Source organism: Callospermophilus lateralis, chromosome 4 (assembly GCF_048772815.1).
Source record: "Callospermophilus lateralis isolate mCalLat2 chromosome 4, mCalLat2.hap1, whole genome shotgun sequence".
Taxonomy (NCBI): domain Eukaryota; kingdom Metazoa; phylum Chordata; class Mammalia; order Rodentia; family Sciuridae; genus Callospermophilus; species Callospermophilus lateralis.
Genome location: NC_135308.1, coordinates 106792049 through 106936227, shown reverse-complemented (window position 1 = coordinate 106936227; position 144179 = coordinate 106792049). Strand labels below are relative to the sequence as shown.

General features: G+C 37.7%; 2 protein-coding genes and 1 pseudogene across 4 annotated transcripts; all 3 read left to right on the top strand.

The window, feature by feature from the left end:
- The first annotated feature begins 27543 nt into the window (after positions 1-27543).
- Positions 27544-90719, top strand: Slc38a4 (solute carrier family 38 member 4). Of its 3 annotated transcripts, none has more exons than XM_076852787.1 (16): positions 27544-27646; positions 61346-61575; positions 65698-65788; positions 66287-66402; positions 68886-68959; positions 69410-69502; positions 74790-74871; positions 74962-75044; positions 75154-75212; positions 76049-76324; positions 76456-76535; positions 77756-77856; positions 79877-80001; positions 85418-85562; positions 86405-86502; positions 88478-90719. In XM_076852787.1, exons 2-16 carry the CDS (start codon positions 61457-61459, stop codon positions 88577-88579), a joined length of 1644 nt encoding a protein of 547 aa, XP_076708902.1. In that variant the 5' UTR covers positions 27544-27646; positions 61346-61456; the 3' UTR covers positions 88580-90719. The 3 variants fall into 3 exon arrangements, with proteins under 3 accessions (XP_076708902.1, XP_076708903.1, XP_076708904.1); XM_076852788.1 differs by lacking the exon at positions 27544-27646 and adding an exon at positions 27865-27993; XM_076852789.1 differs by lacking the exon at positions 27544-27646 and adding an exon at positions 34002-34029.
- A 15547-nt stretch (positions 90720-106266) lies between these two features.
- LOC143398421 (uncharacterized protein C12orf71 homolog) lies at positions 106267-107607 on the top strand. Its single transcript, XM_076855354.1, has 2 exons — positions 106267-106923; positions 107347-107607. Exons 1-2 carry the CDS (start codon positions 106267-106269, stop codon positions 107605-107607), a joined length of 918 nt encoding a protein of 305 aa, XP_076711469.1.
- A 9483-nt stretch (positions 107608-117090) lies between these two features.
- Positions 117091-117755, top strand: LOC143396815 (coiled-coil domain-containing protein 43 pseudogene; annotated as a pseudogene).
- The last annotated feature ends 26424 nt before the right edge of the window (positions 117756-144179 follow it).

Here is a 144179-nt window from a genome sequence, read left to right as displayed (position 1 = left end):
AATTTAGAAGTCAGTATTTTGTTATTTTACAGGGGATGGGAGTTGTATTGACCTCACCTCTTAAGATTACATAACAGGTAAACCAAAGATTTGAATTCATAGCACTTTCCATTTCATTAAGATACCTTAAGAAAAGTATTTTATCTTTCATCAAGCTTTCTATGCCAGCACCTCTCCCAACCTTTATCTCATTATACCAGTCAGATCATTAGCCTATAATCTGATGTTAGTCTTAAAACATTGAAGAGAGAGATTCACAGCACTAAAACCCCAGAATTCCTTAACTTTGTCATCAGCACCATCAAACGTGTTTCCACAGATCCCTGACAGGGCTACCCATAAATCAGGTAGCTTGAGATTCACTAATTTATTCATGTTTTCCTGGAACTTACAATACAGTGGTAGGGGTAGGATGTATTTTTTTTACATGTAGGAAAAGTACCAGGGAAGAAAACAGTACAATTAAATAAGAATGAATAACAGAAAAATCTGATCCCGATTGAGGGCTCAGAGAAGCTTTCTTCACTAGGAGATATGTGAGTCAAGTACTGAGTGTGTACTACCCTGTGAACAGAGAAAGGAACAATTCAAGATAAAGAAACAGGATTATAAAGTGGGGAGGAGGAATCATAATATTTTTCAAACCCCAAAAGGCTACACCAGAGAATGACAAAAGAGGCCAAGAGAGGCAGGCTGGGCCAGGCCATTCAGACCCGACACCATTCTTTATATCTCAAGAATCATGGTCCAGCAGAATGGGGGTCACATCAGCAAATCAGTTTTGAAGACTGGCTATGATGTAGAGAACCTGTTGAAGGGGCCCAGGAAAGATGCATGCAGAATGATCAGAAAGCTATGACCAAAGGCTGAACAGGAGATGGTGGTGGCTGGGACCTGTAGGGTAGTCAGAGGATGAGAGAAGTACATTAATTTGATACTTATCAAGAATGTGGAATCAGTAGGACTTGCTGACAATTAAATAAGAAGTGATGGAGAATGAGGTATGAAGGCTACATCCTAGGAGTCTGAGATGCCTAAGGGTGAGCCATGGTGTCATGGCTAAGAGAGGGATAAAGGGAAGTCAGGGAATATCATGGACTGTCTGCTGTGTGGGTTAAATTGAGGAGTTTGCGGCACCACAAGACAATCTCTGTATGTACTAATCTGAAACTATAAGGAAGGTTGAGGGCATGGACTTAGGTGAAAGCAATAATGCTGTAATAATTGAGTCACGAACATGGATGAGATCAAGTAGGGAAGAAATACAGAGAGAGAAGAAGAGGGCCCACGGGGAGTCATCCAGAACACCTTCCTCTACAGGACCACTCTTACGCATGGAAAACATGTTCTGAAAAGATGCATGTATTTATAAAATTTCTCTTAACTGCTTTAAAATCTTAACCTCAACAAGAAATTTTAAAAAATATCTGCACCTACCTGACCTCAAATGACTCTGTATTGCTTTTTTTATTAAAAAATAAAACTTGCAAAATATTGGTATTTTTTAAGTCTAGGGTGAACACATGGGTATTTGTTATAGGTCTCTGTATTTTTTATATGAGTAAAATATTTCATAAATAACAAGATCAACCACAAAATATCCTAGGAAATAAAACCTAAATTAATAAAAACTCAGGATAAAAATAAATGCCAGAAGCCAGTTAAGTGAAGAATAAAGGACTAGGGACATTGCCAAGGAGCCTCCAGGCCCCAACAGGAAAGGCTTTAGGCTCAATATAAGAAGATGTACCCTGAAAGATTCTGCTGGTAACTTCATAGGACAGGAATTTCTATTGCTATAGAAACCATAATAAATAAAACCTTGGCTTTATTTATATTTCAGGGTAATTAGGACCAAGAAGTTGGCCAATATTATTTGCTTTGGCTGTGAAGGAAGGCAGTTAGCCAGTCTGCCTGAATGGATGCTACTTTTGTGAGCCATACCATGGGGATATTAGTTAAAATGTGGGGCTTGAAATGTAGCTTAGTGGTAGAGCACTTGCCTAGCAGGCACAAAGCCCTGAGTTCCATCCTAGTACCATAAACACAAATAATAATAATAAAATGTGAAGCAAACTTGGTCTAAAAGAAGAGCAGTGATCTCCAAGTAATCTCTAGTTGGAAATGGCTTGGTAATATAACCAAAAACAAAACTACTCTCTCCCTTATCATCTACTGCTACCACCACCACCATCCCTTCCTCACCACTACCCCCAAGAGATAATTTTAAAGGAGTGCTTTCTGGAAGGCCTTACTCGGGCCCATAGAGTAAAGGGCATATGACTCAGTATGGCACATTTTCTCATACTACCTAAAAGAACATAAACTCCACTGCTTTGATAAACTCTCCTTAAGAGAATGACAGACAATTAGTGGGGCCCGGGGGGGTCGGGGGGGAGCACAGCTATAACTTGCAGTGGTGTGATTATTTAAAAGGAACCAAGCATAGAGAGCTACACCTTGCCCAGATTATTCTATAGGGGTATAGGGGTAGGGATTCCCAAGCCCACCTTGAACACCCCGTTCCAGGCATCCTTGAGATATACTCTAGTAGTAATCAACTCAGACGTTAAAAAATAGCCCATGATGATGATCATTCCACAAACAATCCAGTGGGGAAAGGGAAAGATTCCCAGGGCAGAGCCAGGGCCTGGAGTCCTGAACTGTGAAGGCCGAAGAAGGGAGCCATCCACAGGGCTCCCAGACTCAAGGGAATGGGCCTGTATTAATCCATGGGGTGATGGCTGTGAAGGTTTAATTTTTTGAAGACTCTTACTAGGTACAGGAAAATTAGGTGTAACCTAATTATTTTTCCCTCATGTGTTTTAGCTCCTTTTGATTTTTACCAAACTTTCTCAAAACCTGATTTATCATGTAATAAGGGTAGGCCAAAAATGGAAGAATTTGTTCACCCCGTCTTGTTGGGGATGCAAATCAAGTCAAGATGGCGCCTGGCAGTTTGCCAGGAGGAGTGGTTTATGAAGCAACTCCAGCGAGGCATTAAGATGATGAGGATTCCTTATTGGCTGACTGCTGTATCCAGATGATATTAATTGAGTCAAGCTGTGTGTAATTAATTAGGTATATATACCTCTACTGTCCCACAGAGAGGCGGTTCCTCTACCTTAGGAGCCTGCTACTTTGAGTTCTCGCTCAGTTCCCGCTGAGTTCACTTGTAAAAAAGTAGTTCCCGGTTCAACCTTCAAGTTGCTTGTCACCTCCCAGTTACTTTGCCCAGCCAGACTGCAGCACCCTCTGATATAATCATATATACATAATGAAAGGATCTTTAGGTGAGATCATTCTGGACTGGGTGGGCCCTAAGTTCAAAGACTACTGTCAATATACACAATAGAAAATGGGAAGACACAGAGACAAAAAAAGACAAGACTATGTGAAGATGGAAGTAGGGATTGGAGAGATCCACACACCACAAGCCAAGGAATGTCAAGGATGGTCAGCAGCCTCCAGAAGCTGGGAGAGAGGCGTAGACTTTTTGGAGGATTCTGTGCCTCCAAAAAGAACCAACCGTCAGGCACCTTGATTTCAGGCTTTTGGCTTTCAACTATGAAAGAAAATGTGTCATGTTTTAGTAAATCATACAGTTTTTAGTACCTTGTTATAGCAGATTTGGAAAACCAATCCACAGAGACTCTTGAGGAGTGACTGAAATCATTGAGTTTGGGGCTGTAAAGAGCAGGAGACTAGGCAGTGGCCCAGACCAGTGTCCAGTAGCCAGTGGCCTAGAGGAACATGCAACTTGAAGGCTCAGTTATCCAGTAGACCACTGCTATAGTTTGGATCTCAAATGTCTACCAAGTCCTACATGTTAAGGCTTGGTGCCCAGCGTGGTGCTCTTAGAAGATAGTGTAGCCGCAAAGAGTTGGGTCTTAATGGGAGGTTCTTAGGTCACTAGGGATATGCTCTTGAAAGGAACTGTGGGACCACATGAGCTAAAATAAACTCTTTCTCTTTGTGAGTTAATTATCTAGGGTTATTTTATTTATTTACTTTTTACAATAACAGAAAGCTGACTACCACTTAAGCAGCCACAGGTCAAAGAGGAAAACATTCCCCTTTCCCCAAAACGCTAGAAAGAGGGGACTCAAAGAAAGAGGAAAAAGCCAGTGCCTGTGTTCTATCAGACTCGCCCTTCAGATTGCTGCGTGATGCTCCTCATATTCTCCTCCCTTCCTCTTTTCTTCTAAAGACCTTCAGTCCTCTATGCATGGTGGATGCATATGTCTCACACCTACATTCATCTTGCTCTGAAGATTATAAATAATTTGGGGGTAAACAAGCTTAAATTTCTAATAAAGTCACACAGAATTTCTTGGGCATTGTCAGAGACCACAGTATCCAGAAAAGTACTTTTTTTTTTTTTTTTACTTAAAAAGAAAAATACAACTTTATTGAGATCAAATCATATTCCATATAATTCACAATGTATACAATTTAAAGTATACAATTCTATGGTTTTTAACATGTTCACAGAGATGTGCAATGATTACCACACCAATTTAAGGACGTTTTCCTCACTCCATAAAGAACTGTTGTATTCATTAGCAATCATTCACTATTCCCCCAACCCCCATCAACAGCTTAAGGCAACCACCCATTTATTTTATGTCTATGTAGTTATTTATTTTATGTCTATGTAGTTACCTCTTGTGAACATTTCTAGTAAATGGAATCATACAGTGTGTGTGTGGGGGGGTATAACTTATTTTACTAAGCATAATGTTTTCAGTGTATATCCATGTCATAGCTCACATCAATATTTCATGCCTTTTATTGACAAATATATTCCATTATAAGGACATATCAATTTATCCATTCATAAGATGATGAACACTTGTGTCTACTTAATAGTTATTATGAATAATGCTGCTATGAACATATCGTGGACATATATTTTCATAGGAATGGAATTTCTAGGTCATGTAGTAATTCTGCTTAACTTTTTGAAGAATTTTCAGGCTGTTTTCCAAAGGAGCTGCCCCAATTTTATGTCCCCTCCAAGAACCTACAAGGATTCCAATTTCTCCATGTCCTTTCCAACACTTGTTGATTAAACTTACTCTGTGTGGGAAGTTATACCTTATTCTGGTTTTTGTTTTAATTTCTCTAATGACCAATACTATTGAATATCCATTTATGTACTTATTGGACATTTGTATATCTTATTTTTGGAGAAATGTCTGATCAGATCATTTGCAAAATTTTAAGTTGGGTTATTTATCTTTTTATTATTGAATTGGAAGAGTTCTTTCTGTATTGTAATGCCTAATAAGATAAGTGATTTACCAGAATTTTCTCCCATTTTATATGCTATCTTTTCACTTTCTTAGCTGTATCATTTAAAACACAAAAGTTTTCATTTTTCATGAAATTCAATTTATTAGTATTTTTCATTTGTTGGTTGTACTTTTGGTATCATATATAAGAAAACAGTATCTAATCTAAAGTCATGAAGATTTCCTTCTCTGTTTTTGTCTTAAGGGTTTTATAATTTTAGATCTAACATTTAAGTATTTGATTCATTTTGAATTAGCTTTTGTACATGGTATGTTGTAGGGATCCAGCCTCATCTTTTAACAAGTGAATATTCATTGCACCAGTATCACTTGTTGAGAAGGCTCTTCCAACTTAATTGTCTGGTCACTATTATTATTATTAGCATTACATTGTATTATATTTGGGGGGAACAGCTTCTAAAGAATTCATTGGCACGGATTCCTCTGTAAATGTTTGGTCTGGAGCTGGGCTGTCTAGACTTGGGCTTTTCTTTGTGGATGGTTTTATGATTGCTAATGAAATATATCACTTGTTATAAGTCTTATAAGATTTTCTATTTCTTCTTGAATCAATGTGTCATTCTAGGAACATATTCTTTTCATCTGGTTTAGCCAGCTTTTTTGCTGCTGCAACCAAGAGACTTGACAAGAACAATTTTAAAAAAGAAAAAGTTTATTTGGGGGCTCACAGTTTCAGAGGTCTTAGTCCATAGACAGCTGGCTCCATAGCTGTGCCTAAGGTGAGACAAAAAACATCATGGCAAAAGAGCATGGTGGAGAAAAACATCTCAGGTCATTGCACCCAGAGAGAGAAAGAGAGGGGGGAAGGAGAGAGAGAGAAAGAGAGAGAGAGAGAGAGAGAGAGAGAGAGCGAGCCCTCACCATGGACAAAATATAAACCCAAAGGCACACCTCCAAGGACCCATTTCTTCCAGCCACACCCTACCTGCCTATAGTTACCACCTAGTTAATCCCTATTTAGGGTTTAATGCACTGATTGGGTTAAGGCTTTCTTAACCCAGTCATTTTAGTTCTAAACTTTCTTGCATTGTCTCACACATGAGGTTTTGAGGAACACCTCATATCTAAACTATAACATCATCTAAATTATCTAATCCATTGGCATTCCGTTTCTTTGTTGTATTTACTTATTTTAATAGTTTGTGTCATTCTTTGTGTTTTTCATTTCTTTAAGGCCTGTGGTAATATCCCCTTTTTTTGTTCTTAATTTTAGTGTTATGAAATTTATGAATCAAAAAAGATTTGGATCTTCCTTTCTCTGCTCCTTCCTTTGGTCAGACTAGATAAAACCCTGACAATTTAGTTGTCTTTTTTTTCCCAAAGAACCAACTTTTATTCTTCATTTTATTACTTTCTACACTAATCTTTAGTATTTTCTTTCTTGTCTTTTTTTGTCCTTCATTTTCAGTGTCTTAAGCAAAAAATAGATTGAATTGAGATATTCCTTTTTCTTTTATTATAAGCATTTACAGTCATAAATTTCTCCTTAACAACTAGCTTACAGACATCTCATAAGTTTTAGTATGTTGTACCTTCACTTTCACTCATTTAAAAATATCTTCCAAATACCCTTATATTTTTAAAAGTGTGTTATTTAATTTTTATATATTTGTGAATTTCTTAAATTTTTTTCATAAATGAAACTGAAAAACATATTTTATATGATTACAATTCCTTTAAATTTATTGAGATGCTTTTTATGGCCTAACATATATTCTATTTGGAGATTTTTCCACGTGTACTTACAAGAATATGCTTTTGGCTCTTGCTGGGCACAGATAATAGTAGCACTGAAGTCTTCAACTATTATTGTTGCATCATCAATTTCTCCCTTTATTCAGCCCGTTAGTTTCCTGTATTTGGGGGCCCTATTGCCAGGTGCATACATATTAATGATTGGTATGTATTCCTGATGGATTGATCCTTTTACCATTGTAAAATGCCCCTCAAGCTCCAGAAACATTTCAAGCATTTCTGATATTAGTATAGCCACTCCAGGTTTGATTTACTTACAGCTTATATAATAGAACTATTTCCCCATTTGTATCTTTGAATCTAAAGTGTTTCTTCTATAGACTACATACAATTTAATCTGTATTTTAAATCCAATATGATAATCTTTGCCATTTTATTGGCTTGCTTAATCCATGCACACTTTGCAATTTTTTAGATTATATATATAATTTTTTAAAACTTAAATTTTATATATATATATATATATATATATATATATATATATATATAAAATTTTAGTTGTTGATGGACATTTTATTTATTTATTTATTTATATGTGGTGCTAGAAATTGAACCCAGCACCTCACACATGCCTGGCAAGAGCTCTACCACTGAACCACAACTCCAGCCCCACCCTTTGCAATTTTGATAATAGTTGGAGATACGTCTTCCCTTTCACTTTTTTTCTATATTTCTCATGTCTTCTGCTCTTCTTTTTCTCCTTTTCTGCTTTCTTTTGCATTGAGTGAATATTTTCTCACGTAAGATTTTAATTCCTTAAGAATGCTGCTCCCGACCTGTGCGGGCAGCTGAACGTAAGGTCCCTCGTGTGAATTTCTAGGTACACCAAATAAAACACAGATACACGCTTTACCTTTACACAAGCTTCAGTAGGGCTTCTCTGCTCTTGGCCTCAGGCTCCCCAAATGGGAGAGCAAGAGAACGTCACGAGAGGCTGGCAAGAGAGAGGGAGCACGTTTGGAAGTGGGCTTTTATTGGGGGGACGCTTGTTCTTAGAAAATTCCATCCAAAAAAGGCCAGAAGGGTCAGGGTTACAAGGGACAGGTGAGTGTAATTCAACCCAAGGGGTTTCACCTACATCTGAAGACACACCTCAACTTTCTGAACCAGGACAATGCCTAAGTCACTACAAAATGTAATTATTGGTCAAAGCCTTTTGCTTCAGGATAGAAGGAGGGAGTCATTCAGAGTGGCACCCCACAAAGGAGTTGTAGAACTCTAGGACTCACCATACACATCCTAATTTATGAGACTTCAATTCGGTTTTATACTAACTTAAGTAAGATACAGAAATAATCCTCCAAAGCTCTGTTCTTTCTTCTGAGCTTATTGTTATGTATATTGCATTCATATATTTGAAAGATCCCAAAATATATTGTTATAATTGTTACTTATATTAATTTGTCCTTTTTAGAGAAAAAAGTGAAATCAAGAATATATTTATAGAGTATGTTCTACTAACCTTCTTATTTTCCATTTGTGGTTCTCTTCCTTCCTTTCTGTGAATTTGAGTCACCATGTGAAGTAATTTCCTTAGCTCCCTACAGCTGTGCTCCTAACCACCACTTTTCAGCTGATTTTGTTAAATATATTACATTTCTGTATGAGTTAAGAATATAATAAATATTGTTTTATGCAGTTACTTCTAAATTCAGTCAGGATAAGAAAAAAGACTGAATATGTATTTATTTTGTCTTTCATAATTACATAATTACCCACAGTACTCTTTGATTTTCAATTATTCTTTTGAACCCAAAGAACTTAACGTATTATTTATTGTAAATTGAGTTCTCCAGCAATAATCATTCAGTTTTTAATTTCCTGGGACTTTCTTTATTTCACCCTTCATTTTTAAAAGATAGTTTTGCTGAATGTAACATCCCTGGTTGACATTTTTTTATCCTTTGAGAACTCTGAATATGTCATCCCACTGTCTTCAGATCATCCATTGTTTCAGGTAGGAAATAGGCTGTTTATCTTATTATTCCTCTCCTATCTATAAATCAGTTTTCTCTAGTGGCTTTCAAAAGTTTGTCTGTGTTTTTAGAATTTTCACTATGATGTGTCTTGGCATGTCTCTCTTTGCATTTATTCTACTTAGAGTTTTTTTGAGCTTGTTGGATATATAATTTAATATCTTTCTCTTAAATTTTTGAAGTTTTCAGCCATGATTCCATCAAGTATTTTTATGGGCTCCTCTTCTCCCTGTCTACCACTCCCAATACTTACATGTCATATGTTTAGTAGTATTTCACCTTTCTCTAAGACTCTGTGCATTTTCTTTAATATTTTCCTCTCTTCTTCAAATTGCATAATTTTGATTAAATCATTTTTAACTTTGCTAGTTTCTTATTTTACCAATTTAGAATCAACTGTTGGGTCCCTCCATTCAATTTTTCATTTCAATTCTCTTACCTTTTGTTTTGAGAATTTCCATGTGATTCTTGTGAATAATTTATGTTTCTCTATGGACAATCTCAATTTCGTGCGGCATTGCTATCACACCTTTATTTCTTTAAACATAGCCTCCTTTTGTCCTTTGAATGTGTCTATAACAGTTGTTTTGAGGTCTTTGTAGAATTCAATATCTGGGCTCGTCAGAGGCAGTTTCTATTATCTGCTTATTTCTACTGGATATGGCTCATGGTTTCCTTTATCTTTGCATATTTCATAACTATTTTTATTAAGAACTGCATATTTTAAGTAGTAATTTTGGGTACTGTTCTCTCCTTTCCCTAGATTTTGTTTCTCTTGTATTCACTTGTTCGCTTGTTGGGTGACTTTGGTGGGATGTTTGTAATGGAGTCTTCTTCCCCTGCAATGTAAAAGCTCTGATGTTGTTCCTAAGAGCACAGTCTTGGGAATGAATACATTCACCCTGGGATCACAGTGATTTGGGCAGAGCTCTCTTTGTCTCTTTTCCTGATCTCTCTATTAAGTTGTCTGCCTCTTCTGGTATCACACCCAGATGGTAGACTTCACTCATGTCTAGATGTCTGCTCTATTGTTTTGATAATGTCCTAGAGCATACACTACTCCACATATTATCCAATTAAATTGAAGCTCCTTTGCAAGGGCAATCTTTGAAGCCAAACTTTAAGGCTTGTTCTAATCCCTGGAAGCCTCTTTTCAATTGTCTTTTTCCTCTGGTTTTCTTGGCAAACTTTCTGGCCCACAGTTTAACTTCATGCTTTTATGAAACTATCAACCTCCTCTTAATTGCTTCAACCTAAACTATTATTTTTCAGAATGTTTGCACTTAAATTTCCCCACTGCCTGTTTTAAATAAAATAAATTTCTCTTGGGAGAGCTTTGGAGCTGTTCTTGTGGACTCTCTCCCTAGGCAAAATCTCTTGCGTCTGCCCTAGAGCTGGATACGGAGATAGTTGTCCACTTCTCTGTGACACTTCTCTCTTTTATAATCAGAGGGCTAAGTGAGGGTGGCCCTGGTCTTCTCTGCTGGTGAACTTCTTCTCCAGAATGAACTATTATGAAGGTATTCAGACCCTGGTATTCTTCGCTGTGGCACCTTCTGTATGCATCTGTCTTCCGTATAGAGGCTGGATGAAGGAAGGGTCTCCAGACATCCTTATTGCACCAGAAGTTTAGTCTTTGAAATCTGGTGCTTGAGGTCATAAGAAATGCTGGCTGTTCACCCTTCTTGTGAGAAATCATATCCCTTGACTGGGATCCAATGGAGGAGAAAGCCCCAGATTCTTAGTCTCATCCCCAGCAGGCAGCTCTCATCACAGTGAGCTTAGAGCTGGGGAGCAGGTCAAGCATGGCCCAAGCATCGCAGACTCTTTATTATGGTTTGCATATGAGGTGTCCCCCAAAAGTTCCTGTTAATGAATGAATATTCAGAGGTAAAATGATTGGATTATGAGAGCTATAACCTGATTCATTCAAACTAGTGCATTCAAACTAGGATGAGGCAGGTGAAGCATGGCTGAAGGAGGTGGGTCACTGGGAGCTGCCCCGGAGGGGTTGTTCTTCCCTGTGGCCTCTTCCCCTTCCCTCTCTGCTTCTTGACCCCACCATGAGCTGAGTGGCTTTCTTCCACTGGTCTTTTCCCCCATGATGTTCTCCTTCAACTTGGGCCCAGAGCCATGGACTCAGCTGTCTATGGATTGAGATCTCTGAAACCATAGGCCCCAAATAGCTTCTCCTCATCTAAATTACTCTTGTTGGATATATTGGTTATTGAAACAAACAAACAAAAAAAGCTGACTAAAACATTCTTACTACTCTTAATGAGATTTAGTAGATTTTCCTGAGTAAATGTTTCTTTATTCGTTGTATATGCTTTAAAGACGATTTTCAGAGTCTTAAAATTATCATTTTTTATTTTTAATACCTTTAATAGGTACTGTTACTTCTCTGAAGAATAGATCTGCAGAGTTCCTCAAGCTGCCATTTCTAAAAATAAGTCCTTTTACTTAGTTTTTAAAACTTTTGTTGGGAAGGAATCTTCCATGTCATAAATTTATCCATATTAAGGATTTTTTTTTTATTATTGTTAAATCATTCTCATTGTGATAGATTCAATTTGTTTTCAAAGTTTTGACACTTTTATCATTAAGAGGTAGGGGCAAAGGTCATGCTCTGTGACTTCATGACCAGTAGAGTACAATGGAGGTGACCCAGTGTTTTATTTCATGTCCTGATATGAGAGATCAGCGATTTCTAATTCCTGCCTCTTGCAAACAAGTTACCCTGTTGTGAGAAAGCTCAAGTGGTTCCCTGGAGAAGCCCATGAGGAGGAAAATTGAAGACCTCAGACAATCACTCTGATAGTCAGCATTTTGTGAACTGTTAAAACCTTTTTTTTTTTTAATGAGACAATCAATTTAAAAAGAGGAAAGATTTATTTTGGCTCAAAGTTCTGGAAGTTTCAGTCCATGACTAGTTGTCTCATTGCTTTTGGGCTTGTGGCAAGGTAATATATCTTGGTAGGACATCTGGTGGAGGAAGCTGCTAACATGGTGGCTGGAAAGCAAAGAGAAAGTGTGTGAACACACAGGGAAGAGACAGAGCCCACAATCCCCTCCAAGGGCACAGCCCCAATGACCTTCAGGGGCACACCCCCAATGACCTAAGACCTCCCTTGGAGGCCCCACCTCTTAAAGCTCCCACTGTCTCCAGGAGTGCCGTGCTGGTAACCAAGCTTTTAACACTTCGGCCTTTGGGGGACATTCTAGACCCAGACTCTAGAGATGGCCATAAACCGTCAACACCAATCTACCACCATGTGGGTGACCTCTTTCAGAAGGGAATTCTTACTATTAACACCAGGTAGAGCAGAGGCAAGTTGTTCTCAATAATCAAATTTATATGTAAAACAAGTGACCGTTTTTATTTTGAACCATGCTATGCAGCAATAGATAACTAGAGCATTCAAGAAAATCATTAAATATTATGACATAGTTTTCCATCACGCACACTTCCTTAACTCTTGTCCTCTGACTCTCCTTGGTACATCTGAATCGCAGTTGCAAAACAGAGGCTCAAAAGAGGTTAGTAAATAAAGATAATTATTGGCACTGTAATCGTTTCCAAAATACCCGTTCCGTCACTTTATCATTGATAGCAGCAAAGTGGTTTGGTTGTGATTGACTTTACTCCAATATGCAGAGGGGAGGTGCTGACTGGCAATCAATAGGATATTCTGAATTCCTTTGGCTATATTGATTAAGTAGTAGCAAAAAAAAAAAAAAAAAAAAAAGAAGAAGAAGAAGAAGAAGAAGAAGAAGAAGAAGAAGAAGAAGAAGAAAGGATTTGAAGTTTGATTTCTTGTTTGGCAACTATTTTCAGTTGCCTGACTAAGGGCTAAGTACTTTTATTCATATATTCTGGCCTCCCCCTAGCAGTATCCCCTTAGGTTAGACTTAGCATTTTGTTTATTATTTTTGTTGTTGTTGTTAGCTGTGCTGTGGATTGAATTCAGGACCTAGCACATAGTAGGTAAGTGCTCTATGACGGAGTTATACCCCCAGCCCCAGTCTTAACCTTTATAGGCTTCAATTTATTCATCTGTAAAGGATAGGATAATGAGATTCAACTAAATTATTTCTGAGATCTCTTCCTGCTCCGATGTTTAGACTTTATTTTTAATATAAATACTGTCATCCCTCCAGCATTGTTAATTCAATTACCCACTCATTAACTGAAATCAATTGGGTATTTACTAGTTATGTGCCGAAATTAAAAGGATAAATAGGACATGATCCCTTAACTTAATGAGTTCATAGTCATTAGTAAAATAGATATGTAATATCACTTATTGCACCATATTAACTAACTGTAATATAGTGCAATAAATGATATTAAATATGTGCATAACAAATTTAATAATTATGGAGTATGGACCAGGAAAACCTTCCAAGAGGAAACATAAAGAAATATACTTGCTCTGGGCCATGCAGAGGAATATAAAGTTTAGAGAATAAATACATAGAAAGTTTAGAAGAAAGAGAACCTATTTTGGATATAGATAACATTAATTGTAAATGGGAGAAAGCAATCATAATTAGTGATAACAATAAGATAACATCAAAAACTAATGTTTTCTGAATATTATGGTCTGAATGTGTACTCAGATTTCACATGTTGGAAGCTTGGTCCCTAATGCAGCTCCATCAAGAGGCAGGATCTTGCTGGATGCAGTGGTGTATAACTGTAATGCCAGTGGTTCTGGAGGCTGAGAGAGGAGGATCTTGAGTTCAAAGCCAGTCTCAGCAACGTCAAGGCACTAGGCAACTCAATGAGATCCTGTCTCTAAATAAAACACAAAATAGGGCTGGGGATGTGGCTCAGTGGCAGAGTACTCATGAGTTCAAGCCCTGGTACTTCCCCTTCCCCAAAAAAGAGGCAGGATCTTTGGAAAAGATTGGCAGAGCCCTCATGAATGGACTAATTCATTTATGGATAAATGAGTCATTGCAGGAGTGACCCTGTCAAGTGTACCTGCTCTAGCTTGCCATGTGATACCATTTGCTGTCATGACTCACATGGGAAGCCTTCACTGGAAACTGAACAGACATTCTTGGCTTGGAGGCAACACTGTGGTTTTAGATTTTCCAGCCTCCAGAACTAAATAAATCTTTTTTTCTTTGTAAAGTACTCAGTTTGTGGTATTCAGTTATAGCAACAGAAAATGAATTAAGACACTATTTACCACATGCAAGTTACCATTTTATTCTAGTTTAGATGTTTCCTTATTTTGTACTTGACAACCTTATGAGGGATACCATCATTATCCCAAGTTTACTAATGGAAGCCCAGAGACAGCTTGGTTATATAGCAAGCCATCAGTTTAGGCTACAGCTTAGGCAGATTGCTCCTGAGCCATTGCACTACACAGCTTGTATAAGGAAACTCCAGCAAGATACTATATTGGAGGACTCTTTTAAACTAGAAAGTAGGGTATATTTGATCTAATAGTCAACAAAGGGAGCATGGATGTTTGAAATATTAAAAATAATTAGGATGTGATAAATAAAATTAAAGAAATAATATCAAAGGCATTGCCTTTGGCAGAAAGATGAAGAGGTGAGTGCTCCCAGTGCAGCCTTCACTCTTTGTAAGACAGCCCACATTTCGTGTGCTACGTTTGCAAATGTGAACAGCACAGGCAGCGCCAGTCACAGTGCCCAGCACGTAACAGCTAGCTCGTAAGTTCTTGTTTCCAAAGGCTAGACAGTTATAAAGAGAGAATGTACACAGAGATAAAACCACAGACATAAAGAGAAAATGTACACACGAGAGTAGTTGGGGAAGGACAAAATATTCTTCCTACGAGATACCATTACTTTCATTTGTCAAGTGGCACTTATAAACTAGAGAAAAGTTGTTTTCCACAAAAGCATGATTTCAACTTTTCATCATTATAAACAAGCCTCTTTATTTTTGCCGGGATATTTGTTTTCTCACTTTAACAATCAATAATTGTAGTTACAAGGCTTGAGTATAGTTTTGAACTAAGAAACAAAAACTAGAAATATTTTTTTTAAATCTTACTAAGTATGTCCCCTGGAAATACATTCTGCTTGGTGTTCTCTCGAAGAAGTAAGAAAAGAAGTATTACTTTCAATCTCACTCTTTAGAACTCTGGTCTAAAGAAGCACATGTTCTGGATTCTTTTTTCTTTTTGGCACCAGGGGCATTTATCCACTGAGCTATATCCCCACTACTTTTTTTTTTTTTCTTTTTGAGACAGGGTCTCACTAAGTTGCTTTGGGCTTGCTAAATTGCTGAAGCTGGCTTTGAACTTGTGATCCTCCTCACTGGGCTACCAGAGCCACTGGGATTACAGGCATGTGCCACCGTGCCCAGCTGGATTCTTAAGCAAACTTGATCTCTTAGCAGGATTTTCGGGATGATGTGCCTGGCAGCCCTACTGTCATTGAGTCCTTGAGACTCAGATTGATGTTAGCTCTGCAGAAGTTCCTCTTCCCTTCCCACAGGAAGGGAAGTGTCCGTCATGCCTTTGGGTGCACACTTTACTCTTAGATGGCCTGTCTGCCAGCTGCACAGGTGATGAGCTCCTTCCTCATGCTTGTGCGGTGTCACCCAGCAGGAAGAAGTCAGATATCCCAGACATGTTCATTGAATGAATGGGAAATATCAAATTTAAACTTTGCAAAAAGAGATATAGTAAAAGGAGACTACCTGTAGCATTCTTCAGACTGTTGCTGTTCCTCCTGTTTATATTAATGCCATCAATAGTATCTCCATGGAAGGAGTTATGTGGGAAGTTTAAACAGCAACTGGAAATTCCATCTCTACAACGTGGAAGCATCTTTCAGCAGGAGGACCAGGTACACCATCTATCCTTGCTGGTGACCTAATGCTGGGTTCACAAAATCTGACTATTCCAATTACTCAAGAAAACAACAAAGAAAGCACACAACCACACAGAATTACCTTTTTAACAATCCAGAGACGTCTCTTCGACCTTAAGGGTCTTTGGAAAGAGAGAGAGGCACCGGAATTCTTTCTTCTTATATAGGGAACACACAAGAGGAGGTTCCATGGAACATTATATCCCCAAAAGGGCAAAGGGGGAGGGTTACAAAGAAATAGGTAAGTAGCTCAACCCCCATGGGTGATACTTACACCTGGAGCCACACCTTGCTATCTGAGCTGGGACAATGCCCAAGTCACCACGAAATGTAGTGATTGGTCAGAGGCTTGTGTTTCAGGACTGGAAGGCATGGTCATTCAGAGCAGTTCCCCACAGCCAGGCACTTAGGCAAATATGTTGTTGATGGATCAGTTCTCCAAAAGAGATGGGTAGAGAGGTAGGAGAAAATACTACAAATCAGGAAATTATTGTACATTTTCTTTGCCAGGAGACTCTAAGTAGCTCCCTTTTAAAAAACTTATCGGGGCTGTGTGTGTGTGTGTGTGTGTGTCTTTGCCAGTGGCCCTGCATCATGTCTTTTTTGTTAACTTTAGAACACAAATGAGCCTATTATTTAGGGCAGAAGGATGGGCACCCAGGGGAACAGCAAAGTTTCCTGGAGATAACCCCCTGAAGATCTGTCAGTGATCATCACAGAGAACTGAGAACTAGGGTCTCAGGAGTTCCAAGGCCAATGGAACCCCGAAACTAAACAGTGTGAGATCAGGGAAACAAAGCAAGCTCCTCCAACCTCTCTCCTCTGTGCTACCCTCTGAGCACTGACAGGACTCCTAAATCTGGTGCCTTTGATGTTTTGGCCCAGAGAGAGGAAGGGGAGGGTGGCTTTGTATCCAAGAGTGGCTGGGCCTAGGCCCTTTACTTCCTGAAGTGAAGTGCTTTGCCCTCCAGATTCTCCCAACACTCAGCAGACCCCAGACCCCACAGTGTTCTAATTATATTGTAAGAGTTAAATCACTAGCTACTGTACTTATTTGTGAGCTGATAATGTGCAATGGTGGGAAGTCACATTCTTTGGAGGAGGAGGAGGAGAGGAAGAGGAGAAGGATAGAGAGGAGGGGGAGAGGGAGAGGAAGGAGGAGGAGGAGGAGAAAGAAAAGATTGTTCTTCGCAGTGCTAAATCCTAGCCCAGGCATGGCTTCAACCATTGAGAACTTACACTGGAGGCTTGAGCTTCGATCCTGCCCATGTAGAAACCACCAGGCTCCAGTCCCTTTCTCTTCCCTGCCCCAGCTGATTTCCTGCCATTACCTTGCAGGAAGGCTTTTATGGCAAGAGGGAATGGGGCAGAGCAACAAGGATGGGTAGAGGAGGATGCAGCTGCCCAAGGAACTAAAGAGCCCTTTCTCCCTTCCACTGGGTCAGCACATCCAGGGTGTGGCCTCGTTGGCTGGAAGCTTGGGAGTCTCCTGACTACAAGGCCTGGGTGTTCTGAATTTTTCCAAGTAGCTCCATAGAAGCTATGGTAAAGTAGGTTCCAGAGCATAGGGGGAGAATCAAGTTGGTAACTGCTTGATGGGCTGGTCCATGGGCATGTGTGACATATTCCCTTTAGACATGCTCAGAAATAACCAGGGGAACTTTGAAAGAGGGGAAACAGACCTTAGTTACTGTGATGGAAAAATTTTTACATATGTATCTGTACATACGTGTGTATGTATGTGTGTGTGTATATATATATACACACATATATATGTATATGTATATATATATATATATATATATATATAAAATAAAAGCATGCTACATTTTACTGTATCAATATGACATCTTATTATCCCTTATTTAAGCTTACATATAGATAAGACTTTATACAGAACAGATAGGAAAAATATTTTTTTTGACATTGATATCTTTTTTATTTTTAGGAAAAATATTTATTAATAAAAGGATAGAGTAAAATTATACCTTTTTAGGACACTGAAGTCTCGTGTACCTTGCATATCAAAAGAGACAATAGATGAGTTGATCCTGTTGCCTCATTTTGCATTTAAAATTGTTATTGATTCCAATTTACATAACAAGTTACTGATAAAATATCAATTTTTATAAAGTATGTCCAACATGAGATTGTTTTCACTAAAGTTCCTGTATTTCTCATGGTGTTATTTTATAGTCATTTCCTTTAGGACTGAGGTTCTATGAGAAAATCTTACCATGAATGATTGCACCAGAGTTCAAGTACATGACTTTCTTCTCCCAGCTGCTGAGATGCTGGCAGTTCCTCTCTCTACAGGGACCCTCCCTCCAGACAATGCAGAACTGCTTTCCTAGGCTTCAACCTCCTTTACTCAGAGCTTCCATGTTATTTTCCACCTGCAGAATCAGTTTTAACTCAGTCCAGAGGAACCTTACACTTGGGAAATCTACATTGAGTCACTTGAATACCCAGAGTTCACAGCAGATTTCTACATAGTTTCATCTGTAACAGGGGCTCCTTTAAAATCAGAAAATTTAAAAGACCCAGCCATTGCCCTGAAAAACTGTTAAGGTCTGTAAACAAGTCAGATTGGCACCTGTTATTTTGCCAGAGAAATGTTAGAGTCTGTAAACAAGTCTGCATGGTGCCTGGCAAAATGCCAGAGGGAGTGGTTTGTAAAGTAACAAAAGCGAGCCATTAAGTGTGGAGATTCCTTATTGGTTGACTGCTGTATCTATTTTATGCTAATTAGATAGGCTGGGTAAAATGTATAAATACCGAGCCTGTCCTACAATAAACAGCTCTCATTCCTGCTGCATCAATCTACACAAGTAGTTCGTCACCCCCAGCTTATTTTGCTGCAGCCAGACTGCGGCAACAAACTCCATTTCATTCCTATGATCTTTTCTTAAGTTATTTCTCTGACCAAGTTTCCTATAGGCAGACATCTCGTGCTCAGAATGGAAGCTGAACAGAAACTGTTCCCCAAGCCCTGGTACAGGGAGTATGCCCATACAACCTGCTGAGCCAGGTGTGCCACAGCTGGACCAGACTGCAGGTACATATGCACATCTCTTGGCTCCCTGCTTTTGCTCTTCCCCTCTGTGATTCTGAAGCTGTCATCAATATGGAGAAGACAGATTTCTAGGCTAGCTCTCATCCCAGTTTTGGCCCAGCTGAGAATAAATTCATTTCCTGCTTCAACATTCGTTCATTCTTCGTTACTTAAACTCTTGATTTCCAAGTCAAGCCTCTGGTTGGGGTCCCCAGTAATACTTCTACCTAAATTTTCCAATGGACACCAGTGTCTTTGGGGATACTGTTATCCTGCCCCCAATTGCCAGTACCATGATCAGAGAATTCTCTGACTGAAGTGTCCCTTTAGTTTTCTGGCAGGGTCTCTTCTCTTTCTACTCTTCCCCTTAGAGTGTCCCAATGAGGTCAAGGTCTTTAGGCTGCCTCTCCTGCTTGGTCCTCCTACTCACCAGGTTTCTGTATTTGGCCTACTAGACCTGCCCCTCCCCTGCAACACACCCCTCAAATCCATCTCCTCAGTGGGTAAGTTGAGTCTAGATAGATTAACCTTAATGGGATCAAGAGCCATTTAGGAAACCTGTTAAAAATTGGATTCTTGGGGCTCATCCCAGGGATTCTGATTCAATAAGTCTGGGGTGAAACTAAGGAAATGTTTACATTCCCATTCAGGGTGTCTGTCACAAAACATTGATGTGGTCCCAGGTTTTATGCCATTTGGCCCCATCCTGCTGAAGTTCATGGGCCTGGTCTCAGGAGTAAGCAGCCTTCATATAGTAGGAATGGACCCTGAAACACAAAGAACCCAACACTGTTTGGGCCTGAGTTATTCCCTGAAATTGTTAGGGTCCTAGGAAAGGATGAGAGCTGACCTTACAAATAGACATCTCCCTCCATCCCCAGAGTAGTTTCAGGCATTTCAAGAGTTTGAAGTGTGGTTTCCAAACCTAGTCACACATTAGAATGACACAAGGTATGTGACTGAAATATAGATTAAAGGGCCACAGCCCAGATTATTAGTGAATTGACTTTTTCAGAATGGATTCTAGGACTTCCTGATTTACTCTATGCTCTTGACAAATCTGAGGCAATCCTGTGGTTGTTGGGTCTGCAATTAGGGACCATAGGGATATGCACATTTCCCTCTGCTACCTAAAATTCCACAGTTAGAGGGTCATTACTGTGTCTTAAAGGTTACTGTGTTAAACATACTAACATCCCTGGGAAAGAGGATCTCTTCAAATGTCAGAGAATAGAAATAATTAACATGAAATACAATCATGATGCTTTGGGGAAGATATTTGGGTATATTCCCCTTAGAACCATGAGGCTACCTCTGTAGCAAGTGCTTTCTTGTAGAATACTTCTTTTTACAATATTTTCACCCCTCCAATAGACTGAAAACTCTTCAAACAGGGAGCATCTAATTAGTCTCTGTATCTTAGACATTGTTCAACATGTGTGTTCAGTCCGTTGTTGCTTAATCAACAGAAGAGAGCACCTTAGTCCACACACCCCAATGCTAGTGGGTTTATCAGTCCTTTTCCTCAGAGTAGATTTTGATATGGAGAAGGACGTAAACCTGAGGACATCAGGATGCCACCTCCTTTGGGATGAGAGAAAGCTGAAGACACATTAGACAGATGCCAAGTGGTCATCTCTTTCATGGCAGGATAGTTTGTAGCTGCCATAACACAGCTCTGCAGGATTTGCTTTACAGACAAGCAGGAGGGGTGCCTAAGGCTTGCTTGCCCCCCCCCCAAACATTTAGTCTGTTGATATCTGAATAAAAAACATCTGATAAAACGAGAAAAATTTCATTAACGAGGTGGCCAGCCATTCCACATCTGGAAGCAAAGTGGGAAGTTGATTTTATATTTGCCCAGAATACTCTTTCTTGCCTGAAAGAAAGAGGAAATAGGACAATGGACAGCAATGCAGGGACCAGTTTAAATAGGAGGACAATTAAATGAGAAGGCAGGACGGGGTACCAACAGTGTATTCCTTCCCATGTACTCTTCTGTCTGATGCCAATCTAAGGAAGAGTGTGCTTTACACAGTAGGATGATTTTGAAGTGAAAGAAGTAGTCACAAAATATGGGTTTATGAACAAAAAAGCCAATTTGATGAGGATGTTTGGAATTTATATTCAGAGACCAAATGTCATGACCATCCTGACCTTACCTTTGAATAGGTAAGGTCCTTGCTTAGCATCTGGATGGCCATCTTAAGTGAAAATTGCCATTTTAAGAAAAAAAAAATTCTCTTTCTGGACCAAGGGCATTTCTGAGACAGGCTCACCACTTCCTCATATCAACCCAACCCCTAACCACCGGCATCAGGACCCACCTGGCTCTGATTCCTGAGCCCGCCCCATAAAAGTCCTGGAACCCAAGCTTGTTTTGCCTCTCTCCGCTATAGAGAGATGGCCTTTATTTGTCAACTCTGACAAATCAACTCTCTGCCTGGTCTCCATCTTTCATTTCTCGCTTACCCATCTCTTGTTCCTCGCTTTCCCTTCAATAGGGATGGTCAAGTTTATCTGGTAAGATTTTCCCTTCATGCTATGAATTCAACCAGTCACATGAAAATTGCTTGCATTAAAAAAACACAAGCAGAACCTAGGCTAGAGGTGTGACTTTGTCCTTTACACATTAAATATTGCAGAATCTTGCAACATGTCTTTCCTAACAAACTACCCACTGCAATATGTCAACACAAGTTTAAGAACAAATGTGGGATTGACTGTAAATCTCAGTCAGGTTGCTTTTTTCTTGCTTGTTTGTTTAAGGCTTAAAGGAACCTGTCTACATTGTAAGTACCAACAAGCAAAACCTCACACTCACGCTCCAGTTGTTTCCTGAGTGAAGTCTTCCTCAGGCTCAATCTTTCCTTCACTGCCGTTTTGTCATTCTATATTGATTTGTGTCAGGACTTGATTAAAATATTTTCTCCTACCAAACTCTAAACTTCACAAGGACAAGGATTGTGTCTGTTCTTCTCTATTCTATCTCCAGCACCCAGCTATGAGGAGGTACCCGATAAATACCTGTGATATTGGAGGACGAGTCAATGGGATTTTTCGAGGGAGGAAATGGGGTCACCAGACCCAAATAATGGGAGTGCCTCTGGGCAAGCACAGTCCTGAAGGAGCCATGTCTCAAGGGAAGGCAGTGTCCGAGGGGCTCAGCCCCCTCCAAGAGGTCTTCATGCTCAAGCCTTCCTTTGCAGTCACATCAACCAGCCTTTTAACCTTTACTTTTCTGATTGGAATATCCTTCTGAGATGTGCCCCACTCTTCAAAACTTGGCACATGTACATAGTCCTGTGTTTATGGGCTGTTGAAGGCTAACCAGGCAGGATGGCTATTATGGTTCCATATATGTATGAGGCTTAGTCCCCCATGCAGCCATGTTCAGAGATGGGGCTATGGGATCAAGAGGACTCTGATTCATCTATTTATCAGTGGGTTAATCCATTGATGGATCCATAATTCAGTGAACCATTGGGAGGTATGGAAACTATAGGAGATGGGATCTACTTGGAAAAAGTAGGTCACTAGGGGAGGGGAGTATACCCATAAAGGGGATTTCTTGTCCGTGACTCCTTCTTCACTCTCTCCTCCATACCCTTCCTAGCCATTTTGAAATGAGCAAATTTGATTGGGCATGCCCTTCCACCATGATGCTCTGCTTCACCATAAGCCCAGAAACAATGGAGCCAGCTAATGATGAACTGAAACCATGAGCCAAAAGAAATCTTTCCTTCTTTAAGCTGCTTTTCTCAGGTATTTTGTCACAGTGAAGAAAAGCTAAATAATACAATGACTATGAAAGACAAGAGCCAGGCATGACCTCCCACTTTCCTGGCAACCTCATCAGAGAAGGGACTAAAAAGGGCATTGGTTTCCTGAGCGGAGTAGGAGACAGAATTTCCCTTGCTCAGTACAAGTTGCATAGAGGGGCACAGAAGGTGACTCTGTAAGACTTTACTTCTCCAATATCTCATACAGGTTAGAAAGATGCCCTCTTTCAGTCTGAAATAAGATAAGCACCCACCCCATATACAACATAAAACCACTTAAGCATTAACATGCTAACTAGGTCTTAAAAGATGAGAAAAAGTGAGGTAGAAGGCGGAGTCCCATAGCAAGGGCTTCCAGGAAGAAGGGACAATATGTTGAGAAGTGCTAAGGGACGGAAGACCATGGCATTGGGAAGCTAGAGGACAACGAGTGGTTTATAGTGCTGGCTATACGGAGGGGTAAAATTGGTGCCCTGAGTGTTAAGCTGGAAAAGGAAGTAGAGGCCTTGGAGGATTTGACTGGTCAGCTGCTTGTATATAGTATCACTTGCAGAGCAGTGAGATGAAAGCCAACCTCCTCGGTGCTGGATGTCGAATCCTGACCACATGGGCACAGATTCTGCTCTCTGAGATTTTTCCAGATGTTACATGGTCTCAGCTCTCCCTTGTCACCTCCTGGATGGGACCTCAAAATCTTCATCCTGAAATCCCAATCTTGGACACCCGAGTTGAACTTGTTAGAGTCCTGATCTAGTCTGGTATTTTTGTTTTTAGATCAGTATCTGTTTGTTTCATCATATGTGAAACTGAGACAGTGAGTGATCTAGTCAAGTATTCTCAGCAAGAACTAGTCAGTAGCATATTTAGAAAACATAACACTAAAGAAACTTGACACAAAGACAGTTCATGGATTTACTTCTTAGCAGAGAGATTAAATTCACATTTATATAAAAGAAAATCATTATATTGTCATTAGAAGATATATAAAGGTTCAGTAATTGTGATAAAATGAGATAATTACCTTTTAAGAGTTATATTTCAAATCATAATTTTATGGTTAAACATGCCATTTGGGATTGGCTTCATTGTAAACAGAAAAACAATAACGAGTCTTAATAAAGAAAAGGCTCAGAAGAAAGGAGGTGAGCTGTGGGAGGGAATACACTGAATTTAGAGTCAAAAACCTTGTTCGTGCTCCAGTTCTGTCATTCTTTGGTTCTAAGTCCTTGCATAAGTCACTTAACATCTCTGAACCTCACTTTCTTCTCCCTTTAAGGGGTGGGGACATAGCAATACCTACAGGACAGGTTTGTTTTAGGACAAAGAATCATAATACATATGAAGATGCTTTGTAACTTAGAAACATTTTACTAATTATGATAATTACTGATTGAAAAAATACTTTGTTAAAACTCTACTGCCAAGCAAAATATCATTATAGAAATGTCCAATAAATCAGGGCTATCAAACTTGACAACGATAATCCACAAACCAAGGAAATCTATAGCATTGTCATGGTATTTGAATTGTATTTGAATAATAATCATGTTCTATTTCTTTCCTAGGGTATTTTTTTTTGTACTACTCTCTATTAATGGCTTCTCTCTGTATTGTTGGACCTGAGAGATATTCCTCAAGAAGGGCCCATGATCACAGAGAAATACTGCAAGCTTCTTACCAATCCAGAAAGTCACAAAGATTTTCAGTGACTGAAACCTCTGGGGACTCACACAATAACTACAACATGGTATTTGCCAAATTTATGGGAGCATAGAACTCTATTTCCTAGTATTGACTTTAGTTCTAAAAAATATGTACTGTGAATTTTTTGTATAGGCTTTTCTTAAAACAAAAGTGGCCACAACAAAACCAATAGCCACTCCCAGGACCAGTGTGTTAATAAAACACATTCAACCACTTCAACCAATTCAGTTTTATCAAAATGATGAATAAATTCTAATCGCTATGTAAGCTCTTCTATCTGTTGCAAACATTTAATTTTCCTCTATCATTAGATGAATTTGCAGTACTATTTGAAAATAACTTTTGCCAGAAAATCAGTCTCCATTTTTTTCAGACAGAAAAACTGAGTCACTAAGAACATGGTCAACTTATTCCAGGTTAAACAGCTGGTAGCTGAAATTTGGAATCAAGCTGTCTCCTCCAGGGCCAACAAAAGATCTGATGTTAAATGAAAATGTGTTTCTCAATGTGGACCTGCAGGGATATTCATATCATTAGTTAGGGCTGCTTTCTGTCCTTTCAAATACTGGTTTAAAACAAACCCCTGAGGATTGCTGGGTAGGTGCAACGTGGCTATTTAGGGCTTTTTTTTTTTTTTTTTGGTAGCACAGAAGATAAAGAATTATTAGCTGTCTCCTACCGCTCAGACATTGCTCTGAGATGGTCTTCAACTCTACTGTTATGGAAAATAACCACAGAAGATGACAAACTTGATCATTGCTCAGTACTTCATTGTTTTATAGATGAACATAAGACTCTTTTTACCTCAACCCACAACTTGATTAATATTACTAGCATATAAAGATGAATAACCCATCATTCTTCTTTAAACTAGGCAATGAACCACAGCTTTTGATCTCTTTTGAACTAAAATATATATGCCAAGAACTGATTATATAGTTCATTAAAAAGTTGAGTAGCTGCACAGGAAACTTGTTTCTGTTAGAATTGCTTTTATCTGTTCTTCACTTGGTATTTTCTCTGGAATAGCCTTTTGTTTTCTAAACCTGACTTTTGCTTTTACAATATATCAAGTTAGTCAGGGAAGAATACATATCTACTTTCACTTCTTGCTACTCCTCTCCTAATCTTGCCAATTTTTTGACATTTTAGTGCCTTTATAAAATATGCTTATATTTTAAAAATAAGAATCAATAGAGCTGGCTGCAGTGGAGCACATCTGTAATCCCAGAGATTTCGGAGGCTGAGACAGGAGGATTGCAGGTTCAAGACCAGTCTCAGCATATTAATGAGGCCCTAAGCAATTTAGCAAGAACCTGTCTCAAAATTAAAAATACACACACAAAAAAGGACTAGGGATTAGTTCAATGGTAAAGTCTCCCTGGGTTCAATCCCCATTATCAAAAAAATTTAAAAGAATCCATGTAGAACCATGATACTTTAAAGACAGTTGCTTTTAGCAAGCTTAAAAGGACTTTAAAATTATTCTGATATATGTAAACTTCTTGTTATGATAAACTGAAAAGGCATATCATATATGGTCAGGGAAACTAATCAATTTATAAAACTAAGCATTTCTCCTATTTTTTTAAAGTTCCAAAATGGTACATGAAAGTATGTATTGCCTCATCCTGCTATTGAATTTACACTATTGGATGGTTTTAGTCTAATCTGCTGTGTGCATGTGGTGTATATATGTCTATGTGTGTGTGTGTGTGTGTGTGTGTGTGTGTGTGTTAAGGTAGTGTTTTTGTATTTTTTCTTTTCACATCTTTATTGGTGCATTATAGTTCTACATAACAGTGGGACTTATTGTGACATATTCATACATGCACACAATATAACAATATAATTTGACCAAAATCACTCCCCAGTACTTCACCCTTCCTCCCCTTTTCCCATCTCTTCCTCCCTAATCTTCCCACCTTTCCTCTTCTAATCCCCCTTTGGTTTTCATGAGATTCCCATCCCAACCCCACCTTTCTTTCCCTTTTTCTTTTTGAGTTTCCACATAGGAAAATACATGGTTCTTGACCTTCTGAGTTTGGCTTCTTTCCTTTAACATAAGGGTCTCAATGTTCCTGATTACTATCCATCACCCAGGTGTATTTCTGTTGTTACTGTGTTTTTTTAAGTGTTAAAGGGCAGCTGGTGTTACAGGTATTGGAAACTATGAAATGAATGAGAAGGTACTAGGTGTTCATGATATGGATAAACAGTGAGACTCACCATTCTGAATAAAGTTAAATTGGATGTGTGAGAATTCAGAAAGTAGTGTGTGTTTCCTGTTGATTTTTGCTCAACTGTGGGTCAGGTCTCCATTGGTAATTTTCTTCCCCCTAAAGAATGACAACTGACTACTAAATAAACAGGTTTCTGAGCATATTTGTTACATAGGCCTTTCTTTGAAACAAGAATTTTGCCAAACATCAGAATACGATTTTACTTAGTTTTCTTTAGGATGATAGGTAGAACCTTTAACAAGCAGAATTGAAGTGTTATTTATTATAGCCTAATTTCTTCTTCACTTATATTGAGGATTATGCTTGATCTAGAATTCCGGGGGTGTGGAGAAGTTCCCACAAAAGACCCATGGGTGAGTACTAGCCAGTTGTCCCATTTTGCTCATGAATAAAGTGACTTTTACAGTGAATAACAGGTTGTTGTTGTTGTTTTTTATTTTGTATTCCTTCTCCATTTTTTTTTCTTTAGGTAAAGTTCAAGTTTGCCCCCCCAAACTGTGAAACTTTACTGTTTCACCTACCCTGAACCCTCTGAAGATCAACATGTATTCCGGCACATAGGAACATGCAATAAACGCAGATTTAACCAGTGAAGAGAACTAACCGTTAAAAATAAACTCACACTAAGTTCTTCTCTGTTATTAGGGACCCAGGAAAGAGGTAGCAGGGACTGAGCTCCAGGGTTCTCTAGGGGGACAGCTGGACAACTCGGCCCCACCTGGGAGGATGCTTTTGTTTACATCTCAGGTTGCCGCCCGACGATTGGTGGCTGGTCTGGAAGGGAGGGTCCGCAGGAAACGCGACACTGGGGATGCTGCCCCCTATCACATGATGGAAATTTCCACTCTTTAGCAAGGCGAAAAGAAAAGAAGGAAGGGTCTTTCAATCCATCCTTTTCCGATACTTCCCCTGGATTCCAATCGGAAGAGGGTAGAAAAAGAGGCGGGTGAGTGAAATTTTGCACGTTTTCTGTTAAACTTGGAGCTTGTTGGTGTGTAAACTTGTGGTTGGGTACTAGCCTGGATGGGCTGGTGTGTTAGCACCGGGACACGCACACGTGTGCAGCCCTGTCTTTTAGCCGTCCGGGGCTTAAGTTAGGCGGTGTGGCTCTTCGCAAGTTGTCGACAGTTCCCAGTTCTTCTTACTTTCCAAACGACCGCACTCTGGGTGGGCTATTGCAGGCTAATGACTGGACTGACTTGAAATAAAGTCAACCCCGCACGCGGAAGGAAGGAGATTGCCTGGAAAGGCTCCTGCGGGACCCGCTTTCCAAAGGGAGGTGATTATGCCAAGGTAGCCTGTGGGGCGGGGGTGGGGGTGGGGATGGGGCATCCCGTGCCTGCCCGGGCCGGGGATTCCCTTGGCACTGGGGTTTAGAGTCGCCTGTATCGGGATCGCCTGCCTAGCTGAGGGGTCCCACCGCGCTAGGGGAGCGGTTTCGCGTCCCCTCAGGGTATTGCCGGCTAGGTGTTACCCGAGTCGTTGGACCCGTGCCCGTGTCCTCAGGATGGGGACACCGGGTGCACGGTTTAAAATAGACCCGGCGTCCCTAACAGCTGGGGCGCCCCGATGGCAGTGTGATTCCCCGGGTGTGGGGGGGGTCCTAGCCTGGGGAACTTCCCAGAGTCTCTCTTGCCGTAGAGGAAGGCTAAGCGGTCCTGGGTCCGGGGACTCATTTTGGGGTGGTAGGAGGGTTAGCCGCAGTGCAGCAACCCCGGATTTGGGAGCCTGTTGCGCGCTGGAGCCAAGGGGAGGGGCGATGCAGAAATGCCGAGTCCAAGGCTGCTGGGCTCGAGGGGGCGTCCGGGGGATGAAGAGAAGAGGCGAGAAGTCCAGGGAGGAGAGGGAGAAGGGGTAAGAGGCCAGATCGGCGGGAACAAGGGCAGAAAGGAAAGCAGAGCCAGGAGTAGCGAATGGAGGAAGGAGGGAAGGAATGGAATGAAGGAAGGGAGCTGGACTCAGGAAGCCCCAGGAAAGGTGAGCAGGGAGCACCTCCAGCTTGGGGAGAGGCGGGAGGTGAGCGCGGCAAACAGACAGCTGTGCTCTGAGGGCAGCGCACAAAAAGCGAGCCTTTGTCTACTGTTGGTACAGGTGGAGGCTGCACCCTGGCCCCCTGGCCCAGGCGCTGAGATGGGGGTTGAGGGAGGAGCGAATCTTCCTGCAACTCGTCGTCATCCATCTGGGAGAGGTGGGCAGAAAGCCCCTTCTATATACGCGCCGGGGCCAGCTCTGGAGATGCGCTCCGGGCTGCTGGGTTGAGTGGAGGAAGAGGGGTGAACTAAGTTGGGAAACTCAGGCGAGGGCAACCTGGTCATGGTTATGTCAGGGTGTCTGCAGGGACTTGAGAAACTAGACTGAGGCCTGGAGATCCCAAGCCCCAGACCATGATAGACCCTTTAAGGGAGGACCGTTGGAGCTTGAAATCTAATTCTCAGAGCAAAAGGTACATCACCCTACATGTCTGGAGGAGGTGGGGAGGGGAACTTAAATAGAAAATGAAGCATAGAAGCCGCCCTGGAGTAGCCAGGGCACTTCTCACAGCCAATCTCCTTCGCTGTGTCCCATCCCCCAAAGGGGCTGGATCAATTCCCCTGGTTATCCACGTGGAAGCTCAGCTTCTGGCCCTAAGGGGAAGTAGGATCCCACCAGGACTTAAATTTGGATCGCTTCCTTCCCCATTTGCCCATTTGCTGGTGTTTGTTTGTTTGTTGTATAGCCATCCTTATTTGCTTTGGAGGACTGAAACACAATCATTAGGAGTAGATTGCCATGTTGTTAGAAAAACATCTTACACCTGTGTCACAATTTCCAGGGCCCAGAAGCTATGTGGTTAGGGTTTGCTTCAATTGCCTTTTTGTGGACCTTCATTTTTGGGGGATTGTGGGGTGAGGAAATCAGCCTCTAATTGTTGTTCCCACTTTTAAAAAGTAGTAAAATTGTTAGACTTTCTCATGCAACACAAGAATTGTGGGGCTGGGGAGGGAGGAGAGAGAAGGGGAGAGAGACTCAAATCTTAACAAATGAATCTACAGAAAATTTATGTTTTTGATAAAAATCTGTAAGGATAGAGACACTGAAGAGAATATGTAATCTTCCCAAACTGAAAGTACCATATGTGTTCAGACACCGGAAACTTTTACTGGGATAATTTGTCACAAAACAATAAAAAGCTAGGAGACTTGTTTGAAGGGAAAAAGAATTTGTTTCTGAAGGCTGCTGCCATAGGAGAGCTGGAGGCCAGACTTTACTAGATTAATGATGGTAATGGCTCACACATACATGGTAATTAGGTTTCTTCTTGTTACCACTTCCTTTGTATTACTATTTGACCAGCTTATGAGAGAGGGTCTATGATTGTACTATTTTGCAGATAAGGAAATGGAGGTATAGAAATTCGAGAAACAATCGTTTCTGGAGATTTTATTTGGGTATTAATTGTTCTTAAATGTAAAGGAATAAATCTCTTTGACTTTATACTTTATCATGGGCACAATTGGACAAGTAACTTCTAGGGATCACCCTAGAAGCTGACTTCTTGGTATGTTACAGACTAATTCAATCCTAAGAGAGGCAAAGATGTGATCTTGGAGTTTAACAATAAATGACATTTGAGAAATGGATAGTATACCCATGTATCTAAACCTTTGTGGTTTTATGTGAGCTAGTGGAACACTAAGGACAAGCACAATAAGCAGCCACTTGTGAACTTGGGTGTTTTCTTTTTTTTATGGCATTGTCTTTGCTCATTTCAGTAGTGTTTTTCAGGCATTTGTGTATCATTTTTTTCCTCCTTATTCCATTTTTAAAAATGTAATCCCCCTTTATTTTTTGCTTTTTACATATCCAAAGTGATAATTTCTCTTTTAAAAAGCACAAAGGTTTGATGTCTAATTGCATATTCTTGATGTACATCAAAATATTAATATATTAAGACAATAATACAGCCTCTAAAAAGGTGCTTCCATCTACCCTATAGGAAGGACTGGGGTGGAAGAGGGGTGACACTCAAGAAAGGAGAGGAAGGTCTTTTAAGAGCCAGGCTTTGTGCCATTACACCCTTTGCACATGTGAATCTCATCTAATCTTCACACAGTACTTTCTGCTATAGGTATTTGTTATATCCCTGTTATGGAGCAGGTGATGGAAGCTCAGAGTAGTCAAGGAAGGGAGCCAAGAGTCAAACAACTAGGAAGTGACATTAGAACCAGTGTCATTAGAACCAAGTCTGCTCAAATCAAAGCTCCTGCTTATTACAGTAAAGGTGGCAGAAAAATACAGATAATTGGGAGGGAGAACAAAAACTTAAGAAAATAAGAAGGTTAGAAATGTTGTTACACAACACAGGATTTGAGCAAGGGGAGAAATGGAAAAAAATCCTTTTCATGTGACCTGCTAATCTTCTTCTGGTCTTCCTCCTGCTATTTATATAATGACCTAATTCCACTCATTCATTCTGAGAATAATCATTGAACATCATTATCTTCCAGGAAACATAGCCCTAACACCTAGCATGGTGCTGGGATAACACTAAGTGCTCAAAAAATATTTGTTGAACTATGAAGTAGTCTAGTAGAAGAAAGAATAAAAAAGTAAACAGTTGCTCTACGTAATGATAAAGACCAGGGAAAAATCAGATTTGAGCACTTTACCATAAAAATCTAGCTTTATAATTGGTCAGGGAATAATTCCAGAATTATTTGAATCATTGCCTCAGGCAGGTTTTGAGGCAGAAATAATAGACAAAGAATTGGAGAAAGTGGGAAGGGGACCCTCAATGAAGAGACCTCCCTGAACAAAGAAAGAATGTCAGAGACACTTTAGGGATTTAGGAGTTTAGTACTCAGGAGTAGAGAATGGGGTTGAGTATGGTCAGGGAGGACCTTGGGCATTGTCTCTGCAAATGTCCCTTTGATCTGCCCTTCCCTTGGATTTTGGAAGTGACCTGTGCTAACAAAACAGAATATTTAAATACAGGGATAGCAATACATTTTATCATTTCATCATTTTATTATGGCATCATAACAATGTGTAGATTTTTAGACTCCATATAATGTTAGAATTTTTAAACCTATGCTCAGATGGGAATATTAGGCTTTGTCATCTACTGTGTGGAAATGCCAAATTCTTATTATTGAGGGTATATTCTACTCTAGTGTGGATACAGTCTACACAACCACAGAAAAGATATCCCAAAAAAGTTATTTTGTTTTTCTGGGGGACTATTGGGGGTGTCTTCATTCCTGATTTTAGTTTTTTAGTGGCTTTATATTTAATTTTAGTGTGTTATAGAAAAGTCAGGAAGTAAGACTGTTACAGTGAAGAACATTACCCGACTATCTCCACAGTAGAGTGTTTATGCCAGATAAGATTTTTGCCTTTTCATAACTTACTTTGAAAATTTAACTCCCAGTGTCTCTTCTTTTTTATACGATATTTTATATACCATTTTGCATTGTAGGCCCAGGGGTCTGTGGGAGTCTTTATCACATCCGCACTTATAAAACACCCTTGATCAGAATGTTATTAGGAAGGAAATTCTGAGAATAAATGATATCTACAAATTACTCAAAACATAATTTCAGTTAATGATTAAATACTCCACATATTTTAGCATTAAATCCTTGGGCAGATATCTTTATATTTCTGAGCTTCAGTTAACTCATCTGTAAAATCAGAATCATAATGGCATCCACCTCATGGGATTTTGAGGATTAAATGCATTATCACATGTAAATGTTTAGATGAAGTCCAGTGCATAAGAGGCACTCACTACACACTTATTGCTGCCACCCAAAGCATTACTTGCAATGTTAACAACAGCTGTCTACATCAAATGTTTTTGATAACATGTTTTTCTCTGTCATAACTAAAATGAAGGAAATAAGAGAGGAAGTGAAAAAGGGACTAAATAATACTCATGCAGGACTGTCCAGCTCAGAGTATGATGGCATTCCCTGTATGACATAAGTGAAATGTTCCCTTAGTTCCTGTTGGTTATGTCATGCTGTGGCTCCTGACTAATCTAGGATGTATCTGTCATTAAAATGAACATCATCTTCAGTTCCCCTGTTTGTTTCATTTTTGTCTCTTTTGTTCACTGCTGTTACCCACTGTCTTCTCCAGTGTGTGGCACAGGCACACACACTTCCTTGTGGAAGGAAGGAAGGAAGGAAAGAAAGAAGGAGGAAAGGAAGGCAGGGAAGGAGGGAGGAAGGAAGGAACATCTGCCTCTTTCCCTTTTTAATGATAGTATCTTTCTTCCAATAAACACTTTTTTTTAATTTAACAATTAAATGCCTGTGCTCTGTTGACAGTGGAAATATTTTAAAATTAAATTATTTATTTAATGTGGATTATTGCTCATGATTAAGGATGCAGGCTTGGGAGTGACAGTGCCCCAGTGCCCCAGATAAGAGCCCCAGTGCCATCGGAGAGCTGTTTCTGAGTTCAGAAACCTGAGGTCAGGTTGTGAGTTTGGCTGTATCATTTGAAGTCTCTGGGTTCAAATTTTGGCTCTGCCACTTTTTACCTGAGTGACTCCTGAGCAAGTTAGTTAATCTCACTGCTTCACTCCTCATCTGTAAAGTGGGAGAAATAACAGTTCTTACCTCACAGGGATTTTACAAGATGTAAATGAGTTAATATTTGCAAAGTATTTGGAATTGTATGTGGCACTCTTATAAGTAACATTAGACTTGTTTGCTAAACAATTAACAGAAACCCTAGTTTCCCAATTAGACATAATGGTACCTACCTTATGAAATGATCACGACGACACGGCCTGGCATGTATAAAACAATCATATATTATTTCTACAGATCTATTGCAAATCTTTATTTCTATAATCTGCAGTAGTGATCTGGGGTCCTGATTTAGCCTTTCCATTTTTTGGTCCATGAAAGTCTGATTGATTCTACCTTACCTTTCGCGCCAACTCTTTTCACCCACCCAATGTTTATCATGTCATTTTGCCGTGCGTCATTCGCTCCTTTTAATCTGCATACTCCTCAGGACAGGGACTTTGCTCTTTGTTTTGTAATAATTTTTATAACGCTGGGTACACTCCGGGTACTATAAAAATATTGAAGAAGAAAAGAAAAAAAAAAGAGATAGTTCACCTAAAGGCAACTTCGACCCAGAGCTGGCCCGACGCACCAATGTGTGCAGGGTCGGTCGCTGGAGGCGCGCTGTGGCCTGTGGCTCGCTGGCTGCGTGGCAGTGCAGACTGTCGGGCATGCGCCGCGGGGGTGCGCGGGGAACTTGAGCTGGGAGGCGGCGCCCCGGGACACTGCGAGAGGGCCGCTGGCTGGGGACACTGCACTCACACAGGTCAGCTTGCTTCTTTTGCTAGGATCAGGCGATTTAGACAGGGACTAGGCGAGTGAGTGAATGAGTGAGGGAGGGAGGGAGGAAGGGAGATGAGAGTGGAAAGTGAATTGAAAAAGGAGGGGAGAGGAAAGGATTCATTAAGGACGGAGGCTGCGGAGGCTCGTGGTTTTAAGAAACAAGCTATATGGGGTCCACATACTGTGGTCTTGTTTGAAGTTTTTTGCATATAGGAGGGTTGTAATACATGGGTTGTATGACCAAACTGACCTTTCTTGTTAAAATGATTTAGTACTTAAAAGATTGATCTTTGCCACCTCGCTTTGTAAATGTGGGAAAGCGTTCAAATGGTTGAGAGGACTAGAAGGAAGAGCTGCTCTGTTATAGTCCCCAAAACATGTTTATTCCTCTTTTGAGGCAATTCTTTAGTACCAGCACACTTAAAAAAAAAAAAAAAAAAAAAAAAAAAAAAAAAAAAAAGGGAGGGAAAGTAAGTTTAACACCTCTTTAGGATATGTGGCTGTGCTATATTCTGCTGTATTTAATTATTCTTTCTGTATAGAGGAGTCTATGATGTTGGTTGACATATATATTTAAGATTTTATTTTGAAATCATTATAGATTCACAGGAAGTTGCAGAGCTAGCACAGAGAGGCCCCATATACTTTTTACCCAGTTTCCTCCAGTAGTTACATCTACATACTTTCAGTACAGTATCAAGATCAGGAAATTGATATTGGTACAATGTGTGTGTATAGCTTCTGTGTCATTTTATTGCATGTGTAGATTTGTGCAGCTATCTTCATTCAAGATTCAGGACTTCCATCTCCATGAAGAGCTCCCTTGTACCACCCTTTTATTGCCACATCCACCTTCTCCTCCTGACCCTTGGCAACCATATGTTTCCTGTCTCCGTATTTTTATCATTTTTGAAAATGTCATGTAAATGGAATCATGGAATACTACTGTTTTATCTTAAAATAAGATTGCATTTTTTTCTCTCTGTTTAATGCTCTTAAAGATCCATTCAAATTGTTACATAAACCAGTAGTTTTGTCTTTTTTCATTTTTGAGTAGTGTTCTAGGAGTATTCTTTGTTTTTTTAATCTATGGAGATACTTATTTGGCACTCAATGGGACTGAATTTCACCTAAGGAGGTAGAAAGTGGGAGGACAAAATTTGAACAAGTTTTTCTTTTCAAAATGGCATTTGTGTGTTATAGTGCGAAAGAATGTGTAATATACCTTAATTTAAAACAGATCCCTGGCTATGCCCAGTGGCGCACATCCATAATCTCAGTGATTGGGGAGGCTGAGGCAGGATGATTGCAAGTTTGAGTCCAGCCTTGGCAATTTAGCCAGACCCTCAGAAATTTAGTAAGACCCTGATTCAAAAGGAAAAAAAAAGGGGGGGGCGGGGGAAAGTGGGTTGAGGAGGTAGTTCAGTGGTAAAATATTCCCGGATTTGTATCCCAGGACCAAAAATTAAGAAATAAATAAAATTGATCACTGAAAGATTAAAAAGGAGAAAAGGAAAAGGACAGAGAAATTTATGTACTCAGACCATAAGGCATAACCCTGTACCTTGGAAGTTTTTCATATCCTTATGACAATCTGTTCTTTGATGGTTACCTTTAGTTAAACAACTCAGGTTTCCTGAAACTAACAAAAACAAAGCCTCTGCCTTAGGAAAATTCCTGTCAGCCTTTGCTCAGTCACATCACTTGACAACTGAGGGACAGGCATGACTGTAAATGACAAAGAGTAGCTCTTTGGGTTGACAGCATTCACCAAGAACACAAAACAGCATCTCTAGCTGAAGGGCATCTATCAAGATCAGGATGTTCTTGGAGAGTGTCAGATAACACTATTCTGGCCCTTTGCCCCACCCACCAGTGGGAGGGACATTTCTCAGTAGTCGATTTGTCTCATTTTAGTGGAAGCTGTTATCCTTCCCATGTGCTCTAAAGCTTGAGCAATCTGAAAACTGGAAGCTGCCACTAGCTAGGGAAAGTATGTCACTGTAGGATGGTGTGCAGACGCCTTAGGCTCCACCCCTCCCTTCAGCCAGTGCTCACTGGAAAGCTCCCTCACCACACCCACCCCACCAGCAGAGGGGAGAAGAAAATACCCACTATGATTCGAAGAGTTTCCAAATAACCCTTTCTTTGCATTTTTAGAATCTCACATTCTGGACTTTCAGAGTCATGTTGTTAAGTCACAGAATAAAAACCTATTATCAGTCTGGAACCCTGACTAGTCTTGCATCTAACTCAGTGCGCTGTCTTAATTCATTTTAATGATTTCTGTTACCAGAGGAATATTCCTTATCCTACACCCTGCCAGAGAACAAAGGATAGGTAGAGAATGGTTCTAAAATCTAAACATGAAGAATTGTCACAGCTAAAGTAATTTATAACTCCTTTACAGGCAGTCTGCTTTTCTGAATCTTGCAAGATGCAATTGAATTCTTAGTCTTGTCTTTCTTTATGATTTTATTTTGAGTAAACATTAGATACCTGTGTCACCTTGCAGTGACACTTCTGGGGCATAGCTGCTGAGCGTGTGTGTGGTCCAAAGGTCCCTCAGCATGGGCAGGGTAGTTAACTTAGTCCTGTAATCTTGAGGGAGAAACTACTTTGTTGCAAGTCAGGCGACTGAATAAAAGCCCACTGACTCTTGTTAACCTTTTTCATGTTTTGCTGTTTACTTATTTGACTAATGATTACAGCCATTAGGAAGGTGTGCTAGGAAATGTAAATATATTGATTATGTTTCCAACATTGTAGGCATTGATTTTTCTAAAGGATCATGGGAGGGTGGTTGTTTTCTTTTAAACCACTTCATTCAAAAAGGAGAAATAGAGTTTTCTGAAGTAAAATAGAAATGTCACATTTACTATATGGATGTAGACAAAGATCAAGTATTAGTTGTATAAATTACTTTCAAAACTAGTTTGTAACATTCTAGCAATATACACACTTTGAAGAATGAAATATTTAATGCTTTACGTTATTCTTTATTTCAAAATTTCTTAAAGTTTAAACTCCTCAACCTGGCAGTCAAGGTCAACCTCAGCCGAATTCTATGTAAACATTTCATTTTAGCTCAAGTAGAGGCCTTTTGTTTTTGGTGTTACTTGGGTCAAACTTCTGATCCCATTTCTCCTTCCTGGGATCCTTTCTCTTCTGTCAGAAGTCACACATTCTTCCTACATGAAATCTGCTCACCCTTTTCTGTCTGCCTCAGCTATCATGCTGAGCTCTCCGGTTCAAGTCACAAAGACCTGAAGACTGCTTTATAAATAGTATCTGCTATGGTTTGGATCTAAAGTGCCCCACAAAGACCCATATGCTAAAGGCTTGGTTACCCACCGGTGGCCCTTTGAGAGATGGTGGAACTTTTAGGAGGTGGAGCCTAGTGGTAGGAGTTGGGTAATTGGGGGCGTACCTTCAAAGGGGATATTGGAATCCTGGCTCCTTCCTATGTCTTTCTTTACTTTCTGGCTGCCATGAGATGAAAGGCTTTGCTGCACCACATGCTTCTCACCATGATGTTCTGCTTTGCCACAGGCCCAATGTGACAGACAAACAGAGATTGGCAATTCATGCCTTGTGATATAGTTTTTCATGTTTCAAATTAAAAAAAAAAAAAACTGCTTTGAGATACAAAGGATCAGGCTCAAGAAATATCTCACATCTAAGCCTAGTAAATAAATTAATGTTTCTAGAAGTGTCTTCATGTTGAGCATTCAAATTAGTCCTGTTCCTGGGTCCACACTGGGAGGTAGAAAGCAACCCCTCTATGCCATGAGTTCAGAAAGGCATTGGATATTTTGGTGGAACAAGACCACAGAATGTCCCCTGGTATCTGTTTGTTTATTCACAACAAAGGAGTGGTTTGCAATTATTGAAGCTGTCAGAGAGAAAGACCTTGGAAGTTTTTGTTGAAAAAAGATGGTAAATTTAAATATAATTGTATTTACTATTGCCATTTAAAAGTGTGTAAAAATATTATTTTAATTTTTATATATAGAAAAATATTTTAGTCTTGGTCTCAACCTTGTATACTCTATCTTCCTCATAAACTATTAAGTTATTCAACCTCAAATTCTCCTGTCACAGACTTTTCAGGAATTTTATTTCCTCAACTGATGAGAGGTATTCTATACCAAGATCTCCCAATTCTTCTCAACTGTTATTTTGTACATAGTCACTTTTTAAAACATTTGATCAGAATTAAAATAAAAAGTCTATTGATGCCCCTTTGTAAGTCTCTCAATAAGGCAAACACAAATAACACATACATACACACACAAGCATGTGCACACACACACAGAGGAATATGCATATCTGCACAGGTATATTTCAGAATTTCTAGCTTTGTGAATTCTTTTGATTTATAAAAGATTAGAAAACCGGTTCAATAACTAATGTGAATACTTTAAAAAAATTGTCCCTTTATTCTCCACCAAATTTAAACTGAGAAAAACAAATGTAGGAAGCACACTTTTTAAAAGAAATAGTCAAAAGGGAAAGTCAAGAAGTAGCTGAGTGTGGTGGGCCTCAGGTTGCCCAGGACTTGGTCCATTGAACATACCAGCTGGGATGAACAGAAAGCCCACCCGATTATAAAGCACAAACGCTTTTCCCACAATAAAATAGAATAAGGGTTTTGTACTTCAGAAACAAAGGATTTTGTTTATTTTTTTCTTAAAAGTTCTTCAAGATTTACTTTTGACAAATAAATCTCAAATATTCAGAAAATGTCAGGCAGAATAAAAATAAAATATTCTATTTACATATTATGCTCTTTTCTAAAGTGATAATCATTAACCTGAATCCTCATATTTTTCTGGTTATGTGCTCTTTGCTGCCATCCTAATATTTTTAAACTCTAATTTCTTTTTGTTAAAAACAATAACAATAGCAACTACCTAGAAATATTCTAAGTAAAGGATTTAAAATATTCTGTGGTCTCATATAAGATATTACTGTGCACATTTCCACTTTGTAGAATATCCAATCTGTACCTGTATAACTGAAACATATTTGTAATTTCTTTCTTCTTTTTCTTTTTTTAAAAATAGTCTCCTTATCTTGGAAACACATATGTATAAACTCTGTGCTGCACAGGTTGCTAGGGCAAGTTCATATAGTCTATTAAATATCAGACCAGAGTAAATAGACCTTGCAGCAGACCAGAGTCGCACTGGAAGCCTGTAGTCCATGTCTGCCTTTCTCTTATAAATATATAGATACATATTTTCAGAGCTTTCTAGACCTGGAATGTTAACTCCTTGACTGGTTAACAAGGCAACAAGTGCTAATGCTCAAGACGGTGACATTTTAAGGGGCCCACTAAATGGAGCCCGTTCTCTGTAGATCTGTCAATATTACAAATATCAAAAGTTTGGGAATCATTCTTTGCCAGAAGGCTTAGGAATTAAAGTTGCCATTTAGTTTTTGGCCAGGGAAATGGAATAAAATTTTTGAATTGGAATTTAGTAATTTCATATTTTATCACTATTCTGAATCAAAAATAATCTATTGCTAGTAAATGTCCATAAAAATATTAAGTACCTAGGTTCTTTTATGTGGTCTACTGATTTAAAAGTATGCAGCCAGAAATAACAAATACTTATTTATGTTTTATGTATATCCCAGGTGTGTAGCTTTTTACCTGCATTATCTCATGTACCAGCTACTGACCCTCTGGCCACTTAGAATCCTTGAAAAGTCATCTTGCCCCCAAATCTACTTAACTGAGGCATGTTATCTGGTGTGTATTTTGTAGTTAATTATTCTCAAATAATATTAGTGATCATAACATAGAATAAATAAATGTGATTATGTGAGGTAATGAAAAGCCTTGAAAGAAAATCATTTTTGAAACATGTTAGCTTTACTCTTGGTAAGCATTTTAGATTTAATTCATGTGGCACAAAGCCATAGTATCGCAGCTATTTCTGTACACTGAAATGATTGAAATCCTTCATTTCTGTATTTCAAAGGATGAGTCAAACTGGATCTAATAAAGGATGTGACACCATAATCTTTCAGACTTCAACTCAAATTCTAAGCAGTCTTATCCAGATTAACCTCATGTTAATGGAAAGTAGCATATATGTAAGACTTCCCTGTATTAAAGCTAAAAGATGCCCATCAATATGTGTTTGGTCAAGAAGCTGTCTTAGAGAGAACCATTATTGATTCATGTAAGCCAACTTATCCATGCACACATTCATATTGATTAAAAAGTTCTTACATTTGATTCAGCTGACTGTGAATGACACCAAACCAGTGTGGCCAGCCAATTTGGGAATGAGTACTGACATGTTCAGCAATTTCGAATCTTAGAGTATAAGCAAAATGTAGGTCACTTACTTTGGCATTTGGAAAATGTGCACTGGTACATCTTTGAGTCTTCTGATCTGTCAATCTCACCAAAAAGAACAATAACCCAAAGCAAGATCAAACCAACCCCCCTAAACTCTACCCACACATTAGAATGTTTAAACACTGACTAAAGGACGGATTTAGGGGTAAATGGTACCATGGTGCTGTTCAGCTTCACAGGTTGGTTAATATTAAGCAAACACATATTGCCAACTGTGTCTTATGACAAGGTTGTTTTCTGAGATTCCATGAGTCAGGGTCAAAAATCGGTCCTTTTCTAGCTGGCAGCAGTGCTAATCGATAAGTTTAACAAGAGAAATAATCTGGTCTAATAAACAGTAATAATACACTTCCAAGCAAAAAGTGTTGAAACTAATTTAATTATCTAATCAATTTTGTGAATATCACATCACTCTTATAAAAAATATCAATAAAAATTTATAATGCCTAATACCTAGTATCTCCTTTAATCCTCACAGTAACCTTGCATATGTTTTTTATTAGATCCAGTTTTAAAAGAGAAAACTAGGTTCCAGAATATTCCCATTCTGATTTAATCTCCTTCTTCAACAGAGGTTTATGAAGTAGGCACCACATGAGACATTGACATTAGAGGCAATTTTTTTTAGATACAATCTTCTCTATGTTCCAGACACTCTGCTGAATGCTGTATAAATATTAACTTAGTTAATCCTCATAAGAGCAGTGTGAGGTAAGCATTATTATTATTTCCTTTCTGTAGATATGGAAACTGAGGCAAACAGAAAAGTCAAACAAGAAAAGGCAAACAACCATCCCAAAGTCAGAAAGTTAATAAGTGACTGAAATCGGATTTAAGTCTAGGCAGACAAGCTCCTGAATCTATACTGTTTGACTCATGTGTGGTAAATAAGACACAGTGTCTGCTTTTGAAGACTTGAAAGTCTAGAAGGACAGACATAAATAGATACATTTCAGCCTGGTCTGTAGGAGGCAGAAACAGGAAAAAGGAACAAAGGATTAACTCGACCTTTTTAAACTCTCAGCAGATTGGCAGTAGAGTGGAGGTCAGATCTGAATCCTTGAATTTGGACTCCAGAGGCAATGCGCTCTGCATTTCACTGGGTAGCCCATATTTGATAATGAGTTTGAAATGACAGTGAGAAAACAATAATGCATTTACAGGACCATCACATGGGAGCCAGAGGATAAAAACTGAGCTTCTTTGAACAGGAGAAAAAAAAAAAAAAAAGTACTATACCTCCTAGTAGGTAAGATAAAAACATAGTTGTCTAGATCTCTCTTCATACATAGAACATAATTATATGTAAATATTGCCAGAATTCTTGTGTATGTCAGCTTGACTATAAAGCTCCCTAATTACTCTAAGGTTTATGGTCAGTTGGAATGAAATACAACCAGAAATCAGGAAGCAGAAAGCAAGCCTCAAGGCATGAAGACACTGATAAGTCCTGTTAGGGAGCATCATAGATATATGCTGATTGAATAATTGGTTGATTAATGGCTGAAGACAGGAAAGGAAAATAAAAAAGGGCTAAAGACTATTCATTCCACTCTTCATCTTTTAGTGAAAATTTTGATGAGGAGAATTAAAATTGGAATTTCCTGTGAACATAGAATTTTTATGTCCAACAACTATTTCCTAGTGGATAACCCACTTTAATATTTCTTTGGCCACTGTGTAAGTAGAGTTACCATTTATTTACATTGCTAAGTTTGTGTAGTCCAAACAGTGGAGAAGGAATTCCATGGGAAGAAAGAAATTTGATCCTTTGGAAGTGCTGTTTTATTTATAGTGTATTTTAGAGCTATAGATTTTTCTCCTTTTTTTTTCATTAATAAAATAGGGCTTGGCACAAAGAAGGTCTGCCAAAAAATAAGTGTGCGACTTTCATTTCTACTTGCAAGGGTCCTATTGTTGCCTTAGGAATAATCTACAATTTTTATATGAGGAAAATGGAGTTTACTGACTTCTTGATAGTACAGTTGGTAGTTGATGGAGTCAGAATTGACTCAGGTACCTTTTGAATTGAAGCCCCAATCCCATGCTGAGTACTGGCATTATAAAAAAACTTCTTCAGCCTTAGGGATCCTTACCATGTCCAAAGACTTCTCCTGTAGGTTGGGAGGGGTAGGTACAGTTTCAAGACAAAGGCAGGGCAACTTCTCTGTCTTCTTCAGGAAAAGCTAATACTAAAAGCCTTCAGCAAACTCCAAAGGAAATACCATCAACTTTTGAAAACACTTTTGAGAGAAAAAAAAAACAAAAACAAGTTAAATTGCTTGAGTCACTATGATTATTTTCTATGCATCTAAAAATCAGACCACTCATCCTAAAAAAAGCACAGATCCGTCTCCCACTTGTTACCCTGTCACACTAAGCTGCACCTTATAAAGAAGATTTAAAAAATATAGATGCTTGCAAAGAAGGACATGTGTGACACTGGAAAATGCTTCATATAATTTGTTTAAGCATCAACCTCAGGTGAATTTTAAAATTAGAAAAAATGTAAATATGTTAAAAAATTAAATATGTTCTTACTTGAAAAATAATTTCCAAATATCTTGGAAGGAGTAGATAGTCAAGATATCTATAGTTAAATATTTAATTGCTATAAGACCTGTGATTAGCTCCTTTTTAATATATAATATTTTGCTTTCTGATTACTTCACGATGGTGTGAAAGTGATATATATTCAGTAGAAACCATACCTGGATTTTTATCTTTTCCCAGGCTAGCAGTATGTGCTGTGATATTCTTAACAATGTCTAACTGTAGTATAAACTGAGTGAGCACATTCCAAATAGGCAAGGCTAGCTTATAATGTTTGGTAGGTTAAGCATATTAAATGTATTTTCAGTTTATGGTGGGTTTATCAGGACATGATTATACCATAAGTCAGGGAGCATCTACCTCATGAACCTGAATTTTTCTGTTCTTAGCTAATTTATAGTACAATAATTCTTGGGTCCAAGCACAGAGCAGGGGACCAAGTTCACATAAACCCTCTTTCCAAGGATGCACAGCAGGGAAAAACTGATGCATGCTACGTAGATGATGTTTACTGTTTACGATGACCTAGATTATCACAATTTCTCACAAAGAACGTGTTCTTGACGTGTCTGAAGTCTTGAGCTCCATGAGGCACTGGTGAGCTGGATTTGTTTGTTCTTATTATGAACTCATTTTAGTTGAACAACAACAAAAAAAGACATGGTACCCAAAGCTCCTGTGACTCTCTAGTGACTGCTCCATTTGAGTCTCCTCATCCCAGGAACACCTGGCAGCCAAGAGCCCCTCTCACCTCCTTACCTTGCTGGTGCTGTCCCCTCTGCTTGCAGTCTGCTCTCCATCCCATTCCTCCTGAGAATTCCTGTCTACTCTTTCAGCTTGAGCCTAGTGTCACCTCTTCAAACAAGTCTTCCTACCCCTTCAAACTGAGTTGGGAGCCATCCTTCTTCTACCCCTTAGATCCCAAGTGCATTTCATGCACCATCTTGTGTCATCATGGCCTAGTTAAGCAACAGATTCATTTGAGAGACAGCAGGAAATTGGTTTCCCCTCCCCACAGTGTCACTTGTGTTAGCTTCTAGCATAAAGTCAGGCATAGGTGTTCAATATTTTTTATTGAATGAATAAATGAAGTGTCTGCTTATAATACCATAATAGAAATTGATTATTTCCCATCATTATGAAAAAAAATTGATCTCCATTTTTCTCAACGGTATTTTGAGACCTCTTGTAGATTGGGAAGAAACAATCCATCTCTTTGGAACAAACTGGACACATATAATTTTTTTTTTTAATCTAGATGCTAAATAGCTCATAAGTGCCCATTCAGAATCAGAGAATTTTTAAGGGAGAGTTTGATTGTTTGCTTGTTAAGTACCCCAGATATTCTCACTAAAAATAGAGGTTTAGCTGATGGCTGGGATTGATTAACAATTGTTGAAAAAAATGAGAGAAGCTTTTTATTTTTGTAGGTTTTGTTCTAATTATCTTTGTTATTTTCTGAAAAACAAAAATATTCTGTATTTTTTTAAGATCAGTCAGCACATGTAGATGACAAAAAATAAATATTATCTACCTTTCCTCATTCTGGAAACAACCACTATTAATATTTTGATATATGTTATTTCAAGTATTTTTTCTTTGTATGTATTTTTATATATTGTATACATAGTTCTTAAAATAATTTAGGGATCATGTTATTATGAGATTTTGACTCTTACATTTTACAACTTATAATTTTCCTGTGTTCTTATTTTCCTGTGAACCCGTGATTTTCAGTGATTCCTTACTATTCCAAGAAGGCAGCTCTCTCCAAAGGAACTAAGGAATCCTTGCATATAAGCAGGAGCATTTGCTTTACCCTTTTACAATTGACCCTGAGCAGAAGGAGCTATTGCATTTAATATGACAGAACCCATCAATTAGAATAATTAGAATGTCTTAGAATGTCTCTTGTTGCAACCTTGTAAATAAGTTCTTTCTTTAGGAAAGTATTGGATGCACACACTTTGAATCAATGTCTTTAATAAAGACTTTCATTCATTCAATATTTATACAGTACCTAGTATGAACCAGACAGTCTATTATTAATCAAGGTAAACAAAATAGGTTGTTTAAAAACTAATATAAATTGGCTGTCTAGACAAAGTTTGAATCTATCCTCAAATCTAAATATACCATCTGCCTGAATGTCTCCCTTCTGCTGTTGTCCCACTGAATAAGGTCAAGATATTTATTTTTTCTGAGTCAGCTTTGCTATATTTAAAGAAAGACTGGTGCTACCATTTTTATACCCAGCCCTCCAGGAATTCTCTACTAAAGCAACTGAATTATAATTCTCTACTAAAGCAACCCATAAAGAATAAAAAACTGATTTAATGGTGCCAGAGCTGGCACTACCAATTCTTATAGCAAAGGACAATCCCATCGCTCAGTGAGTGTGCTGTGTATGGCTGGGTTGCACCATGACCCCCACCAGCAGTAGAAGTGAGCCCTGTACAGAAACCCATCTTCTCCTCTATTGGGGAGACATGCATGATTCAGGAAATCCCAAGTTCCCTGAAAAGTGAGTTGGGAAATTATTTTTTCTCTTTTCACTCAGATTCCTTTGAACAATACGTTTTGGTGAGTGTGCATTTCTTATTTCAGCATTCTGAATAGGGTACTAAAAAAAGCAAACTAGAGTATGTCTTTGGTCAGTAGGGATGCTGATTCTTTTACAGCATAGTTTGGTGTTACTATCATTTGGGATGGGACCTTCCTTTCAAAAGCCCTACTAAGTGCTCCCAGCCCAGCTCCTCCCTAACAGCCTATTGGGTTACAGCTTCAGGAACTGTTGAGAGTTCAAATTCAAGTCTGATGACATCAGGATTACAAAGTCCAAGCTCTAATGAAACTACAAAAATCAAAATTCTTTTGGTAGGAAATTTGGTTTTCAAAGGAATAGGATGGTGGGAATACAAAAGAGAGCATAGGAATTAATATATTGTGACCCAAGAAGAATGCAATTTTTAAAACCGCCAATTGTCCTTAATTAGAAAGGCAGTCAGTCAACTCAGCCCAGTATTGTATTAATATTGCAATCATTGTAAAGAATTGAAATTGACAAGGTGATTTAGCTGTTTAGGAAGTGTCACTGTAATAATCTGTGTGATTATACATCTCTTAGACATGCTGTTTTCTTTACTAGGCATTTTAAAGGCTGGGAATCATTATTTAAAGCAAGCTTTTAAGAACTCTTAATTTAACAGACTATCAATGTATTATTTAAATTGTAATTACCCATAAGTTTCACAGAGCTTGTAATCCTTCTTCACCATAATATATCTGTTTAAGCAGAAGTCTGGAATGAACTTGTAATACTTTTCTCTACATCATTTATATGTGGGATTAAGAACTGATGTGGACGAGGTGGATCTCTTTCAAAGAGGAAAGACAGAGACTGTCAATGTAATGGACTATCCCCTAACTTGCCTTTTTTTTTTTTTTTTTTGGTCAGCTGAAGTGAAGTGCATTTTTCTGTTTAGGTCTATGGCAAAGTCAGTACATTTGTCAACTTGCACCAAACTTGTTTGCTGATTTTGCAACACCATAGTTGACTATTCAAACATTTCCCAAATGCTGCATTGTATAACTGTAGAGGTAGTTCAGGTTAGATTGAACAGAGGGTGATGCCATAGACTGAGCAGTTCCTTAGAGTTCATGGGTCATTGCATTTCCTTTTGTTCAGGCTAAAGAAGCTCTTCGGGGCCTCATATTTGGAAGGGTCTCAAATTGTGACTTCTTGAAGGTGTCATCAAATGTGGCTATTTATATAGTCATTTCAAATATACATGTGTGAAGATCTTGATGCAGTGATGCAGACAAAAGCATCTCAAGCCCATTCCTGGCTTCTGCCTAAGCAGATATATTATGGTGAAGAAGGGTATTACCCTTCTTAAGCTTATTAAGCTTATTAAGCTTTATATGTGATTGAAACTTAAATAACGTACGGAAATTCTGAATGTTAAATAGAAACATTTAAAATGTGCTACATGAAATCCCAGCGGCTTAGGAGGCTGAGGCAGGAGGATCACAAGTTCAAAGCCAGACTCAGCAATAGAGAGGAACTAAGCAACTCATTGAGACTCTGTCTCTAAATAAAACACAAAATACAGCTGGGGATGTGGCTCAGTGGCTGAGTGCCCCTGAGTTCAATCCCTGGTACAAGCACTACAGTTTAGGAACCCTACTTTAGATTTTAGAAACATTTAAATATATTTGGTGCTCAAAGGCTCAAACTTCTATGGACATTCAGAATTCCAGCTGAAGGGAGATTAGAAAATTATTTAATTTCTGCTTGTAATTAATTGTATACGTGTATATTATCTTTGGGGATAATATTCAACTTTATCTTCTTTTACTTGTTTTTATTCTGTAGGTTGAGGTGAGTAGTTACGGAACCATGAAAAAGAAACTCATAATATAGTTCAGCTTTTACCACCTGCAAGTAGGTAGAGAGGATAATATACCAGTACAGAGTGCTTGACTCATCTTTGTGATAATATGGAACTCTGCTGTTTGAATAATTTAGAAAGATTTCTGTAACATTTCTCTATGGATTTTTACCTTTCTTTTTTTTTATGAGAACCAGCATTTAAAAAGAGATAAGGCAAAGAATTTGGAGTGCCAAAGCCCTGACATCAGAAAAGATCACAAATTCTCTTCATTTCTCTAAACCTGGAAATGAAAAGGCACAGGGTAAATTCTATGTTAAAGAGAAATCATAAAACTGTTTTTAACTGCAGTTCTGTTAGTCTTCCATTTTTTTTTTTTTTTTTTTTTTAGGAAAGACTTAGTCCATCCAATAAACATTTACCTACAACACTATAAAAACCAGTTGGATTCACATAAGTGTGGTCCGTATTTGAGAGCTGCAGGATGGGGAGAGAAGGGAGGTCTATGGACTTAATCTACTTTCTTAGGTTTTGAGTTCACATACCTACAGGCTGAAAATGATAAAAGACAATTCTTCTGGGGAGAACAAAGCATCATAAACACAGTATAATAAAGAGAAGATAAAAAGAAACAAGCAAGAAAAAGGTAGATAACTTAAAGAGCAGGTGAAGTGAGAGCAAAGAAAGCAGTGGATACAGTTCAAAATCACTCAAAGTTAGGTCATTTGGTTTCTTAATCATTACTGGTTCTATACTTCTTCTTCCAATTTGGCTATAACCAGAGTCTATTTCCAAGTATTATTTTGTCCCATGACTAAACTTAGCAATTTGGGTACAATTGAGATGAGAACAAGAGGTTATCTTTCCCTGTACCATTGCAAAATGCCAGGATGGTCTGACTGAGGTTTCTGTTTTGCTTTTAATTGTTGACTAATCTTGATCTAGCTGCAGGTCTCTCTCTGAGGACACTTTTGAAGGTAGAGATTTTAAACAGGATGACCAGAGATTTTAAATATGGGTGAGAAAAAAATATAATTGAATGCATAGGCATGAGCTAAATCAGCTTCTTCAGAGCCATCAGTTTTATACTCTCAATAGATAACATTATACTGGCATGTGCATTCTAGCACCTTCTCTGTACTATTTGAAGATGATTGGCAGAAATCCATGGAAGAGCTGCTAAAATGGTTGTATTATCACTACATATTCTCTTTCTCTGTGTGAAGAAAAATGAAGATTTTATTGCAAGTTTTTTGTTTCTTATAAAATGATCATATAAAACTCATAGTATGTATTGAGAACTAGTGAAAATGACCAAAAGAAATAGTAATACAAGAAAAAGAGCCAAATTCTGTTAACCCCAATTTAAACTCTATCCATCTGCCTTTCCTTCAGCCATCGTTCTCAGATAGGCGAATGCCACCAAACCCAAACTGTCAGTCAACCTCCAGGTGGTCCTCCTCTACCCATCTTCTCCCCTGCTTCTTTGCCCTGCTAGTTTCATTATTTTCTTCAGAAACTTTTCAAAAGATCTCCATCACTAAAAATCGGATTTGCTGACATAATGCTCGTTTTAGTCGGGATCATTCCATTCTATTCTTCCATTTTGCTTCAGAAAGTTCCCCTCTGTGGTCAGAATAACTTTCACTGTTGTCAGAATTTGCTTTTAGAATTTCTGCCTTTTTCATACACGAAGCTTTTCCTGTCTTCTCTGCTTACTGGAATCTCACATGAACTTTCAAGGCCCTGTTCAAGGCCCAGGAGCTCCCCGAAACCTTCTTGGCCGACCCCAAGAAGGGACTTTTCATCTGCTGGAGTCCGGGAGCACACTGTAGTCATCCTGGCATTAATTATGTCAGAGTCTGGGAAGCCAAGCATCTCTTCATGTGAACACATCTTATTCCTCAGCCCCAGCCCTGGAATGCAGACCAAGCCTTGCACACCTGTTCATGGTGGCACTTACTTGAATTTCATTTATGAACAAGTGGTGTCTGTCACCTTGTTACCCAGAATTGCTTCATTATGCCCTATCACCCTGCTTCTCATTTTGTTTATGTTTTTAAAAGGCTTTACATATTGTGATACTTGAACCAAATTGGAGCTTGGCTGAATATGTTGCCTTTGCCATGTTTTAAAAATTTTAAAAGAGCATAAATCTATTACCACATTATGTGCAATCATATTACAGTATGATTTTGAGAAATATTCAGGGCTTTGGGCTCAGTGAGAGAGTGTTTGCCTACCATGCATGAGGCTCTAGGTTACATCCTTAGCACCATAAAAAAAAAAAAGAAAGAAAGAAAGAAAGTACTATTTAGGACATTAAATTATGTTTAAGTTTGTACTTTTCTTACAAAAGAAAAATTATTATGAGTTTTGTCAAGGCCAGACTAGACCAAACATTTCTTCATTAATTTGGTCACATCTAACATGTCAAATGATCTAGGGTAAAACGACACACGAGGATCTTAGTTATTTAGTTCATTTAATTTCTGTGAAATTAGTTTTTCTGTACATAGATTTGATTTTTAAGATGTATTAGAAAAATTTTTTGTGATAAGAATTTTGCTATGTAGAGCCGGTTCAAAAGGAATATAAGATTGTTTGTAGAGATCTCTAAGTGTGCTTTTAATTTATAATCAAATATGCTATTTGCTACAATTATTTATTATATATAAAGGTCAGAATTACAAGCAAAATTTTAAGGGAGAAAAATCTTTGGAAGATTTATGCATTTATCACTTCTTTAATATGAAGATATAAAATAAAATTCACTTATTGGAGTACATCCACTCTTGTTTATTTGAACCACTATTAAATGGGATTTTACCAGAATAGAAGTCTTCAATTTTCTAAAAATTGTTGCTGTTTTTTACTCCATCTCACATTCATGAAGTAATTTTGCAAACAGAGTGAAAACTTAAGTTGGAAAGATCACAGTTGGATGATGGAAACAGTAATTTAAGATGGAATATTCTTTAGATTTTCCTGATATTAAAATTAGGACTTCTTTTACTATTGCTTTATTCCTGAAACCATGATAATTCTCATCTGAGTAAAGACAAAGCTACCAGATGATTCTAAAAAAGGAAAACATGCTAAGAGACAAGTAAAACCAAGTATAACATACTAAGTTAATAGATCCAATAGGCCACATTTGAAAGGAAAAAGAGAAATGGGTAACTAGGCATTTTGTTTAATGTTTAATGTATTGCATCAACTTAAGAATTTCTTAATCAGAGAACAATGTCTAGGTTTTTTTAAATAGAAATAGGAATTGACACAACTGATGTAACCTAGCATTGCTTCTGATTGGTTATCAGATTGTGCACTCACTTCCTAAATATTTAAAAGGCAACAAACCCTTAATTTTGGATTGATTTCTAATCTGTTTTTCTCGCCTTACTTTCAGAATAGTGTCTAGCTGACAAATTTTCATAACAGAATAAATTATTTGCTAACACATTTCAACCCTTCCTTATGTATATGGAGAGCTATGTGGGTTTTTTAAGCGGAGAAAAATGTCCATTTAGAACTCTTTCAAAACATCAAGTAGCCTTTGCTTATTTTGAGGTTGGTAGCAGTGGCTGATAATGGCATATGCTTTCTAATCTCCCACACCTTGGATAGATAACTTGACATCATTTGGAAGTGTATGTCATTCTGTAAAATTTCCTCCAAACAGGTCAACAATTCAAAAGAAAATAACTCCTCTACTAGGTAATGAATTTTTTTTTTGCTTTTGTGATTATGTTATTTCATTAAATAATCGGACCCCATTACTGTTGTTACTGGTTTGACTTGTATTCATACATCCCCCAAATCAGCATTTCTAGATTTATCAGCCAACCAATCTATAGCATTTTGTTGAAGAATGACACCCAAGTAAAAATTTCAGTATTTTGCTGTATAAAAGCCAGAATTCTAAAAGCAAACAGAAATTGGTGTAACTGATGTTTAATCCAGTTGTACAACAGTAAACTGAGTTTGCTTCTTCTTCTTCTTTTTTTTTTTTTTTTAAGCTGACGCAAGTTGGGCAAAGGGAGGTGTTGGAGAAAGGTGATGGTGTTGATTGGCTTGTCTCGTTCACTCCCACTGGTCTTTAAATCATTGTCTAGGTCTCCAAAGGTTCATCTCAAGTCAACTCTGTTTCAGGGGTCTGCCATTCCAAACAATTCAGGAAAGACTGCACAGGACTGGATAAATAATTAAGGTACAGCTATTTTTACATATAAATGTTTGCAGTGTTAAGTAGTGCTTTCTTATTATGTTGCTTTTTTATTCATTACAAATTAAAATGTTTGAAAATACTACTTGGGTAACTTTTTTTTTTTTTATTTAAAAAAGATCAATCAATGTCAAACATTGAAATTATTTGCCCAGATCCTGAATGCAGTTTTCTTTTGTAGATAATTTTAGATTTGAGCATAAAATTAGAAATGTGGATAAGAAGAAAATGAAACATTATAAAGACAATAGGTTTAGTTTTAGTTATTTATGTCTTCTGGTTGCTCACTGAATATAATAAAGAGTTGACATAATTTGTCTTAGGATCAAACACAAAGTTGTAGAAGTACAGTTTAATGTTACACCATTAAGGATTTTCCTGTATTTTGAAAACAAAATAAAACAAAAACAACCTAAAAACATTAAATCAAAAGAAGGAACACCACATGAGTACAGCAGATGTAAATGACTAAAGATTTGGGCTAAAACATAATCGAAGGAAAAAGAAAAAGAGTTATTCTTACCTTATCTTCTCAATTGGACCATTTTAAAAAGAATTTTTAGAACAAAGTTACTAGAAGAAACTGGGGAATTGTATAGAATATTAAACATGGCTTTAGTTTTTGAAGGCCTAGAATTGATCACCTAAAAATAGGGCTTGTTTGCTTCAAATTTATTAATCAGAAAGGGAAAATTCCCAGTGGATTTAAGTTTAGTTGTGTCTTAAGCATCTTAAAGAGTATATGATGATGATCTGTATTAAAAGCCCAGACAATAGCAAAATTGAAAAATATTTGAACTGAAGGAATATATCATACTCATGGACATTGATTGGGCTACACAGAGGTTGTAATGTTTGGACAAACTGAAGAAATTTAGGTGTGTTTTCTATAAAAGATTGCTGTTTATTTTACAGTTCCAGAACCTCCTGTTCATATTTATATTTACATCATGTTCTGGGATTTTCTTGATAGAATTTACACTTAGATTCCTAAGAAGTACATCAGCAATATTGGAAGTTCTGAAAAAAATGTACTTTTGATCACTCTCTGGAGTTTTCTTTAACCATGTTATACAATATGTTTTAAAGGTTATGAACCATAATGGCGTGGGGGAGCATGAGAGGAATGGAGGAACTTCAGATAGGGCAAAGGAGAGGGAGGGAAAGGGAGAGGGGATGGGGGTAGGAAATATGGCAGAATAAAATGGACGTCATTACCCTAGGTACATGTATGAAGACACGAATGGTGTGACTCTACTTTGTGTACAACCAGAGAAATGAAAAATTGTGTTCCATTTATGTCCTAAGAATCGAAATGCATTCTGCTGTCACGTATAACAAATTAGAATAAATAAATAAATAAAAGGTTATGGAAGCAATTATTTTTAATATGAGTTACTTTAAATAAAGTAACAACAATTTTTTTTCCAAAAGAAAAACAAGTACCTGTGGAGTGGCCTACTATCTATTATATAGAATATAAATATTTCAGAATTTACTGCATCCAGTTTATTAGCTGTTATGCATTTAAAATGTACAGCATGAAGAGTCACTGTAATAATAACATAGATGCTACATATCCTTGAATATTCTGCAAGCTAACTACTGTTTGGAAAAAAATATGATCTCAAATTTATTTCAGAATTAGATGATTAGAAAAATGTATGTCTTCTAAGAACAGATCTAGAAAGCCTGTCTGGGAAAAAAAAAAAAACAAACAGTCACATATAATGCTTTAATTCTTATATTAGCCAGAAGGTAGTGTTTTAGCTCAGGGAAGAGACCTCAGCATAGGGTTAGTTATTGTGCCTTTTCTAGATCTTCCCAGATGCTATTTCTAAGCTGCATCTCAGTAGGGGAAAGGAATGGAAATGCTAAGATATTAGCACCAGCAATAGGAAATAGTCAAGTAAAGAAGGCCCTATTGTTATTGGCAAGTTTCCTCTCTAAGACATTCCACCTCATACTGAATGTCTCGTGGAAGCTAATTTCTGTGAGAAACTGTGCCGCAGGCTAACAGGCTACCTTACTGTCGAAGTGTGACTAGAATGGAATTGCTGGGATATTAAAAGGAACTTAACATAATGGCAATATTAGATAGGCTTAAAAGTTAAAGCCATAGTCATCTATCTGAGGTATAAGTTACATGTCACTTTAAATCAGTCCCTTGGACGTAAGATACTTGACTTTCCGAAGTTGCATGACCAGCTAGCCTCACTTGCTCAATGGTAAATGCCATGTGAGACTGTCTGCTACCTAAACTAGATGTCAGAGTACACTTGTGAGTTCTGGGTTGGTGTGAGAGATCAGACCAATAGTGATGGTGGGAAGTCTATGCTGATGATGATAGCTCTCTGTCCACCTGGATTTACCAGGCAAAATAAATGTTTGCAATACCTACAAGAAGGTCATAACTTCTGCTTCTTGACTCAAGAGCAGTTTGCTTACCTGATTTGGTATCTTTCTTTCAAGTTGAGCCACACATGTAAAATTTGAGAAATTTACTGTTTTGAGAATCTTCTGTCCTCAGTGTGTTAGGTAACCACTCACACAACAGGACATTAAAATGTACTAGAATTTGGATGTAAGGAATTAGTTACTTAGGACATTTAGATATTTCCTTTTCTTTTGTTATTGTTGTTTTTTTTTGATTTTTTAGGTAGTTCTAGGGGTGGAACCCAGGGCTTCACACCTGCTCAGCAAGTGCTGTATCACTAAGTCACATCCCCAGCTCCTAGATTACTCTTAATAAATGTGATTAAAATGGAAGTCTTCTAACCTGATAGTATTTTAAGTACTTTTGCTTCAAGCTTTGATTTTCTAGCTCCACGAATGAGTCAATTGAATCGGCAGTCTGTTGACCTCTGTGTTGGAATAGCCAGTCGTTTTCTGTAAGACCTCTTTGTATCACAGGGAAACTTAATGGGCAGGAAGGCTGAACTACAAAAACTTCTGTCAAATCAAATTTGATCTTTCTTTTAGAAATGCTTTGACTATCTTTGAGCAAAAAGCTGTTCTTTTTCCTGGTAAGCAGGAAAACAGTTCCATTTTATCTTGAAATATCAATCCCTACAACTGCCACAGGAGTGCATACCTGTATCTATAATGGTGATCACTTCAAAGCATGTTGGTCTTAGTAGAATATGGCATCAGGCACCGTGCTAGACACTGGGGGCAGGTAGAGTCTACAGTCCCAGCACTGTTCCACCCTTGTGAAGCTTCCTGCCTAGAGGGAAAGACAATTCTTTGTCAAATAATTACACACGTAAAAATGTAGGTACAGAGAGTGCTGAGTACTCTGAGGGAAAGGAGAACAGGCTACAGGAGCATACAGTGAGGATCTAGCTTCGTTATGGGGGTCAAGGAAGGATTCTCTGACCACACGGCTTTTAAAGATGTTTAGGTTGTCTTGGTGAACGACAGGAGACACCCCCATTAAGAATGTGTAGAAGTTCATTCCATGCAGGGAGCCCCGTTGGGTTGAAAGGTCCTGAGGTCGTGATGGGGAAATGAAAGAAGCCCATTGGATTTAGAGAAGGAGAGAAGCTGTGATTCCACCTGGGGCTACATGGCTGTGCCTGAGTAAGAGGGTGTAGAGCCTTACAGGATATTAGGACATTTGACTCAAAAATCCAAGAGAAAATCACCATGGGACTGTTAGGAAGTTATCTGGAATAACGGCAGCCATGGAGGTAGAAGTGGTGGATTTTAAACATACGTTGAAAGAAGGACTGATAGGACTTGGTGATGGGTTGGAAATGAGTAGAGAGGTGACAGACAGCAGATGAGAGGTGTCAATGATGATGGCTAGATTTCTACAGTGGGTGAATGGGCGAATGGAGGCGCCATGTACTCAGACGGGGAGCAGTGGGAGAATTTAAGCCTGTGGAAATTGTATCTTTGAGTCAGTGGTGGCGTTTGTCAACATGATGCTTTTCTACTCTGCTCCTGCAGTGATTCACTGTGTAGTTCAATAAGAATTTATCCAGAGGAAAAATAGCAAAGATGTTACTTATGTATATTATATAGTTTATTCCAAACTCTGTTTGCGCTCACAGGCCGAGTTCCTCAGGTGCAGGAATTGTCTTATTCATTTTCTGTAACTTTCATAATTTCTGGCTCATGTTTCATTCTCAATATGTATTGAACAAATGAATAAATAAATACCATCTGTGAAATACTCCAAAATTGTAATATAGTAATGTGAGTAATCATGCAACTAAATTTTAGCATTCACAATGCAGGCTAAATACTTCAAGGTACACCCTTAGTGCTGTAGGCAAAGGATTCAGAATATTTCATTTCTCATAATGTTCTAATGACTTTTAAAAATGTGCTTTGGGCTGCTATTCCCTTAAAATAGGCTAGTAATTGAATGTTCAGAGGCAAAAATACGAGCTATGAAAATGTTTTCTAACTTTTGTGAGAGTTCCCATGACAAGGACCAAAATTAGGACTGTGGGCTGAGGTCTTAAGCTACTATTTCATGGAATGTATCACCTTCAACAGAGAACCAGATGAATGTTTCATGTATGGTAAAAATAGCATAAAATTGGTCTTAATTTTCTTATTTGTGAAGAAGAACCTATCTTGCTTGCTATGTTTATGAAAATTATGAGAACTATAAAGCCCTCTCTTAGAAGTGCCTGAGATAAATTAAACATATGAAATGCGTTGTCTGTTTGTGTGCAGATGCCATCATCGATAGGATTCTGAGGGGAAAAGAACATGAATGTACTGAGGGGCTAGTAGATGCCAAACTTTGACATACATTATCTCATTTAGATCCACACAGTGTTACTTTTGTGGGAAACAATAATACCCTCATTTTGCAGAAGATGAAAAGGTCAGAAGTTAAATAACATGGTCAGGATTTATACCCAGCTCTATGTGTCACTCTGGCCAGAATTCCTGTTCCCAGTACAAACTCTAATTCTCTTTAGGAGAGACAGCAATTCAGAGATGGCAGAGTCTGGGGTCCACTGAGCCTGTGTCTCCATGACTCATCTGGAATAAGAACAAAATTAGCCACTGTGAACAGCATGTGCAAATGGCCTGACATGTTAGAGAACACGGTCCAGTGCATTCCTGGAACTCAAAGAATGGTGTATCTAGAACACTGAGAAGGGAAGTGTATAGCTCAAGAGAGGTGGGTGGACTATGTGGAACCTTGCTGGATGTTGTTTGGATATGTGTCCCCCACAGACTCATATATTGAAGGCTTGGTCCCCAATGCAGCAATATTCAGAGGTGGGACTTTTGGGAAGTTATTGGATCATGAGTTCTCTGACCTCATTAGTGGATTAATCTGTTGATCACTGAATAGACTATTGGGAGGTAGCAGAGGCTGAGGGAAGTGGGACTTAATAGAAAGAATGGATCCTTAGGAGGGGTCATGCCCTTGGGAATATCATCTTGTCCTTGGTCCCTTCTCTGTTCCTCTATATCTCTTTCTCTGCATCTCTTCCTCCCTCCCCCCCACTTCCAAACATTCCTCCACCACACCCTTCCACCATGGTGTTCTCCCTGGCCTTAAGCCAAAGCAAGGAAGCCATCCAACCATGGACTGAGACCTCTGTGAGTTTGGGATCTTATTTAAAAATAAAGGGATGTGGACTGGGGATGTGGCTCAAGCAGTAGCGCGCTCTCCTGGCATGCGCGGGGCGCTAGGTTCGATCCTCAGCACCACATACAAATAAAATAAAGATGTTGTGTCCACCAAAAACTAAAAAATAAATATTAAAAAATTCTCTCTCTCTCATCTCTCTCTCTCTTTAAAAAAAAAATAAAGGGATGACATTAAAGGGTTTGAAGCAAAGAAATGTTATGATCTATGTTGTGCTGTTTGAAGATCACTTTGGCTTTTGTGTGGAGGATGAATAGGACAGTTAGAGAGGGATCCGCGAGCTCAGTTAGGAAGCTGTTAAAGTACACGCTAAGAAATGATGGTAGCTTAGCAAGAGTGATGGTGGAAGAAATGGAAAGGAGATGAACTCGAGAAATACTTCCATTAGCTGTAAAATCGATCAGGCTTTCTTAAGGACTGGATGTTGGGGATAAGGAAGAAAAATTTCTAACAGAAGACTCTTAAACTCTGGCTTAAATAATTGAATAAATAGTGCACCAGTTTTCGAATAGGAAACACTGGAAGAAGGGAACTATCACAAGGTAGATTTTAGGCACATTGAATTAAAACTGTCTTGAGATATACAGGTGTCAGCTACGCCACTGGACTCAGGGCAGGCGCCTACATCAATAACTCTGTGGTCCTCAAAGACTCCTCAAGTTCCGTCTTCAGCCCAGGCTTTTCTTAAGTCCCTGAATGTGAAGCTCTAAGAACAGGGACTCCAATGTCTAAGGGCAAAGGATGGATGTCCCAGGCCAAGGAGAGTCAATTTGTCCTTCTCCACCTTTTTATTCTGTTCAGGCCCTCAACCCCTTGGATGATGCCTGTCCACATTACTGCCGGCTGATATTCTTTACCAGGTCTACTGATTCAAAGGCCAATCTCTTCCATAAATACCCTCCCAGACACATTCAGAAATAATGTCTTACCAGCTTTCTGGCTGTCCTTTAGCTGAGCCAAGTTGACACATAAAATTAACCATCAGTGTGTGTTAAGTCTTAGAAGTCGATTGAAAGAAGAGGGCTTAGGATCTAGCCTTGAAGAAATCAATCAATGAAACCTCAACCAAAATTATACTTCTTAAAAAAACAAGCCCACAAAAACTGTGAAAAATAATAGCAGTGTCATCAATAAACAGATTTTTTTTTTAAAGAATTCCCAGAAGCTGGAAATGATTTAAGTTTGGATAGTTTGAGAAATAGGAAAGGAACCAGGATAAGTGTGGTTTTTTTCTGAAGGGAGCTCTGTAGCAGCTCCAAGTTAAATCAACAAATTCAAAGAGGCATAGATTAGAGGAAAACAGTGATAGGACTCAGCAAGGAACCTCACTTTGGATGTGATGGTCTGTTAGGGCTGCTGGTTTTGCCCATAAAATAAATCTCTGATTGTATTTATAAAGAAAAGCTGTAAAGAAAAGACTATAGAATTAGCATTAGGGTCTCCACAAAAGACAAAGAGGTCTAATAAGCAGAAATAGATGGTCCACTCCCTGGATAATATATTTCATTCCCAGAGTAATCTCTCCTAGAGTGTCAGCTGTGCCCGGGAGTGAAGTTCTCACACACACACAAGCCACAAAGGAGCCACTTACAGAGACCTGCAAGGAAGCAGTGAAATGAGCTGATAAAATGTCTGAGAAACCCCAAGCACTAGCTGTCTAAAGTAACTAGTCCACTCCTTCATTCATAACTATGAACAGACAACCAAGGATTATAAGAATTTTAGGTAAAACAGCAGCATGAAAGAGAAGAACAACAATGAGCAAACAGAGTAACTACCCCCCAGAAGAAACAAGGAACTTCTGAAAGCTTCCCATCAATATCCTTATAAAAGATTTGGGAAGGGGCCAGGGATGTGGCTCAGTAGTAAAGTGCTTGTCTCACATGCATGAAGCCCTGAGTTTGAACCCTAGTACACACACACACACACACACACACACACACACACACCAAAATAAATAAAGAAAGAAAGAAGAAAAGAAAAGAAAAAAAATATTTGAGGAGATGTTGCATTCATAAAACTAAACAAAAGAACAAATTATGAATAAAAATTAAAAACATGATTAAGAAAAATAGTTGCTTGAATAGTTAAGTTGAAAAGTCAAATGGATATGGTTGAAGATAAGTTTGTTATTTTGGATGAGACATGGAGGAATTATACTTGAATATAATCAAAACTCCTCTGACCCAGTTTATTAATCCCAAACTGGTAACTAAAAAAAGATAAGGACATTAGCATACTTCTTTCTACCCTCTTTCTACACTTCTAATTATTTTAGTTAATAAATATATTTACAATGATTCATTTATTAGGTAATCAAATACTCCACTTGGTTCTTTGGATGATTCTATTTATGCTATCATAATATAAATCTTGGTTATTGGTTTTCTGTGTTTAGAAGCAACCTACAGGCAAATTATAACAGATAAAATTGCTTTACAGCAATCGTGTGTTGTAATTCTCAACATTGTCCTATGGTGAGTAACAAAGTACCTGGGTCAGAGGGGTTTCAGTGAATTATTTAAATTTAGAACGGCTAACTTTAAATGAAGAAGTAAGAACAGAAACAGTTTGGGTGCTGTTGAGAAGTGAGGCTGGTAATGTGTGATAGGTGAGGGAAACCTTCATACTCATTTGATATGAGTTTCTATTTTTTTTCTTTTAACTATATGCAAGTCTTCATTCTCTCTGGTAGCTTTTAAGCATCTTCTTTTGACTTTTCATGTAATGAATTTAGACTGCCTGGTATTAGTGACAAATGATTCCTCCTCTTGAAATACCTGTGCTGTTTTAAATTCTGAGAGTTGCTTCCTCTGGATGATTCTTTACCATTTTATATTTGTTCCATCTCTTTTATTCTTTCCCCACAATATCTCTTAACATCTCCTTCAATATCTTTCTTTCTTTAGCTCCTGTGCTATAATTTGAGTAATTTCCAGGGGTCTATTACTATTGCTTTTTATTCCTAATAATTTAAAAGTCTTTTAAATCGCTTTGCTAATTGTAGAATATTACTGTTTCTTGTGCCTATTGACAATCATATGAGAGAATTTCCCCGTGTGGACTTTTTTGACTTGTAGTTTGGGGTTATGAACTCATCCCAAGTGTGAGTTGCCTTCCAGGTGCTCAGTCTGGCGCTGCATTAAGGAGGCATTGCTATATGGTTGTTAAATGTTGTGAAGGGATTTATGGATTTTTGTAAGTTCTAGAGCAACTTTTCTGTTAGTTTCTCTGCTTGGATTTCCTGATCAAAGTGAAATCACATTTCAGAACCACTCCTTTCAACAGTGATGATATTTCTCCCATATAATGGTTCAAGAATGATTGAGTGGATTAAATAGTAAACATTTCAGAAGACATTGTATCAACAACATAAAATGGATACATGGCATTTTTTTTTTAAACACAAAACCATTTTCACTTTGTGAAAATGAGGCCCAAAAAAGTTAAATGACTTGTACTGAGATCCAGGGAGCAGAACCTAAAAGCTGTCATTTTCTGGTTGTTAAAATGTATTTTAATTTGATATGGATGGTGACTGATGCTGATTCAAAGGGTAAACCTGTGCTTTCGTTTGTTACTATTCTTAATGTTGGCTTCAGGATACAGATGCCTAGAAAGTGGCTTCCGAACCTTGATCCTATCCTGGATTACATGTTAATCAATGTGTAGGTTGTTTTAATTCTTTCACACTCAGTTAAATTCAGGCAGTAATTTTCTTTCTAATTATTGCTAATTATTGTTAGATCTAATTATTGTTAGATCTTCCTTTGTCAACAGGAAATCATGCAGTCTGCTTACAAATACCTAAATTTTGTGATGACTGCTGCCACATCTTACAATTTCTCTTTCTTCCTATGGAGACTAGCAAAGCACTTGTCGTGTTAATTATGCATAGGCACTTGTTAAGTATCTACTGGCTTAGCAGCTTTTTGTAAGTTTTCTTCTTCTTCTTTTCTATATGAAGCCCAGGAAACTTTGGGAATATATTTATGTAAAGTTCTTAGGAGTTTACTTCTTTTCCATGTTTGACAGCAAGCACATTCAAAGTAAGAGATTCATATTTATTATTCTAATTTGAAGAAAATGATAATGATTTATTTTGTGTTCTATTTGCAGAACACAGCGTACTGAACATCAACACAAAGTAGAAGAGCCTTAAACTGAAGGGTCAGTATATTATTTACACTGAAGGAGGCGTGCGTGGACAGGAAAGCGCTGACAGGTCAAATGGATCCCATGGAGCTGAGCAATGTCAACATCGAGCCTGATGATGAGAGCAGCGGTGGAGAAAGTACCCAAGACAGCTACACAGGGATGGGCAGTTCAGAAAAGGCAGCAATAAGCAGGTATGGGGTTAAAAATCACCAGCTCCATGCAAAAGCAAGACTGACTTCTGGATGTGGAAAACAAGGGTCTCAATGGGAAGGATTGGATTTATTACAAATTGGAGATCACAATGGCCTTGATGTCAACATACCAATTCCCTGATATAGTAATAAAATGTCAACCCTTTGTATGACTTCATGTCCTTTTCTCCACTAATAATGTTGCCTATAGTTTGATTATATTAGCCGAGCACTGAACTTCATTTTAGAACTATTGTTTCTCAGAGTCTTCTTCCCTTGCCTGCCCTTGAGTGTTGCTTCATCCCCAGGGTTCGATAGCGATCCTTTTCTGTGTCCTCTGAGCAAGCTCATTGTAACCATCATGGGGTCACCCACTCAGATGCCACATTCCTAGCCTGTTATTTCACAACCAAGTTTCAGATCATTATATTTAATGGTCTACTGATACACATTTCTACTGGATGACTAATATGTCTGAAATACTTCATTTCTAAAGTCAGACTTGGTTAATATCAAATTCCTGTAATTCTCTTCAAAACCTGTTCCTCCTCTGGTTACCCAATCCTGCTGAAAATCACCATCAGTCTTGGAATCTATCAACTCAGGATCCATCGTAGACACATACCTTCTCCCAGACCACACAACCAATGGCCATCTGTATACAGTCATGTTTACCTAATTAATATTTCAAATCACCTTCTTCTGTCTATCCATTCCATTGTCATCTTTAGGCTCTCATCCTCTCTCACTTGTCTATCAGAGCAGCCCTGCTTTGTCTGTCCATTTAACATTCTGTTTTCTGCTGTCTAGCCCTTCTCACTTCCACAAGAGTAATCTTCTGTAATTGCATGTTGGGTTATGTTCCATCCTTGGATAAAGCTCTCCCATGAATCCACCTTAGCTATTAGATACAACTGTACACTGCTTGGCATGTGAGGCCCTTCATGATCTGCCCTGATCGACTTTACCTGTCCTGTTCTTGCCCTCCTCTTATATACCTGCTTGTCTTCACTCATTCTGTTCCATCTGCTAGAATCCACCCACTTCCCTTTTCTTTCTTGTGATACCTCTCATTCTTCAAGAATCAGCTCAGTGTCAGTTCTCCTGGGAAGCCTTCTCCAAATGCCTCTACTCCCCCAGTGACCATCCCTCCTTTGTGCAACCTCCCCTGCAATTAGATAACGATCACATCATTTTCACAGGTTAATGACCTCTGCCCTATGGTTATTCAATAAGTAAGTTAATTTCCCACAAAGGATTATGTAACACAAGTTGTACATGATTAAAGATGCTCAGAAGGGAATCTTTTGACTAAATCTAAGCCTGAAGTAAAAAATATTATCCTCAAGGTCTTCTTCATTCACATCATCCTAGAAGGGCTTCAGGAGGAGGCATGCCAAGTAGGTCAGTGCAAGGAATTTGAGGGTTGTTGAACTAGAGAGGCCATTGAGATATAAATCAGGGCAATTTGTAAATGGGGTGAGTCTTGTGGTAGATTCTGTGGGGGTAGGGGCTTGACTTTAGAAAAGATCTATCTTCTTTGAGCTTCATTTAAAAGTATACACCAGAAAACCAACATCTACTTATCTAAGGATTAAATGAGTTCCTGGAATACAAATGGTATTCAATAAATGCCTGTGCATTTTCTTTCATGTCATGTCCCTTAGTAAATTGTTCAAAATCTGCAGGCTTTTTTTATTCTGAAAGGAATACACACAAATATGAACTCTGCAGAGATTGCCTGAGCTGAAGGGGCTATTGGAGCAATTCCATTTGGCCCTCAAAGCCCTAATGAAAAGAACCACAATGTTTTTGTTGTTTTATACAAGGACCACACACAATGACTTACCTTTAACTCCTGGCTCAAACACAGGTCATCATTTTGCAATTTTATGATCACTTTTAAAAGATAGGTTTTGTTTATGATTGGTTTGGATTGAACCTTTAAATGTAAAGTTTTGAGAGATTCGACATATTGCATTTACTTGGGATCATTTTACTTATGTTTTCAATACATTCTGGGTTTGGTACCAAAAACATTTGACACACTGGGGACAATTCTCATGTATTTTATATAATCTTGGCATGTTCTATGGCTATAACTCATCTCATGCCAAAATAGGAATATGCAAAATGCCTTAAAAGCGATCTGTTTTTTTAAAATTTTAAATTTTAAAAATTACTCATGGACTAGAAATTCTAGTTTATTGAGTAAAGCGAAAAAATAGAACATTGAATATTCCTGAGTTTAAATTCCACTTTTAAGTGACACTTGTTTTTATAGTCCTTGGTCCCATTTTATCCTATTATCTCAGTTTCCGGCTAGGAGCCCCCTATAGCAGTTCCTCATAAAGCAAGTATATGAACTACAGACTATTAAAGTAAATCCCAAAAAGATGGTGGAGGGAGTGTGGAAATGGAAGGCGGCAACAGGTTTGAAGGCATTGTGTTTGCTGAGAGAAACGTGGGGAGGGAGAACAGCAGGAAATGTTCTCAGTCTGAACACTCAGAGCTCTCTACCCCTGGAGGCTCCAGGAATAGCACATAACGCTTGGTGGGTTTTGTGGACTGTTTCTCTCTGCACCTTGTCTTGCTCTGTATCCTCAGAGAATGACTCTGTCATTCTCATCCTCACCAGATGATTTTCAGGATTAACTCTTAATTATGAAAGATAATTTGTACTTCTCTCTAATAATAATTCTTTTCCACTTCATTTCTAAGGTTTATTTTAGTAAAGGGTGAAAGATTTATATATTCTGAAGAGAAAATAGAGCATTATAAGTGTTATTTTCATAAAATACACTCCAATTATTCTATCTCACTCTGTAATGCAAGAAATTCCCCTAAGAATTGCAATCTTATTCATAAAGCATCTTTTAAGATTTGTGCATAGTTGACATATTTTATGTAAAAACAAGAAAAAATCCTGTGGTATTTTGGTGGGTAAAAATGCAACACTGGCAGCTGTTTCATTAGCCAAGCCTTTGGAAATGTGGCTGGCCCCTTGTCTATAGCCTCTAAGCTTCTGGCATGTAACTCCAAAAGCTTACCAGTACAGTAAGGAGGTGGCATTAGGAACAAAGTGTGCAGCTCCAGGCTGTGCCCAAGTAGACTATAATTGCAATGTTCTGTGCCTAGCAACATTTTGGAGTCCCATTTCCCTCCCAACTCTTCTATCAAGTCATTGAACTTTTTTTTTTTATTAACAATTTTCTTAGTTTAATTCTTTATATAATAGTAACTCAGGTACATTTTCAGAGTAATCAGCACACACACACAAACAACCAAATTAATACAGAGCTACCATCTAACTACTCTACTACTCTCTAACAAGAAATGCATGTATACATACACACACACACACACACACACACAGAGATACACATACATATGTATCTATATCTATCTATATCTATCTATCTATCTATCTATCTATCTATCTATATATCCATATCTATCTATCTATCTATCTATATATAAACAGAGTCAGCAAAGGGGAAATGCCAGCTCTAGGGCTCTGTCCAGGCTGTATGATGTCATGGAAGGCTATGGACTTGAGTCTGGCAGTGGAGGCAGAGCTCCTACCCTTTTCTGAGCCACAGTTATCTCGTCTTTGGAGTAGGATCATGAAAGTTCCTCTCACAGGGATATTTTGGGCATCTAGGAGAAGAGGATCACAGTGCCTAGGCATTTAACGAATAGTTGTTAAAGTAATAAAATCATCTGATTATGGCATGGTGATAGTTTAGAAAACTCAAAATCATGATCCTGTACCCTTTCTTTGGAAGGGATATAAGTGGATACAAAATCAGTTCCAATTCCTTGTATAGTTAGTATGGGGAAGAAGAAATACTGCAGAAGCAATTTTTCAACTAAAAACAATATTTCTTTCCTTCATGACATCTTCTCTCCCTCCCCAAATCACTTCATAAATGGAGCTCAGTTGCTTGCCTGGAAGAAACACTGGTGTGAAGGAGAAGAAGATAGGCTCTAGGTGTTTTGTCTTCTACGTTGATTTTTGCTCTCCTATTTCAGTTACTTAGATCACCCAAAACGTAAATATTACTTAGAGTGAGCATTTACATAGATTTTGTTACTTTCTTATTCTCCCTTTGTGTTTAGTCAATTTGCTAATGAAGATGCTGAAAGCCAGAAGTTCCTGACAAATGGTTTTTTTGGGGAAAAGAAGCTGGCAGATTACGATGATGAACATGTAAGTTGAATCTATGCTTTCAGGAAATAAACAGGTCTGAGGGTGTCTGATGTACCTAGGTCTCTGTGGGAAAACAATGTGACTGAAATTTTCCGAGCCTTGGTCAGCACATTCTCTGTTTATTCAGGCCCTTACTGGAATAAGGACTTGTTTTTCCTGTTCGCCATATGGCTGCATAAATCATTTATGAAATTTATTTGTTTTTTGGAGAAATCATTCTAACCCAAATGTAATCTGCTGTCATACATGTTTTCTCTTTTATATTACACCACCTGTACTTTTTTTTCTTTTTTTTACTGAGTTCCATGTTGAAATCAAGCATCACATTCCATTTTAAAAGTGCATGCTTTTATTGAAGTTGAGTAATAAGATGATTTTACCTTAGTCTTTGATTTGGTACTGTAATCACCAGGAGAGGTAATGTGAAAATAAGAATGACCCAGGAAAAGATGGGTCCTTTGGCCAACGTTTGCTTATGGTACATTCCTTTCCTTCAAGCATCCTGGAACAACTTCCTTTGGAATGTCCTCATTCAACCTTAGCAATGCCATCATGGGCAGTGGAATCTTGGGCTTGTCCTATGCCATGGCCAACACAGGGATCATACTTTTCATGTAAGTATCTGGATTTGGTGATGAGGTCTGTCCACACCTGCTGCTCTTTCAGTTAACACTCTGAAATGTGATCTTGGTGAGCAGGAAGAATTTGAGAAAGTATTAGCCAATTTCTCTTGCTTTTAGATAAAACAGCCGCCTGTGAAGTAACTAGAGCCGTCTAATCATGGTACTTGCTCCCCCAACTATATGGTAGACACTGGCATTAGTGGAGACACCACTGGTGGAACAGCCCTACCAGTCCAGAGAAACCATTTTACAAGGATCTCAGTGCTTAATAGATGCCTAAAATAATTGTTTGGTAGTCAAAAAGATATTATCCAAAAGCAAACCTGATTTTTTTTCACATTTTTAGAGAAAGTAGCCCATTCAATCCAGGCTTAGGAGCCCTAAATGCCTTGGTGCTATCTCATGCCCTGTTCCCTGTGCCCTTGGGCACCAGATACATGGAGCACACTTGCCTTCTCTGTCCCATGAAAGTGCAATGTGCCTTCTCACCACTGGGCCTCTGCACATGCTTTGGAACACTCTTTCCTTTCTTCTTTATCAAGTTAACTTTTCATATGTCATCTCAATTTCATCTGAGTGCAGCCTTCCCTCACTTAACCTAATCCATTATATACGCACCACAGCTTTAGTATTTTAGTGTGTCTGATTCACTTGATTAATGTCCATTTCCCTTGCTAGACTATAAGTTCCAGAAAGTTGACACCTCCCCAAGACCTGGCTCAGTGCTTGGCTCAGAGAATCTTTGCTATGTGACAGAGCTTATTCCTAAACCTGTGAGCTAAGGGTAGTAGCCTCACTTAGCTGACCTGTAGAATGGATAAAACATCATGACAGACAACCACAGGCATTTATGTGCAAAATGGACATTTTGGTATTTGTCAAGACACGGTTGACAGCAGTGGAATTCTTCACAAGAATAAAGTCTGAAGCATCAATGTGAACACAAATCCTGATCCCAAATGCAAGCTCGAGAGTTCACTGTCTAAGAATGCAACATTTATATTATAGATATATGCTATTTATGTTCTGAACATCACGTGTGATTAGATAATCATACAGCTATTTGAGGGCTGAGGATCAGGACTATAAATATTTATCTTGTGTTAATTCTTTAAATTATTTTATACATAATATTCTTTAGCTAAATGAATTTTTATATCAACTTAACTTTTATAAGCCATGGTTGAAACAAAGTTGCTCTTTTCTTATCTGATTCTTAATGCCTGGAAATGTATTCTACATTTGTATGCTTTTGCAATGTGTACTACCTCTAAGACAAAAAGACTGCCTTCTCGTTATTAATTATTCATGCCATTAAAATTAATTAGGAAGTTAACACAGATCATTGATGAATAGAAATAGGAAGCACTTCCCCCAATTCTAGAGCCATGGATCATTTTTACAGGAGGAGAATATTCTGGTTTTTGAAAGGGGCTCATTTTAAACCTATAAACATTTAGTAGATTAATTTAGCAAGAGTAAATAAATCACTAAACACATAGGATCTGTTTTGTGTGTACAGTTAGCTCAAAATAGATTTAGCTGTCTCTCTTTGTTCACAAAAAGTGACACAGTATTTCATTGGTTTTACTGGTAGTATTTTCTGCCAAAGTAAGTACATATTTAAAATACAGGAGTGCTTATTTTTCCATTGAACAAAATTGTGTAATCTAATTTACATAATTCTTTAGAAACAGGTTAAGTTAATTAAACATATGGGAAAATAAATGAATAAGTCATTGATTAGACAGTTCTGGAAAATAAGAGCACAATAAAGCTTGAGTAGTTACAAAATGTTTAATTCATGTTCTAAATGTGCATTTGCAGCATTGATCTCATTGGGAATTATGAAAGGATTGAATCAATTGTTGGGAAAATGTTTAGTGTGTTCTCATCATGCAAAATAAACACTAAGATTTTTTTTTAATTCAGGTAAAGGTTTGTAATGTCCCTTCATTTATTATGTAGTTAATTCTTCTACACTCTTATTTTTGTACTCTGTTCCAAAATTTAGAGAAATATTGATCAGTATAAACTAAAAGAAGTAAAGAAACAATACACACATACTTTGGTTTCTGGATTCCTAGATTTTAGATTTCTTGAATAGCTCTTCAATTCTAAATGTTATTGCAAATATGATAAACCTATTCCTGCATGCTGAGTAAGCAAATGTAGTATTTTCTAATTTTGCTATATGTTTAGCTTCTAAGTTATAATGCAGATTCTGTAATTGTATAACCCTAAAAAATTTTAGGAATTTTAGCATGTAGGTTTAGACTTGTAAAATATAGACAATTATAGATGTGTGACATATAAGGACGTATGTGGTATTCTGAAAAATTTCTCAGTGTTCTCCAAGCACACATACTTTTGGAAAGCTATTGATTGAAAGTGATCAGTTATTTTAACATCTAACATTACAATATCTCATTTATTATAGAAATTTCATTTTCTACTCTCTGTTCCCTTTACAGAATCATGCTGCTTGCTGTAGCAATATTGTCACTCTATTCAGTTCACCTTTTATTAAAAACATCCAAGGAAGGAGGTATGTACCCTTAAATTCGTATCTTAAGATAATAAAATATCTTCATATTTTTTGATTCTCATAAAAGAGTACTTCAGTCTATGTAGCTCCATAGCCAGAGGATGATTTAGTCAGTTTCACATTTCCTTCTCTTCTAGCCACAGTGACAAATCTCTCAAAGATTTTAGTTATTTGGGCAAGTTGCTCTGGTTCAAGCCCAATAGACAAAGAGAGACTTATCATGGATGACAGAAATAACTATTTTGACTGCTACTTGCAGCTCAAGTGCCTGAAGCCATCACTTCTTATCTGGGCAACATTTTACTATATTGTTTCTTGATTTTTGGCATTGCTTCATTGGGGTTTATAAATTCTAGGTAATGTTTACTTACATGTTTGATATTCTGGTGCAGAAATACTTTAGTTCATTAAAGCAATCTTCTAACAAGGTTATTTCATCTTTCATTGTAGGGTCATTAATTTACGAAAAATTAGGGGAAAAGGCATTTGGATGGCCAGGAAAAATTGGAGCTTTTATTTCCATTACAATGCAGAACATCGGAGGTAAGGGGGTATAGCTTTCAATGAACCACATGAACTTTCCATAGAATATTCAATAGATAAGAAAACTCTTATGGCAATGAACAAGCACCTTAAAAATTAAAAAAGAAAAAATAGCTGTTTAGATGGTTCTTAAATCTTCGAACTACACTTTCTTGAATAGATTTGCTATTCATCTATAATTTAAAAAAACAATATCTAGGAATTTAATGGTGTATAAATATCCACCAACTGAATATTTAAAAATTTTTTTTAGTTGTAGGTGGACACAAGACCTTTATTTTATTTATGTGGTGCTGAGGATTGAACCCAGCACCCGGCACATGCTAGGTGAGCACTCTACCGTTAAGCCACAACCCTGAGCCACACCAGGTGAATTTTTCAGTTAAAATATAGGATAAAACCTTTCTTGATCTCAAATGCTATTATGCTCTTATGACTTTTTTTTAAGTGAAAGCACTAATGCTTGTTACTGGCATTGGCAAAATAGTTAATACGCCATAATTGTGGCTGAGTTCCTTTCATAGGGTAAGTGGGGGCAGAGATAGCCAAATGCTGTGGCCCTTGAGCACAGCCTGCATGAGCCAGCTCACAGAAGAGGCTCTTTAGTTGTCATAAGGCAAACACCCATCTTCACATCAGAAGCTCTATAACAACAGATTGCTTGGTCTACAGATTCTTATAATCCCGGCTGAATTAGAATTCCCATAGTAGAGCCTAAAAATAAATATTTCAGTGTTCTGGATGATACCCACCAGCTTCATATGAGTTCTGTGATGTCTTTGACCCCCAGAAGGCATTAAATAAGGTGTCCTGCTGGCTACGTCTCTGATGTGGTCCCAACTATATCCCCACATAATAGCTCTGATTCCTTGCCTCCTACCCAGTCCCCCCACCTGCTGCTCTATTCCTGGGTTCTTTCTTCTGTAAACACCACCAGCAACCATCCAGTTTTTTAAGCCAGAAATCTTATGTCAGCCTAAACTTTTCCATCTTTCCCTGACTCAGCATATGTCATCAAATATCACGTCCTGTCCACTTGATCTCTTACTTCTCGACTCCCTCCTCTCCTTTCATCCTCATGACCATAGAGATCTGCAATATCAGCTCATACTATTGCAGTAGTCTTCTGGTCTTCCAGCATTGAGTTTCCCCTCCTCCATGTCTGACTCTTCCTCAAGATAAACTTTCTCAAATTCAGATCAAGTCCTGTTTCTTCTATGCATAAAATTCTTCATTATTTTTTAAGGTAAAATCTAAACTCATTGGCCGGATATAAGGGTCTTCATTACGTTCCTCTGCCGACCCTTTAATGTCCATATCTATCCCCCCATTATCAATCCCATACATTTGAGACAGGCATCAAACCATATCAAATTGTATTCAGTCTCTCGATAGTACTAGTATAATTCACCATGTTAAAAATTCCTCTCTGAGGGTTTCTTTACACTCACTGTTTCCTCTCCTTCAGCATCTCTTGAAGACCTCCAACCCTGACAGATACACCCCGACTCTCTTTCTCTAGTCTTTTCTCCTCTCTCTCTTCCCCAGGTCCATAGCTGCTCTAGGCTGTTAGATTCCCCTAGGCTCTCTTGGCCCTGTTTGTTTATATTTGTTTGTACAAATGTTACTTTTTTTAAAAAGGTATTTTTTAAACATTTGAGAAAAAAATGTTTTTGGAGTCTATTGCACCTGCTTTTGAGACTTTTTCTATCATTTTCTGTGTCCTTGAGAAAAATCACTTTATTCCTTTGAGTTTAATTTTTTCACCTATGAAAGTGAGTAATACTCTAACCTCATAAGGTCAATGTGAGGAGGAAATAACATAACATATGGCTAGTCCAGAACCTGCTTCCCTCCTCCCTCTTCTTAGCTTCAATAGCCACATATCTAGAGCCCCTCTGACCACTTTTAAATGGGTATTTTTATAATTATAAAATAAATCTATGCTAATTGTAACTAAAACATTATATAAATATATAAAATACCCAGAAAAGCCTATGCAAGTCACTCTCATAAATAACTGCTCCAGGTTTTCTTCTACGCCAAATTTAACAAATGTATTGATATTGTTAACACTGGATCATCTTATAAATACTGATTTATGGCTTGCTGTTTTTATTTAACAGTGTGCCTTGGATGAATTTGCATGTTATTCTTCTTTGTGACTTTCAAGTTTTACATTATCAATATGTATCATATTTGGTTTACCAAATGCTTTTTGATGAATAGTTGAATCATTTCCAGTGTTTCACTATTACAAATAATGCTGCAATCAATAAATCTGCACAGAGACTTTGCAAGAAATCAACCCTTTTGATAAATGAACTCAGTGGAGTTACCTAGGATTTCTGAAATGTAGCAATTCCATTAATAACCTCTATCCAACTATAAAATCTAACCATATCTTAATGTGTTTTCTTTCTTATCTTTTTCTTTTTGGTACTGGGGATTGAACCTGGAACCTTGAACATGCTAAAGATGCACTCTACCACTAGCTTAGCTCCCAACCCCAATTTGGTTTATTTCTCTTCATAACTTTATATGTTATTATAGTCTTGGGTAGAATTTAGCAGTAACACCAAGATTGTCTCATTCATTTTGCTGGATTTGGGCCATAAACATCTAAGTCCCTGAATCCCACCAAATAGACTGCTTTACATTTGGTTCACATATTTAGCCTTATCAAGATTTAAAGTATCAAGCATCTCATAGGATCACCTCATAGTTGATCTAATTTATTTGTTTTGACAACTAAAATAACCAGACATAAGCATATTTTGCCATGAACTCATCAAGCTGTGTGCTGGCAGCAGCAGTCATTCAAAGTGTAGCCACTGTTATGCTTCTATATATGGAATAAAACTATGCAGTGGGCTGTGTCAAGCCACACACAAGAAGTGTGGCTTTAAGGGAGTGAGATGAAATTTCATAATACCACTGCAAAAAATGCTCTCACTTTTGTTACTTTATATGATTGGTGTATATTTGGTTTAAGGAAAACCACTTGTATTTTTTGATTAAGCAACTCCATGTTTGGAACACTTTATTTCTGCTATATTGAGTACCAAAAATTTAACATTCACCATAGATGTTTTAACACTTAGCAGAATAATGTTGACATTACCCAAACAGATCTGGATAATTCTGAATTTTCAAAGGCCAAACACATTAACAGTGGTGACATCACTGAAAGTCAGCAATTAATAGCTCTAAAATTGGATGGGACCTCACTGAGTCAGTTAATCAGAAATATCTCCTGTTTATGCTCCATAAGACTCAGCTTTAGCCAAGGTCTTTGTAAAGATTAACTAAATAGTGTGTACAGAAGATGCATCTGGTATTATAGAAATCATTTCACTTCGACAACAGAGCAGCACTGATCCAGAAGTCAAGAAACTTGTAGTTTAGATGTGTTCTCCCCTTTATAAGCTGTGTGATCTTGGATATGTCATTGAACTTCTCAAAATCTTTATCCTCAGCTGCAGAATAGGATAACAACATATACCTCATCATCTCACAGGACTTTTTGGATGATCAAATGAAGTTATTTGCAGAACCAAACAATGCCAGGAAATTTTTATCACCATTATTACTTTCATTTAAAGTTAAGGAAGTATTTTAAAACTGTAGTTCAATTTACAACTCAGATATCTGTTTTAAATAAATGTCTATTAGCAAAAACTCATGAAGAGGATGTAAAAAAGCTTCTATGTAAAATTTTTTAGTTTTATTTTAAATTTTGACTTTGTACCTTGTATCAAATAACAATTTAGGAATGTATTTCACTGAATGGGTAGATCTGGTAAAGGGATGTTGCATAAATCTCTACAGTTTTCACAAACTATGTTATATATATGAGAAACATGTTTGTTATATATATAACATGTTATATATAGATAGATAGATATTATATGTTATATATATATTCATTTTCCCAGATTTTCAAAACAATACATCATCATTCATATGTTACTTACCAAGATTCTGATGAAGTTTTATCACTTTGTGTGATTTCTTATTTGGACAAAGGGAGACTAGAATATGGAGTAGAAAAGGAAACTCCCAAAAAACTTACTTGGCAAATAAGGGGAGAAACTGTCATCTTTTATATTTTTTTTCTTTGTGCTAGTCATATATAATAGTGGGATTCTAGTTATATATAATAGTGGGATTCATTTTGGCATATTCATAAATGCATATTAGATGATTTGCTCCATTTCAATCCCTACTACTGCCCCTTCCTCCTCCAATCACCTTTCTCTATTCTGTTACTTCCTTTTATCTATTTAGTGTTTTTAATTGGTACATTATAGTACTAATAACTTAACATTCACCATAGATGTTTTAACACTTAGCAGAATAATCATAAAAGTGGGATTCATGTGTGAACATAGCATAATTTGTTCAGTTTCATTCCACAGTTCCCTTTCCTATCCCTCCTCCATACCCTTTGATCCTCTTCCTCTGTTCCACTGTTCTTCCTTCTCTTTTCATGAGGTCCCTCTTTTCTTTAATTTCCTTATTTCTCTTTAGCTTCTGCATATGAGAAAAAAAAATTTGATCCTTGACTTTCTGAGCCTGGTTTATTCCACTTAGCATGATGTTCTCCAGTTCCATTCATTTACCAGCAAGTATCAACAATTTCATTCTTCTTTATGGCTGAGTAAAATTATGTCATGTATATATACCATTATTTTCTTTATCAGTTTGTCTGTTGATGGGCACATGGGCTGGTTCCATAACTTGGCTATTCTGATATTCTTTTATCAATCCAGGAAGACTCTATATCTAATCACCAGTGGTCTGAGACTATGTGTCCCCCAGGGAGATCACAGAGGATCAGACAGGTCTTCACCTGGGGAAGGCCAGAGTGATGTAGAGTCTCTTCAGTTCTGCCCTACAATTCCGCTCTTAGTCTTTTGGCCCATGGCTTATGTTGTCAGACCCTGACACTAAACCTGGATCACTCAATACCATAATAATTTATAAGTAATGAGGGCAAAAGTTTGAAGTTGAAGCTTCTCTGAAAACTTGGAGCTGAATCTAACACAGAATTGACATTGACCCCCTGAGCAACGGTCCACATGTGAGAGCTACAGGGCCAAGAGTCTATTTTAAAAAAGAATTTGGAAGCACTGCAGAATCCACGGTGGCTTCTCTTTCTGTTTGGAGGATTAGATGATCATCTTGCCAAGAAGAATGGATGTTCCAAATGTCATGACTCCTTAAAACTTGCATGTGACTATAGTGCCATGCACACACTAAGCTGTCACATTTTCCATTTTAGCAATGTCAAGCTACCTCTTTATCATTAAATATGAACTACCTGAAGTAATCAGAGCATTCATGGGACTTGAAGAAAATACTGGGTATGTCTTATGTTCTCTTTATAACATTGAGTGACTCATTCTACTTCATCTTTTCTGATCCTAATATCCTCATCTCTTTTTCTGTCCCAGGGAATGGTACCTCAATGGCAACTACCTCATCATACTTGTGTCTGTGGGAATTATTCTTCCACTTTCTCTCCTTAAAAATTTAGGTAAAGTCATTTTCTAATTGAAACTATTTTTACTTTTATTTCATATTCTAATAGGTAAGGTGTTTGCAGATGCCATATTCACCTTCAAAATATTTCTACTAACTCCTAGGTTACCTTGGGTATACTAGTGGATTTTCTCTGACCTGCATGGTGTTTTTTCTCAGTGTGGTAAGTGACTTGTGGTACCTATCCTTGTAGCTTGGGAATCAAGAAATGGTGTGTGTGACTAAATTGATGTCCCCATTTTTTGTCAAGCACTTCACTAGTTAGAAATAGTTCTTGCATCATGAGCAATTTTATTGTATTTTAATTTGGAAAAGGAAAAGAGTAGTCACAAGTTTAAAAATAGTTAATGTCAAGGCCACTGCTAATGGTATATTGTAGGCACACTGGATGAATATTTGGATAAGAGTACATGATATTACCCAATATTTAGAAAAAGGGAGAAAAAAGTGAGGAGGCCCACAGGAGACATGAATAGGTGATACCATATCCGCATGAACCAGCTGTTTTCTTTCCCACAATTCTACCCAGAGAGGGCAACAACAGCGGGATTAAAAATGAAATTCTATCCCTATCTTAAAAGGAGAAATTTCTTGCGTTATCATGGATGCAAAATGTATAAAGCATTTCCCCAAAGAAACAAAGGAGGAAGGAATTGTTGACGACCCATGTTGTTATTAGTTTGAAGAAATAAAAGATATGAAACGTAGCAAGGAAATGATCATCTTTGTCATGAAAGGGCATGAAAAGCGTAGAATAGGCTCATGCAAAATAAGGTCCTGTGGACTCAAGGGGGCAGTGCTGCCAACCACAGTTCCTGCCCTTTCCTTAGGAGAGAGGCTAGAGGGAGTCCCCATCCGTAGTTCATTAATCTAAATGGAATCCACAGTTGAGTTTCCTCATTCCTGCCCAATGAGCCACACATAGGGATATTTATTTCACTGTTTTTCCTTAAAAGCTTGAATCTGTGTTTCTTTCTTTTTTTTAATAACTGGGTTTAGGTGATTTATAAGAAATTCCAAATACCTTGCCCACTGCCTGTTTTGGATCATAATGTTGGAAATCTGACATTCAACAACACACTTCCGATGCATGTGATCATGTTACCCAATAACTCTGATGATACTGGCGTGAACTTCATGATGGATTACACCCATCGCAATCCTGCAGGGCTGGAGGAGAATCAGGCCAAGGGCTCTCTTCATGGCAGTGGAGTGGAATACAAAGCCCACGGTGATGACCAGTGTCAACCTAAATACTTTGTATTCAACTCCCGGGTAAGTGAGAGACCCAGGCTCTAATGAGCCCAGTAATGCAGATTCTGAGTTTTTATTTCATGAACTGAGATGGTCTGGAATTGCCATCTGTGTTGAAATGCTAAACATGTGGTGTTGTCTTGGTTTTACAGACGGCCTATGCAATTCCTATCCTAGCATTTGCTTTTGTATGCCACCCTGAGGTCCTTCCCATCTACAGCGAACTTAAAGAGTAAGGCAACCATCATTTTAGCTCTTAATTTGCTATGAAAATGTGCTCAGATGTTCAATGGTGCTTTACCAGGAATCATGGTTTGTAGCTCTCTCGTGGGAGTTAGTGCTATAGCCATTCATAAGTAACATGCTTTAACCAGCAAGGTATGAGTCAGTTCATGCACTTCATTACCTTATCTGCTTCCTTGTCTCCTCTCCCTCAACCATAATGGTTCAGGGGAGGGGTTCAGGGCTGGTAGAAAAAGGAGCCAGTGGGTTTAATGATTTTGGCAGGTGTAGGGTATTTAAATAGGAATTTTGGTGAGAAGTAGTGATGTAAACAGATTGGAAATGATAATATGCACGAAGACCATAACTTATGATTATAGTAGCCTTAATAAGTCGTTGATGTCACTTATAGTCAGTTCTTAACCTTTGTCTAAAGAGATGAGCCATTATATGGCCTACATTGTCTTTTTCTGTCTTGAAAATCTTATTTCTTTCAGCCGATGGCCTATGATTCATTCATAGTCTTTTCCCTTTGAGGTTGTTGGCACCTACATGGGGACCAAGTGGGTATGAGTCCACTTTAGCAACTTTCCTCTTTACCTTTTAGTTAGATTATCACTCAGTGATTCTCAACATTTTTATCCCCAGACAATAGCGTTACTTTTCCCCATAATTCTGATTGACCTCATAACAAGTTTTTGGAACACCTTCAATTATTTTGATATCTTTGATTTACTATGAAAACCACATATAGCACATACTTCAAAAGCCTAGCAAGTGACTCTAGGTAGGTGCATCCCTCTGGAGTGGTCTCTAGAAGTGGTTCACGTAACAGTATCAAGTTTTGTCATAGTCTGAACTCTTGGCAGTAGCAAGAGGTGGTTCTTTTCCTCATTAAACTCATCTCATCATGAAATACAAAAGCTTTCTTCGTTAGGAGCCAGTTTGATTCTTATGTTAATTACATTTTTAATTATTTAGTAGATAAGTTTACTTATTGATAGACCCTCTTCTAGGGAAATAGTTGTTTCTAAAACTAAAGAAACAATGTTTAAGAAAAAAGGAAACAAATCATCCTTAGCTCTTTGACAAACTTAAATCAGCTGTAACTTTATATACCAGAAATGTGGTTTCATAATGAGCAATAGACATAATTATTTTTATTTTTATTTTAAATAGTGATGTTTCATAAGTTTAAGAAATGAAATTCAGTGTTCTTTTTATCTTTAGTCGGTCCCGGAGGAAAATGCAAACAGTGTCAAATATTTCCATCACAGGGATGCTGGTCATGTACCTGCTTGCTGCCCTCTTTGGCTACCTAACCTTTTATGGTAGGTCACTCTGTCAAAGTCATTTGTTTGTGCACATCCTGGTTAGACTGAAAATCCACCTGGGTAGGTGTAATGCTTTTAATTACCTCTATAAGCAGCCTGATGAATAGATGATGCACATTCAATTAACTCAATTTTACCTTTGTCATCTGATCTAAGGAAATGAGCCCTGGATCAATCTGTCTAACAGGTTATAACAATTTGTGAATTTTTGTGTTTTTTATTTTTTATTTTATGTTATTTTTTAAAGAGAGAGAAGAGGGAGAGACAGAGAGATTTTTTTTTAATATTTATTTTTCAGTTTTTGGTGGACACAACATCTTTATTGTATTTTATGTGGTGTTGAGGATCGAACCCAGCACCCCGCACATGCCAGGCAAGCACATTACCACTTGAGCCACATCCCCAGCCCGTGTTTTTTATTTTTAATATCCACATATTAGATCATTTTCCTTCAGATATAAATTGTATTTCTTTGCTAGACTTCCTGGTCCATCTCAGGCTAGAAGCAATGAGAAAGAATCCATTGCATGTGACAAGGCTCTTTTGATGGAATGCCTACCTAACTGCCAGGCAAATGGCATAAAAATTATAAATTCTTAAGTTTGAACCTGCTTCTTATTTATTCACTACATCAAATCTGGGAGATTGTAATACTAATAATTATTTCTGGTTTATATTATTCTCTTCTATTATAGTGAGGGGTTTCCTAAGAAAGAAAGGATAGAGCAGAATTTTCTTCAATATGGGAATGTAAAAAAATAGCATTATTCATTATACATTTTCTCTTTAGCATCTTAATAATACACAAAAGGAGTAGAATTTTTATATTCTTTCGATGAAGCCCAATAGAAAAATTACATGGAAGCAAATAGACCTAGAGCTATATTCACACTAGTCATGCTAGTCAATATCATCTTGGGTCTAACTGTCCTGACTGAGTTGGTAAATTAAATTCATTGCATGACAAGTTGGGGAGGAGATGACTCAGGAGTAGGCCACTATTTGCTTAGCTTTGTTTTCTATTTGACTATTAATCAAGCACTCACTTTAGATTGGGCATTAACTTATTATTACTTATGGGTTAATGAAAGTCAGGGCCAAGGGTTGAGGCTGTAGTAGCTCAGTGGTAAAGTGCTTGCCTCGCATGTATGAAGCTCTGGGTTCAATCCTCAGCACCACATAAATAAATAAATAAATAAATAAAAACAGATACTGTGCATTCATCTACAACTAAATAAATGTTTAAAAAAAAAAAGAAAAGAAAGAAAGTCAGGGCCAATACCATTGAAATCATTTTTATCCCTTTGTATCTGATTTTAAGAGGGGTAATGGGAAAATCAAACTACATTTGCTTCCATAAATATCTCCATTTGTGTCTGGGGTGCTGAGTGAATATATTTTCAAGATGAGCATCATCTTAATCTTAGAGCAATATTCATGGGAAACCCTATAAAAATCATACTAATTCTTTCTTACATGTTGCTCTAATGAGTTTCTTAAGACAAATACAAACTTTTAAAAATCCAAGAGTGCCAGTGTCATGATGGAGTTGTAACTGTTGAAACTGAAAAAGTGTTAGAAGTCAGTAGTCCCAGAATTTCCATAATGTACTTGGAGAAGCTGTGTCGGGGTGGTTGGACAGAAGGGATGTGTGGATAATATGGGATGGACAGTTTGGTGAGGTCTGGACCTTTTATCTCTTTCAACAAGAGTACCTCAGCATGGTTTGTGATGCTTCTGTATTGCAGACATTGATTTATTATGATGCAAAACAAATTAAGAAGCTCCTGATCCTTTTTCTTTTAGCTTCTGCAACTTTTTTAAGCTTCAAGACTCCTTTGTTCGTTTGACCAAAAGCCTCATGGCTTTATAAGGTTAAAGATAAGATACAAATGTGGGCATCTGGATTCCCAGACCCGAGTCTTTTTTCCCTGTCCCAGGTTCTCTACATAAAATGTGTCCTTGAGTAACCAGTGGCAACTTGGTAACACTAGGCAAACTCATTCTCTTCTTGTAGGAGAAGTTGAAGATGAATTACTTCATGCCTACAGCAAAGTGTATACATTTGACACCCCTCTTCTCATGGTACGCCTAGCAGTCCTGGTGGCAGTAACACTAACTGTGCCCATTGTCCTGTTTCCAGTAAGTACATAAAGCTCCAATGAAAGAACCCTGTTTAATCTATAGATCAGTACTATGTTCTGACTTGATGAAGATTTAATTATCATGTGAGTTTGCAATTGCAATGCCCGAGGACATTATGCTTTTTACAGCATTTTGGAGTCACTCAAAGTTGATCATTTAAGATGTATACACAACCAACATTTTTAAGCAGTGTTTTTTAGGTCTGGGAAAAAGAATCATGAAATTTACTTTTAAATTCAAAAAGCAGAATTTAAGCTGCTGTCTTGTGGATTAGTAAAACTGAGGAGGAGTGCCGATGACTTCTGAAACTTGAAAGCAAAGACCACTTTAAGTGTCAGATCACATTGCATTTTCACAACGGTTTTAAAGGCATTTCATTTTTTTTTCTAGTTTCTTGTGCTGCAATAACATCCAAAAATTGTTTTGTTTAATCCAGTGATTTGAAGGCCAATGAGAAGGGGATTCATGTTAAGTAAATTAATTACTAGAACAGAAATTCTTAAAAAATAGTTCTGTTATCCATCATGTATCTTTTCCCCCACCTCCCCCACCAAGACTGACACATGCCTCTGGCAGACTTGGCCTGGGAACATCCCTTCTGAGCATTTGCCATTGCCATCAGTCTGTTGTGAGATGACGGAGGAGAGCTAACCGGGGGGCTGGGGCTGGGTGAGTTAAAACCACCACATATGGATAAACACAGATCTTCATCCGCCTGCCAGCTCTTCTCCTTTCATAAACACTGAATTTGCTCATTCATTTTAGGGGGAAAAAAATAAGTGACACAGTAGCTAGGATTATTATGTCAGAATGTTCCATAGAGGGCCTGGTGTAGGAGGACTACTTATATAATGACACTGTGGTCACTTTAAATGCAGCTTGTGTGCTGAAATATATTTTGGCACATTCCTTTTTCATGAGCACATGAAATCAGATCCTTATTACTATGGTGGCTAATAATTTACTCTTAAATAATGTCTTGCCTGTAATGCATCTGAAAGTAATTCAAATGACACACACATAGAGCTTTAGCCTAAAATCAGCTCCAGCTTGCATACAAAGCAAAAGACAGCTGTAAACCAGAAGGTGTGCTACAGGATAAAATTTCCAAGCAAGCAGTTTCAATGAGAAAAGAATATTTGGATTTCTTCTTTTTTGTGGGTCAAGATACCACTGAATTTTAGAGGAGGCACTCACAGCCTTGTTGAATCAAAGCATTTGATGAAGGAACTCCGTTATATGCTTCTGTGTTTCTTTATTCATAAGCCTTAAACAGTGTTTTCATGCTGGATCGTCAAGAGATTGATGGATGTGGCCATGATCATGTAGCTAGGATGTGGAGCTTATTGCATAATACCACCAATGACTGTTACAATTGGAATGGGAAGACAGCCTATTTATTTATTGATTGATATCTGGGATTAAACACAGGGGCATTTAACTACTGATCCACATCCCCAACCCCTTTTTATATTTTATTTTGAGACAGGGTCTTACTAAGTTACTTAGGGCTTTGCCAAGTTGCTGAGGTTGGCTTTGAACTTGTAATCCTTTCTTCTTCAGTCTCCCCATCTGCTGGGATTACAGCATGTGCCAGTGTGCCTGGCTAGCCTTTCATTTATTAGTGAGCATTTCACCTCACCATCAAAAAGCCTCATCTCCCCATGTGAGAGAGAAAGCACTGGAATACATCTGATCATGAGGGACAGTAATAGTTTGTGAACATTAAAAGCCACTGAAACCAAAATTGGTCGTGAGAACCAAAATTGAAAAGAGTAACTAATCACTATCTTTCATTATGCACTTTCCCTTAACATTAGCATTTAGGCACCATTTTGCACAGTGTTATGGTGGAATGATCTGTATAAGTACCCTCTTCCCCACTGGCTTACAAGTCCCTGGAGACTGGGTGTGTGAATGGTGACTGGCACAAAGGATGGGCCCTGTAACATTTGCTAAGGAACAATACCTTGTTTTTAAAATTTTAAAACTTTTTAAAATTTACCTTGCATTTTCTTGAAATGTATAAACTGCTTTTTCTAGTAAAAGCATAGGCTATTTTCCTTGCTGATGTACCATGAATTCAATTTGGGTGAGGATCTGAGTTAAGTGAATCAAATCCCTGTGAATGTGATGGTGACAGATAAGTGGGTGCAACCTCTTTGTCCCAATCAAATCCTACAAGACTAAGTTCAGAGACTTTTTCGGGGTGATAGAAGTTGTTAAGTGTTGTCTTTGGTTATTTGCTTTCTTATAATTTAGGACCAAGATTTTCAATGTGTCAAATGCTGAGCCCCAGCATAGTTCTCCTGCCAGGTTTCTTTGTATTAAGAAATCCTTGACCACTAAGAATTTTACTTGCTTTGATGTTCCCATGTTCAGACAATAAAACAAATAAACCTAGTCTGGATTAAAATGTATCAGTGTTAGCTATTTGTGTTCCTCTTCTTTCAACAAACGATAACTGGGGGCTCTCTTTCTTGGGAGCTCAAGAAGATAGAATAGGGTTTGTTCACTTGTTTTCCTTTTAGTACACTATTATCTTCTTTTCCCCAATTGGATTAGTATTTTTCCTTATTTGTATAAGGCACATAGTTATTTCATGTCAAATGCATACATGCATAAATGAAGTGAATTAGGTCTGCTTTTTCCCTAGCAGCCCCACATTTATTTCCTGAGTAGTGGGGAGGGGGCCTATTACAGGCCTATTTTCAGCTTGTGCTTCCTTTTATGTAGTTAAGTTCACATATCACCATAGTTTATCATAAACACACAGACTCGAATTCCACCTGCTGTACTTTATTTTTAAAAAGTGATCACATCTCAAATTCTTTAGCTGCTTCTATTTCATCTTCTTATAGTAAAATCATTCTTCTTCTAACTTGTGTTGCCTTCAAATCCCCTGTTTTGAAACCTGCACAGATACGGGCATAGAAATATGGCACATGTTGCCATGAACGACAGTAGTATAGGTATTTGCAAAACTCTTACCCTAAGCAATCCTGCAAAATGAAACAGTCTAAACCATGGAAGAATTTAATTGATTGATTGATTAGCGTTCTCTTTCTACTCTGCCTCTGGGTTTCTGACCTTCACATTGGATCCACTCCTCAGAACACACCACCTAACTGGCTGTACTTGGCTTGCTCTCTCTCTCTCTCTCTCTCTCTCTCTCTCTCTCTCTCTCTGTGTGTGTGTGTGTGTGTGTGTGTGTGTGTGTGTTTTCTCTAAAGCTGCACAGAACCTTTCTGGAATCATGCTAGGTCAGAGGCCCTGGGTGTTGCTGGGGACTTTCTCCACCTGCAGCATCTGACCCACATTTCCAGATTCTTATCAGTTTATGTCAAAAGAGAAAAGAGCACATGGATACATAGAAGAGTAGACAAGCCTTTGTGGGTCATAAGAGTTGTCTCTGTCGCAACACTAGTGAACAGAGGCGCTGAGGACCTTTGGTTCCAGACTCAACAAGGGCAGCGTGTTAACATAGGATGAATGTTCCCTTCCTGTTCCCTTCCACCACCACCCCAGCCTCCCTCACTCTTCACTCTGATGCCCTCTTCAGGAATCTGTTGGCAACTCCATATTCCTTTGGTTTTGTTCAGGATTTTCTTAATCCTTACTCAGTAAGACAAAGCTTTTCCCCTTTACTCCAACCATCCTACCTATTATTCCTGTAAATTTTCTGTCCTTTATCATCTGATATTTTCTCTAAACCTGCACACAGCCTATCATCATGAAACAAAACCTAAATCTCTCTGGAAACCACTAGACTTTAGGACACTGCATTTATACTCAGAGGCCCTATATCTATATAGGATTGCCTCTAACTCCCTTACTGAATCGAATGCACCATTGTAACAAAGACTACAAAGCACTTAAGTGTGACATCTGCCTGAGAACGGAACCTGTCTTTGATTTGTTTATGCGTTTAGCACTGTCAGTCGAGTCCTTACGCGCATTGTATGTATCCCAGAAAACTTATTTTAAGCCTGCTAATTAGATCACTCTGGACAATACTGAAGAAACACTAATTGTAAGACATAATGTAGAACTTACAGCCTGCTGGGGGAAATGACATCAACCATTTTCCTTTCCTTAGTGTGCTTTTCAAAATGAGTTTCATAATTTTCACTGATCCAATTTTTTAAAAATTCCTTGCAAAGTCATTCCTAAACCATTTTTCGGGATTATCTGGTTTGCCGTTCTAGAAATGAAATTCCCTTTTCAACCTAAACAGATGGCTTCAATTTTTTGATGGAGAGGTATGAATGGAATGTCGCGTGAGAATCTGTGAGCAATGCATTTTTTGGTTGTTCATGCATGTTGCAAAATGTATCTCACATTTTTTCTTTTAAATGAGTTCCCATCTCAACACCCTAAAAAGACTTCAGAACTAAAATTATTTAATGAAAACCAGTTCAGGCATTTCTAAAAAAGTGAAGTCTTAGCTTAACTGAAGTACTCATGTATTAAAACGCCAGTAGAGTAATTCCACTAAGTCAAAGAAGTGTCTTCTAACAGATTCCAAAGATAAGCAGGCTTCAGCTTTGCTAAGCTGTACAAACATAATGCACTCCCTCCCTCTACCCACAGGGATCTCTCTATCCACTCACACCACAGTAACTTGAGCGGCTGCTGCCAACGGAGCCTCTCTTGACTCTCTGCCCACTTGTTTCAGCTGCTGAAATAAAGCTGAAATCTGTCAAGGACTCTGAAGGGAGAAAAGAGACTCCTACTGTCAATTTATTTCAGCATTTACTGTGTGCCTGCTACATGCCAGACACTAAGCGAGAAACTCTGAGGAATGTTGAAATTATTAAATTCTTTCTATTCCTTGCCTTTTGAGGGCTTATCCTATACTAGTGGGGGAGTTAAGAGGAGATAAAGAGAAAGGAGCAAGCACAAAAAGTACATTGTTTTAAATATCAGAAGGAAAGCAATGCTAAATCGAAAGGAAAATTAAGAAAAGCCCAGGTTTATAGAAATTCCTTTTAGACTCAGGTGTAAATCAATTCAGTGCATGCCATTAGTGTTTAACCAGTCTGATGAGATGCCCATCCACAAGGCTTTTACTGTCTCTGAATTGTACATCTTATCTGTTCTTTTATCTAAGATAATTTTTAACCACAATTCTGAAAAATAAGAAAGTGAGCACACAACCACAGAAAAATAACATTATCCTCAGACATCAAAAATCAGTGTGAAATGGGCAAAAAAAAAAAATGATTGAGATGGTAAATTTTATGTTATGCATGTTTTAACACAATTAAAATTTTGGGAAAAAAACATCAGGATATTTTCTGGGAAACAAGGGAAAAAGAAATAAAATGCTTTAGACTGATGAGAATGCTGAAAATAATAGGAAAGGTCAAAAACAAAGAAATGATCTTGCCATTGAACATTGTGCTTGCAGATTCGTACATCAGTGACCACATTGTTATTTCCCAAAAGACCCTTCAGCTGGATAAGACACTTCCTGATTGCAGCCATGATTATTATACTTAATAATGTTCTGGTCATCCTTGTGCCGACTATAAAATACATCTTTGGATTCATAGGTAAGTTTCAGTAAGACTTTTAATCAGCCCAAATTTATACCTTCTTACATGGTGATCAGGAAGCCAGTGCTGGGTGGTCAAAATCCCTAGTCCATCTCAGGCTCCCAGCAGCCCTACTAGATTCCAGTGGCTGTGCCAGTCACCCAACCTCCCTAGTGACACTGGGAGCTACTTTTAGAGGTCACTTAGCCCAGCTGCCTTTTCTAAGGAAACTAAGCCTCAAAGAAAGCAAGTCATACACCTCTGGGATGGACCCAGGATTTGGAGGTGGCTCCTATCTCTGTCATCAAGAAAAGAGGAAGACAGATTTTATCAACAGAAACTCTCTCAAACCTATAAGTATCAGCCAAGCATTAAGGAGCTCTTTGGAGGAGTAGGAGGTTGATTTTTTTACAGCACACTATTTCTATTACCTACATGGTCTATTAGTATAGTTAATTTTTTGTCTGATGATTAAGGATTTGCTCAAATTTTAAAAATTAAACTTTATAAACAATCAGGTATAGGCAACTTGAAAAGTAAGAGGTGGTTAGGAAGGGAATGTGATGAGTTGTCTCCTTAGTATATACTTACATTATTAAGCCTTTGTAAATTCATATTATTTTGGCCTTTTATTGCTTATGATACATTACGTGTACTTGTGCAGTTATGCTGTTAGGTACATTTTAATTTTCTTTATAGACATACCTTCCATGAATAAGCACCGAATATGAACTTATGTGATTTAAGCACGTGCTTTTAGAAGAACAGGAATAGTTTTATATTTGATTTATTTATATTGGTGCTTTTCAGGGAAGATCTGCCTTGAGAGACCTTAACCTGCCCTGCATTTCCCTCCTCAGGGTCTTCTGCTGCCACCATGTTGATTTTCATCCTTCCAGCTGCGTTTTATCTTAGACTTGTCAAGAAAGAATCCCTTAGGTCACCCCAAAAGGTTGGGGTAAGTAAGGGCTTGCAATTTATCCCATTATAAGTTACTCTTAACTACATAGAGTAAATCAGAGAATACGATTGGTAAGAAAAAAAAAATGAAACAATGAACAAGAACCCAAAACCAAAGATGGGCTGGAACTTTCTGGTAGGAGGAAACAGGAATGATTTCTGGCACTTGAATGATCTAGGATATCTCTCTTCAACTAGCAAATATTTTGTGTTGAGTCCTCTCACATCAAATGCTCATGGAAATTTCCCTACAGGAACATGTGCTCTATGTGCACACCAGTTTCCAGTGCCAAGCTGCAGCTGCACTGTCCACATGAAATTGTCAGGAAGGAAGTTGGCGACCTACCAGTGTTATGGAGCAGTGCAAATGTTTCCAACATGTTAGTTAGGTTTGCAAGGGCCAAGAGTTGCCTTGATTTTTTTTTTCTCCTTCTATAGTTCCCTGCTGTTCCCTGGTTTGAACTGAGATCCCAAACAGAACTCTTTGTTTTTCAGTTAACTTATTTACATACAAAATATGATCTTATTAAACTAGGAAGTGCATATTTCTTTTCCATATAGTACTACAGAAACATATACTAGAAATTTTTTTTCCCAACAATTAAACATGTTCAGTGACTGCTTAAGAAAGTCTTCTATTAAGGTTTGAAAAGAATGATTCTTACTGAATTACTCTGAATTTTTGCCTTGAATTTTTTCACCCCTTGGGATTGTTCAGGGAGCTCAGCACAGTTTGATATCAAAAGCTCTTTCCACCATCTTACCCATGAATTTTCTCTATATAATCCATCTTGCCTAGACTTTGATAGCAATATTATCTGGGCAAGTGATTTGCCCTAATGGTGACCCATGTTTAGTTTGATTAGATGTAAAATTAATACCTAGACCTTTTCTAGTTAAAAAAAAAAAAAAAGGCTTCTGTTTTCCCATACATAGAATTAGATTGATTTAAGGTTTCTTCTAATGTTAAAATTTGAAACAGTGTATATACATATGTATGTGTAAGTAGTCATAAATACAAAGATATATACACACTAACATATGTTAATCTGTCATTTTTATTTGCATGCTTATAAAATTAGAATTGTATCATACATACTATTTCTTTATGACCAGCTGTTTTTCACCTAAAAGATTCTGTAGGTCCTTAAATTTTTTGTCACTTTTTTTTAAAAAAAAATTTATTAGAGCTTTATAGTTATATATAGTATTTGGGTTCATTCCTAAAAACTCATATATGCATGGAATTCAATTTCAGTTCATAATGGCCCTCTTTTTCCCTCCCACCCTTCCTCCCTTCCCCCATTCCCCTTCTCTACTGTAGTGTACTCCTTACACTTGTGTATTTATTTATATTTGGTTGATTCTTTTTATTTATGCATAAAGGTGAAATTCCCTATGGCATATTTGCATAGGCACATAACATGATTTTTTAAGAATTCATTCTTCATTGCCTCCCTTTAACCATCCCTTCACTCTGCCTCTTGATCTACTTTTTCTACATTATTGGTATTGGTTTTCCCTTTATCTTTATTATATCCTATCCTTCCTTCCCCCTTTCCTTTTTTTTTTTTTAACTCTGGCTTCTACATTTAAGAGAAAACATTTAGTATTTAAGTTTCTGAGTTTGGTTTATTTAACTTAGCAGGATATTCTCCATATCCATCCATTTACAGGCAAATGCCATAATTTCATTCTTTTTTATTTTTTACTGATCATAAGATATTCCATCCTTTAGACGTACCAAATCAATTAGCCATTACTCTGTTGTTGAAATTTTAGGTTATATCACTGCACTGTATTCCCCTTCTTTTCCCAACTAGGGTTCAAAATAGATTTGTTGGACATCTGAGTTATTAAGAATATTACAATTTAGTATGCAAATAGGATTGCCACCTTATATTAATAACTTATAAAAACAAACAGCTAAATATGGTTTTCCTGTTCCCTAACAAATTCTGTCTGAATTACAGGCTTTAATTTTTCTTGTGATTGGAATTATCTTCATGATTGGAAGCATGGCACTCATTATACTTGACTGGATCTACGATCCTCCAAATTCCAAGCATCATTAACCTAGGAGAAAATGTTCTTTTTCTGTCGGAAGTGGTTGCAAGTTATGCCCAAATCAAGACATTTGAGTTATCTTGATTGGAATGTTACTCATAGGAAATAACAGGAAGATTCCCAAGACATTTGCTATTAATATCACGAGACACCTACGAGAAAGAAAATCATGGTTTCTGTTGAGAATGGTTGTTCATGTATTTAAAATCCATGGTGCACATTGCTACCCAGGTTTGACTAGAGCATTGTGAGATGATGAAGGTGTGTTTTTGCTGCTATACAAGCAGAATAAGTGTGGCTGCATTTAATGGTCATCAGATAACACCTTTTCCTTTGAGCTGGCTCCCCACCCTCCACCTTCCCAAAGTAACAGATAGTTGTATTCTCAGAGCATTAAATTTAAAATGCCCTGGTGGCAAACTATCAACACGTAATGTCTTTCCACATCTTGCACCAAATTCTTTGGGGCTTTTGGCTAACAGAGAGAAGCAAAAGACACCTCTTGTGATCTTGTCCCTGTGAGGTAGATGAACTGTCAGACTCTAGCCAATAGCACTTGGTGTCCCCACTAAAGGGATAGTTTGCCCATCCCATTTGTGACATTGAATTAGTGACTTCTTCATTCAGTGAATTGTTAGGTAAACATTTTATTAAACATAGAGAGGGGCTTTATTTAAATTTAAGCAACAACAAAAAATAATGCTTACAGCTCAGCTGCTTGCTGTGGAAGCATCTGCTTTGAAGTTGTTCTTAGTCGTCTCGTCATACTTTTGTCCTTGAACAATGCTCTCCCTCTCGTCTTCCATTCTCATTTAGAATGTTTAGAATACCACAAGCCATGTGGAGATACACTACCCAGTATTGTCTGATACATTTTTATTTGATAAACATTCAGTGCAGGAAACTGTAATTTGCTATATGTTTATGTATATAATCTTATTCTATAGTCATCAGAATGTTAATGTATGGTACATTTGATTCTGATTTTTTACATGTGTAGTTTTCTTTCTTCACAGTCAAAACATTTATATTATTGGGGTGGGAGCAGGGAATTAAGTTGGTGGGCTCAGAAATCCATTTGTATGCATCTGTCTATTGGAGATATTCTAAATTTGAAACCTAAGTTATACATAGTTCAGTAATGCTCTTCTTTGATGTTTACAATAATAATCATCTATGAGAAAACAGGCTCCTTATTTGTAATTATCAATGCTAAGGTTGTACTTTTAATTTAGCACATCTAAATAGGATTTGGTTCATTTTAGCTTGCGGAAGTGTTTGCTGACATTCGTTTCTCATTTAATACAATGTTGAGTGATTGTTCGTAGAAATAAAAGTGCCAACACTGCAGAGAAATGCAAACTATCCTTCTTGCTCATTTCCAAAACATACTTGCGTAGAATGGATTTAAAGTTACTACTCACTGCCTAGAACTTCTAGAGTTCACTTCTTTGTCAAATCAGTAGCAAGAGCATTTGTTGTATATTTTATATGTTAGTAAAGCCAAGTATGAAAATATAAGTATCATACAAGTATGACATAATAGATAATATCTCAATAGTGTTTTGGGAGTGTACCAAAGAAAAGAAATATTTGTTTTGTGTATTATTTTCTAGAGACATAATACTGTAAAATGGTGCACTTTGCTATGAAAATTGAGTATTACTAGAAACTATCATAACTTTTAAGTCACTGTTACTAGGAAAAAATTTGCCAAATAGCATCTTTAAGATATATTTCCATCTTCATTTCTCTAAAGAATATATCAAAACAAAGTTGAAAATGTGTCTTCTGAATGTTAAAAACTGTTTAATCTGAATTTATTTAAATGTAAATATTAAAGATTAATCCAAAAATATTGAAAAACTGTAAAATCTGTATATATTTTGAATCCTTTTCATTTAAAATACTAACTTGAGAATATCAATTGTATACTTATATAAATATTCAAGAGCAGTCCTACAGTGCCAAATAATAAAGCACCATTTTTTTCCTCGTGACCATTTTCAGGATTAGAATTCACATATTCTGCAGGGCAGACATACAGATGGTACCTTGTGCTGGTTAATTTAACCCCATTTGTAAACAGATGAAATTTTTATTTTCTTATTTCATTTATAAGATGGTTCAATGTATTGGGAGGCTTTTTTATTACAGGAAGTGTATATTGGTATATAATAAATGAACTTTGCAAATGACTATGTTGTGATTTTCTTTCTCTTTTTAAAAAAGGTCATGAGTTGCATATACATGAAACAAAATTTAAAATCTAATTATTGCCTCTCTCCTATTAGTATAGGATGCATTTTCATTGTGCACCATCACAAAAGCATGATTTCTCTATTCCCTGTACATACAAACACCCAGACTGATTTACCTCACACAAACACACACATCCTGTATTATAAAATATTTGTATAAAAGAATACAAATAATTTATTTTTTTACAGTTCTGGAGTTCAGAAGTTCCAAAACTAAGGTGTTGGTTGATCCCTTCTGGGATCTCAAAGAGAAAATCTAATTCCTTGCCTTTTCCAGCTTCAGGGAGTCACTTAAATTCCTTGGCTCTTAGCATCTTCCTCCGTCTTCAGAGTTAACAGTATAGCATCTTCAAGTTCATACCTCCGTCTCACTCTCTTTCATCACATTTCCTTCTCTGTCTGGCCTCCCTCCTTCTCTTTTAAGGGTTCTTGTCATTACATGGGCTCACTCAGATAATATATAGTAGTATTCCCTTGTAAAGATCCTTACTCACATCTCTAAAGCCCCCTCACTATCTAACGTTACATACTTGTAGGGTCCAAAGATTAAAATATGAACATCCTTGGGAGACCATCATTCTGTCTGCCACGTGCCCACATACACCCCACACATCACAAGCACACCCTGCATGCCCTCTACCATTCACACAGGTGTACAGTCACATGTACATATACCACTTGCACATGTATATTATCCCAGAGGCAGTGGAACAAAGGATGTTAAGGAGAAGATGCATTGTAGAAAGACTATCCTAACTGCTGACTTGGAAATGGAATGGGAAGGTGCTAAGATAGAAAAGAAAGACCATTGAAAACAGGAGGGCTTTAGTCAGTCATCGCGCACATTAAGAGCAAATATTCTCCTTGATCCCTTCATTCTGTGTTAAACTGAAGATGTGGTTTTTGTTCAGGAGTTTTCCAGAGACAGAGATTTCTCTAGAATGTTTTATATTTGATGCAACTTTCTTTAAAATTTAGAGAGGAGGGAAGGGAAAGAAGTACTAGAGACTGAATAGAGTAAATTATATTCCATGAATGTATGATATGTCAAAATGAACCCACTATTAGTACAACTATAATGCACCAATAAAAACCTTTTAAAAATTTATTAAAAAATGATTAAACTGAAGGAAGGGGTATAAACCTGTATAATAATGCATGAGATTCCAAACAATATTTTTGACATTTTAGAAATACAGAGGCAACTTATAATGAGTTTTAACAAGTGGCACTTTTGACATAGTTGTCATTAATTGTCTCCAGTTGTGTATCAGACTTGTAGAATGGACAACAGTACTTTGGAAGAATAACCCAGTGATAATAATGGTGCTTTTATTAAGCACTTCTACATTCCCAAGAGGCTGCAACAGAAAGGATATATATTCTGTGGAAAATCACAATCATTTTGGGAATATCTTAACCTGTTTATGTTTTTTACATATGCACAAAAGTTCAATTTGATTAGAATCTATATCTAAAGTTCTAAAAGATCTCCTTCAGTAAAATTAAACTTCTGAACATAAAAAGCACTTTGAGGGACTGGGGATATAGCTCAGTTGGTAGAGTGCTTGCTCTCAAGCACAAGGCCCTGGGTTCAGTTCCCAGCCCCCCTGCCCTCCCCCCCCCAAAAAAAAAGCATTGTGAGCCAGGCGCAGTGGCACATACCTGTAATCCCAGCAGCTTGGGAGGCTGAGGCAGGAGGATTGCAAGTTCAAAGCCAGCCTCAGCAACTTAGCAAGACCCTGTCTTTAAATAAAATATAAAAAAGGGCTGGGGATGGGACTCAGTGGTGAACACCCCTGCATTCAATCCCCAGTACCAAAGAAACAAACAAATAAATAAATAGTACTGTGGGCTGTGTGGGAGGCATTCAGAGAAGCCCCTGCGGGCTTGAAGCTCCTCCAATGGGAAGAAACTAAAAGGATTTGCTGCAGACCTCCTCTGAAAGATTTACTAAAGGAATTTCTTTAAACTGAAAGTAAATGATAAAGAACAAACATTGGAAGGTCTGGAAAGAAGAAGAAACAGAGGACAGATTGGAAATACGAGTGATTATAATAGACTATGCTATTCTCTATGAACTTTATAAATACGTTTTTTATTTAAAAAATTATAACATCATCTGACACTCAAGAAAAGTTGTTTGTTTGTTTTTTTAAAGGAGAAGTTAAAAGACCTAATTAGAATTAATGTGTTCATACTGCACTCAAAGTGGTTAATAATGTAATACTCAGAATAACCACTATGACAACTCTACAAAAGAGATATATTCAACAATCCTATAACAAATTAAGAGGAATTTACCAAAAAAATATGTTTAAGTAATCCAATGGAATCTAATAAAAGAAAAATGGAGAAACAAGAACCAAAGAAAATAATTAATAATTAACAGCAGACTCATGCATGAGCATATCAAGAGTTACTTTATTTGTAAGTATGATTTAAATATACCAATCAAAAGAGATTGGAAGAGTGAGTAAAAACCATGATCTAACTGTGTGCTCTTTATAAGAATCTCACTTCAAATTAAATGGCATAGATAGGTAGAAAGCAAAATAATAGAAAAAAATACATATAAAAACTAATAATAGAAAATTGACTATAGTAATATCTAGCAAAGCAGACTTCAGAGAATGGAAAGTTACTAGAGCCAAGAGGTGTCCATTCGTCCACATCATGTTTGTAATGACAAAATTGCCAGGCACAGTGGCACATGCCTGTAATCCCTGTGACTCGAGAGGCTGAGGCAGGAAGGTTACAAGTTTGAGGCCAGCCTCAGCAACTTAGCAAAGTTCTATGTTAAACACCCCCCCACACACACACACACAACTGGATATCTAGCTCAATGGTAAAGCACCACTGGGTTCAATCCCCAGTACCAAGAAAACAAACAAACAACACAATGACAAAAACATCAATCCAATAAGAAGACATAACAATCCTAACTGTGCATATACCAAATAATAAAGCTTTAAAATACATGAGATATAAAATGATACAGCTAGAAAGATTAAAGAAAACCATAAGTTTTTAGTTGGGGACTTCAACATCCCCCTCTCCAAAACTGATAGAACTACTAGAAAGAAAATCAGCAAAACAACACAATCAACCAACAGTTTCTAATTGATATAGAACAGTCCATTGTCAACAGCAGAAAATACTGGATTTTGAAGCTCACATGAAACTTTTACCAAGACAGACCATATCCTGGGGTAGTGAGGGGGGACCTCAACAAATTTAAAAGAGTTGAAATCATTCAGAATGTGTTTTCTGACCATAATGGAACTAATTAGAAATCAATAATAAAAAGGCAATAGGAAGATCTCTAAACGTGAAGATTAAACATCAGAGTCCCATGTAATTCAAAGAAGTATCAAAGGAAATTTTAAAATACAAAGAGCTGAATGAAAATCTTTTTTTCATTTTTTTAATTAATTTTTATTGTTGGTTGTTCAAAACATTACATAGTTCTTGATATATCATATTTCACACTTTGATTCAAGTGGGATATGAACTCCCATTTTTACCCCGTATACAGATTGCAGAATCACATCAGTTGCACATCCATTGATTTACATATTGCCATACTAGTGTCTGTTGTATTCTGCTGCCTTTCCTATCCTCTACTATCCCCCCTCCCCGCCTCCCCTCCCCTCTTCTCTCTCTACCCCCTCTACTGTAATTCATTTCTCCCCCTTATATTTTTCCCCCTTTCCCCTCACTTCCTCTTGTATGTAATTTTGTATACCCCTGAGGGTCTCCTTCCATTTACATGCACTTTCCCTTCTCTCTCCCTTTCCCTCCCACCTCTCATCCCTGTTTAATGTTAATCTTCTTCTCATGCTCTTCGTCCCTACTCTATTCTTAATTACTCTCCTTATATCAAAGAAGACATTTGGCATTTGTTTTTAAGGGATTGGCTAGCTTCACTTAGCATAATCTGCTCTAATGCCATCCATTTCCCTCCATATTCTATGATTTTGTCATTTTTTAATGCAGAGTAATACTCCATTGTGTATAAATGCCACATTTTTTTTATCCATTCGTCTATTGAAGGGCATCTAGGTTGGTTCCACAGTCTTGCTATTGTGAATTGTGCTGCTATGAACATGGATGTAGCAGTGTCCCTATAGTGTGCTCTTTTTAGGTCTTTAGGGAATAGACCAAGTAGGGGAATAGCTGGGTCAAATGGTGGTTCCATTCTGAGCTTTCCAAGAAATCTCCATACTGCTTTCCAAATTGGCTGCACCAATTTGCAGTCCCACCAGCAATGTACAAGTGAGCCCTTTTCCCCACATCCTCGCCAGCACTTGTTGTTGTTTGACTTCATAATGGCTGCCAATCTTACTAGAGTGAGATGGTATCTTAGGGTGGTTTTGATTTGCATTTCTCTGACTGCTAGAGATGGTGAGCATTTTTTCATGTACTTGTTGATTGATTGTATGTCCTCCTCTGAGAAATTTCTGTTCAGGTCCTTGGCCCATTTGTTGATTGGCTTATTTGTTATCTTATTGTCTAATTTTTTTAGTTCTTTGTATATTCTAGATATTAGGGCTCTGTCTGAAGTGTGAGGAGTAAAGATTTGTTCCCAGGACGTAGGCTCCCTATTTGCCTCTCTTATTGTTTCTTTTGCTGAGAAAAAACTTTTTAGTTTGAGTAAGTCCCATTTGTTGATTCTAGTTATTAACTCTTGTGCTATGGGTGTCCTATTGAGGAATTTGGAGCCCGACCCCACAGTATGTAGGTCATAGCCAACTTTTTCTTCTATCAGACGCCATGTCTCTGATTTGATATCAAGTTCCTTGATCCACTTTGAGTGCATGGCGAGAAAAAGGGATTCAGTTTCATTTTGTTGCATATGGATTTCCAGTTTTCCCAGCACCATTTGTTGAAGATGCTATCCTTCCTCCATTGCATGCTTTTAGCCACTTTATCAAATATAAGATAGTTGTAATTTTGTGGATTGGTTTCTGTGTCCTCTATTCTGTACCATTGGTCCACCCGCCTGTTTTGGTACCAGTACCATGCTGTTTTTGTTACTATTGCTCTGTAGTATAGTTTGAAGTCTGGTATAGCTATACCGCCTGATTCACACTTCCTGCTTAGCATTGTTTTTGCTATTCTGGGTCTTTTATTTTTCCATATGAATTTCATGATTGCTTTCTCTATTTCTACAAGAAATGCCGTTGGGATTTTGATTGGCATTGCATTAAACCTATAGAGAACTTTTGGTAATATCGCCATTTTGATGATGTTAGTTCTACCTATCCATGAACAGAGTATATTTTTCCATCTTCTAAGATCTTCTTCTATTTCTCTCTTTAGGGTTCTATAGTTTTCATTGTATAAGTCTTTCACCTCTTTTGTTAGGTTGATTCCCAAGTATTTTATTTTTTTTTTTGAGTATATTGTGAATGGAGTGGTTGTCCTCATTTCCATTTCAGAGGATTTGTCGCTGATATACAGGAATGCCTTTGATTTATGTGTGTTGATTTTATATCCTGCCACTTTGCTGAATTCATTTATTAGCTCTAATAGTTTCTTTGTAGACCCTTTTGGGTCTGCTAGGTATAGAATCATGTCACCTGCAAATAGTGATAATTTGAGTTCTTCTTTTCCTATTTTTATGCCTTTAATTTCTTTCATCTGTCTAATTGCTCTGGCCAGTGATTCGAGAACTATGTTGAACAGAAGTGGTGAGAGAGGGCATCCCAGTCTTGTTCCAGATTTTAGAGGGAATGCCTTCAGTTTTTCTCCATTCAGAATGATGCTAGCCTGAGGCTTAGCATAGATTGCTTTTACAATATTGAGGTATGTTCCTGTTATCCCTAGTTTTTCTAGAGTTTTGAACATAAAGGGATGCTGTACTTTGTCAAATGCTTTTTCTGCATCTATCGAGATGATCATATGGTTCTTATTTTTAAGCCTATTGATGTGGTGAATAACATTTATTGATTTCCGTATATTGAACCAACCTTGCATCCCAGGGATAAATCCTACCTGATCATGGTGCACAATTTTTTTGATATGTTTTTGTATCCGGTTCGCCAGAATTTTATTGAGGATTTTTGCATCTAGGTTCATTAGAGATATTGGTCTGTAGTTTTCTTTTTTGAAGTGTCTTTGTCTGGTTTAGGAATCAGGGTGATGTTGGCCTCGTAGAATGAATTTGGAAGTTCTCCCTCTTTTTCTATTTCCTGAAATAGCTTGAAAAGTATTGGTATTAGTTCCTCTTTAAAGGTTTTGTAAAACTCTGCTGTATACCTATCGGTCCTGGGCTTTTCTTAGTTGGTAGTCTTTTGATGGTTTCTTCTATTTCCTCAATTGATATTGGCCTGTTTAGGTTGTCAATATCCTCCTGACTCAATCTGGGCAGATCATATGACTTAAGAAATTTATCAATGCCTTCACTATCTTCTATTTTATTGGAGTATAAGGATTCAAAATAATTTCTGATAATCTTCTGTATTTCTGAAGTGTCTGTTGTGATATTGCCTTTTTCATCCCGTATGCTAGTAATTTGAGTTCTCTCTCTTCTTCTCTTTGTTAGCGTGGCTAAGGGTCTGTCAATTTTATTTATTTTTTCAAAGAACCAACTTTTAGTTTTGTCAATTTTTTCAATTGTTTCTTTTGTTTCGATTTCATTAATTTCAGCTCTGATTTTAATTATTTCTTGCCTTCTATTTCTTTTGCTGTTGTTTTGCTCTTCTTTTTCTAGGATTTTGAGATGAAGTATTAGATCATTTATTTGTTGGTTTTTTCTTTTTTTAAGGAATGAACTCCAAGCAATAAACTTTCCTCTTAGAACTGCTTTCAATGTGTCCCATAGATTCCGATATGTTGTGTCTGTGTTTTCATTTATCTCTAAGAATTTTTTAATTTCCTCCTTGATGTCTTCTATAACCCATTGATCATTCAGTAACCTATTGTTCATTCTCCAAGTGATGCATGATTTTTCCTTATTTCTTTTATCGTTGATTTTCAATTTCATTCCATTATGATCAGACAAGATGCATGGTATTATCTCTCTCCTTTATATTGTCTAAGAGTTGCCCTGTGACATAATATATGATCTATTTTTGAGAAGGATCCATGTGCTGCTGAGGAAAAAGTGTAACTGCTTTATCTTGGGTGGTATATTCTATATATGTCAATTAAGTCTAGGTTATTAATTATGTTATTGAGTTCTATAGTTTCCTTATTCAACTTTTGTTTGGAAGATCTGTCCAGTGGTGAGAGAGGTGTGTTGAAGTCTCCCATGATGATTGTATGGTGGTCTATTAGACTCTTGAACTTGAGAAGAGTTTGTTTGATGAACATAGCTGCACCATTGTTTGGGGCATATATATTAATGATTGTTATGTCTTGTTGGTGTATGGTTCCCTTGAGCAGTATGTAGTGTCCCTCTTTATCCCTTTTGATTAACTTTGGCTTGAAATCTATTTTATTTCATATGAGTATGGACACTCCTGCTTGTTTCCAAAGTCCATATGAGTGATATGATTTTTTCCAACCTTTCACCTTCAGTCTATGTATGTCTTTTCCTATCAAATTCGTCTCCTGAAGGCAGCATATTGTTGGGTCTTGTTTTGTGATCCATTCTACTAGACTGGGTCTCTTAATTGGAGAGTTTAAGCCATTAACATTTAGGGTTATTATTGAGATATGGGTTGTTCTTCCAGCCATATTTGTTTATTTATGTTACTAAACATGGTTTGTTTTCCTCTTTGATCATTCCCCCCCCCTTTACTGTACTACCTCCCGCTGTTGGTTTTCATTGATATTTTCCATTTCCTCTTCCTGTAATATTTTGCCGAGGATGTTTTGAAGAGATGGTTTTCTAGCTGCAAATTCTTTTAACTTTTGTTTATCATGGAAGGTTTTAATTTCATCTTCCATCCTGAAGCTTAATTTCGCTGGATACACAATTCTTGGTTGGAACCCATTTTCTTTCAGTGTTTGAAATATGTTATTCCAGGATCTCTAGCTTTCAGAGTCTGTGTTGAAAGATCAGCTGTTATCCTGATTGGTTTACCCCTAAATGTAATCTGCTTCCTTTCTCTTGTAGCTTTTAAAATTCTCTCCTTATTCTGTATGTTGGGCATCTTCATTATAATGTGTCTAGGTGTGGATCTCTTATGATTTTGCACATTCGGCATCCTGTAGGCTTCTAGGATTTGGGATTCTGTCTCATTCTTCAAGTCTGGGAAGTTTTCTCGATTATTTCATTGAATAGATTGCTCATTCCTTTGGTTTGGACCTCTATACCTTCCTGTATCCCAATGTTAAGTTTGGTCTCTTTATGTTATCCCATATTTCTTGAATGTTCTGCTCATGGTTTCTTAACAGTTTTGCTGAGCTGTCTATGTTCTTCTCCAGTTGAAATACTTTGTCTTCATTGTCTGATGTTCTATCTTCTAAGTGTTCTACTCTTCTGGTAGTATTCTCAATTGAGTTTTTAAGTTGGTTTATTGCTTCCTGCATTTCTAGGATTTCTGTTTGTTTTTTATAACCTCTATCCCCCTGTATAATTGATCTTTTGCTTCTTGGATTTATGTAATTCATTGTCGAAGTGGTTGAAGTGGTCTTTCATTGTCTGATTTTGCTGTCTAATGTCTTCCTTGAGACTCCAGATCATCTGAAGCATGTATATCCTGAATTCTTTATCTGACATTCCACCTGCTGCAGATATTACCTCTTCTAAAGTTGAGTTGACCTGCATTGCTTGTGGTCCTTTCTTTCCTTGTCTTTTCATACTGATCGTGTTTCTTTCTGCTTGGTAAAACTGTTGTGTTATTGATTTTTCCCCCTATATATTTATATTGCTCTTGTATAGTTGCAAAGTCTCCCTCGCAGGCTTTGGCGGTGGTTCTGCCCCTCCTCCAATTGGGGCAATGTGCCTACCACGCCGGCAGGCCGCTGGGCCTGTACTTTCGGTGGGCCTGTTCTTTCGGTGTTCGCAGGTCCGCCTACCTTGCAGGCGCGGGCGGCGGCTCAGACCCTCTGCAGGCCACTGGGCCTGTTCTTCCGGTGGGTCCCAGGTCCGCCTACCTTGCAGGCGCGAGCAGCGGCTCTGCCCCTCCGCTGGCCGCTAGGCCTGTTCTGTCTGTCCGTTGCAGGTCTGTCTACCTAGCAGGCGCTGGTGGCGGCTCTGCCCCTCCCCCAACCAGGGCGATGTGTCTGGCGGGCCGCTGGGCCTGTTCTGTCGCTGGTCACGGTTCTGCCTACCTTGCAGGCGCGTGGAGCAGCTGTGCCCCTCCACAGGTTGCTGGGCCTGACCTGCCGGTGGGTTGCAGGTGCATGTACCTTGCAGGTGCGGGGGGTGGCTCTGCCGTTCAGAGGGTTGCTGGGCCTGATCTGCTGGTGAGTCGCGGGTCTGCCTACCTTGCAGGCTTGCGGCGGCTCTGCCCCTTCCCCAACCGGGGCGATGTGTCTGGCGGGCTTCTGGGCCTGTTCTGTCGGTGGTCACGGTTCCACCTACCTTGCAGGCGCGTGGAGCAGCTGTGCCCCTCCGCGGGTTGCTGGGCCTGACCTGCCGGCGGGTCGCAGGTCCGCCTACCTTCTGAATGAAAATTTTAAAACATGCCAAATATGTGAGGTGGATCTAATGCAGGGCTGAGAGGGAAGTTTAGAGGCCAAATGCTACATTAGAAATAAAGTCGGAGTGAATAGTCTAGGTCCTGTATCAAGAAACTAGAAAAGAAGAGCAAAATAAACCCAAAGCAAGCAGAAGAAAGAAAACTCATAAGAGGCAGATATCTATGTGACTGAAAATGGGAAAACGATAGAGAAAAATCAATGATATGAAAGCTAATTCCTCAAAACAATCAACAATATTGGTAACCCTCTAAGAGGAAAGACCAAAAGAAAATGGAAATCACGGTGTCTCTTTTTAATGGCAGCAACTTTCTCTTTTAGTAGTATATTAAATAATAATGCATCTTAAAATTTAAAAAATCTTTAACAAAATATGATTCTTAATTTTCAAAAATTTTATTAACATTCTGTGGTTAAAAGTGTACGGGTTCCACTTCTTCCAGAGGTCTTTTAATGTGTGCGTGTGAATGGTCACCATCACAAGGGTAGTAGTGTGAGTGTGTGGTGGAGATGATGTGATAGAGGAGACCAGGCCAGACAAAAGAAAAATTTACGGAGGGTGACCAAATAAAACATGAATTCATTTAAATCTGTGTTTTTTTTTTTTTCCCAAAGCATTCTAATTTTGGTCTAATTGATTGACTTAATAGACTCATCTTAAATGAGCTTAGGAGAGCAACATATTACATTAATTCGACTAAAGGGAAATGGAAGCCCTAGGAATAAAGGAGAAGTAGAAAACTGGTCTCACATAGCAACTAGCATTCCTGGTTTCTGTAAGTTCAAAGTCGAGCTCAGACAGCATGTAGCTCTAGAAATAAGGCTCCTAGACAACTCTCTTAACTCTAGTTTGACATTAAGTACAAGTGTCACCAAGCTGGAGGTTTTCCACCAGCCCTGGGAGTGCAGGGAGAAAGACAGAAACCCGATACTCCCCTGTTGGGTGTGACTCAGACACCCTGGCACAAGGTCATGAAGCATTGTATCAGGGTCATTTGTGAAGAAACTACTTGAGATTGATTATTTTATGGTTAGATTCCTGATATTGCCATCTCTAAGGAAAACTTGACTGTTCTCCATGAAGCAATAGGCATGTTTCCTCTACTTTTGCCAGCATTTTCATTTAAAATTTTGGAAAATCTCCAAGTTTTACTGACTGAGTAAGAGGTTGTCTAACCCTGGTCTGCAGCCCAAACTTGTTCCCAAATGAATAATCAACATTTCTTTTAGCCTTGCAAACTCAGCAATTTAAAGGACAAAAAAAAAAAAAAAAAGAATTGCCGTTTTCCATTTCTCTCTCTTCCTAGAGTTCCAAATCTTGGTTAACCATTGATAGACTGCTGAAAGGTATAGATGCTGATAAGATGATGTACTTCTTCATCTTTCTGTTCAGAAAAGTGAAAAAAAAAAGAAATTGGATTGTTTCATGAAATAATTATTTACCGGTGAAAAGTGCTCATCACATGGACCATTTTCTACTTAGTAATGTCATGAAATGAAGCACTATTTAGTAAAACTTCAGGTGAATATTTCAGTTGCTTGTTGGGAATAGGGATTGACTAAATCATTTTACTTCTGACTCTAGCTCTACTTACAGGAAAGAAGAAAAGTCCTGCCCTGAGGCTTTGGGGGCCTGAGTGCCATCACCACTCACTGCTGGGTGATGCTGGGCTCCAAGCCTGCCCTTTGCTGCTGCAGATCATGATTTCCCCCCCCACATACACAGGTACCGATATTTCTCTATTTGCATCATACAGTGCACACATCTTTAGTTTAATAGAAATTGCCAAATTGTTCTCCAAAATAACAGCATCAATTGGTTCTTTCACTAGCTGTATATAACTTATTTAGTCTTTTTTTCAAATATTTATTTTTTAGTTATACGGAGATACAATGTCTTTATTTTACTTTATTTGGTGCTGAGGATTGAACCCAGTGCTTCACGCATGGTAGGTGAGCGCTCTACCTCTGAGCCACAATCCCAGCCCTTATTTACTCTTTGATATCATCATTATTTAATATTTGCCTTGATGACATGTAAATACAGTATCTCATTGTCTTAGTTTTAATAAGCCTGATTGCATATTTAGCAATACATTTATAACCACTATTAGGCATTGGAAAGTTGTTTATTATATTCTTTGACCATTTTTTCAGTTAGGATCTTTTTTGCTCTTTTTTCACATTAATCTGCATTATCAGTCTATTATAGATGCCGCTAATATGTCTTTTTAATAAACTGAATGAAGTCTTCTAATCTCAGATCTCTCAGGATAAGCAGAGTGTAGTCAGGGAATAATTAGGGGTGTATTTATTAACAAAGCAAACATTCAAAGTGATGAAAAACAGGACAGAAAAGCATGTAAGCAAGACCCTTCTGACATAAAATGTGTTGCTTTTGAACAGATCATCCTAAGGGTCTTTTTTTTTTTTTTAATTAACTGTATTTAAGGAAACTTCACTTGCACAAATGAAGTTAAAGAAAAATTGAATCAAATGTTCTATTTTTGTTTTTATGATCTTCCATCAAAAGACAACATGTGTATTTCCTAACTTCCATATTTAGTCCATTTGGAATGTTGATATTTTATAACTGCTTAATGCAGAGCCTGGTGTGACACCAAGACAAGGGGAACCTACACCTGGAACAGCAATGCTGTGTCCCCCAAAGGCCTTGTGCTTAAGGCTCAGTCACCAGCCTCTAGCACCACTGAGGAGTAGGTGGACCTTTAGGAGGCAGAACCTAGTGGGGAGAAGTTAGGTGACTAGGATGTGCCCTTGAGCAAGATATGGGGACACCTTGCTCTCTCTAGCAGCTTCCCCTTCCCTGCACTCCCATCACACACCCAAAAGCAATTGAGCCAACTGACCACGGATTGAAATCCCCCAAAACTGGGAGCTCAAATACATCTTTCCTCTTTTAAAAGTTGATTATCTCAGGTATTTTACAGTAATGGAAAAAAGACTAACAAAGAAGAATGACGGTTTATTTATCTGACAACATGTAGGTCTTTAAAATTTTGTTTTGGCAATCATGCAATTCATTTGGAAAAAATAAGAGGCCCAGAATAGCCAAAGCAATCCTTAGCAAGAAAAGTAAAGCAGGAGGCATCATAATACCAGACACTACATTATACTGCAGAGTCATAGTAGCAAAAAAGTCATGGTATTGGCACCAAAACAAATATGTAGCTCAATGGTACAGAAGGAAGACACAGAAACAAACCCACATAAATACAGTTCTCTCATACTAGACAAAAGCACCAAAACCATACCTTGGAGAAAGACAGCTTCTTCAACAAATGGTGCTGGGAAAACTGGAAATCCATATGTACCAAATTAAATTAAACACCCATCTCTCACCATGCCTGAAAATTAACTCAAAGTGGATCAAAGATAGGCACTAGAACTGAGACCTTGTGCCTAATGAAAAAAAAAAAAAAAGTAGTCCCAAATCTTCACTATGACAGCTGAGGACCTGACTTCCTTAATAAGACTCTTAAAGTGTAAGAAGTAAAATCAAGAATCAATACATGGGATGGATTCAAATTAAAAAGCTTCTTCTTGTCATAGAAAAAAATCAATAATGTGAAAAGAGAGCCTACAGCATGGAAGAAAATATTTACAACCTGCACCTCAGATAGAGCATTTATCTCCAGGAAATATAAAAAACTCGAAAAATATAACAATAACAACAACAAAACCAAATAACAAATCAACAAATTGGCGAAGGAACTAAACAGACATTTCACAGAAGAAGAAATACAATCAATCCACAAATACATGAAAAAAATGTTCAATTTCTCCAGCAATTAGAGAAATGCAAATCAAAACTATTCTAAGATTATATTCCACTCCAGAATGCCAATTATCAAGAATACAAGCAACAATAAGTGTTGGCAAGGAAGTGGATAAAAATATACATTCACACATTGCAAGTAAGACTGCAAAATGATGCAACCACTCTGGAAAGCAGTATGAGGACTCCTCAGGAAACTTAGAATGGAACCACCATTTGATCTAGTTATACCCTCTTCAGTTTATACCCAAAGGATGGATATATATATAAATATTTATATTTCTGATATAAATATATATATATATCAGCAATCTACAATGATGCAGTCACATCAATGTTTATAGCAGCTCAATTCACAATAACAAAACTATGAAACCAACCCAGGTGTCCTTCAACAGATGCATGGATAACGAAAATGTGGTATAGGTACACAATGGAATATTACTCAGCCTTGAAGAATGAAATTATGGCATTGGCAGGTAAATGGGTGGAGCTGGAGAATATCATGGTAAGCAAAATAAGCCAATCCCAAAGAAACAAAGTCCCCAATTTTTTTTTTATATGGGGATGCAAATTCACAATGGCAGGTGGGTCTAGGAAAGAATAGAGGGGTATGAAGGGAGGAGAAGGGGTACAGGGTAGGAATTATGGTAGAATGAATTGAACATTTTTACCCTATATGCATATATGATTGTACAACCTGTGTAATCCTACATCAAGTACAACCAGAAGAATGCGAAGTTATATTCTATTTATGTACCATGTGTAAAAATACTTTCTACTATCATGCATAACTAATTAAAACAAATTTTTTTTAAATGACTGAGATAAGTCTTTGATTTTCTATCCCCCACTCCTCCTTCCACACTTCTGGCTCTAATGTGGTTCTTCTGTTGCCACGGTAGCCAACATTCTCAGAACACAGACTTCTGACAGTTGTACCTCTTAGTTACTAAGCTCAGGATCTGAAGGACTTCAATTATCCTGTGTATGCCTCAGGAATTGGCAGCATCTCCTTCCATAGGAATCGCAAGAGACTAACATGACAGAGTCTCCAAAGTGTATGTGTGTGGTGGGGGGGGGGAGTGGGGGGGGATGGAGAGACAGACAGAAAGCCATTTGGTGTTTATTCTCTCCCCCAAGCACTTGCTAGAGTATAATGGGAAATGTTGGACTAAAGATGCCATCAGATGAAGAGAGGATGGGCATTTAAGTAGCTGTATTCTTTCTAGAAAGTAATTTAAGTAATTTAGTATCAATTATAACTTTAATATATTTCTAATCCTAATCTAGTAATTCAACCTTTAGGACTATGAGAAGAAAGGCAGAAATTTGTGGATAAAGGGAGTTTACTATCATTAATAAGACCACTGTTAGTGGTCTTAATAATCTAAGCATCATTGATCACCTAAATTAATGGTCATTAAGAGGTGATCCTCAAAAAGAGTTCATGAGAGAGTAGTTAAGAATTACAGAGAGCCATATATGTGTCTCCTGCAGGCTGTGCCATAAAATTGAGTAATTTCACATTCTTTGAGTGACATGCACATATATATGGATGAGTGCATACAAGTTCAAATTGTACATATAGGTATATGTAAAGAAGGAGAAGCTTCTAAAGAAATCCACAAAACTCTTTTCCTGCTGTTATCACCCCAGATGGTGGGATGGGGTATTCACTTTCATCTTCCTACTTTCCTGTACTTTTCAAATTTTATACAACTATCTGTTATGATTGGTGCTTCTTCCAACTGCAGAAAGAGGACAGAGCAGGAGAGGTATCAAGTGGAGGTGCTCAGTGCAGAGGGTTTTCATACAACAGAAAAAGTTTTTAAAGAGAAAGAACTGCCTCTTCTGCTCTTGACTAGAGAGTGCAAGCATAGGATGCTCTTCTGCCCGAGTGGGATAGTTCTGAATGGGAAATGGATTAGATTTATATACTGAACTACATGACCCTCTTCTCAACTTCACCTGTTAATGCTTTTCTTTTGAAGTTTCCAGTGTTGAGGGAAACAGGGCATTTGAGCCCTTGGACTCCATGGAAGACTCATCCTTGGGCAGCAGCCCTGACGTGGAGCAGTGTGTTTTGGAATCCTCGTCCAACCAGAGCCTCTCTGTAGGCTATTTCCCCCATGAGGACAGCATTGACTGTGAGGATATCATTCCCTGTGAAGAGCTGACTTCTCAGGGTCCCTCCTGCCACGTGCTGCCTCCTATCCAAGGGGCATGGGGAACCGAAAGTGTAAACAAACCTGTGGAGAGACAAAATCCAACTCAGGAGAACCCAGAGAAGCCTGGCGAAGAAACCATCCTCGAGGTCTTGGATGCCTATCTGGGCTGGCACCAGGAAGACTCAGGAGCTAACGGGGCTCCCAAGGAAGACTCCCAGAGGATGGACGAGTGCCCACAGGAGAGCGTAAACCAGACCCTCTGGGACCTGGATGAGCTCATGAAAGATCTGGAGCCATTTCTGGAGAGTCAGAAAGATGACCAAGACCATGACCCTGTGCTGTCCAATTCTCCTCAGGAGGAGGATGTCCAGCCGTGCAGCAGTGCCTCTCCCCATATGGATCAGGTCAGTTATCAAGAATCTGAAGCTTGTGAGGACTTGCCCAACTGTGACCCACCAGAAAACGGAGAGATGGACCAGTTCCCAGAAATGCCTCCTGAGCTTGAGGACGATGAAATTGTTGAGGTGAGCACAGAGCAGCCTCAGTGCAGAGCAAGGGGTGGGTCATGGAGGGGGTGCCAGGTTGGACAGCTCAGGGTCATTCTACCTGCTGTCTCTCAGCAGATGAGCAATGGGGGAAGGAGAACAGCAAGGAAAGGAGCCAGGGAAGAGGTGTAGGGAAAGTGCCAAGGAGCACGGAGAGAAAGAGAGGGGAGGAACAAAGAGAAGGACTAACGATAATACAAACGTGTGTGTGCGTGTGTGCGTGTGTGTGTGTGTGTGTGTGTATGTGTATGTGTGTGCTTAATGATTTATGTGTCCAGAAACTTTGCATTTACACTTGGCTATTTCTGTTAAAACAATAAATTAGTATCCATAAAGGAGTAAATATTGACTCCACTGCTCCTGACGTGGCTTGTCCATCCCTCACCCTCTCTGTCTTGGCAGATGGAAAGCCAGGAGATCTGCACTGCAGAGACCTCCTCAGTCTCCTCAGAGCCCTCCAAGGAGGAGGACGTGCCTTCAGAGGAAGAAAACTCCTGCTGTCTGAACTTGAGCTTAGGCTTCAAGTGGCTCAGGAAGCGAGTGGTCTCCGCCCTAACAGGGAGAAATCGCCCTGGGAGGGCCAACAACAGCTCCATTCTGCTGTCAATAAAGAGAAGACATTTATTTGGAGGCAATAAAGTCCAACCTCAAGAATCCCTCTAGTTTGGACCCCCTGTCTACCCAGAATTCTAATCATTTTCATAGCTCCTTCTGTACAGTTACCATGGTTATATGTTTCCCAATAAACACAACAAATGTTCTTGTTTTCCATCCATGTCTTTCTCTTCTTCCATCATAACATCTGGGCCCAGGTTGAAAGTACGTATGTTGTCTGGAAGACCGAAATTCATTCTCAGGACATTTTAGATAGTATTATGCTTCCTAAATACAAAGCATGGTTTTCTCTCTCTCCCCCTGTACCCCTTCTACTCTTTTTCCTCTACTTGATCTATGATTTTTATCATTAACTCATACCTGTACTGTCAGAGGCAGCAAGACACCTGGGACCCCCACATGGCAGGATGGTACTGGTGGAACTTCTGGTCTTGAGCAAGTGGCAGTGGGCAGTGAGCCACTGGGAAGTTCACTTCAGTCAGTAGTGTTCAGACTCTCAGAAAGCAGTTCTGATGACCCTGGGGAATCAGACTGGTTCTAGCATGTTATTCTAAAGTGTTCTGGCATGTTGGTTGGTTCTAGTAAGCTGGTTGGTACAAGAGGCCCATGGAGGAGGATGCTAAGGGCTGGGGATGCTGCTGAACCTCCCTACGCCTGGCTTTCTTCATTCAGAGACATAGTGACTTATACCACAGACCTCAGAGGGTTTTGGGGAGAATGAATGTGATAAAGCAAGCACTGGGTAAATAAATACTGTGGCTGGTGCTGGTGGTGATCATGTTCCTGAGCATCTCCCAGGAAGACTTGATTCAAGATGTATCCAAGAAGGAGATTTGGAATCAACTCTCACAGAGCTATTTCCTACACTGAAGTCATGTGACCACAACTTCAGGTTTTCAGCAGAACTTGATTGAATAAGTTTTCTCTCAACCCACTGCACTAGGCTCTCTGAAATTCCTTTCTAAATATATTAAAATTGTCCCTATAGGCCAACTTCTTTGAGGAAGCCTGGACTCATCCTTCTTGCTGACTCTTCGTGTGTTGTCAATTCACCTCCCATGGCCACCATCATCTTCCTAACTCACCCACAGGTTCCTGCAAAGGTCCTCATCCTCTGGCTTGTACTAATACCCTGTGTGACCTTCAGTGTTCATATTGTGAAAAATCTCTGAGTATTTACTGTGAAAGGCCTTCCTTTCCTCAATTCCACCCTCTTTAACTCCCTCCTCCCTTCCACAATCATTGAGCACATAGAAACCTCAGTAGCTGAAAATACCAGAAAAGATATCTAGATTTTGGGGGCTCAAAGGGCTCCTTATTCAAGAGTTCAAGCCATGTAAACATATGACCATAATGAGGTGTGGCTGAAAGCAGTCTCTAGCACGTATATGAAGAAGTACCTAGGAGGGATGATTTTGAAAATCTTCATCTAAAGTATCATATAAGTCCATTTACACTGGTATTTTCCCCTATATACAAAGTTTACCACTTTAACTATTTTTATGTATTGAGTATGTTCCTACCTCCATATGCTTTAACCACGAAGTAAAGCAATATATTAATAAGAAAGAGTGTGAAAGCATGCGCCAAGTAAATGTGAAGTGAGAAAAGTGCTCATGAGGGATGTGGGACACAAAGGGAACAGCAAAGAGGGGAACACCCTAAGTTTTATTTATAATGTACTTTTTTATTTTATAATATAATTTTTAAAAAATATTGAATCAGATATGACAAAATGTTAATGCCTGTCACTAAGTTGTAATGCATGAGTGTTTGTTATATTATTTTCCATACTTTAATGTATTTTTTCTTTCACCTTTTGTCTTACCCTCAGCTTACACTTCCAGAGAAAGCAAGCATGCTGGCTGGCATGCATATATTCCTCAGCCCACTGCTCCAATGTTGACATCTTATACAATTAGCACAATGAGCACACCAGGATGTTAACTTTGGTGCAATACCCTTAACTAAGTCAAAGGCAGTACTGGAATTGCCCCAGTTCTTGTGCTATTATCCGTTTCCTATTCTCTGATCTCATTAGCTAAGTGCAACTTGTGTTCCTAATTTAAAATTATTGGGTTTAAATTTTGATACAGATCTGAAAATATTTAGTATTTTCGTCTATTTATTTTTTAGTATGGCAAGGGGAAACTTTTTGTCCTTATTGGTAATTGGTTGTTTTCTCTGGATTAGAAATTCTATTTCTGTCATACAAAATCTCACATAAAATAGACACTTCCACTGCAGTGGCCTTGGTTTCTGTCTTCTGAGTCTGAGCAGAAATAAAAAGTTGTGTTTTTTTTTCATTCATTGATATTGGTCTTACATGATGATCAGGAATACAGTGCCGTTTTACTAGTATGCTAGCTATTCTAGTTTATTAGTTTACTAAACTTATCAATCTATTCATTTTGACACTTTTCTTATTTGTTATCACCTCTGATGGACTGAATATATTAAGTGGGAAAAGTCCATCATGGTCTCAATTCCAACCCAGAAGGGATTTTAAAATAAGTGGAAACACGGAGCCTTGCTTGGAAGACATTACTATGTACCTGAAAAATACAAAACACACAGGTGGTAATAAAGAACACCAGTGTAATACCAATGGTAATAAAGAATACCAAGGACAACAACATGTGGTATACACAAGCACAGAAGTGCTGTGGCATCCACTGTGAACCAGAGGTGGCTTTCTGAAAAAATAATGAATCTTGAGTGATGCTTGGTATGTAGAGAAAACTATCACTTGGTTGGAAAGTAAAAGAGTCTGGGAGGTGGGTAAGGAGAGACATAAATAGAGGGCACATTTAAATCTAACCATGTAGAGGTGATAACAGATAATAAAAGTGTCAAAATGAATAGATTAATAAGTTTAGTAAACTAATAAACCAGAATAGTTAGCATACTAGTAAAAGGGCACTGTATTCCTGATCATCCTGTGAGACCAATATTAAATAATGAAATTAAAACAGCAATTAAAGGCTGGGGTTGTGGCTCAGCGGTAGAGCGCTTGCCTAGCATGTGTGAGGCCCTGGGTTCAATCCTCAGCACCACATAAAAGTAAATAAATAAAATAAAGGTATTGTGTCCAACTACAACTAAAAAAATAAATTAAAAAAAAACAGCAATTAAAAGCCTACCAACAAAGAAAAACCCAGGACCAGTCTGATTCTCAAATAAGTTCTATTAGACCTTTAAAGAAGAATTAACATTAATCTTTCTCAAATGGAAATGGAAAGAGAAGGAACACTGCCAAATACAATCTATGAAGTCTGTATCACCCTGATCCCAAAACTAGACAAAGACACATCTAGGAAAGAAAGCTACAGATCAATCTCCCTGATGAATGTAGATGCAAAAATCTTTGATAAAATATTAGCAAACTACATTCAAAAACATATTAAGATAACACACCATGATCAAGTGGCCTCATCCCAAGGATGCAAGGTGGTCCAACATATGCAAATCAATAAATGTAATTAACCACATAAATAGAATTATGAACAATAGCCATATGATCATCTCAATAGACACAGAAAAGGCTTGTAATAAAATAGCAGCCATTCATGCTGAAAATGCTAGAGAAACTAGGGATAGAAGTAACTTACTCAACATTATAACAACTAGACATGACAAATTCAAAGCCAACTATCATACTGAATGGGAAAAAAAAATGAAAGGTTTTTTTTTTTTCCCTAAAATTAGGCACAAGACAAGAATGTCCACTCTCACCACTTCTATTCAACATAGTTCTTGAAACTCTAGCCAGAGCAATCAGACAGAGCAAGAAAATAAAGAAAAAGAAGTCAACCGATCACTGTTTGCTGATGACATGTCAGTATATCTAGAAGCCCCCAAACTTCACCCTAAGACAACTAGAACTGATAAATGAATTTAGAAAAGTAGCAGGATTCAAGATCAACACTCATAAGTCAATGACTTTTCTATACTCTAACAGCAAGTCATCTGAGAAAGAAATAGGAAAACTATCCCCTTTATGATATTCTCAAAAATAATAATAATAAAATATCTGGGAATCCAACCAAAGAAGTGAAAGATCTCTACAATGAGAACTATAGAATACTGAAGAGCAAAATTGAAGAAGACATCAGAAGATGAAAAGACCTCCCATGTTCTTGGATAGGCAGAATTAACATTATCAAAATGGCAATTCTACCATAAGTATTATACAGATTCAATACAATCTCTATTAAAATGCCAATGACATTCTTCACAGAACTAATGAAAATAATCTTTAAATTCATTTGGAAGAATAAGAAACCCAGAATAGTCAAAGCAATCATGAATAAGAAAAGTGATACAGAAGGCATCACAATACCCAATCTCAAATTATACTACAGAGCTATAGTAGAAAAACCAGCATGGTATTGGCACCAAAGTCAGTATTAAAACCAATGGAATAGAATAGAGGACACAGAAACAAATACAGATATCTGATACTTGACAAAAGTGCCAAAAATATATGTTAAAAAGACAGACTTTTCAGACAAATGATGCTCAGAAAACTGAATAGCTGCATGTAGAAGAATAAAATGAGATCCCTTTTATCATGCACAAAAATCAAATCAAAATGGATCAAAGACTTAGGAATTAGACCCGAAACCTTGCAATATAGAGTCAACACTTCATCAGATAGGTATCGACACCAACTTCCTTAACAAGGCTCCTAAAGCTCAATAAATAAAATTAAGATTCAAAAGGGGGCTGCCATCAAATTAAAAAACCTTCTACACAGCCAATTATTAATAGGGTAAATACAGAGCCTAAGGAATGGGAAAAAATGTTTTCTAGCTACTCCTCTGACAAGGGATTAATATCTAAAATTAAAAATCTAAAATATATGAAGAACTAAAAAAACTCAATGCCAAAAAAACCCCAATAAATAAGTGGGGAAAATAACTAAATGGAAATTTATCAAAAGAAGAAACACAAATGGTCAACAAATATATTTAAAAAGTTCAACATCTCTAGAAAGTCATAGAAATGCAAATCAAGACTACACTAAGATTTCATCTCACTCCAGTCAGAATAGCAAATATCATGAATACAAATAATAATAAATGATGGCAAGGATGTGGGGAAAAGATACACATATACATTGTGAGTGAGACTGCAAATTAGTACATCTACTCTGGAAAGCAGTGTAGAGATTTCTCAAAAAACTAGGACTGAAACCACCATCTGACCCAGCCAACTCACTCCTTGGTATTTATCCGAAAGAACTCAAATCAGCATACTGTAGTGATACAGCCACATCAATGTTTATAGCAACACAATTCATAATACCCAAATTTTGGAATCGTTCCAGATGCACATGTGGTATGTATACACAATGGAGTTTTACTCCACCATAAAGAATGAAATAATTATTTCCTGGTAATAGATGGAAATGGAGAAAAATCGAGCTAAGTGAAATAAGCCAGACTCAGAAAATCAAGGGTTGAATGTTTTCTCTCATATCTGGAAGTTAGAGCAAAATAAGGAAAAGAAGGCAGTGAGGGAGGGGATCAAATATCATCAAGATATAAGAAAGATCAGTGGAGTAGAAGTAGGAGAATGAGAGAGAGAAGGAGGAAGGGAAAGAGAAATGGAATGAATCTAACAGAATCATGTCATATACACATAACAATGTACCAATGGGAATTTCTCCTTTACAAATGTAAAAAGTACCAATCAAAAATAAATAATAAAGGAGTGAAAGGGAGATAAGTAGAGTAGAAGAGGGGGAGGGAGGAAGGAAGAAAAAGAAAGGAATGGAGATTGAAATCAAATCCTTGTATTATAATTTTGTCAGAAGAAACCCAAATAGTATATGTAATTATAATACTCTAATAAAAAAATCCAAAAATCTAAAAAAAAGGGGGGGGTATGATCTAAGACTGATAAACCAAGAAGGGAAACTAACAAGACCTGTCTGTTCATAGTCTTCTTGGTGTCTTGAGTCACATTTCTTTCTCCCGCGGACAGTGAGGACCTCTTCAGGAATAAGGGTTCCATGACCTACCACCACACAAGGTGGGTCAGAATTTCTCTATGGCCAGCTCTTACAAGAAAGGCAGCAACAGTGGGGAGGAGATTAGAGTAATATCTTTAGACTTCATGGCTGGAGTTGGGGAAAAGGTTTCTATGGCCTTGGGTAAAAAAAAAAGGAAAGCAGAAGACAGAGAGCAGGAGAAGTCCAGACACAGAATGCTTCTTGGGGGCATCATTTTCTATGCACTGATACTAAGAAAGAAAAAAAAAAGTGATGCTAATAGCCTTGACTTGTTTAGCTTTAGGGGAAGACTGCAGGGAGGGTGCTCAGGAAGGTACAGGCTACTGACAAGGGATGCCTCCTACCCCATCCCACCCTGAACATCATCACTGAAGATCCAATTAAGATCCTGATTCAGTGAGCAGAATTCATTATTTGTCAGGGCTACAGAAACTGTACTGGATGAGAGCAAATGCTACATTTCCTCCTTTTTTTTTTTCTGGTTCTTATTTGTTTATTCATAAGTTGGCCATTAAGTGACCCTCCAAATCTGGAAAGGTTTGAGAATGAATGGCGTTATTAACTGGATGAATGAAGAGGTAATGCATAAACCAAGAGTGTCTTAGAAAATGGGGACGATTGGTTATCTTCTCTGTAAAGCAGTCATCTGCCACTCTCCCTGACCACACTGGGCGGAGTCCTGCCAGCTCTGAGAGAATGGATGAATCCTTGCTTGGCCACAAATCATGATAGTTTTTCCCCATTACTGAAGAACTTATTTTACAATAAAGGCCCTTGGAGGTAACAGATGGTCTGCAGACATCAGAGTCTGTTGATTCAGGACACAAGCTCTGCCAATGGTAGTTTCTATTGATGTGCCTCCTCCTTCGCCATCCTGTTTTCTTCTGAAGTGGTTAGACCTAACAAAGGTGTCAAGCTTGAGGTCTACTGCACCCTTGTTAAAAAATGATCCCTTCCTCCTCCCATTCAAAAGCTGAAAGGCAGAGTTGTAAAATGTACCTTTGGAGGGCTGCAGAGATAAAATTGCTGTCTCAGAGCCTGGGAGATCTGCACAGTGCCCATTCCCTTGGGCCAGTCATAGCAGAGGAGAATCTGAGGAGGCATGTAGTCCAAAAGACCTCAAAACAGATTAATCAACCCAACCATTTTTGAAGAACAGGAAAAAGAAAGCAGCTCTGAGCTATGAAGACCCAGGTAGGATCTTCATATCAGACTCAGGGGTTCCCACTGGGAATCCTAGGCCTGCACACTGCAAGCCTGAAATGGCAGCTTTCTGTACAGCTCTCCAGTGCTGACTCCCCAGGGCGTGGGCCCCAGATCTGGCTCCACTGCATCCTCTCTGACTTGCAGCTGTTATTCTCTGCCAATGTGACTCTTCTCTCTTGCTGTCTTCCAGCTCTTTTTACAAACTTACATCTAGGTTGTGTTTAAAATTGTTCAAAATATAAATGTGTATGTGATAAATAGTTGTATAGTTCTCTTTCAATCATTCCTGGATTTTTCTGGAAAAGCAATAGCTAATCTTGTTAAGCAGAACTACAGGTAAGTGTGAAAGTAGGTGTAAGATGCAAAAGGAAGCCTCTAAAACAGCAGGGCTATTTTTATTTGTAATGTTTAGGTTTAATTACAAGTGATTAGACTAAATGCTCAGCACCAATTGCTCTTCCCTGTAATATATTAGCTACAGCAATAATGAGATTTAGGATCTTCATCCTAATATTAAAATCAACCCCTAGTGTTTTTCACTGAAGAACAAGATTTAGTATAAAATAGGTCCTTCTTGGATTCCATCCAAAGTGAGGAAGTATGTCCATTTAAAAAATACTAAATAAAGGTGAATATGCAAACTGTGTTTATTGTGTGATTGGAACTATTTTAAGTGCTTTAAAAATATTAATTCATTATAGTGAAGTCAAAAGGGCTTTACTATAGAAAGATAATACCACAAAATATCTCTAATAATGTACAAATTTTACTCTTAAGGCAGGAAAAACAGACTCAATCAAAAACAATAACAGGCCGGGTGCAGGGGCGCATGCCTGTAATCACATTGGCACAGAAGGCTGAGGCAGGAGGATCGAGAGTTCAAAGCCAACCTCAGCAGTGACAAGGCACTAAGCAATTCAGTGAGACTGTGAGACCCTGTCTCTAAATAAAATGTAAAATAGGGCTGGGGATATGGTTCAGTGGTTGAGTGTTCCTGAGTTCAATCCCTGGTACCGAAAGGAAAAAAAGAAAAACAAAAAAACAAAAAACAATTCACTTGAGTTGAACTTACCTGAATATATTACCATTTACCACATTGAACTTTCCCACCCTATCTTACCCACACTGTGCTGAGTATATTGTGTGTATTTTAATCCTCTGTGTAAAAGGTTTTGCAAATCTCTATTTCTTTACAGATTATGCTAATGCTACTGGTTCCCAAATACACACTGTGTTTCAGGAAATAGAGGATAAACTGTGAAAGACTACATTTCCCTGATTCTTTATAATTCAGCTAGTCACAAAGCTTAGCTGAACAGACATATCTGCATGAGATCTGGAAGGTTCAAGGGTGCTGAGTGAGGCCAAAGTTCCACTTCTTTCACTTCTGATATACGATGCCATGGAGGTGTTTGTGTACCAGCTTAGGACCGTGTCTGGCTCTATGGGTGTTGAGAGACAGGCAGCCACCATCCTCCTGGTCCGCATCATGGCAGAAGTTGGCGGTGGGAGGGTTCTAAAACCAGCAGTTGTGATGGCACTACTATTTCCAACGGTTCCTGGATGTGGCAGAGGCACAGCTCACTTAGTGGGCCAGTTCTGCAGTACCATTTTGGTAGTTTTTCTTGGAAGCTCAGCCTAGAGCCTGCTTCTTCAGCCTTCACAATTTTATAAGCACCTAATTATCTCTACTATTTAATCTCTTCCTGCTTTAGTTTAAATGGCTCCTGTTATTTGTTATTGAACTCTGGTCATGGCAACTTGACTGACCTGGGATGGTTATCCGAACAGGTTGGGTTAGGGGGTAGTGAAGATCCAGTTGCCATTAAAGAATGGAAAGTTTCTAATTCATATCTTGCAGGTCAAAATAGTTCCTTAACTAATGCCTATATGCATATGGAGAAAGTTCCTGTTGAATAAAGTATTTTAGTAGATGGGGCTACTATCATACCATAGTATGAGAAGCACAAGAAATATGAAAGTTGGGGCTGAAGCTGGGGCTCAGCGGTAGTGCACTTGCCTGGCATGTGTGAGGCACTGGGTTCGATTCTCAGCACCACATATAAATAAATAAAATAAAGGTCTATCAACAACTAAAAAAAATATATTAAAAAAAAGAAATATGAAAGCTATGCTGAGGGTCACAGGGTCTATCTGCACTTCAGAACTTAAAAGAAAAAAAAAATTCAAGGCTCAGTGTTGTGAACTTTTGGAGCAACACATGCCAGAGAACCAATGAGTATCTTGGCTTACCCTGCACAAATCTCTTTTCTCTCAAGACTGATGTGGCTAAGCCTGATTCCAAGATGGTGGCTCCCTGCGAAGTGAACGCAGCAGCCTCCAGTGAAAGTGATGGCAGGGATGGAGGTTTTGGATCCTGGCTGGGTGGACGGTTGGAGGCGCTGGGAGTGGACCAAGCCGTTTAGGGTCCCTACATCCTTGGTATCCTTTGGGAGGAGGAGGAGGAGGAAGAGATGTTGGACACTCTGCAGGGTGTCCTGTCTGCTTTTCTGGAAGATTTCCTCCTTAATATTTGCAAGGAAGTTGTGTAAAGATGGTCTGAAACTCAGTAAGTTGTCACCAAAGGGAAAAAAGAAGTTGAGGTACAGGGCATTGCCACCCTCATTGAGAAGCAGGCACGGATTGTGGTGAAGCCCAGGATGGTGTCACAAGAGGGAAAACAGAGGAGAGCGTTTTCCTGCTGGTCCTGCGTGCTGAGGTCACAAGTGAAGAGGATGAAGCAGATGAGAGGATGATTCAGGTGCCACCAGGATGAACACCGGTTCTCAGAAATCTCTGCTTCGAATCACCAAGGTAGAAGATGTCCTCCATGCTCGAAAATTGGAGAGAGTGTCACTTTGGGATGAGTCCCAAAGGAAGGAGGAACAGGACAAGCTGCAGCTGGAAAGAGACAAACTAGCCAAGCAGGAGAGCAAAGAAAAGGACACAGAGAGGGGAGCGAAAGCGATGACCCTGGGCTGTTGGGTTCTTCCCCTGCTTCAAGAACTTGATGAAACGGAAAACTGGTTGTGCATATGTGTATCTAAGAGAAATGAGAGAACATTGCATAGTGATTTCCCAAGGCATTTCCCCTTTTGTTTGCATAGTCAAAAGGAAAATCACCACCACTTCTCATTACAAAGTGTGCCATGTTTTGGTGATGTGGGTGATCAGATGATTATAGTTGATGTCTGTGCCAACGAGCTGCAATTGGGGCAATCTTTATATTTCAAAACGGAAGTCCTGTGCTCCTTTTGGCACCTTTTATATAAAATACCTTCTCTCACCTTGGATAAAGTTTTCCTTGGATAAATAGCAGGATTCAGAAAGCTAACAGTTACACTTTTCATTTGGGAGAAGAAACATGACCATTCCTCTGAGATTGAAAAGTGCAAGTACAAATTGCTTCAGAGGAAATATTTATTCTTAAATGTAGTACAGTTTATGGCTGATGTATAAAGCTAATAAGGAAGCCAGGTGGGGTGGTGCACACCTTTAATCCCAGCCCTCTGGGGAGATTGAGGCAGAAGGATCACAAATTTGAGGCCAGCTCGGGCAACATTTCAAGACCAGTCCCCCCCAGAAAAACCTACCTGGATGCAGATTTTGTGTTACAGGACAGCAAACGAGGAAAGTGTGAAGAAATTATTTGGAGTGGTTCCAAGATCTGAGATCTTTTTTAAAGAAAGTTTCAACTGATAAGAGAAAATAGTATCTTTTTAGTTAAAGATTGTTACATATTTTTCCTCAATTTAGGCTGTGACATTAAGAAGGATGTGTCAAAATATCATTGTTAAACTACATTCATTTTTTTTATCATCATGAATTTTCTTGAGTGCCAATAGAAATTTTAGTCCCAATTTTCCCTAAAACATGAGTATTAAGACCTGGTATTTCTGATTTAGAAAAACTGGAAGAATTGCCCTTTTAAAGAAAAGACACACAGTGAAATCTGGATAACACAAAAAAATAGTTAAAGAGTCTACACAGCAGGTGTTAACACATTTATTGAATGAATGAGTGGGAAAACTGCCTGGGAGAGTCAAAGTGAGCAGGAACTCTCTATTTCTACCTTTTTCACAAGTCACATTCAATTATAAATAAGGCTCTTCTTTACTTGACTTCAGGCCATAGAAGACTGTCAAGAAGCCTAATGAGAGCATTTTCTCTTATAAAACAAAGTAGATATTTTATACCATGAGTCAGCAATCTACCAACAGCAGGGCAAATTTGGCTATCTTTTTTTGTATGGTACAAACTAAAAATGTTTTTTACATTTTTAAGAGGTTATAAGATAAAGAGCACATGATAAAAACCATATTGTGGCCTGTAAAGCCTGAAATATTTACTATCTAGTCCTTTGGAGAAAGATTGCTGACCTTTTTTTTTTTATATATCATTAACTATGAGATTAGCAAAGATTTTTATCTTTGTGCAGAAGGTTGAAAATAAAAAAGCATGGTTAAGGAAAAGGAAATTATGTCACCTATTCATAAAGTCCATGACATTGCAAAAATAACCACATTTTTAAAAGTTGGAAGGAAGGAAGGAAGGAAGGAAGGAAGGAAGGAAGGAAGGAAGGAAGGAAGGAAGGGAGGGAGGAAGGGGCTAAGAATCAGATGCTGAGTGCCCTCACATGGGTTCAGGAATTCAATCTTAACAATGTTCTTATGTGGAAACAATGACTTGAGACAAAGAGCAGAATCATGAGAATTAGAACAGTGACATTTGAGAGCAAAAAGATGAGTCTGAGCTGGGCATGGTGGCGCACGCTTGCAATCCCAGCAGCTTGGGAGGCTGAAGCAGGAGGATCATGAGTTCAAAGCCAGCCTCAGCAATGGCAAGGCCCTAAGCAATTCAGTGAGACCCTGTCTCTAAATAAAATATAAAATAGTTCTCAGTGGTTGAGTGCCCCTGATCTCAATCCCCAATACCCACCCCCCCCAAAAAAAAGATGATCCTGAGTTTTCCAGACTCTACTGATCATTCTTCAGTTGCAACCTTATCATTCCTTGACTGAAGTGTTCTTTCTTTACCAGAAGGAAGAACCATTTTCTTCATGTTCCACCTATACTACCTATCATTGTCTCAGACTTTTAATAGAGCAATGCATCCCAGCATTCACCAGGACACCAATCAGAAAGTCAAATCCAGGAGGAAAATACATGCATGCATGTGTGTGTGTGTGTGTGTGTGTGTGTGTTTGTGTGTGTGTACTTTGCTAATCATTTATTGCCATATACCACCCCTTGCCCCAAGACTTAGTGACTTAAAGCAATAATTTTATCTAGCTTATGAGTCTGTGTTTATCAGTCTGGGCTGAGAACAGCTGGGTAATACTTCTGGTCTGTGCCTGATCAGCTCTTCATGGCTGGGTTCACACACATCTCTTGGGTGACAGTGAACTCTTTGTATGATCTTTCATTCTTCAACATGCTAGCTTGGGTTTGCTCATGTGGAGTGGAATGGTTCCTAGTATGATAGTGGAGGCTACAACATTCCATGAAGCCTAGATTAAGAATTTGTGTAACATCATTTTCTCTACACACTGTCCATCAAAGCTGGTCAGAAATCTGCTCATTCTCAATCAAGTGGGGAAATAGAATTTACTTCCTGATGAGAAAGGGCAAATAATTTGTAGCCACTCTTTCAATCTACCATATATAATGACAAACAACAATAATAATATCTAGCCTGGTGAAAACATGAGAAAATGGATTGGTGGTACAGTGTAGACAGAGGCAGGAGGAATATAATTTATGTCAGTGGAATCTAATGATATAGTTGCACTCAGAGATTTGAGATTTAACATGCTAGCTAAAGTGCTAGAAGTGATTCTATTTTTTGCTGGTTGATTGCATTAAAGTCTAAGTAACTTTATTTTACGATGCAAAAATTAATTTGTGTAGCAGAGATAAAGAGGAAAAGGATTGATAACCAGATCAATAACCCCATAATGGGGGCCAGGAATAGCCATTGCAATTAGAGCTACCACCTGATTAAGTTTATGATACTCCACTGACACTCTGAAAGATCTGTGTCACTCACACAAATGAGTTAAGTGGGATGCAGTATTGCTTTATATTTACCATTTGGAGATTCCACTCGGCTCATCTTATCACCAGACTAAGAGAATATTTATGGTATGTACTTAGGACACTACTTCAGGGACCTTTCTGAAGGAGCTGTGGGTCAGTGAGCTGACTCATGCCTGGAAATTACCAGAGAGTCTGTGACTCTGCTGAAGTGATTCAAATCAGACCTCTGTTTTAAAGCTTAGGCTTCTTTTTGCTACACAATGCTGTCTTTCCAACTGAGGACAGTTTTGAGAGGGAAGGGAGGCACTAAAACTAGTGAAAAGTTATACTTCTTTTTGCAATAATAAGTTGGTTTGTTGGTAAAAATATGTACATGTTATTCAACAACTGTCTTTAAGAAGAAAATTCTTTCTAAAAAATAAACATATATTTTTTATTAAAACAATAGTCAAATGAAATTCATTCATCTTGTTTACCCAAATATTAAAAAATAATGTAAGTAGATTGTTGGTGAACAACCATCTAACAAAGAAAAACAAGCAAGTCAGGATTAAATTTTTAAAAATCTTTTTTGGAAACACTGCAGAACTATCTAGGAGCCCAAATCTTGAAGATCCAGATACCTGTGAGAAGATAAGGGCACTGAGGAGAGCCCCAGAACCCCTTGGAAGCACTTGTTTTGCAAAAGCAGTGTGAGCAGCAGCAATAGATAACAGATAAACAGAGTGTTCAGAAGCCTCACAGCTGGAGAGACAGAAGGGACAGTTAAGGACCCACAATGAAGGAGGGGCCTGATAGAAAACCGAGAGGGGCTAAATCCAACAGGAAGAATGATTCAAAAATAAACAAGTTCCCTCAAATGCTGAAACCTACTTTTGAATCAGATCTTGTTAGATGGTATTGAGATAATTAAGTCTACTGCCTGCCAGGAAGACATTAAATTCTCTGCTAGGGTATAACATTATCCCAAATCTCTATGATTTTTCATATATGTTGTTCAACATTTGAGTTAAAAATCATTAATATAGCAACAAGAAAGACCAAGAAGGAAAAATAATAATAATAATACAAACGTAGCCGTAGGTGATCCAGATATTAGTTATCAGATTGGGCTTTAGCAATAGGAAGATTTTTACCAGATAATTGAAAATGCATATAAAGAAAATTATAGAATTATAGATAAAACAACTTAACTTTTAAAACCACATAGTTAATTCGAGTACATCATAACAATGGATCAGATCAGTGAACTGTATGTAACATAAATTAGTAGGAAAAAACATAAACCAAAGTATGGTATTGAAGGTCAGCTAGCTCAACAAGGGACTGACATTAGCATGCAGAAAATTTTGTGGGGAGCACTACTGGGATTATCACTAGGAGGGAATTAAAGAAAGCAAAGAAAGTAAAATAGGCAGAGGAAAAACTGGGAAAAAGCATTACGGGAAAATCTCAAACTGGGATAGCCCTTCAGAATTTTACCAAGGGGCAATGGGGCCTGTCTTTTATGCTTCTGGATCAATCATTTGATGCAGGTTGTTTCCAGGCAAAGGGCATGATCTTGAGGGAAGTGGGCTCTCCTCAGCTGAGTTCAATTCCTGGAAGGAAGACTGGCCTATGAGAGCTGTCAGTCCCAACATGACCAGCAGCTGGAAAAAAAAAATCAGCCTTCAGGCCCTGACTGGGAGATATGGATGGTGAAGCACAGCATCCACAACCAAAGAGAGGGAGAAAAAAGGTGTAAACAAGACAGTAAATGAGAGGAAGGGGAGCTGTGTGGGGGAGGGGGAGAGAAATGAGATACAATGTCAGGGTCTAACACATGAATGATCAGAACTCAGAAAAGGAATGGGGCAGAAGCAATATTTGAAAATTTTCTAAAACTGACCAAAAAAATCAAAACGCTTATTTTAAAGTCCTGTGAATTCTGGTATCCGCGTAGAAATTGGGAAACATTTCTAACTAAACGTTAATGAAAATATGGAAATACAGGGAATGCTGCTACAGCTGTTTACATAAACATTTACATTGTTGAGTGCATGTATCAAATAGGTAAAATCAATGATCCAAGTATCCATATCAAAAAGTTAGAAAAGGGACAGCAAATTACACAGAAAGGAAATTGGGGAGGGGAAGGATAAGCAGAAAAATTTACTGAAATAAAACTCGTGAATTGCAGAGAGATAGTCTACAAATTCAAAAGGTAGCTCTTTGAAATGACTAATGAAAAGAATAAATCCCTAAGGAGACTGTTCAAGAGAAACGAAAAAAAAATTACATCAAGAATGGAAAATGGAACATTATTACAGATGCTACACATATTAAAGAGATAATAAGAAGCAATTATATACAACCTTACATCAATGCCCTTTAGGACTTAGATGAATTAGACCAATTCCTTGAAAAGTACAACTGCCAAAAGAGACACCAAAAACCTAAGTAATTTAATATGTTTTGAAGAAGTTGAATCTGTAATTTGTAAACAACCCACAAAGAAAATTCCAGGCTCAGATGGCTTCACTGTTGAATTCTTCCAAACTTTTTTTAAAAACCACAACAGCAATCTTACATAAAAATTTTTCTGAGACTAGAAAAAGGAAAGAGTACTTACTTAATTATTTTATGAGGCCTCATAACCTGAACATTAAACCTAGACATGAACATAAAAAGAAAGGATAATTATGGATCAGTCTTCTCAAGAACACAGATGCAAAAATCCTAAACAGAATCTTAGGAAATGAAATTCTAAAATTAAAAAGAAAAAAAAGAAAAGACCAAGTTGACTCTATTCTAAGAACCTGAAGTTCATTTTTCACTCAAAACACAATCACTGTATCACACTACATTAATAGGATAAAGGGAAAAAAAAGTGTATGATTGAACTGAAAGATGCAGAAATGTCCTTCATAAAATGCAACACACTTTCATGATAAACTTTAAGTGTATTAGAACTGAAAAGCAAACTTATTTTCTGATCAAGACTAACAAAAATGTACAATATATACCATATTCGATCATAGGAATTTTCAAATGAGATATTTGCAGTACATATATCTGACAAAGGACTCATTCAGAATATATAAAGAACTCCTAGAAAAAAAACTGAAAGAATAATTCCATTTTTAAAAGGGACAAAAGACTCCAACAGGCACTTCATTAAAAAGGAACATCCAAATCGCCAATAAAAGTGAAAAAAAAAGTTCGTGTTCATGAGTCATTGAGGAAATGCAAATTATATTTACAATATGTTGTCAATACTCACCCACCAGAAAGAAGGGTTAAAGGAAGAAGAGAAAGGAAAAGAAGGAGAAGAGAGGATGATGGTGGGAGAAGAAGAGGAGAAGGAGGAAGAGAAAGGCAAATGTCATTGAGGAGGTACTTGTCAGCAGAGCTGGAACTCTGTTGATTCTGTAGGTGGGCACAGGAATTGGCACTACTGCTTTAGCAAATTGGCAGCATCTCCTTAAAATGAATGTAAGTATACCAGAGAATCCAGCAATGCCATTCATACAAACATAACCAATAGAAAAGTGCACATATGTTCATCAAAAGCTTTGTATAAGAACATACTCATTTACAGCACTATATTCATAAAAGCCAAAAACTAAAACATAGCAAATGTCCATCAACAGTAGAATTGATAAAAATCTGTAGTGGAAGAACATAAACTATGAAAATAAACAAACTGCCCAAAAGCCATAGATGAATCTTGCAAACATAATATTGAACATGAGAATCCAGACACAAGAATGTGTCAATAGAATTCAAGAACAAGCAAGACCCACCTACAATGCAGAAACCAGGGTAGGGGTTACCCTTAGTGGGGACAGTAGGAACAGGAGGGAGACATTCTGAGATGTGTGTTTGGGGGGGAAGGTTCTAATTCTATTTTGGATTGCTGGTTTCAGTTTATAAAAAATTCAATAAAATGTTCATTAAGGTTTGTGCTCTTTTCTCTATTTATGCTATTTGTAAATCAAAAGTAAATGTTTCCTTGTAAAAATACAGTAAGAATTATTATTTTTTCCATATATTCGAGTACTTGCATTTTCTATCTTAAATATCATGCCTAGCTATCTTCTGGAGAGTTTATCTTTTTAAAATAATAATTTAAAATGCCTAATGCCTATAATTTTCTTCAGACTTGCATATTATGGACTACAACTTGAATTTTTTGCTACTTTAAAATGATCCTGCTCTGTAGATTTTGTCTATTTGAAAAAGTATCTCTCTTGGGCTGGGGTTGTGACTCAGTGGTAGAGCACTTGCCTCTCATGTGTGGGGCACCAGGTTCAATCCTCAGCACCATATAAATAAATAAAATAAAGGTATTGTGCCCAGCTACAACTAAAAATTAAAAAGAATTTTAAAAAAGAAAAGAAAAAGTATCTCTCTGTAGTCATTGAAGTATCTGGTAATCTCAGAGCAAATGCCACTAAATTGAGAATATTTTTAATTCAATAATGTTATGTTGAAGTTTGTGAATACTAGAATCCAAATGTTGTGTTAGATTACATCTTTTTGCATACATTCAGGATCTACTTATTGGAAAAATATTTTTACAGAACTGAACTTATCAATTAAGTATGTGATTCTTTCAAGTGTTTTATCAAAAAGTATGATCAGTCAACTCTAGATAAATAGAGACCTCCTAGGTTCAGTCATGGAGGAGAGTCCCTCACTCCTCCTCCCTAATGTGGTGTCTCTGTTTGGGACTTAGGTGCCAAGGTGGCCTGAGGAGACATTCGTCCACACTGGCATTCACTGCAATGGCCATGTTCCATCCAGTTGTTGGCTTCATTCCTTCAAGTTATCGGTGTCTTCTAAGAGGTCACATCCTCGGTGATTTTTAGTCAAACTATAAGAGGTCTTCCTTTGATGTCATTCCTCACATCCCTTAGGACTGTCCGTGTGTTCTTAGCGACGCTGTGTGTTTTTCTTAGGAGTATGGAAAAATCCTACCCTCCTTCTAACTCCCTTCTATGGTAAGAGGGGTTGTGGGAAACTTGCTGGCTGCCTCAGACCCCTCCAGCTACTCTCTGAGCAGCTCTCTCTCTCATTCTATTGCTCACTTTAAGTGAGCACATATAATTTTAATATATTGGCAGTGTGTTTGCCTGATTTGAGATCAATGGCCAGATGCTAGGTGTCCTCATATTGATACAGGAATGACAATCCCTTGTTCTCTGTTACAATCAAGTTGAATTATTTTTTCCAGTTATGGAGGTGCAACTTCTCTTGTGAATGATAGTTTCCAATTAAAAGATTTTCCCTTAGCATGCAATTTCAATGTCTTGAGTTAGTTAATAAATGAGATTGATTTGACAGCATGAAACAACCTCTTGCCACCAAGTTACATAATGGAGTATTCTAATGATTACAGGCTAATGTGAAAAGAACAGTTGAGTATTTAGCATATAAATCAGGCATTTATGCAAAATGAGGGCCAAATGGTATCACTGTATACCTTATGAACAAAACATTTCTCATATTTGAGTAAAGAAAAGGGATGGGAAATTTGAGTTTGTCCCTCAGCACAAAAGAGCTCAGGTACGATACAAACAAAAGACACAACCACACCACAATCACATTTCAACTTGCAACTTAGTGAAGAAAACCAGTTATCCATTATGTTGAAATAATATAGCTAATTTTGAGTATTTCTGGTTCTTCCATCTTTAACAACATAAAGTGACTTTGTTACATTTTTACTGAAAATATGGTCCATGTGGACTTTATAACTAGTTTTTCTTTTCCCTTTGTTCACAAAAGTAAGAAACATTAAAATAAAAACAATCTGAGTTCTTATCAATGCCCTCCAAAACACACACACACACACACACACAAACACACACTCACTCTGTGTGAGTTCAGGTCTAATGTTCTCACCTGTGAACTTCCAAACACTAAAGAAAAAATATCCCTTGTACACAAACTCTCCCAGAGAAGAGAATAAGAATAATAAGGCTTACCAATTCACAAAGACTTCAAGAATATTGCAATAAAGGAAAACTGCAAATCAAATTCTCATGAACAAAGATGCAAAAATCCTAAAAAAAATATTAGCAAATTGAGTCTATGCAGACTTCATTGTTTGAGTTTGTGAATAATTTAGATACAGAAGAACTAGTCATTTATATTAGAACAGCACTGTGCTGCATTTATTAATTGTTAACATTAGTACATATAATGCTGAGAAACTTGTTTTAAAAGTAAACAGCAGGAACTGGGGCTGTGACTCAGTGGCAGAGCGCTTGCCTGGCATGTGTGAGGCCCTGGGTTTGATCCTCAGCACCACATAAAAATAAATAAATAAAGGTCCATTAACAACTAAAAAAAATTAAAAAAAAAAAAAAACATCAGCAGCTCCAGTGGTATCATTCATTAGTGTGTAGTGCTTATAAAAGTAAATAGCAGTATTTTACTAGGAAAAATGACTTTTTTTCTCTTTTATTTGACAAAATACCTTGAAAGGACATAATTCTGAAAGGCGAAGAAGTGAAATAAAGAAAAAGCTAATAGCTGTGAAAAATAAGAAAAGAAAATAGAATTCCTTTAGCAGCCCAAAGAGAGAACACAAAGAGTTCAAGGTAAAAAGGAAGAGAGTTAAAAAAAAAAAAAAGGTTGAGGCTGGAGAGAGTGACCAGGTACAGGGGAATGGCCGATGGATCTTCAAAAACAAGTGTCTGATGTTCCATATTAAGTTCCAGCACTGTAGTATAAGCTGCTTCTGTACCACTGCATCTGAGCTCAGGGTACAATTCTCCTAAATACCTTGTGAAAATCTAGGTCAGGAGCCTGAACTCAACACTGACCAATACAAGATGGAAAGGGGAATAGTCACCAGTGGTGAGAAGTGAAGATCTTCCTGAGCGGAGAAAATGTGTGCGAGAGCTGCAATCTACAGATCTTGGGAAGAACACTGTAGATGGGCCGTTCAGCCACTCAGTTTTAGTATCAGGAACAAGATGTAAGGATGATATTGGGGTTAAATGTACATGGGAATAAAATCAATGTTAATTGAGTTCTTAATATGTACCAGACAGTTTTTTCAAGTGTTTTACATGTATTAATCTATTTAATTCTTACAACAAACATATATCTAAAAAAACCCACATTATTTCCATTTTATAGATCATGCACAGCCAGGTCAGGTAACTTGTCCAAGACGGCACGACTCTTATGTGGCAGAATTGGGATTTGAACCTAGGGAGTTGATTGACGAAAGCCCATGTTCTTTCCTATCAGGCCAAACTCTCAAAAATGTTATGTCTTCATTTTTTTTTTTCTTTTTGGAGAATTAGGTTTTATTTTTCTTTTGGAGAATTAGCACACAAACAACACAACAATAAAATCTTTCTTTCTGTTGGCTTCAAAAATTCTAATTTATATCTCAACAAACATCACCTTAGGTCAGAGCCTTATGTCTTGCACAGACTGTCTCCTGCTTAGACTCTCTGCCTCCAGTCCTAGCTCTCAAATCTTTCTCACACTGACTGTTTTAAATATGTACTAGTTACAGTAGCTATGACATAACTAGTTTAAAACTCAAATTTTGTGGGTCAGTTTCTGGCCTGACTATCTCAGAAAAGACTTTGGTAGACAGCATATGTCAGACCAAGTAAGCATCAGTGCCCCCCTCCACTGGTCCTCTGGCTCTCAGTTGGGGGACTGTCCTGACTTCCTTGCCTCACAAATCCCATCTATCAACACTTTTCCCGTGCCTCCCCCAGGACTTCTCAAATTTCTTCTTGCTTTATTATCCCTGGTAACACTGATGTAGGGTAGTTAGAGAACTTTTGCAGTAGTATTCTCTTGGTCTCCCCATATCCAGTTTTGCCCCCTAAAAATTGACCCCTCAGGCATACAAATCCAAATCCAAATCCAGTTTCTTCTAAGCCATGCCGGCCTAGTTGTCTTATACCCATCTTTATGTATGAAATAAAATGTAATCTTTTCTTTCTCCAGTATTTTATTGGTGAGTGCACCATGAGTATATGTATTTTAAAGATATTCCTGTTTTGAGCCCATCAGTATCAGGGTAAGAGATAAAGAGGGAAATTTTTTGAAGTCTGAGTGACTGAATTATTTGTGTGGCTCTCAGAGCTTGGCTTCAGGAGAGAGGAAATAACAGCAGGAATTGAACAGGGAAATGTTCTATTTGATTCCTTTTCCAGGACTCAGGATCCAGCAATGGTCGAATAGACCTAGTATCTTAGACTCCTAACCTTGTTGCTTACACAGCAAACCCAGGCACATTAACTGACACATTTAAGGAAAGCATGGAATATGATAAAAGAAAGTTATTTCCTTTGCATTAGCCATGTAATATCCAAGTTAATTTGCATTGTGGTATTTTAATGCATTCTGGCACCTTTGGGTGAGGATGTCTTTTTGCTCCTGAGCTGGTTCTCACATGCCTGTGCAGTCAAAGCTGAGCTACATGCTCACTATTGGAGTTAACACCACATATTTGGGGGACATGTCATGTCTGTAAGCAGGAGCTTCCTCTTTTGGTGGATGGAGGCACGTATCTGCTTGTTTCAGTTCACTCTTCCTTCCCCAAAGACTTAGCAAGTCAAGGAAACTGACAGCTCATTTTTTAGGAACTTGGAAGAAATGTCAGAGTTGGCAAGCACGAGCCTGTCTCCTCCACAAAGGCTGCCTCCTTGATCCTTGATTCAATTTCACTTAATTACACAAATACTTATTAATTGACAAAGGAAAGGGCAGGGCACCCCAGAGAAGAGAGGAACATGACACAATTTCTGCTATCAGAAGCCTTAATATACAGCTATTACACAAAAACCTATCATATTATAAAGTGCTGTAAAGTGTCCTGAGAGATGCACAAAGTGCTATGTGGGAGGGCCCCGGGAAGAAAGAGGACACACCTAGTGCCCAAGGCACCTCTGAGAAACAAGTGCTGCAGTCAGCACAGCTCCACCTTCCCCTGGAGGAACAGGCAACTCCTCTAAGAGCCGTTTCTTATCTGGAAGATGGGGAAATCTAGCTGCTGTCATACGTCAGTTAGATTGAGGATTACATAAAGTATTTTATGTGACTTTTCTTAGCACAGTACCCAAAAGGCAGTAGCAACTCAGCAAATGTTAGGTTGTTTTTTTTTTTTTTGCTTTGATGGTATCTTTGAAATAGACTCTCCCCAGTACAGATAGGAAGTTTACAGATAGAGACGGGACATAGAAATGGGCATTTTAAGATTATGAAAGGACAGAGGGGTGGGGAAAATGGATTTTGTTCAGGAAAGAGTTAATACTCCAGTTTTACTACAGGGAAGTAAGGAGATGAACAGGAAAGATGAACTGGCTCCATCATGAAGGGGCTGCAGTACTTGCAATGGTGGCATGTTCAGTAGACAAGCCTGAGCTTTGCAGTCAGATGGCTTAAATCCAAACCCTGGTTCTGCCATACCTAGTCACTGTGTAACCCAGAACCAGCTGCTAATTCTCTGTGTCTCAGTTCCTTCATTTATTGAACAGGGTGATAAAAGTGACTTTGCCAAGTTCCTGTTCTGCAGATTCAAAGGGTTAAAGTTTGTAAAGCAGGTAGAACTGTGGCTGACACATAGCAAATAATTAACAAACACTAACCAGTTCTTATTAACAGGGTGAAATATTTATCATGAAGTGTCATGGCCTGAAGCTATGCTCCAAATGAGTACATTCAGAGGAAATTGAGTCAGCCTTCACAGGTGGAGCAAAATCTGAAATTCAAAATGCTGAAAAAATCCAAACCTTTTTGAGGGCTAATGTGATAACCTAAGTGGAAAATTCCACACAGTGAAACTCTGTTTCCTGCACAAAATTATTCAAAGATATTTTATAAAATTACCCTCAGCTAATATTTATAAAGAGTCTATAAAACCTACATGAGCTTCCTATTTAGACTTGGGTCCCCTTCCCCAAGATATCTCATTATGTATATACAAATATTCTGAAATTCAATTATATCCCAAATCTGAAATACTTCTGGTTTCAAGCATTTCTGATAATTCCAAGACTTATAGCTACTTTACCTGTACTAATGAAAATGGGCCTTTCTGAAAACTGGCCATGCCTCTCTCTTTACCCGGTTGACCTATATGGTGGTTTCTTAGCAAAATATGAAGAACGTGTGTGAACTGTTCCCTTAGACCTCCTATTGTTTGGATGATAGTTGTAGGTCCCCTCAACTCCGTAGAGTCTTTAGGTGCATCACAGTTAAGTTCTGCTGTCCGTGGCGGCCCTGCAACATCAACAGCAGCCCTTGCTTCCTTGTCCTTGCTGGTGACTAGAGGAGCAGTTGTATCATGTTGGACAGAAAGATGACCAAGTGGCAGAGATGAGCTTGAGTCACAGTGGTTCAGGTTTTCTGGAACTACAAGTCTCACCTTCATAAAGCAACAGTTGGTGCCTCTGGGCTCAGGGATCAGAGATCTGTATAAACAAGCCCTAGTCCCAGCCCTGCTTGGCTGCAGTCCAGAGCCCGGCTAGTGAAAGAGTGAGAGAATCCTCCCTGAAGGCCTGGGAGGATCCCAAGTCTTCTCTCTCCAGACCTATCTTCAGCAGTCAGGTATATTTACAGGGTAACATTGTGTCCTTCGGGGTAAGAACATGTGGCACATCTTGAGTAAGAGACAGATGGTTGGAATTAAATTAATTTGCTTTCTGGAAACCTATTAAGAGAAAAATTCAATCTGAATGGTTTAGAGATGTGAAAGTATACCTAATGCTCAAACCAGGGCCTAATCCTTCAGCCAAGGGAAGAAATTATGGGAAGAATCGTGTGTGTGCGCGTGTGGGGGGGTATACATATATATGTATGATAGCTCTGTAGTGAGATAAATAAGGGTGAGTTTTACAACTTCAGAGGAGGCATAAAGTAAAAGATTTACCAGAGAAACAAGTAATCCAAGCATCAGAAAAAGGAGATTTGGAGACCATCCTGCTCAAAACCACTGAGGTTCAAGCAATGTGCACTAGGCCCAAGGAATGTTGCTTGAGACACAGAGACATATTGGAAGGGAGGGACCTTGATCTCCTGCTCTTCAATCTTCTTATGATATTGAAAGTGGGCTTATCTGTGGGGGCAGAATACATTTCCACACTCAGATGCTGAGCAGCCTGAATTTAATGGCTTACTGATTAGGGGAGTACTGAGAAATGATAGCTGCCCAGGACCTGAAAACGTCAACGGCCCATGGAAATTCACATCCTCTCCTGCTATGGGAAAAAAAGCCACTGCTCCAGAGGTCACCATTTCTTTGGCAAATTGGGCTCAGGTGCAGTCCCTGCCAGTGGGAACAAGGGATCTGGGTCCCAGGCAGTTTGTTATTCCACAGAGGACTCCTAGATCATTCCATCAACCTTATTCTTGAAGCCTGAACACTGGAGGACCCCAAGTTCTGATCTTGAAAGTGTCTGAGGTGTGCTCTCATTCCAAAAACCTCGGGAAGGGTAGATTGCAAAGAAGTCAATGGCTGCCACAGGAGCATTTGGAGATTCACATTGATTGTGACCCTTTCACCGTGGATGTTCAAGATGGTGAAGAGTACAAAAATTACATCCTCTGAAAATAGTTAATACTGTAGAATGTTTAGCTTGGATAGACCAGGCTCAAGTTTAATGGTCATCCCAAAGAAAAATGGACTCACTCTGTAATGCCAGAGAGCAGATCTGATAATAATGAACGAATTTCACCTTAGCATAACAGCAAATGAAGACACAGTTAAAGTTACCCATGAAAGGATGAAGTGCCATCTTTCAAACAAGGGATTTACCTATCACTGGGAGTACTGAAGTAGAGACTCAAGGCCATCTGCCAATTACCATTCAGGCAGAATTTGTGTATAGGGAGATGAAGTAAACAGAAGATTTATCCTTAGTTCATCAAGGTTGTTTTTTTTTGTTCTTTCAATGGCCCAAACTCTTAAATTGCTTTCATTTTTCTTTATAGAAACCAGAGAGTTAAAAGAATTTTGATTTTGTTCTTAGGTCCCACAGAGGCCCTTGAGGATCACAAAGCCTAACCTCACCTTGTTTTGCACATAGAGACTGGTGTACCAGTTTTTAGATGCTTCTAAGGTCACATGGTTAGCAAATGTAAAACAGCAACATAAGCCCATGACATAGAGAGCCACGACAGTCTCCTTCCACTTATTATTTATTCAACACATACACTAGATTGATATCCCTAAAGCACAGTTCTGATTAAGTCATTGCTGCATTTAAACAACTGCAAAAGCTCCCTGTGCTCTTTAAAACTACACTTGGAATTCTTTATTACAACATTTAAGACTCAGTCTCTTTGATTTTATATCCAACTGCAACCTCTCAATACCCTAAGTTCTTTATACACTAAGATGTTTTTTAATTAAGCTAAATGTGTACTCAATGAAATTGGCTTGAAGAATAATTTTTTTTCTTAAACTATTTCTTGCCACATTTCTCTTTCATAGGTTTTGCTGATCATCTGGTTATTGGCCAGCAAGTGAGAAACCTCAGAATTTTTAAAAAATGTGCAGTTTTTCTGAAAAATTAGGACAAGATGCCATGGAATTAATATGTTTTAGCCAAATCTGCACTAAGCCACTTTCTATGATGCACTATAAATATGAGGGGGAACTAAACCTAGTTGTTATGGTTTGTATTTGGAATGTTCTCCAAAGGCTCTTGTGTTGAAGCCTGGTCCCAAAAAAAGCAATGTTCAGAGGTGGGGCTTCTGGTACGTGATTGGATCATGAGGACTGTAACCTTATCAGTGAATTAATCCATTAATGAACTCAGCTGAATAGACAATTGTGAGGTGGTGGAAGTTATAGGAGGTGACACCTAGTTGAAGGGAGTAGGTCCTTGTGTGTGTCATTGGGGACTAACTCTTGTCTTGGGCCCTTTACTCTCTCCTCTCTTTCTTTCTCCCCTCCCTTCCTGGCTGCCATGAGATGAACAGCTGTGCTCAACTACATGCACTCCCCATGATGTTCTGTCTCACTACAGGCCTACAAACAACAGAGCCAAGTCACTGTAGACTGAAACTATGACCCAAAAGAAATCTTTTCTCATTTAAGTTGTTCTTCTCCGGTGTTCTGTCACAGTGACAGAAAGCTGACTAACACACTAGTAATAGCACATTTCCAAGAATTTCATAATATTTTTCCCTTCACCATAGAAATAAATCAAAGCTTTTAGCATATGCCTTCCAGACACCAGCTTCTCAGAAATCATTCTGTAGTTATGTGAGAGTATTTGCCTTCCAAAATCAACACCAGCATCTTTAGCATTTTAAGAAGAAAGGTCAAGTGCCCTGAATGCATTTAACAGATTCCTTCAGAAACACTGAAGACATCTATAATTTTGTACTTTAAAAGAAGTGACAAAATAAAATGTGCTGAATCACAAATTAATCTGAATTCCTGACAACAACTTTGACTCTTAACCACTGTTACAAGCCAACATTTCCATTATGATTGACAATCTATACTTTCCAATTTCCATGTGAAATAAGCCAGGATTCTCCTCTGTTGAGCACACACAAAAACCAGAATGACCTAAAATGGATCTGTTTACTTGCCAGTATTCAGTTAGTTTTTACTGCCTAACAACTTACTACCCAGAACTTATTGGTTTAAGACAACATCTATGGAATTGTTAGAGTGTGGACAGTCACCCAACTGAAACAAACATCCCCCAAAGATGAATTTATTACTGGCATGGCAGGGATAAAGCAATGCTTACCAAGCCCAGTATCTCCAAGCAGAGCAGAGTGGTGATATTATAGAAGGTGTGGGGAAATCACACAGTTCAAAAATTGGTGGGTTCTTAGGGTCACAAGTGAGTTCAATTATGGTGAGAATTTTGTCACCAGAGGTATGCTTACTCAGGTGAATTTGTTCCTCATTGATTGACTTACAGAAATGAAGATCTAATATTGATTGATTACCCTTCAAAAAGCATGTTCAATGAGGCAAGTTGTTGCTTATTAAATGGGTTTAAAAATGGTATGATGGCTACATGGTACTATGGCTACAGATAATGAATCTTTTTCTAAAAGCACATGAATAGGCAGCCTCAAAGATGGTTCCCTCTGATCCCTGCATCCTGCTGTCATGTCCTTATGTAATTCCCTCCCCTTGAATGTGGGCTGGATTTAGTGTCTCCCTTCTAACAAATACCTTTCATAGAAGTGATGAGCTGTCACTTCCAAGATTAATTTATTTAAACAAACAAAAAATGTGACTCTTGACTTAGGAAATTCTTTCACTTGGGCTTATGCGGCTCTCTCACACTGGAGGAAGCAAACTGCAAGTTGTAAGCAGCTGGGTGGACAGGCCCATGTGGCAAGTAAGTGTTATCTCCACTCAACAGCCAATGAGGACCAGAGGTTGGCCAACAGCTATGTGAGTGAGATTTGAAGTGGATCCTTCCTTGGTAGAGTGTTGAGATAACTAAAGCTTCAGCCAACACCTTGACCTTGGCCTTGTGAGAGACTTTGAGCCAGAGACATACAGATAAGCTATATATAGCTATTTGGATAAGAAACAGTAAAAGTGAGCCCTTATAAAAGGGAAGCTATGACTATAAAGAGAGTGTTTGAAAATATAAGTATATAAACACATAATCATGGAATCATGATACTAAATTTAGCCTGAACATCAAGTAACCCATCTTTCAACAGGATTTTTCCTGGTTAGTAATAAACAACTCTTCCATTAATAAATTTTGGGAATTGCCATTGTAGTAGCCCTCACTTCAGGAATATATGCCAAGTTTTCTGCATTTAAGTATAAATATCATGTCTCACCTTCACATTTGGGATCTAAGACCACAGAAAAGATTCTAGTTAGTCACCCTTTAAGATATCCATTCATCTAACCCTGATGTCTGTACATTCTCTTCCTAATTGACCAGATGACTTCAGTGATCCTATAATCGGACAAGGAACTCACATAAATCTAGATGCATTTGTAAATTATGTATTTGTAAATTATAATCTTTGTCATATCTGTTTTCCCAAGTTATCAAATTTAAAGTCAAATTTTTTATCTGTTTTGTTTTCTGAATTCTTGTCCAATCAACCACTCATACTAGTTTTTAATAAGACCTTCCCCTTGGGCCATTCTGGCTTCCATTCTAACATTGTGGCTTTTCTATAAATTTTGTGCTCATATTTGCAGAGTCAATGGTTTCCACGTGTTTTATTTCAAAAATTATTAATGATCTTGAAATTCACCATGAGAAAAAAGAAAAATATGTAGTATTAGATACAATTCTCCAATCTTGTAAAGGCAGATACTTGCCCTCATGTTTTTATGTTAAAAGTTGTTTTAAATTAAGAGTCTTACATAGTTTACCACAAAACTGGGTTATTAAACATAGTTATGTATTAAGTGATTGTTATAATGGCTCCTTCAAACACTTTCTAAAGAAATATCCATCAATTATTAAATAACATAAAAGAATGTTATTTATAGGTAAAAATGGAGGTCATAATTTCTTCTATGAAAAGCTGAGCAACAAGTTCTTTTTCAAAGTTGAATTCAATTTTGTGTCTATGAGGACAAATATCAGACAAAACTGCTTCTGAGAACATCTTTTCCAGAAATATAGCTGATTATAAGTGTGAATGAAGGTCCTTTATATATTGTCAGTTAGTATTTGTTTTGTCTATGGATGTAAAGTCTTAAGGTAGGAAGGAAGAGGCACACTATTACTTTGGAAATTCAGATGAAAAATGTTACTTCTGTATCTATATTATAGAGGAATCACTATTAAAGAATGTGCATAAAATCAATAATATAAGCACATAGATTTAAAGTTCATCATAAACAAACAATATTGAATTCCACATGATAGTTATCTTTTGTATATGGTGTATTATTTATCTTACATGTTTATAGTGCATTATGTTTTCATGTGCTTTATAATGCTATAAAAAGTGGGGAGCCAGATTCTGGTAGATTCCTATATGAACAGAATTTTCTGGTTGTTTCTTGTTCATGAATGTAAAATATACTTCAAATATATTACTAAAACTGTAAGCTAATATTTCTATGGAAATTTAGAATTTTTGTAATTCTAATTTCTTGACTTTTTTTCATAACAGTCACACAATGTTTTGGCAAAAAAAAAAAAAAAAAAACATTTTAGAGAGGAATGTGATTCTCATAAGGTTATGTCTTGCCCAGTGTCACTCAGCCAGTAATTGGTATAATCAGAACCACACTTAGGTCTTATGGTTCCAATTCATGTCTTTCCATTTCATCACATACCATTACATTATCTTTACCCACAACCTCCCATAACCATTCTATTCCCTGTGTACAAAAGGTACCAAATCAATCCTATGAGAACAACACATGAGAAACACAAAGTGCTCGCTGTCCCTCAGCAATTAAAGAACCCAGTGGGCCTTCAGAGTCTAATAGCTTGTTCATTAGTTTTATCACCAGGCATTTTGAAGGTATGCAAAGTCACAAACACTTACAAAATACATCATACCAAGCCCAAATCTCCTCTTTGGTGTGGGAGAAATTCTACATACTTCTCTCTCGGTATAAACACACATATACATTTGTCGTTTATATTCTTAACAAATCTTCATGTTTTTGAAAGCTTATAATGAATTCTGTAGAGAGAGACATTTATGTAGTGTATTATGGTTTATAGAGCATTTTTAAATGCATGATTTATTTGATCATCCCACCAAAGTTGTGAGGTAAGCAGGATTATAGACATAAAACTGAAGCTCAGAGAAATTAGGAGATTCTCTCAAGTGTAGACAGTCCTCAGGTGCAGGAGGTAGCTCAACTCAGAACATTAAAGTTGGAAGGGGTTTCCTGAGATAACAAGTAGGGCAACCTCTCCTAGCATGTTCTGTGCCATGCTGGTCTTGTGAGATGCTCTATAAAAATTGTCCAGTGCTTACATAAATTTAAGAAACACTGCATATTGTTAAACAATAAACTCTATTGGAAAATGCTGACAAAGAGTAGCATTATGTAAACAGGTATCTTATTTTCAAAAATATAAAACACATACTTAAGATCATAAGATTGCATATATCAGAATCATAAATGGGACGCAAATTTCCAAATCTCAGTGCAATGCTCTTTCTAATGCCTCTTACAGCTGTCCATATTCAAATGCTTACCTATTCTAGATAAAATAATTTTGTCAGACTTTATATTCAAACCAGAGGCATGATTTGAATAAAAATCTTATAAAAAAAAGAAAAAAGAGTGTCCTTAGTTCTTAATTTACCTTTGTGCTACCAAAGTCATCTTGATAATGATAATAGCTACCATTCCTGAAGACCAAAATTATAAATAATTTTTAAAGCTCTTAACAGACTTGCAAGTTAAATGCTTTTACAGATGAAAACATTGAGGCTTGGAAAAATAATTTAAGGAAGATCACTCATTTAATAAAAAGGAAAACTATGATTGAAATTTTAATCTATCTGCTGGCCAAGTCTTTAAAATAAAAATCCTGAGGGTCCTGTTTCTTTTGAAAGAGATCCTTGAGTTTTGACCATCCTTCATCTTGAATCATGACTACTGCAGTGAATTTTAAAGAGCAAGAAAGTCATATAGACAGAAACAAAACAATAAAACCTAAACATAGACTTAGTAAACTGGCCATAAACACAGAGTGTTCAAGGAAAGAAAAAGTAGGTTAGATATAATTGCAATGGAGACCATATGCATTCTCTTTTTAAAACCTCCAATTCTGTAATAAGTATTTTTAAAATAGGACCAAAATCCAGAAGCACTCTTTAACTTTCTTTACTACTAAAAACCAAACGAGCAACCATTGGCACATTAGTGAGTCTTGTCAGATCAGAATTTCAGGTCAAATGGAGACTTAGAAAACTAGGGCACTTACTAGGACTTAATCCATCTTCAACACCCCAACAATTAGTCCAGCCTCTGCTGAACACCATGGAGGGCATCTTAATAGCCCTGAAGGGAAACCATCTTCTTATTGTACAACACCAACTGTAGGAAGTTACCTGACCAGATTGCATGCCACTCAAAAGCAGGACCCGTTTCTGTCTTGTTGAAAGTACATCCCTAGTGATTAGCAAAATGGAGTCCATCTCTGAGTATTTTTTTTTAATAATTGAATGAAACAGACATGAAATTTCCTTCTTAAAATGTTTATCTTGGGCTGGGGATGTGGCTCAGGCGGTAGCGCGCACACCTGGCATGCGTGGGGCCCGGGTTCAATCCTCAGCACCACATACAAACAAAAATGTTGTGTTCGCCGAGAACTAAAAAATAAATATTAAAAAAATTCTCTCGCTCTCTCACTCTCTCTTTAAAAAAACATGTTTATCTTGTTATTCTAAAATCTGTTCTCTGGGCAAAAGTTAAATGATTTTTCCAGAGGGCATCCAATGCGCAGGGCTCTCAAGAAACAAAATAAAATGTAGAATCATTTTTTAAAAATTGAAATGTCACTTAAATACCATTAATTTTACCCATTTAAAATGTGCAATTTAGTGTTTTTTAGCATATATACAAAGTTGTGCAATCATTCCACTTTCTAATTCTAGAACATTTTTTATCAGCCCCCAAAGAAATCCTATATTCCCATTCCTACCTTTACCCCAGCGATCACTGGTAACTATTTTCTGCTCTGTGATGTTCCCTATTCTGTACATTCTATATGAATGGAATCATGTGACATGTATTCTTTTTTTCCCTGGGTTCTTCACTTAGCATAAAGTCATCAAGATTTTTGCATGTTGTTACACATATCAATGCCTCCTTCCATTGATGGCTGAATGATTTATGGTGTGGACACACCACAATTGCTTATCCATTTATTAGTTAGTTGGCATTTGGATTGTCTTCACTCTTCGGTATTATGCATGGTACTGCTATGAACTTTCTTGTATAATATTTGTGTGAATATGTTTTTAATGTTCTTCAGAATATACCTAGGATTAGCATTGCAAGGCTATACGGTAACTATGTTTGACATTCTGAGGAGCTGTCCAACTATTTAACAAAGTAATGGCATCATTTTACAATACAATGCATGAGGAGGGTTCCAATTTCTTCTCATCAATATTTGTTGCTTTCCTATGGGGGGGATTACAGACATTTTAATGGATGTGAAATGGTATCTAACAGGGTTTTTAATATGCATTTTCCTGATGATTAATGGTATTCAGCATCTTTTCATTTATTTGTTGGCCATTTGTATACCTTCTTGGGGAAAATGTCTATTTAGATCCTTTGTCTATTTTTTCAAAATTGGGTTGTCTTTTTATTATTGAGCTATTAAAACTCTTTATGTTTTGTGGATACTTGTCCCTTGTCAGATATATAATTTTTAAATATTCTATTCTATGACTTTTTACTTTCTTGATGGTCTCATTTGAACCATAAATATTTTTTTTATTTTGATGAAATTTAATTTATCAATTCTTTTTCTCAAAAACTGTAAGAAACTTGCCTAATCAAAGGCATAAAATTTTGCTCATATTTTCTTTTGAAAGTTTTATAGTTTTGTGTCTTACATTTTTCTATGATTCATTTTGAGTTTGTGCATATAGTATGAATAGGGTTCAACTTCATTCTTTTACATGTGGCTATCTATATGTTCCATCAATAATTGTTGGAAATCCTGTTCTTTCCCCCATTGAATTGTCTTTATCCTTACATTTTTGTCAAAAAAAAATCAATGGACTGAATATTAGAATTTATTTCTGAGCTCTTAATTCTACTGTATTATTCTGAATATGGAATATTGTAGCCTTTTAAAAGTGCCACACTGTTTTGCGTACTGTATATCTTTAATGAGTCCTGAAATTGGAAATTTGCAATACTTTTGTTCTTTTTCAACATGGTTTAGAATAGTCTTGGTCTTTTTAATTTCCACATGAATTTTTAAAAGTTTGTCAATTTTTATATAAAAAAAAGACATTTAGGGTATTATATCAAATAACAAAGCTTCCACACAGCAAAGGAAACAATTGACAGAGTAAGAGACAACCTTTAACAACTATTCATCTGAAGAGAATTCATATAAAAAATATATTTTTTAAAATTACCAACAAAATAACAAGTAATCCAATTGTAAAATGAGCAAATAATCTTAATATACACTTCTCAAAAGAACAAATACAAATGATCAATATGGTGATATGTAGTGCCATCAGAATTAAGTATTTAGTTTAATGCTATATATTATTTGCATTGATTGTTGTTACTATTTGTCTTCCCCCAGACTGTAAATTACCAGAAATCTTCACAGACACTAAAAGTTCATAGGATAGAAACTCTACCACCTCAGATTCATTCTGATAAATGGGAAGATGTACAAATGGAAATTTGCAAAACTTTTTTCTTTTTCAAGATGGTTTTGAATAGCCTTGATCCTTTTAATTTCCACATAAATTTTTAAATGTTTGTCAATTTTTATTAAAAGAAGACATCTAGCATATTATATCAAATAACAAATCTTCCACATAGCAAAGAAAACAATTGACAGGTTAAGAGATAACCTTTGACAGCTATTGAGTTGTCTTTTTATTATTGAATTATTAGAACTCTTTATGTTTTATGGATACTTGTCCCTTGTCAGATATATAATGATATTTGACAAAATAATATGAAAAAGCAAGGGAACAAGCCATCCCAAAGAAATCAAAATACCTCAGTAACAGACCAATGACAGCATAGTGGAGGAAATATCAAAGAAAAAATTTAGAAAGTTCATAGTTAAACTAATCTGAAAGGCAAAAGACAATGTAAAGAGTGAAATTAGAGAAACTACAGAAAATGAAAGATCCTATTAATAAAGAGATAGAACCAAATGGAAATCCTCAAAATAAAATAAATAATAAAACAAATTAAAAATTCAATGGAAAGCAACACCAGTAGACTAGAGACCATTTGGAAGACAGAGATTCAGACATGAAGACAAAGTATAGAATCTGGAAGATAAAGTTGACCATGGAGAAAAGATGATAAGAGACCAAGAAAAGAACTTCCAAGAAATACGGGATAACATGAAAAGACCAAACTGAAGATTTATCAGGATAGATGCAGGCTCAGTGATAATGCACAATCTTTTCAATGAAATAGCATCTGAAAATTTCCCAAACCTTAAGAATGAAATGGAAAATTAAATATAAGAGGCATACACAACCCCAAATATACAAAATTACAACAGATCCACACCAAGGCACATTATTACGAAAATGCGTAACATACAGAATAAAGATAGAATTTTAAAGGCTGCCAGAGGAAAAAGACAGGTCATATTTAGAGGGAAACTAATTCAGATCTCAGCTGATTTCTCAACCCAGACACTCAAAAGTAGGAGGTCTTGGAATAATATAGACCAATCTTTGAAAGTAAATGAATACCAACCAAGGATACTATATCCAGCAAAATTAAGCTTTAGATTTGATGATTAAATAAAAAAACTTTCATGATAAACCAAAGTTGAAAAAATTCATAATGAGAAAGCCTGCAGTACAAGAAATATTCATTAAAATATTTCCTGAAGAAGAAAGAAAAAATGAAATTGAAAACCAGCAGAAGGAAGAATTACACTAGAAGAATAGTCAATCAAAGGAGAAAATCCTACAAATTAAAAACCAAAGATTATCAAAATGACAGGGAACAAAAATTATCTCTAAATAATTATATTGAGTATAAACAGCCTAAATTCATCCATCAAAAGACATAGACTGGCAAAATGGATTAAGAAACAAGACCCAGTAAGACTCTGTCTCCAAGAGAATCACCTCATAGGCAAAGACATCACAGACTAAATGTGAAACAATAGGAAAAAAAATATATCATTAACATAAATCTCATAAACACACAGGGGTTTTTAATCCTCATATCAGATATAGTGAACTTCGAGCCAAAGTCAATCAGAAGAGACAAAAAAGGCTATTTCATACTGCTTAAGGGAATTATACTTTAAAAAGCATAACAATTATAAATATTTGTGCCCCAAACAATGGAGTATCTACATATGTCAAACAAACCCTTCTCAATTTTAAGGACAAATAGACCACAACACAATAATACTGGGTGGTGTTAACCTGCCTCTCCCTTCATTGGGTAGATCTTGCAAACAAAACTAAATAAACAAGCTATACAACTAAAAAATAAAATTAACAATCCAAACTTAACAGACATATATAGAGTATTTCATCCATCACTTTCTTCTCAGTTGTTCCTGGATCATTTTTAAAAAATAGAACATTTCTTGGGCCACAAAGAAAGTCTTAGCAAATACAAAAAAAAATTATATATATATAATTTCACTATATCTATATATAAAATATAAAAAATTATATATATATAAAAAATATAAAAAATTATATATATATAAGTTCACTATATCTGAGAGAAAGAGAGAGAGAGAGAGAAAGAGAGAGATAATACTTGCACTCTCTCAGATCATAATGAAATAAAATTAGAAATCAATGATAATATAAAAAATAGAAGCTTACTCTTAACTCCTGGAGCTTGAGTAATACACTATTGAATGATGAATGGAGAGCACAAGGAATGAGGGGTGAAATTAAAAAAAAAAAAAAAAAAAAAAAAAAAAAAAACCTTAGAGGTAAGTGAGAATAGTGATACAACATATGAAAATCTCTGGAATACTAAGAAGGTGGTTCTAAGAGGTAAAGTCATAGCATTGAGCTCTATCATTAAAAGAACAACACTAATTGAATAATCTAACATTACATCTCAAGGCCCTTGATAAAAAAGTACAAATCAACACCAAAAGCAGTAGAAGACAGGAAACAATTAAAATCAGAGCCCAAATCAATAAACTTTAAATAAAAAGCAATTCAAAAAAATTAACAAAAGTTTGGTCCCTTGGGGGGGGGGAAACCAATAAAATTCATAAATCCCTCTCCTGACACCTTGGATCCATTTATTAAAGAAGGAAGATTCAGACCATAGACCAGCATTAAGAGATGGCAGTGGAATTCAGGGAGGGAGTGTGCTGGGAGCTAGGAGGAGGTAGACAGGGTGAAGACCAGCGGCTCTCCCTGCAGGGAGCAAGACTACCCTGGCCCTCTGACACCCACTCTCCTCCTTTTGTTCTCTATTCTGGCATTTTGCTCACTCCTCCTCCTCTCTGACACTTTCCTGCTACAGAAAGCCACTCTCTCTTCCTGGGCTGCACCCTCTTGCTTTTACAAATACTTGACCTTTTCCCTGTAATTTCCTTCACTCCTTCCCATAGGGACATTCCATTCATTGTTAAGACCTCACATAAACGTCTCCTCCTTACCCACCCTCCCTATATGAAAGAAGTCACTCCCTTCTTTGTTTTTTCATAATATTTTTCTAATCCTCATTTAACCAA

Coding starts and splice junctions, on each gene's coding strand:
- LOC143398421 (XM_076855354.1), top strand. CDS start 106,267: ATGGAAGACTCATCCTTGGGCAGCAGCCCTGACGTGGAGCAGTGTGTT. Junction 106,924..107,346: donor AGGACGATGAAATTGTTGAG/GTGAGCACAGAG, acceptor CTGTCTTGGCAG/ATGGAAAGCCAGGAGATCTG.
- Slc38a4 (XM_076852787.1), top strand. CDS start 61,457: ATGGATCCCATGGAGCTGAGCAATGTCAACATCGAGCCTGATGATGAG. Junction 76,536..77,755: donor ATCTACAGCGAACTTAAAGA/GTAAGGCAACCA, acceptor TTTTATCTTTAG/TCGGTCCCGGAGGAAAATGC. Junction 86,503..88,477: donor GGTCACCCCAAAAGGTTGGG/GTAAGTAAGGGC, acceptor TCTGAATTACAG/GCTTTAATTTTTCTTGTGAT.